At 45.5% G+C, this 144,179-nt stretch overlaps 2 protein-coding genes across 4 annotated transcripts in view; both read right to left on the bottom strand.

The window, feature by feature from the left end:
- Positions 1-21,757: 21,757 nt before the first annotated feature.
- On the bottom strand, positions 21,758-121,642 carry LOC143930375 (membrane-spanning 4-domains subfamily A member 8-like). Of its 2 annotated transcripts, none has more exons than XM_077454654.1 (7): positions 121,507-121,642; positions 81,827-82,114; positions 49,439-49,549; positions 47,481-47,537; positions 45,719-45,850; positions 29,159-29,281; positions 21,758-22,576 (listed from the first exon to the last, which is right to left on the bottom strand). In XM_077454654.1, the coding sequence occupies exons 2-7, from the start codon at positions 82,100-82,102 to the stop codon at positions 22,436-22,438; spliced, it is 840 nt and encodes a 279-aa protein (XP_077310780.1). In that variant the 5' UTR covers positions 82,103-82,114; positions 121,507-121,642; the 3' UTR covers positions 21,758-22,435. The 2 variants fall into 2 exon arrangements, with proteins under 2 accessions (XP_077310780.1, XP_077310781.1); XM_077454655.1 differs by lacking the exon at positions 121,507-121,642 and adding an exon at positions 117,892-117,968.
- A 16,486-nt stretch (positions 121,643-138,128) lies between these two features.
- Positions 138,129-144,179, bottom strand: part of LOC143930376 (membrane-spanning 4-domains subfamily A member 4A-like) — a 12,718-nt gene continuing 6,667 nt past the window's right edge. Inside the window, exons 5-7 of one of the 2 annotated variants that reach the window (XM_077454656.1) lie at positions 143,746-143,874; positions 141,363-141,482; positions 138,129-139,309 (exon numbers count right to left, since the gene is read on the bottom strand). In XM_077454656.1, the coding sequence (XP_077310782.1) occupies positions 139,178-139,309; positions 141,363-141,482; positions 143,746-143,874 (381 nt within the window). In that variant the 3' untranslated portion in view covers positions 138,129-139,177. The remainder of the gene's footprint in view (positions 139,310-141,362; positions 141,483-143,745; positions 143,875-144,179) is intronic. The other variant, XM_077454657.1, reaches the window with a different exon arrangement.

The raw sequence follows: 144,179 nt of genomic DNA on the forward strand, positions 1-144,179 counted from the left end.
AATTCACGTCTGTCAAGACTTCTGTATATCTGAAATTCTCCGGTCTTTCACAATCAATTGATCGATTTTCCTTCTAGGTTCTTTTTCAATCTTTGCGAAGTTTAATCTCTGTTCGTCACTTCCTTCCCCTCTGATCAAAGGATGGAAGTTGAAAAAAAAACTTCCGACTTATGATTGACTGGCTGCAGTTCGCCAATGAAATAAATGAAATAATGTACGATATTTCAAAGTCTTAAGTATATGTTGAGATCGATCAATCTTGTGCGACGAATTTCCTTAATTAGATCTGAGTCAGCGTAATTCAAAAAATGTGTATTTATTTGTACACATTTCAAATAGAAAATAATATTTACAAAAATAGTACAATGATAATCATTTGTATCTTTAAAATGGCGGAATAACCCTTTGTATGCTGGAAGGCTGTGTGCAAGACATGTGTCTTTCTTCTAGCTTGTTAGGTCTTTCAAAAGCACATCTGCCTCGTTGTGTGAGCAGGATTCAACAGCCGACCCCCTCCCAGCACTTCCCATTATATTAACCAGGCTTCTAATTTCGTGCCAAAAAGACAGACCCTCCTTTCCAAAGGTGTGGGCTGAGTGATTGTTATAATCAATGTAACATATGTTAACACTTAAAACACAGCATTACAGACTAACATGACCGGATGTAAGGGGGAAGGGTGACTCTATGCAAAACTTTCACTTACATTTAAGAAAAGCTTATATAAAATATACAATATTCCTCAAAATCCTGACAGGTTTTAAATATTTACTTTTCCAATTATCGCAAGTCATAACATAGAAATTATTGTCTCAAAGTTCTTTCACACAATATGGAGAATTATATTCTGAATAAAGTATAATAAAGCCAATTAAAATTTAGATATTAAGAATATAACAACAGTGTGCTCTTTTCTCAAGCATCTGCAGGAGTTAAAGTGGGTGTTGTGTGCCTCCAGCACAGTATACACCTGTAGCTACCATTTATTGCTGGTGTTCTCTAATACAGGCATCTGCAGGAGTTAGTGGGTGTTGTGTGCCTCCAGCACAGCTGTTACATACCTGCCGGATGAGCCTGACGTGCAGTGGGAAGGCTGTCTCGTACAACCCCGGCTCAAGGGCCACTGATGTTCAACAGTGGTCACAAGAGCCTGGCGGTGTATGGGTGCCTGATTCGTCTTTGGTCTTGTCAGTTCAGCTGGTGCAGCAGGCTGGTAAGCTGGGGAGACACTGAATACGTAGTCAGACAAGCCGGGTTTGGTAACAGGTGATCAGATGTGGATATAGACGACAGGCAGAGAACGGTCAGGATACAGGCAAAGTTCGGCAACAGGATATCAAGCAGTGTAGAGCAGAGCGTGGTTACAAGGCAGGCCAAGGTCAGGATAGCAGAGATCAAATCGTAGTCAAACAAGCCGGGTCAAACATGGGAAACAGATCGAATCACAGGAACAGGCAGTCACTGGAATAGGTATGAGCTACAGACCAGACAGCAAAGACACAGTGCTGCTGAGGTGTTTAAATAAGGCAGCCTGTTACCAATCACTGAAATTAGTCTGCACTATTTTAACCCTTTAGGTGGCAGATCCATGACAACAGCACAGTATACACCTGTGTCTACCCTTTATTGCTGGTGTTCTCTAATACAGGCATCTGCAGGAGTTAGTGGGTGTTGTGTACCTCCAGCACCGTATACACCTGTAGCTACCACTTTTTTGCTGGTGTTCTCTAATACAGCATCTGCAGGAGTTAGTGGGTGTTGTGTGCCTCCAGTACAGTATACACCTGTAGCTACCACTTTTTTGCTGGTGTTCCCTAATACAGCATCTGCAGGAGTTAGTGGGTGTTGTGTGCCTCCAGCACAGTATACACCTGTATCTACCCTTTAAATCCTGCAGATGCCTGTATTAGAGAACACCAGCAATAAAGTGGGTGTTGTGTGCCTCCAGTACAGTATATACCTGTAGCTACCCTTTAACTCCTGCATATGCCTGTATTAAAGAACACCAGCAATAAAAGGTAGATACAGGTGTATACTGTGCTGGAGGCACACAACACCCGCTAACTCCTGCAGATGCCTGTATTAGAGAACACCAGTAAAAAAGGGTAGCTACAGGTGTATACTGTGCTGGAGGCACACAACACCCACTTTAATTCCTGCAGATGCCTGTATTAGAGAACACCATCAATAAAGTGGGTGTTGTGTGCCTCCAGCACAGTATACACCTGTAGCTGCCCTTTATTGATGGTGTTCTCTAATGCAGGCATCTGCAGGAGTTAGTGGATGTTGTGTGCCTCCAGCACAGTATGCACCTGTAGCTACCCTTTATTGCTGGTGTTCTCCAATACAGGCATCTGCAGGGTGTTGTGTGCCTCCAGCACAATATACACTACCCAATTGCCTTTTTTCCCATCTCCCTGCAGGCCATTACTATGTCTGGAAGGCCAACAAGGAGAAGCAGACAGTCACAAGCCAATAAAAGAGGGCAAGCAGGCTCTGTGTCTAGAGACAACAGTGCTGGTCATGGACGCAGTGCATTGTCATCAGCACATGGCCATGGGACACGCTTGTCCTTATTTTCGGCAGCTGGACGTGTCGAGCTGCATCATGCCGAAAACTTGGTAGAGTGGATGACCAAGCCCTCCTCATCCTCCTTATCCTCTCTCACCCTGGCTCAGGGTACTAGCAAAGCAGCTGCCAATGTATCCTCTTCCCTCGTCTCAATGTCATCAGTCACTCCTTCCCTAGACCATGTCCTTCTGAGGAATCCCCCAAACTGTTTTGAGCACAGTGTTGGGTACATGCTCCAGGAGGATGCCCAGCGGTTTGAAGGCTCTGATGATACTCAGCTAGAGGAAGACAGTAGCATGAGCGCAGAGAGAAGGGATGCTCAAGAAGGACAGCAATCTGGCAGTCATGTTCCACCAGCTGCAACATACTGCCAGGTTTACTCCAGTGATGAAGAGGAAAGGGATGATGAGGTCACTGACTCTACGGGGGTGCCTGATAGGAGAGAGGAGGAGGAGGCACATCTCAAATGAGGCAGGATGCCTTCCGGGGGCCAGCTTAGGGGCAGCACACCGACTGAATCACACCGCAGAGCGTTGCTTTTTTTTGCCATTATTCCAAAAGTTCTTTGGTGTTGGCCTTTTTTGAGACGAGTGCATCAGATCGCACCGCTGCTATTTGCAACATATGTCTCAAGTGTATCTCGCGTGGCCAAAACACAAGCCGCTTGGGCACCACATGCTTGACCAGACATATGTTGACCTGCCATGCAGCTTGTTGGCAGCGCACCTTAAATACCCACACCAAAATACAAAGCGGACCTCTCCTTGCTCATCATCAGCTGGGATCTCCAACCCCACTAGACTTTCAGTCCTCTCTGAAACCTGCACTGAGAGGTTGAGAATTAGGTGTGTAACAGCCAACTACTTGCAGGCACTCTGCTAGCAGTACACCGATGTCCGATTTTAGCCGGCAAATTTCCACGCCCCAGCTGCTGGACCGTCGAAAGAAGTTCACTCCCAGTCATCCACATGCTCAGCGGTTGAATGCTAGCTTGGCTAAATTGCTAGCACTTCAACTGCTGCCTTTTCAGTTTGTAGACTCGGCCCCCTTCCTTGAGTTTGTGTAATGTGTGGTTCCTCAGTGGCAGGTCCCCAAACGCTACTTTTTCACACAGAAGGCAATTCAGGCTCTCTACCGGCATGTGGAAGGCAATGTCCATGTCTTGCTGGACAGGGCGGTCAGCGATAAGATGCATATTACTGATGATGCATGGTCCAGCAGGCATGGACAGGGACATTACCTATCTGGCAGCTGGGAAGGATGCAGGACAAGGTGCAGTAGTGTTCAAGGTTGTTCCGCCACCACGCCTCCAAAATGCTACTACTGGTTTTGACACACCTCTCTCCTCCACCCCCTCCTCTTCTTCTTCCTCCATGGCCTCTTCCAGTGCTCTATACTCGGAACCAGCGGTGCTCCATAGGCATTCAAGGGGCTACCCAAGTACGCAGGCAAAAAGATGCCATGCTGTGCTTGCGCGGGTTTGTTTGGGGGACAGGAGCCACACTGGGGCAGATATTTTGTCAGCTCTGTAGGGGCAGGCTGAGAGGTGGTTGACACCATGCCAGCTTAAGCCAGGAATGGAGGTTTGCAACAATGGCACCAACCTCCTCTCCGCCCTCCGACAGAGACAACTGACCCATGTGCCCTGTGTGGCTCACGTCCTTAACCTAGTGGTGCAGTGGTTCTTGGGAAGGTACCCAGGCTTACAGGATGTCCTGAGGCAGGCCAGGAAAGTCTGTGTTCATTTCCGCCGATCATTTAATGCCAGTGCTCGGCTGGCTGAGCTCCAAAAGGATTTGAACCTGCCCAAGAACCGCCTTATATGTGACATGCCCACCAGGTGGAACTCAACATTGGCCATGCTTCAGGGGCTGCACACGCAGCAGAGGGCCATCAATGAGTACCTGTGCGGCTACGGCATTAGGACAGGGTCAGGAGAGCTTGTTTTTTTCTCACCACGCCAGTGGGGCATGATCAGTGATGCATGCACTGCCCTGTCACCATTTGAGGAGGCCATGAGGATGGTGAGCAGTGACAGCGCATGCATCAGTGACACTGTACCTCTTGTCCACCTGTTGGAGCATATGCTGCATGGAATAATGGACAGGCAACTTGAGGCAGAACAGAGGCAGGAAGAGGAGGACTTCCTTGCCTTTTAAGGCCCCCTTTATCCAGACAGTGATCCTGCTGTCCCACCCATCACACAGGAAGAGGAGGAGGAGGAGGATGATTGTGTCAGCATGGGGGTGGAGGCTGGCACTCAGCATCAGCAGCAGCAGTCTTGTAGGGATGATTTACAGTCCCAAGAAACCTGTGGACTTGTACATGGCTGGGAGGAGGTAGCTGCGGATCATGTTGTCCTTAGTGACCCAGAGGACTCCGGACCGAATGCCTCAGCTAACCTACGCTGCATGGCCTCCCTGATCCTGCAAAGCCTGCGGAAGGATCCTCGTATTCTTCGGATCAAGGAGAGGGACCATTACTGGCTGGCCACTCTCCTTGATTCACGGTACAAGGGTAAGGTTGCCGACCTTATCTTGCCTTCGCAGAGGGAGCAGAGGATGAGACATCTCCGGGGGGCCTTGCAGAAAGGTCTGTGCAACGTGTTCCCAGAGACTGGGAGGTTATAAACTCCTGGTCCTGGACAACATGTTGCTGAGGCATCAATCAGAAGGAGCGGTGGAGAAGGTGGCCGTCTGACTGATGCGTTCAGACAATTTTTTAGTCCGCAGCCCCAAGGTATGATCGGTTCCAGCAACCATCGCCAGCGTCTGATTTACATGGTGCAGGAATACCTAGGGGCAAGGTCAGACTTGGACACTTTTCCCATCGAAAATCCTCTGGCTTACTGGGTCTTGAGGATGGATCACTGGCCAGAGCTTGCACAGTATGCAATTGAGCTACTGGCCTGTTCTGCATCCAGCGTTCTTTTGGGAACGCACCTTCAGTGCTGCTGGAGGCTTTGTAATCAATCTCAGGGTGCGCCTGTCCACCGACTCGGTTGATCGACTGACCTTCATAAAGATGAATCAGTCTTGGATCACCACCACCTACCAAGCACCTGAAGCTGATGTCACCAAATATTTTTTTTTGAAATGTCACATCCCTTCAAGACTGCCTATGTGTCAGGGCTGGCTTAGCCCTTCCTTCTCTGGGCTGGCTGCTCAGCTGTCGGCTAATTGCCAGCTCTCATCTCTCTCCACAGTTACCAGCTGTTCCTTATCCAGCTCGTCTGACCTGCCTTCTTAAAGCTGTCCAGCTCACTTCGTATCTGCCTTCGCCTTGGTCACATCACAAGAAACCATCTCCTGCGGTTCTGTTTAAAGACTGGATTGCTGACATCCCTGCTGGCTGTTTCTCCACTTGGATCCCTCACTTCTGTCCTGGCTGCTTACCCCATCTGGTTATTGAACTCTGGACTGGCTGACTACTCGATCCAGTTACTGGACTCTGGCTATGCTTTGGATACGCTTACTCTATTTACCTTTTTTATTTTTATTAATAAACAAGTGTGATTTAATTGTACTTCTGTCTTGATCTGATTCATGGTTTCTGACACTATGCTGATGACAGTCCTGTTATGTTGACTGACTATCCTCTTCCTCCTCAATGATCCTGATGATAGTTTGGAAGAACAATTTTGGTTCTGGGTGACTCCACCAGTGGCCCAGTTTTTCAGCCCCTGTTTAACAGGGTCGTGTAATTACACTTTTTGATGCAATGCTTTGTAGCAGGGCTCATTCCTGCACTCCAACTAGAGTATCTGGGAGAGGTTGCAGTGTCGTGGCACCAGCACCAGCGCCTAAGGCCCAATTATTCAGCCCATGTTTAACCACTTTCAGACCGGACCATTTTGCTGGTAAATGACCAGAGGTCTTTTTACACTTTGGCACTGCGCTGCTTTAACTGGTAATTGCGCGGTCATGCAATGTTGTACCCAAACGAAATTTGCGTCCTTTTCTTCCCACAAATAGAGCTTTCTTTTAAAGGTATTTGACTGACTCTGCGATTTTTATTTTTTGTGATATAAACGTAAAAAGACCGCAAATTTTGAAAAAAAATGATATTTTCTACTTTTTGGTATTAGAAAAATCCAATAAACTCAATTTTAGTCATACATTTAGGCCAAAATGTATTCAGCCACATGTCTTTGGTAAAAAAAAGTCAATAACTGTATATTTATTGGTTTGCGCAAAAGTTGTCACATCTACAAACTAAGGTACGTTTTCTGGAATTTACGCAGCTTTTAGTTTACGACTGCCTATCTCATTTCTTGAGGTGCTAAAATGGCAGGGCAGTACAAAACCCCCCCAAATGACCCCATTTTGGAAAGTAGACCCCCTAAGGAAATTGATAAGTGGCATGTTGAGCCCATTGAAAATTTTTATTTTTTTTTACACAAAGTTGTCATTAAATGATATATTGCTCACACATGCTATGGGCATATGTGAAATGACACCCCAAAATAAATTCTGCTACTTCTCCTGAGTACGGGGATACCACATATGTGGGACTTTTTGGGAGCCTAGCCGCGTACGGGGCCCCGAAAACCAAGCACCGCCATCAGGCTTTCTAAGGGCGTAATTTTTTGATTTCACTTCTCACTACCTATTACAGTTTTGAAGGCCATAAAATGCCAAGATGGCACAAAACCCCCACAAATGACCCCATTTTAGAAAGTAGACACCCCAAGCTATTTGCTGAGAGGCATGTTGAGTCCATGGAATATTTTATATTTTGCCACAAGTTGCGGGAAAATTACAAACTTTTTTTTTTTTTTTTTTTTTACACAAAGTTGTCACTAAATGATATATTGCTCACGCATGCCATGGGCATATGTGAAATGACACCCCAAAATAAATTCTGCTGCTTCTCCTGAGTATGGGGATACCACATATGTGGGACTTTTTGGGAGCCTAGCCGCATACGGGGCCCCGAGAACCAAGCACCGCCTTCAGGCTTTCTAAGGGACAGTTTTGAAGGCCATAAAATGCCAAGATGGCACAAACCCCCCCCCCCCCAAATGACCCCATTTTGGAAAGTAGACACCCCTAAATTTAGGGGTACACTAGTGAGACTAGGTAATAAATGGCGGGTGCCCTGAAACTATAAAAAAATAACTAACCAACCAGCGTCACCTGTAACAGTTATATGGTGATCACTGGTGAAAGGGTTAACTAGGGGGCAATCAGGGGGCTTTATGCGGTAGTATATGGGGGTCCCTGGCGCTATAAAAAGCTGCGGCAAACCTAAATACCTACCTGCCTAACTAGCGTCACCTGTGACACTAATACAGCGATCAGAAAAACGATCGCTTATTAGGCTGGGTTCACACTGGAGCGATGCGGGAACGCCACGAATCCGCGGCGGGTTCCCGCATCGCATGCCTCCCGGCGGCAGTTCACACTGCCCTATGCGAACTGCTGGGAGTGTCAGTGAAATGTTAATGACACCCCCAGATCAGTTCGCATATCGCAGTGCGATCTGCAAACTCGGATCGCATGGTGTGAACACCCATGTGATCCGATTCTGCTGCGGACCAAAAAAAGGGTCCCGTGCGAGTTTGCGGCGGGTGCGGCGGGTGCAACGCGAATTCAGCCATACTATCTGTATGGCTGAACTCGAATCGCACAGAGATCGGATGTGATTTGCACTGCAGTGCGGTGCGAATCACATCCGTTCTCATAAACCGCTGCAATGTGAACCCAGCCTTAGTGACACTGGCGACGGGGGGTGATCACGGGGTTAAACCTTTATTGGGGGGGTTAGGGGGGTACCTTAGAACTAAAGGGGGCTAACCCTAACTGCCCTAACAGTTATTACAGTCACAAATGACACCCGCCGTGTGATCAGGGGGTCAAACCTTTATTAGGTAATAAATGGCGGGTGCCCTGAAACTATAAAAAAATAACTAACCAACCAGCGTCACCTGTAACAGTTATATGGTGATCACTGGTGAAAGGGTTAACTAGGGGGCAATCAGGGGGCTTTATGCGGTAGTATATGGGGGTCCCTGGCGCTATAAAAAGCTGCGGCGAACCTAAATACCTACCTGCCTAACTAGCGTCACCTGTGACACTAATACAGCGATCAGAAAAATGATCGCTTATTAGGCTGGGTTCACACTGGAGTGATGCGGGAACGCCACGAATCCGCGGCGGGTTCCTGCATCGCATGCCTCCCGGCGGCAGTTCACACTGCCCTATGCGAACTGCTGGGAGTGTCAGTGAAATGTTAATGACACCCCCAGATCAGTTCGCATATCGCAGTGCGATCTGCAAACTCGGATCGCATGGTGTGAACACCCATGCGATCCGATTCTGCTGCGGACCAAAAAAAGGGTCCCGTGCGAATTTGCGGCGGGTGCGGCGAATGGCTGAACTCGAATCGCAGAGATCGGATGTGATTTGCACTGCAGTGCGGTGCGAATCACATCCGTTCTCATAAACTGCTGCAATGTGAACCCAGCCTTAGTGACACTGGCGACGGGGGGTGATCACGGGGTTAAACCTTTATTGGGGGGGTTAGGGGGGTACATTAGAACTAAAGGGGGCTAACCCTAACTGCCCTAACAGTTATTACAGTCACAAATGACACCAATGCAAAAAAAAAAAAAAAATAATGCATTGGTGTCACTGTGACTGGGGGGGCAGGGGTAATTGGGGGGGTGATCGGGGGGTAAAGGGGGGGTGTGAGTGTGCCTGGCATGTTCTACTGTGTAGTGTAGTGCTTGTGCAACTCACCGATGCTCTCTCCTCGGTGCAGGAACGAAAAATACCGACACGGAGGAGAGATTACATCACTTCCTCTCCTGTGTTTACATTACAGGAGAGGAAGTGATGCAATGCTTCACTCCTATTCGTCAGGAGCGATCGCGAGGGGGTGGCCATGAATGAATGGCCGCCTCCTCATCACCGATCGCTCCTGCACGGATACCGATCGGGCCCCCGACCCGCGGGAAGGCAGGGACGTACATGTACGCCCATATGCCTGCCCGTGCCATGCTGTCGACGTACATCGTCGTGCGGCGGTCGGGAAGTGGTTCACAGGGGCTTGCAATTGCAATTTTTGATGCAATGCTTTGCAACAGGGCTCATTCTTGCACTCCAACTAGAGTATCTGGGAGAGGTTGCAGTGTTGTGGCACCAGCAAACAGGGTCATGTAATTACAATTCTTGATATAATATTTCACAGCAGGGCCTGTTCCTGCGCCCACCGAGAGTAACTGTGAGGACTTATAGTGTTTTGGCACCAGCACCACCACCACCAAAGGCCCAATTTTTCTACCACTGTTCAACAATGACATGTAATTATAATTCTTGATATAATCGTTCACAGCAGGGCGCTCCAGCACCCTCCAAGAGTCACTTTGAGGGCTTACAGTGTTGTGGCAACACCAACACCTTAGGCCCATATTTCTGCAGAGCATATAGGGCAGGCCCCTACTTTCAAACATCCAACTTACAAATGTCTCCTACTTGCAAACGGAAGGAGACAACAGGAAGTGAGATGAAAAAAGACGGACGGACCAAAAAATTATACAGGGGTGATAACCCTTCCCTATGTTTTCCAAAAAGCTGAAAAATTTATTTTTGGACTGGAGCTACACTTTAAAAATGTACCAGTTCAAAATTACAGACAGATGTATACTGCTGTTCTGAGTAGATAGGGCCTGGGGGGCCCGCGCCTTTCCTTTTTTTAATTTGGGCATGGGGCTCCCCTTAATATGCGTACAAGACCCAAAAGGGGCTGGTAATGGGCAGGGGGGGCTACCCATGCCATTTTTTTCTCAATGATTTTCATCCGTATTGCCGGAACCAGACATTACATTAAAACCGCAAGCAGTTTTAAATGACTTTTTTTCAGTTAAATGTAATTTTGTGCAGGGACTTTTCTAAAGACGGGAAACACGTACCACTTCACAGGCATACTATAGAAATCCCCCAGGCACGATATTTAAAGGAATATTTCCCTTTTTTTCACTTTAATCGTCATTAAAATCAGTACTTCGGAAAAAATGGATGTTTAAAAAAAAGAAAAATTGGCATTGATCTATGTCCCCTGGGGCAGGAGCCGGGTCCCCAAACCCTTTTTAGGACAACATCTTGCATATTAGCCATTAAAATTAGCACTTTTTATTTTGAACGTTCGAGTCCCATAGACTTCAATGGGGTTCTAAAGTTCGTACCAATTTTCGGTCCATTCGAAAGTTCTGGTGCAAACCGAACCAGGGGGTGTTCGGCTCATCCCTACTAGTCACACAATGCTCCAATTTGTGTAAAATCATGATCACATGCCGTTATGAAACATGATAAAAAAAAATCCAATTCTTAGAATTAACCTAAGGCTTAAAACATTTTGGGTGGCTCAGGAGCACAACTGAGAATTTCAGGGTAGCGAATACGAATACCCTTTAAATACAAATCTTAAAAGTTAAATGTAGTTTCAAGAAAATTACAAATCCCTTAACTGATTTAGAACACCTTGTCCTTCTATACATATACAGTAATATAGTATCGTACCTGCGCAATGTTCACTTGATGAATGAGTCACTTGGTACAGTGCTTTAAAGAAATACTCAACTCAAAATTTTACAACCTTCCTACACGGTAGTCGTTTTACTGTACACAGTAATGATGTGTGGCAGAAAACAAAGGTTGTAAAAAAAGAACAAAGACAGCTATGTATCCAAAAGATAAGAAGAAGGAAATTTTGATTATAGAGAATGAACGAAACATAATAATAGTAATAATAATAATCATAAACAAAGCAGAGAAGAAGGCACTTCTAAGTGCAGTAATAAAACACTTGACAAGATGGGAGTGAAAAAAAGGCATATAAATGAATCCCTAACGTCCAGCATGACCTCCTGGTGGTAAAAACAGCTGCAGATGGAAGTAACAGCTGACCAGGAGTTTGAAACACTGTCTCTCACACTGTCTCTTTGATCCAAGATGGAGGACCATGCTGTCAGTACCACCATGGAATCCAGGCAACCGGAAGTGACGTCAGAGTGGGTGGGTACATGTTTCGGAGCAACAGATTTCAAACAGTTTGAAGAAGGAGCCACTGGGCATGCTCCAAAACATGTAATCGCCCCCTCTAATGTCCCTTCTGGTTGCCTGGATTCCATGCTGGCCCTGACAGCACGGCCTTCCATCTTGTATCAGAGACTCAGTGTTTCCCACTGCTGGTCACCTGGAACTTCAACCTGCAGCTGTCCTTACTCCCAGGAGGCATCCCGCTGGATGTTTTGGATTGATTTATATGCCTTTTTTTTCACTCCCAACTTGTAAGTGTTTTTAACCATTCTTTTTCATTAAAGTGTTTTATTACTGCACTTGGAAGCGCCTTATTTCTGCTTTGATTTTCCTATAGAGTGAGCTTCCCTCTTCTGAAGTGCTGCTGTGGTGCATTAATCACATTTCAAGAGCCAGTCATGTACTGTTGTTAATGTCTCCTTGCTATCCAGAGCGCCCTATTCTCCACACTCCATAATAAGAATGATATTAATATTTTTTATCATCACAACTATCACCGTTGTATAAAAAGTTTCCACACTTTTTTAAAACTATAATAAATATAAAAAAAATGCAGAAAGTTTTTAAAGACCCCTCAGAGTAGAGGTGGTAGAATTAGGAGTTGGGATTGTATATTGAACAATATTTTCATATTATAATGATTATTATTATAATTTATTAGGAGTAATAGAAGCAGAATTGATTAAGAGTTTGAGTTGTACTGTTTATATACCAATTATCAATTTTACTACAACTATTAAGTCAGGTCCTTCCAACTTGGGGCTACCAAGTTTGTAAATCTTCAGGTACCTATAACTGAAATTATGGGGTTTATTTACTAAAGGCAAATCCACTTTGCACTACAAGTGCACTTGGAAGTGCAGTCGCTGTAGATTTGAGGTGGACATACAAGGAAAATAAAAAATTGCATTTTTGCTTGTACATAATTGGATGACAAAATCAGCACAGCTTCCCTTCATTTCAGATCTTCCCCTCAGATATAAAGCGAGTGCACTTGTAGGAGTGGAAAGTTAGTGGATTTGCCTTTAGTAAATCAACCCCTATGTTATTCTCATTGCTTAGGGCAAAATAGAAACCCTTTGGTAATAACAAATTCTTGAGCACAGATGCCATTTCCAAGGTGTAATGAGAGACATAATTCCAAAAATATAACTACATTGCCTTTATTCATAAACAGGAAAAAAATCCAGGTGAAACACTGACTGACTGGAGTGAAATTTGTAAAGGTGCTTCCAAAAGTCAATAAATGTACTGGATGTAGAATGTTTCTATAGCACACTGTCAAGGCTGGGATCTTAGCCCTTCCTTCTCTGCGCTCAGCTGTTGGTTAATTGCCAGTACTCATCGATCCACAGTGGCTCACCTGTTGATCATCTCCTGCTCGTCCGTCAAGCTCACAGCAAGCCCCTTCTAACTATTTATATATACTGGTTTATTTCTTCAATGCCTTCGCCTTGGTCAACATATATAGAGACTCTCTGCTTTGTTCCTGTTGAAGACTTGCCTGGCTGGTTCTTGATCTCTGGCTTCATGATTTCCTGGCTTATTCTGACTACCCAATTTGGCTACCGAACCCTGGCTATGTTTTGACTACGTTTACCAGTGTTACCATTTTTACTATTTTATTAAAAGATGTGATTTTTACTGCATTTTCTGTCTCCATCTGTTTCATGGTTCCTGACACAGACAAATGAGATGTTAACCTTAAAAAAAAGCAGAGCCTTGGAGGAAACCAATCTTTTTTCTTTCAATGGGTGAAACAAAGAACAAAGAGGACAAAAGTCAATAAAAAAAAAAAAAGAATTTGGATTCTAAATGACATCATAATAAATTCAATAACTATAACTGATTCCAAGGGAACCAAAATGTGGTCTCCTTGAATGACCTACTCTGGACTAGATGAAATAAAAGGCACTGTAGTCCTGCACATTACATGGGGTTGCCTAGGGCTCACCCAGATCCCAGGAGCATCGAAAGACCTCAAGAGATGGCTGACTGTTGGGTAAACTAGGAATAAGGTAAACATTTAACCCTGTTAATCATCCTCTAGACAAAATAAGCATTTAATTCTTACAGCAAGGAAGGGATTGCACTGCAAAGTTAACTTTTTTTCTAATGGAATTCAGCTTTGATGTTACTGTACAATCTAGGTTTCCTTACCTTACAGAAAATCTGATTAACCTGTATTCAACCTTCAGGGGGCACTTTCATTAGGTGTCTAATTTTCTGATTACCTTTCACAGTTGTGAATTAGACATGTGTAATTCATTTCAGTCCTAATGTAAATTCGGACAAATTTTTGATTATTCAGAGATTCAGATGTCATTTTGTTTTGTTTATTCCAAATTTCCTGAATGAATCGAAGTTTGGATCAGTCAAAAAATGATTCACCGATTTAAATTCTGTGTGAAGAAAAACTGGTTGTTAAGGAACGGGCTGGGAAGCCAGCTTCTGTGTTCTTAACAATCGATGACTTGTCAGCTGTCAGCGGGCTTCCCTGTTGAGAGCTGAAATTTAAACAAAATGCCCCAATCCATACCAGGCCCTTTGGGTCTGGTATGCATTTTAAGGGGGACCCCAGGCCAAAATGTAAAAAAAAAAAGAAGTTGTGGGGTCCCCCATGAAATCCATACCAGACCCTTACCCGAGCATGCTGACTGGCAGGCCAGGAAAGGGGAGGGGGGAGATGAGCAAGTGCTAATACTCCTGAACCATACCAGGCTACATGACCTCAACATGGGGGGTGCTTGTCCAAAGTACCTTGTCCTCATGTTGATGGGCATGGGCCTCTTCCCCACAACCCTGGGCAGGGATTGTGGGAGTCTGTGGGCAGGGGGCTTATCGGAATCTAGAAGTCCCCTTTAACAAGGGGACCCCAGATCTTGCCCCCCATGTAAATGAGTATGGGGGACATAGTACCTGTACGCATTCACCAAAAAAGTGAATAAAGACACGACACAAGTTTTTGATAATTCCTTTATTTAAAAAAAAAATGTTCCCCTGTGTAGATTCATTGTGAATCACAACACCCACCACACCGCCTGACCCAAAAAATAAAAAAGACCTCCAGCCTCATCAAACGCTTCCGCCAACTGCCTGTCCTTGTGATGTCACATACTGGGGGCATGCTGGGTTGATGTCACAAGGGGTGGGGTCACCCGCTGACTTTTCTTTTTTCAGGTCCGGCGGTGCATCGAGCATCGTGAATAATGATGTATCTACAATTGGGGATTTTTTTTAAATAAAGGAATTTTCAAAAACTTGTGTTGTGCCTGCAGACCCCCACAACCACCACCCAGGGTTTTGGGAGAAGAGGCCCCACACGCAGGTTTTTTTCTGAATTTTCTATTGCTGGCATCCTTTACTGTACATTTCAGCTCTCAGCGGGGAAGCTGATGCGTCATCGGTTGTTAAGGACACAGCATCTGGCTTCCCAGCCTGCTCCTTAACAACCACCTATTCTTTACACAGAGTTCTAATCGGTAAATCATTTTTTGACCGGTCCGAATTAGAATTGTTCTGAAAATTAATAAATTAAACTAAATTAAATGAAATGAATTCCAAAACAAATCAATGGAACAAAATTAGTAACATAATGAATTTATCCGAAACAAAATAATTTTTTCTGTTCCGCACATGTATAATTTGTGAAGGCCCTAGACCACCTGGACATTAGAGAAACCTACAAAATGACAATAGTTTAACCACTTCATGCAAAACGATGTTTCTGTATGTGGGTACTTTGACACTAAATACCCGGTATTTTCGAGAATGCATTTCTCTTTAAGATAAAAGTGGTCTCCACGGTGTATTCACCATGCGATCAGTTTTATCAGGCGTCATAGCTCTTAAAGGAAATTCTTTTTTTTTTTTCTCAAGCGACATTTTTTTCATTTATTCATTTATTGCATTTTATTGTAAATATGAGATCTGAGATCTTTTTGACCCCAGATCTCATATTTAAGAGGTCCTGTCATTCTTTTTTTTCTATTACAAGGGATGTTTATATTCATTGTAATAGGAATAGAAGTGACCCCAAAATTCGTTTTTTAAAAATAGTGTCAAAATAAAAAATAAAGTAAAATAAATAAGAAAAAATAACATTTTAAAGCGCCCCGTCCCAACGTTCATGCGCAGAAGCGAACGCATACGTGAGTAGCGCCCACATATGCAAAACAGTGTTCAAACCACACATGTGAGGTATCGCCATGATCGTTAGAGGTTTTTAAACATCGCCTATGGATATTTTTAAAGGTAAAAGTTTGTCACCATTCCACGAGCAGGCGCAATTTTGAAGCGTAACATGTTGGGTATCAATATACTCGGCGTAACATTATCTTTCATAATATAAAAAAATGGGCTAACTTTAGTGTTGTCTTATTTTTTTATTCAAAAAAGTGTATTTAAAAAAAAAAAAAGCGCTTGTAAGACTGCTGCTCAAATAGGGTGTGACAGAAATGACAGTCATTGTATTCTCTAGGCTGAGAGGTTAAAGAGTAAACACCCCAAGGTATTTTTAAGAGGCATAGTAAGTATTTTAAATACTTAAAGGCAAACATTTCTACACAAAGTTGTCAATTTAACCACTTCCCGACCGGATGTCGTCGGCAGAATGGCACGGGCAGGCAAATGGGCGTACCTGTATGGCGGCACGCTCGCGTGCCGGTCGGGACCTCCATGAGTCCGGTCGCGGGTCCCGCAGACTCGATCGCTGCGGGCATACCCGCAATCATCTCACGGGGTGGCTGAACTGGGAGATGCCATTGTAAACAGCACCCCCCCGTTCTGCCTAGCAACAAGTGACGCTGATCTCTGCTCCATGTGATTGGAGCAGAGATCAGTGTTCACTAAAAGAAAGCCCAGCCCCCAATAGTTAGTAACACACCCCTAGAAACACTTAACCCCTACACTGCCATCCACTGGTTAACCCCTTCACTGCCAGTGTCATTTACACAGGAATCACTGCATTTGTATAGCAGTGATTGCTGTATAAATGACAATGGTCCCAAAAATGTGTCAAAAATGTCCGATGTGTCCGCCATAATGTCGCAGTCACAATAAAAATCACTGATCGCCGCCATTACTAGTAAAAAAAAAAGATTAATAAAAATGCCATACAACTATCCCCTATTTTGTAAACGGGAAAAAAATGTTTTTTTATATATTTTTGGGGGATATTTATATAACAAAAAGTAAAAAATAATGCTTTTTTTCAAAATTGTCGCTCTATTTTTGTTTATAGCGCAAAAAATAAAAACCACAGGGGTGATCAAATACCACCAAAAGAAAGCTCTATTTGTGTGAAAAAAAGGACATCAATTTTGTTTCGGAGCCACGTTGCATGACCACGCAATTTACCAGTTAAATCTACGCAGTGCTGAATCGCAAAAAGGGGCTTGGTCCTTTAGCTGTAAAATGGTCCGGGGCTTAAGTGGTTAATAAGATATTTTTCAACTATAGCATGGGCATACTTGGAGTTTAACCTGAAAACACATTTTTCTACTACTCCTGAGTATGGAGTACCACATATGTGAGATGTTTGTCTTGTTTAGATTGATTATGTACCTGAAATTGTATCATGTGTATCACAAATTCAACCAATTGTAATTGTCTGGACTGTAATGGTTGCCTCTGCATGAGTGGTCAAGGAATATAGCTTAGTGTACCATCACCTATAGTAGTCTACATTCCTAAAAGGCAAGCAAGCCTAGCCTACCGGTACGTGGCTGCCACCAGGAATGCCATGCATAGTGGCCAGGAAGTAGAGGAGGCTGAAGAAAGCAAGAACAAAAAAATTCCTATGATTCCAGGAGTGCAGTTGTCTGCAGGAAATGGCCTGGACTGGTGTTTTACAGAAACGTGGCCAGTGGAAGGTGCAGATGGGTCAGACCAGGTGGCAGGCAGAGACAAGGTTAGCTGGCAGTCAAAGGATTGCACTGGTTTGGTGGCAATTAGGGACACTGCTGATGGAAGCACTGACACTGATGTGGTTGGTGATCAGGAACATTTGGCAGCAGAGATTTTTCAACATTTTCTTCATCTGTTATAAGAAAACGGTTATTATCACCTCAAATTCTGTTTTCAATACTTGAATTATCCAGGTTTCCACACTATTTTCTTGTGTGTTCTGTAAGTAATTTCCTTTCTCTCCCTTCCGTAGTACTGCATACAGTGTTCCCTATGATCTCCAAATCTGTGCAAGTTTGAAAGGTATTGAAGTCATCCTCTTTGGGACACCATGGGGTTGAAAAAGCGTGTGTAAAGGGCGCTAGCTGTACAATCAAAGCATAATGTGAATGATTCATTTATGGTTTTATTAGTTTAATTTAATCAATAAACAATCAATACTGTGAATCAATTCATAAATAGATCAATCAATATATAATAATCAAATTGTGCATAATTAATCAATAATCATAAAAAACTTCATATATTGCTGTGATTAATTAATCTTCAGTATAATCTGCAAACACCGTGCTCCTGAATTAATATTTGCTCCAATATTCCAAAATAATGGTTCCATTCACACTATGGGGTTGATTTGCTAAAATTGCATTGTGCAAAATCTGTTGCAGCTCTGCACAGAAACCAATCAACTTCCAGGTTTTTTGTCGAAGCTTAACCACTTCCACCCAGCCTATAGCAGAATGATGGCAGGGCAGTGGTTCAGTTATCCTGACTGGGTGTCATATGATGTCCAGCAGGATAACAGCCCCTGTGCGCACGTGGGGGTACACATTGCGGCAATCGGTGATGTGGTGTGTCAGTCTGACACACCGCTACACCATTCTCTGTAAAGAGCCTCTGATGGAGGCACTTCACCACATGATCAGCCGTGTCCAATCACAATGTAAACAGGAAAAGCCGTTGATCGGCCTTTCCTCACTCGCGTCTGACAGACTCGAGTAGAGGAGAGGCTTTCAGCGGCTTTCCCGACGGTTGGTCTATGCTTGTTTATCAGTGCAGCCCCCTCTCCCGGATGCCCACACTGGACCACCAGGAACACCACCAGGGATGCCAGTAAGTGCCCAAGTAATGCCAATCAGTGCCCACACATCTTACCAGTCAGTGCTTGCCAGATGTCTCCTCATCAGTGATGCCCAGCAGTGCCATCACTGTCCATCAGTGCCACCCATAAGTACCCATCAGTGCCACCTATCAATGCCCAACAGTGCCACCTATCAGTGCCAACTAATTGGTGCCACCTTATCAGTGACCATTAGTGCAGCCTCATCAGTGCCCGTCAGTGAAGGAGAAAACATATTTATTCACAACATTTTATAACAGAAACAAAGAAAACTTTTTTTTTTTAATTTTCGGTCTTTTTTTATTTGTTGCGCAAAAAATAAAAATGCCAGCAGTGATCAAATACCATCAAAAGTAGTTAACAAAATGATAAAAAAAAATTTTGGGTACAGTGTAGTATGACCACACAATTGTCATTCAAATTGCGACAGCACCGAAAGCTAAAAATTGGCTTGGGCAGGAAGGGACAAAAAAGTGGCTGGTATTGAAGTGGTTAATTGAACAAGCTAAAGTTAGAAATGAATTGGCTACCATGCACAGCTTCCTCAGATTTTGCACTCTCCAGTTTAAGTAAATAAACCCCTATATACACTATATTGCCAAATGTTTTGTGACACCTGTCTTTACACGCACATGAACTTTAATGGCACCCCAGTCTTAGTCTGTAGGGTTCAATATTGAGTTGGCCGACCCTTGGCAGCTATAACAGCTTCAACTCTTCTAGGAAGTCTGTCCACAAGGTTTAGGAATTTGGCAATGGGAATGTTTTACCATTCTTACAGAAGAGCGTTTGTGAAGTCAGGCATTGATGTTGGACGAGAAGACCTAGCTCGTAGTCCTTGCTCTAATTCACCCCAAATGTGTTCTATCGGGTTGAGGTCTGGTGCAGACCATTCAACTTCCTCCACCCCAAACTCGGTCATGCACACTATATTGCCAAAAGTATTGGCCCACCCCTCCAAATCATTTGGTGGAGGGAGGTTTATGGTGCGGGGTTGTTTTTCAGGGGGTGGGCATGGCCCCTTAGTTCCAGTGAACTCTTAAGGCGTCAGCATACCAAGACATTTTGGATAATTTCATGCTCCCAACTTTGTGGGAGCAGTTTGGGGATGGCCACTTCCTGTTACAACATGACTGCACACCAATGCACAAAGCAAGGTCCATAAAGACATGTGTAGCGCTGGCTCCTGACGAGCATGTGCTATATGTTTTTCAAAGTTAAATCTCCTGAAATCACATTTGGGTTTTGGGGTTAATTTTACCAAATTATGGTTTCAGTACCAGTCCAGCTGGGTTGCACTGGGTTCTTCTTGACCGCAGGTGTTGCTGTCTCAAGTGTGAGAACGCAGTCTAGCTGGGTGTATTGGATGCCACGTTTCTTTTGGAACCAGCCCAGTGGTTATGTTCTCCTGCTGTGCATTCTGGGAGGTGGTATTTAATGTACAGAGATCACGTGCTTCGGGGTTCCGATCCAGAAGATATTTTCTGTCTGTTTGGTTCTGGTCCTCCTGACCAGCCCCCCATGGCTCTCCTGGCCTGGGGTGCGGATCCATGCTTTTCCAAGTCTCGGGGCTGGCTAACCCGAGGCAACGCAACTGAAGGGACAGGCCTGAATGGATATCGGGGCCTATTGATTCAGAGATGGTCTGGTGCCGTCTCATGTAAGGGAGAGGCCCAGCAATTGGAGAAGTATCCAGGGGAGGACACTTCAGGAGAAGGCCGTGCGCAAGGCTGGCTTCTCTGAAGGAGCCTGGGGGCTCAGTTGAAGGACACTTGATGGATACACACTCATGCGGTATCGCCGGACCGGCTGAGAGATACTGGTACCGTATGATAGCTCTTTAACCACTTAAGGACCAGGTCTCTTTTTCAGACTTGGTGTTTTCATGTTTAAAACTGTTTTTTTTGCTAGAAAACTACTTAGAACCCCCAAACATTTTATATTGTTTTTTTTCTAACACCCTAGAGAATAAAATGGCGGTCATTGAAATACTTTTTTTTACACCGTACTTGCGCAGCGGTCTTACAAGTGCACTTTTTTTGAAAAAATGCCCTTTTTTGAATAAAAAAATAAGACAAAAGTAAAATTAGCCCAATTTTTTTTTATATTGTGAAAGATAATGGTACGCCAAGTAAATTGATACCCAACATGTCACGCTTCAAAATTGCGCCCGCTCGTGGAATGGCGTCAAACTTTTAGCCTCAAAAATCTCCATAAGTGACAGGTTGCATTTTTTGCGTTACAGAGGAGGTCTAGGGCTAGAATTATTGCTCTCGCTCTACCGATCGCCGGGATACCTCACATGTGTGGTTTGACCACTGTTTTCGTATGTGCCCGCTTCTGTGCGCAAGCTCATCGTGACGGGGGGGTTTTAAAAAAAAAAAAAAAAAATCGTATTTATTTTAATTGATTTTATTTATTTTTACACTGTTTTAAAAAAAAAAAAATGGATCACTTTTATTCCTATTACAAGGAATGTAAACATCCCTTGTAATAGAAAAAAGCATGACAGGTCCTCTTAAATATGAGATCTGGGGTCAAAAAGTCCTCAGATCTCATATTTGGGCTAAAATGCAAAAAAAAAAAAAAAAAAAAAAAGAAAATCTGACATTTAAAAAAAATATAACTTTAAGAGGTATGGGCGGAAGTGACGTTTTGACGTCGCTTCCGCCCTCCTATGGTATAGAGACGAGTGGGGGCCATCTTAGCCTCACTTGTCTCTATGCCCAGCTAGGAAGAGGACCCGATCGCCTCCGCCGCTACCGAATCCGCCGCAGAGACCACCGTTATCGTACAGCCGGTCCGCCGCCTGAAGAGATGGATATCTCGGTTGTGGCAGCAGCTGCTGCCGTTACCGAGATATCCCTCTTCAAAAATAGGACGTACATCATCGTGCGGCGGTCGGCAAGTGGTTAAATTTGTCTATGTCCCTTAGTTACATTCAAGTCTGTGGCAGAGACTTTTCTCAAATATTCTACATCCAAGTCTGTGGCAGAGACTTTACTTTACGTAACACCCTACCGGCTGCTAGGTCTAGTGAGAGGAGGTCTGTCCGAGGGTTGTGAAATCCAGCTGTGAAACAATTATTCTCTGGATTTCTTCTATAAGACACTTTCCATTTTTGCAGTCCAAAGTACCTGAACTTTCTCCTAACCCTCTACCCGAAACTGAGAGACTCAGTTTCTACTTCAAATAAATAACCCAAAAAGAAGATTCAGTGTCAGTTTCTATATTTCTTTGGGCCATCTACCACGGGAAACCCTCAACGGAGAAGCAGTCAAGAAAGTAACGGTAAGCCCAATAAAACCAGCAGCTGCTTCGGTGGTCAGTGCTACACATGGATGAGTGAGTTTGGGGTGGAAGATCTTGACTGGCCTAACCTCAACCCGACAGAACACCTCTGTGATGAATTAGAGCAGAGACTGCAAACCAGGCCTTCTCATCCAACATCAGTGCTTGACCTCACAAATGCGCTTCTGGAAGAATGGTCAAACATTCCCATGGACACACACTCAAACCTTGTGGACAGCCTTACCTGAAGAGTTGAAGCTGTTATAACTGCAAAGGGAGGGCCAACTCAATATTGAACCCTACAGACTGGGATGCTATTAAAGTAGCAGGTGTCCCAATACTTTTGACAATATAGCGTATGTTGATATAGTCATGATAGCATCACTTTGTGAAACACAGTGTGGGAAAGACAGAAGAAAACTTTACAAATGGCCAACATCTAAAAAAAAAAATTTAAAGCTTATGAGGGTGAAGGGGCATGTCTCTTTAGGAGATAGGGATTCTCTTATGCTGTTGGTATACCACCCATCCCATTTTGTGCCGTGTAAGGAGGTGGTTGTTGTGGAGGGTAGGTAGGACAGGTCGTATAGGATCCAGGAACTGCGATTGGTTGCAGAACTGCGGCACTGTTCTGTAACACAAATACCTGAGAAGAAAAATATATTAGATTGTTAATATACAACAAGCAGAAATATTTGTATTGCAGAGTAGGTGCAAAATATAAAACAAAAATTCTCCCCCCTAGTCGTCAGAATCAGCGCTGCACTCATTTAGAATACATCTCTAATGAATCACAGTACTTTAAAAAAAAAAAAAAACTGAGAAAAAAAATAGAAACCAAAATGTTATGAAGGTACTTATCATGATAACCAATTTTTTTTTAGTGAATAAAAAATGAAATCTAAATGGTCAATAAAGTATCAATATCACTTTTGTTTTGTTTTTCTTTGTGCCAGCTTAAGGGCCGGTTCACACAGCGAGGCGCGGCGAGGCGTCTCCGACTTGCCTCGCCGCGACCTGCGGGGACCTCAGCGGCGACTTGCAGAGGACTTCTGTATAGAAGTCAATGCAAGTCGCCCCCAAAGTCGCCCAGAAGTAGTATAGGAACCTTTTTTCTGAGTCGGAGCGACTCGAGTCGCTCCTCTCAGAACGGTTCCATTGTACAGAACGGGGGCGACTTGCGGGAGCGAGGCGAGGCGAGCCGTGTCGCCTCGCATCGCCTCGCTGTGTGAACCGGCCCTTAGGAGTTTATATATTTGTTTTCCCCATACCTTTGTACATTGTTGCACAATGTCTTTATTTAAGGTCATTTGTACCTCGTTAATCAATGAATACCGGTTATGTCTCTCTGGCATAATGAATGGTATCAGAACTCACAGGCAGCAGCACTTATTGGTCAGAAGTTAACAAAATCAGCACCGAGCAGCCATGTTATGTGACACACTGTGACAGAGCCAGCCAGAGCCATGATAGAGTGCCCCCTGCCTGTGAGTTATCATAATGCTGATGATCTTAACCAGTTTCGGATCGCCTGATAGCAGATTTACTGCTACAGGGCAGTCGCGCTGCGCAGGATCACTTATATACGTGATCCTGCATTTATGGGTATCAGAGCAAAGCAGGTACAGGGATCCATGTATTCCCTTAGTAAAAGCACCTCCCCCACAGTCAGAAAACACTTATTAGGCACACATTTAACCCATTGATTGCCCTAGATGTTATCCCCATCGGATATTCTGATTGTGTGTGGGACTTTTTTTTCTCAAATTCTGATGGACCTAGAAATAGAACATGTTTTAAATATTTCCGACGGAACCAATTGCTATCAGGAAAACTGCTTGTCTGTATTTTGTTCAGATGGACCAAAAATTTTGCATGCTTTGAAGAAAGTACGAGATAGCAGCTATTGGCTACTGGCTATTGAACTTCCTTTTTCTAATCCAGTCATACCTGTTGTACGTCACCACGTTCTAGACGGTCGGACTTTGGTGTGATCATGTGTAGGCAAGACAGTTTCAGCAGATCTCCGTCGGAAAAACCTTTCCGAGTTTATTCCGACGGGAAAACCGGTCACGTGTACAAAAAATATTAGTATAAAAAATATGCCCCCGGATTTCATTTAAAAAATCTGGTCATCTTACATAAGAATCATCTGGCTTTCACACCACTCCATGCCTGAAACTCTGCTACAGCCTCCTGTGTCCCTCCTCTCCTCCTCCTATGTGCCCAAATGGGAGAAGAACGATCCTTCCCAGGTTTGGATGCTGTTAAAGTGTGCCTGGCTGGATTGAGGCTTGCACGGTCTGAGCAGCAGTAGGGATGGGCAGAGCTGGCAGAGAATGTTCATCACTCTGCACACAGCAGAACCAATCCCTGTCTAGCCCAGCAGTATCCAGAACTCTCCCCAGATCAGCTCACATGCTCTGGCACTGCAGAAGGTGAAGTGCTAAAATATGCTTGTAGAACAAGCTAGATTAGTGCCAGCGATACCAGATTTGTAAAACTTCCTGTCTGTGTCAGTCTGTAATTAATGTAGTATCCAGCAACTCTGATAAAATCACAGACCGTGACGACTTCTCTACTTCCCAAGATCATTAGAAATCTTTACTGGACATTTACTCATTTACTGAGGGCTAGGTGTTTGATCACAGGTTTTGAAATTAAAGGATAAGTGTAACTGCTTGCATTAATGTCTCTTGGAAATGTCCAAAAATCTCTGCAGTGACTCAGTATAAACTATTTTGGGCTATCTGTATGCAGCTCTTAATATGTTACAAGAAATCTGTATTTTAAGATGGCTATAAAACAGACTTTAGCCCCAGAGCAGCCCTCTTCCTCTGATAGTCACTATTCCACCTTTAGAGCCCCTTATTATTTTTATAGTGCTGTCAATTTACACAGCACTTTACATATACAGTCCCTGTCCTCAAGGAGATTATTATCGAATGTCCCTAACTCTCATACTAGGGCCAAGTTAGACAGAAGCCAATTAACCTCTCAGCATGTCTTTGGAGTGTGTTAGGAAACTGGAGTACCTGGAGGAAACCCACACGGGTACAGGGAGAACATGAAAACTCCAAGCAGGTAGTGCCATAGTTGGGATTTGAACCAATTACCCCAGCAGTGCTGGGCAGAAATGCTGACCTCTTATGGGGAAATCCATTCTATTTTTTTCTTCTGTCCACCAGCTCAAAAAAAAAAAAAAGTTTACTCACCTTTAGATTTCCACTGCTACAAAAAATGTGTACCCAGCTCCACCCTCCTAGTTGTCAGCCCTCCTTCATACCACCACTACATCTGTCCTCCTAAAAGGTGGGTACAGATAGATTGAAATTCAACTAGTTCAGCAGGGATTGGCAAAATTTCAATCTGTGTGTGGCTCTCCCCCTTCCTGTTTGACAGAATGTGATCAGTAGATTGACTTCTGTCGAACAGTCATGCTAGAAAACTTTAATTCGATCAGTGGCCATAGCCAATTGGCTGCAGCCACTGATCAGTGTAATCTGACAGTGGGGAGTCCCTACTGTCAGAATACAATGGCACAGTGGGGAGGATGCCTCCATTTTTTTTCTTCTGCCCACCAGCTGAACAATAAGGGAGCTAACTGTATATACTCACTTTTTAGACTTATACCACAGAAGCCAGGACATCTTTTCCTTCCAGTGACAACACCAACATGCAAGCATTTTTCCTCACACTGACTTTCCTCACTGTTACCCTAATATTTTACTGGGGGATAGAATGTCTAATGCTATTAAATGTATATGTTATATATGTTTTGATGAGACGTGTTGCATGTGTCACTACAAACTGAATCCCACCCCTACTCCACCTGGTGGGGAGCCGCAGTTTGACATCTTCGCCCTGGGCACTAGATGACCTTGTCTCGGCACTGCATGAAAATGTGATGACGTCCTTGCCAGAGAATGGCAGTCTGTGCAAGGTGGAGGACTGTAACAAAGTCCTGCCTCCTAGATAGATGGAACACTGATCAAATGATACATTGAATCAGTGTGATGTGTATCATAGGAGGCGGGACTTTGTTACAGTGGCTGCTGGGATATTCAAATCTGTAATAGAGCTCTGTGTGAGCAGGCTCCATTTAATTGGGGGGGGGGGGGGGGTTCGGTGCCGGCACAAAGCGTCACCTCCTTGAAATTAGTTTTTGCAGGTTGGGATGTCAGCAAAAAAGACTTGCAGCTAAATTGCAGCGAAAGGTGGTTCTTCAAAGTATTGGGCTGAATACAGATACACGGCACTCTTTTCACATATTTCTAAAAAAATTGGAAAACCATTTATCGTTTTCCTTCCACTTCACAATTATGTGTCACTTTGTGTTGGCCTATCTAAAAAAATCCCAATAAAATACATGTATGTTGGTGTAACATCACTAACTGGAACATTTTAAGAGGTATGAATACTTTTTCAAGTCACTGTAGTTATACAGCATTTTGACAACACTGACTTTTGAATCTCCACTGAGCTTGTTTTATCCCTTGTACACAAGGTCAGAGATTCTGACGGAATGTGTCCGATCGGACCGTATTTTCGGAAATTCCGACTGTGTGTGGTCTCCATTGGACTGTTTCCGTCGGAATAACCGACGGACCAAGTTTTCCAACTTGTCTATAAAATTTCCGACAACATGTTCCGATCGGACATACTCTGATCATGTGTAGCCTACTCCGACGGACAAAGTGCCACGCATGCTCAGATCAAATTCCTAGACCAAAGCTATTGGCTACTAGCCTGAACGTAGTCCCGTCGTAATGAAATAATGTCATCACGTTATGTACAATCAGATTTTCCGACAACTTTGTCCGACCGTGTGTATGCAACAGTTTCGGACAAAATCCAACGGATTTGGTTGCCAGAATGTCCTTTCCATAAACAGTAATAAGAAGTTTCAGCATTTTACCTTACTATAAATTAAAAAGCCATTTAGAAACTAAAGTTAAAAAAAAGAGTAATGCACGATCGGACTTTCCAACGAGAAATGTTGGATGTGAGCTTGTTGGCGGAAAGTCCAACCGTGTGTATGCTCAATTGTTGTCGGACTTTACGCCAACAAATGTTGGCTAGCATATTCTCAAACTTTCCGCCAACAAATGTGTGTTGTTGGATTTCCGATCATTTGTACAAAAGTCAGTTGGACAAAAGTACAAACACGTATACTCGGAAGCAGAAGCGGTTGGTCTTGTAAACTAGCATTTGCAATAGAGAATTAACATACGTGATATGGCAAATTATTAAATAAATCTCCAAATGCAGCACACATTCTCTTCTTCTTTAATGGATAATAATGAAGCTGCTTTGCTGGTGATACTGATGGAATTATTGCAACTAATTTTCAAAGGATTTTTTTTCTAGTGATATCAAGAATAATATTATTATTTTTATTTTATTTTTTATTTGTGCATTAAAAAAAAAAAATAGACATGCTATCTGCCAATAGAACTTAACCAAAAAGTGTGTTCAATGCATCCAAAAATATAGAAAATATACCAAATCTAATCATTATTCAACCAAAAAAATTATGTCAAAGCAATAACTCCAAGGCCAATAATAAATAACATGTTATCTACTCTGATTCCGCAACATGTCTGGTTGACGAACGGCCTGAAAAGCACAAAATGAAAAACGCGAAAAGAAAACCATGAATAAACACTCACCAAACTTCTACTAACAAGAAATGGAAACCCACAGGGTGGTGTTAAATAGATGAAAAACCACGTAGTACATCACTAGGTTCGTAATTGTGTGCAAGACCGGTTTGAGCCAACACCCTTTAAACAAAATTCCAAGGTTTTGTTGTCGGAAAGTCCAATCATGTGTACGGGGATGTAGAGTTGTTTCTTAGTTTTTTGGTAGAGGAGACTTTGATTGGTTTTCCGCCAAAATAATGCAGTACAAGCTCAATGTGCACTCTTGGTGTTAGAAATGTCACAAATGGATGCTGGTGCCAAGAAAATGTAACTGTGCATATGTAAGTGTTACATCATCAGCGGTATCCAGTGGCTAAGGAGATAAGAAATTGGATGCAGATGAAGCTGCAGAGAAAATGGCAGCAATGGTGGATGAATCAGCGAGGGGGATCGTGATGTTGCCAGCACTACAGGAGAATTACTGAGAGGTAAGTATGTCACAATGTGCAGGTGAGTCATATGTATGACAAATGCTCTCCCTAGTTGTCACCATGTTGGAACTAATAAAATGAATATACAGTATATGGAGGTTTAATATGGCTACAGGCTATGGGGGTCACATGCCCCCTTCTTTCCCTCTCCCCATTCCCCTTTCCCCCTTTTTCTTTTAATCCCAGATTATTATCATGCCCAACCTGTCCTCTGTACCCCTGTGTTTGTTGTCTTTGATTTCTAGACCTCTAGGTTGTTAGTGCCCATGTAGCCTTTCATGACCTACTTGGTATTCAAGGAAACCTGTTCATATATACTGATTATCATGTCTCTTTGAAAGTCACCATTTCTGAAGTTCTTTCTTATGCCCTGTACACATGGTCGGACATTCCGACGACAAAATCCGTCAGTTTTTTTCAGACAGATTTTGGCCCAAACTTGTCTTGCATACACACGGTCGCACAAAATCAAAATCAAAATCAAAATCAGAACAAGGTGACATTCAACACGTACAATGGGACTATAAAGAGACCAGTAGCCAATAGCTTTTGTCTCATAATTTATTCTAAGCATGCATGGCACTTTGTCCGTCGGAATTGTCTACACACGATCGGAATTTAAATGATTGGATTTTGTTGTCAGAATATTTGAGATCCAGCTCTCAAACTTTGTGCATCGGAAAAAGTCCGATGGAGCCCACACACGAGCAGATTTTCCGCTGGCCGGTGGTATATTTATGTTTCTCATTTGCTCTTTCTCATTGGTTTTCTCTAAATAAAGAGTATAATTAGAAAAAAAATTCTACTTACGGCTCATGGCACATAAGTGTTAATAAGCTGAATAAAGTTTTATGTAAAAAAAAAAAAAAAAAAGTAATGTGGCATACCTAACTCATTTGGCACCAAGGACTGCATATGTTTGCAGTGCACTGCATCACATTTGTGTGTACTGTATTAAGATGCCATTTCAAATGAGTGGAATCGCAACACACAAGTTCATGCACAGTGCACTACTGATTTTGCACCAGACCCCTTTGACTTTGTGTTGAAGCTCTGACAACCTAAAAATTATATGACTTGTCTGGCACTTACCTGAGCGGGTATTGGATTTGAGTGCTTCTGAGCCCGACAGCCAAACACAGAGAGGCTAATAGAAATGGAGAACTGCAGCAGGTATGTAAGAATGAAGAATCCACGAAGAACATCACCTCCATACTGTACATGTAAATAAACACATTAAAGGGTGAGTACACCCAAAACTGGTTGGTAGATTCTTTGAAATTGCATCAACTAAAGCCCCATACACACTATCAGTTTTTCTGCTGAGTTTTTCCTTCAGATTTATCAAAACCATATAATATGAGGTCAAACCTTAGGAGTTTCAATTTGTATGCAATCAGGCAGGCCCTTCTACTACATGGTTTTGGTAAATCTGAAGGAAAAACTCAGCAGAAAAACTGATAGTGTGTATGGGGCTTAAGAGTCTCTTCACTCTCATGAGGACTTATATTATCTCACAGAGATTTCAGCATGTATAGCTGGGATGACCAAGACTCCTCAGTGGTCAGGAATGGGGCTGTTTTGAGGTGACACATTGGAATGCACTCTGTGAGCCACAAGGAAGGGACACTTGATGGGCTTACCAAGTGCATAACATATTATATAAATGTGTAGATTTTGTTGTTCCAACAAGAATTGTTCATTGTTATACAAATAATAAATCATGGTTAATGAGGGATAAAGGGGATATTCATAATTCCCAGCAAATGAGAAGAGTTAAAAACAATTCAGAGGGACCTGAAGATGAAGATTAGAGAGTATAAAGAGAAACATAGGAGAAAACTCCAGCAAAACAATGTGGTTACAGGTTTCAAGCCAGTTGGTGGAGTGACTGGGGAGGTGTGTGAGGGCAAATGAACTGAACCTGTTTTTTTTTTTTTTTTTTTTTTTTTTAACAGGGTTGATTCAGTGGCCCTTGCCTTGAACATGGAGCTGTAGACAAGCAGTGTTGAGACAAGTAACCTGCACTCCTCATACTAGATGTGCTTCCTCATTTATTGTGGGTTCTACTTCCCCCCTATTGCATACCCTCACTGGGAGCTCTACTCCTCCTTCATGGGAAAGTACAATGACAAGGTAAGCAGACAGTTAAAGGGTAACCACTTTTGAGGGGAAAAAAATAGCAAAAAAGAAAAGATAATATAGCGCATATAATTGCGACACTAATCATTTTGTAATTGAATATTATTAAAAATCACCTTTCCTTTTCAATCTGCAGCCAATTAAATTTTCTGAGAATGCATTACAATATGGCTACCTGGAGTTTCCTGTACACAGAATGTGTACTGACCACTCCCCATAAACATCATTTCCTGCTTGTGTGATTGGCTCACCAATTTTCCCAGAAGTCTGCCTAAGATACAAGTCAGATTTCATTTTTACATACATAAATTTCTTCAGAATACAAAAGGTAGGAATCTGCAACAAATTTTGTTATAATTTTTTTTCTCAATAAAGTGGAGTTACTCTCTAAAGGAAACTTAAGACAGGAAAATTAGCTGGCCCTGATAGCGTTGGCAGATCATCTGGGGGTGTCCTTCAATGGGTCTTTAACCTGAGCCTGAGTATTCAAACGGTCCCTGTGTTGTGAAAGACGTTTTGCCTTGCTCCTGTTCCAAAGATACCATGTCCTCAAGGCTCCAAGGATTACAGATCAGTGGCTTTGACCTCCCACATCACGAAGACCTTGGAAACACCCATTTTAGATCAGTTGCAGCCGTTGGTTAATACATTTTTAGACACATTACAGTTCCCCTACCAACCTAGATTAGGAATTGAGGAAACTATAATTTTCCTGCTAACACCCTAGCGAACACAGTGAGGATCATGTTTTTCGATTTCATCAGTGCATTTGATACCATACCGGCAGGGCCGGACTTACCATTGGGGTTAACTAGGCTCAAGCTCATGGGCCCCGCCCAATAGGGGGCCCCTCCAAGATACATAGCCGAGTGTACTCAGCTCGGCTCCGCTTACAGTCACACCCAGTACTGCCCTATGATGGACATAACACAGGGACTGTGCGTGGCTGTGAGCTGTCTAATCACAGCTAGTTGCCAGTGGTACTCATATGTACCCCAGACCCAGAAGTGTTGGATCACGTACTAGGTATGTGATCCAGTGCAGAGCTGCCACAGTATATGTATGGTGAACGGTCCACAAGTGTTTAAGAAAGCAGCGGGTGCTTCTGCCTGCAGCATCCCTGGGAACTGCCAACACCACTGGGAATACTCACTAAGTAAGCAAAAAGGCAGGCATTGCAGTGATATCACTGGTCATATTTGTGCAATTATGCAACCTCTATCCCCACACCTTTCTTTATATAGCTGATGACAGCCCCCTGAGCTAGTTTTACCATGTGGTGTGTGTACACCTGGTCATCTGTTTGTTTATTTTGGCTGGCGGTGGGCATTGCAATTTATTTCTAGGTGATAAAGTATCTTCTTTTTTGTTCTGTTGTGCTTAAAGTCTCACAATAAAAATATATGCTTAAACTGCACAACCTGATGCTGAGTAGGTGTCTTAGGTTTGCCTGGATCCAATCCCTTTGGATGCTCACTGCCCACAGCTCCTGTGTTTCCACTTACAGCCCCCTGACGCTCTGGGCTTTTTAAAACTGCCGCCTGGCGCCTGCGCAGTACAGCCCCGTGCACGGCTCGCAACCACACTCCCTCCTCCTCCATTAGCACGGGAGCGCGTTCAGCGCGCGTGCACAAGGACCGCCGGTATCCAGGGGGGAAGGGAATCGCCATCGGAGCTGCGTGGGACCCCCAAGACTATGTGGGACCCCTGTATTACCTTCATTGTGGCAGAGATTGCAGTGGAGACATGAGTCATCTGGGAGAACCAGGCTTCACTGAGCGTGTGTATCTGAAAGGCATGTAACTATGCATCAGGCTGCTCTTACTCCCTCTAGTGGTGGAAACCAGGTAAGACATACAACTACTCAATGAAGAAATCCATAATATAATTTATATAGGATTAACTTCCCTTACCTGTCCTCGCCGCAGGAATTGCTGAAAACAGACAGATTCCAGCCTTCACCCATCACGGCGAGCAGAGTTGTGCCAAGCCTCAGGTTTTTTTTGGAGTTCCTTCTCAGAAGAACCTCCTACCTGGACCTTGTAAAAGACTCTGCCAGAAACTTTCGTGCCACTATGTAAATAGTACACCAAGTCTGGTTTTCCCAGAGCCCAGTCTTCCAATAGGAGAGGACTTACAGGCAAAACCTTGTTTCTTCAGATGACCATATCATCCTGGGAGTCAAACTATCGGCCCGAGATATGGATCCAGTTTGTTGTAGCCCTTAGGCCCCCACAGGGACCTGCACAGAGCTTTCTTCATAGCACATGTTTTACGTGACCAACCACCATAGACACTGGCGAAAAAACTGAGGTGCCTCCCATATGGGAGGGGTTATATAGGGGAGGAATTCTCCTTAATTGGGGGTTAACCAGTGTCCAATCACCAGAGGTGCCTATATAACCCACTATGTAATGAAGCTCCTGTGTCCCATGATTGTATGATCAAGAAAATAGAGGAAAAGGAACTAAAAGAGTGGGCTGCGCTACAGACTGACCAGTATTCAATAATTGAATATTAAAGTGACACTGTGCAATTCAAAAAGTAAGAAGAACACTGATTATTTCCCCAATCAATGAAAATATGTGCAATAAACAGTTCATATATATAAATATATCTAAACAATATATGAAAATGGATTATATAAAAATTAATTTACCAAAAATCTGACCACAAAAATATTAACACCTCATGTGTATCATAAATGAAAAAAAAAAATATATTTAAATCAGACCATAATCAATAATAAAAGTAGAAATATTAACTCTACTGAAAGTTCATAGAAAAAAAGTCCCAGAGAAAAGTAAAATCTTCCACGGTGAAGAAAAAGTGAAATAAATCCCAAAACACGTGTCAATTGTGGAAAACATCACCTCCACCACAGTAAATGCTGCCGCTTACCAGATGGTAGTGGTTCCTTATTACAGGGAACCACAAAACACAGACGGCTTATTCCCCCAGCCAGGGTTCTTGGATAGATATGTTAATACGAACGGGCTCCCCCAATCACCACCGATATTTCAGTCTGACCCAGCAAATATCCACAGTGTCAGCATATATATAAAGGATAAAACTCTCAATAGTGTAAAACCATAGCGTTTATTATAAAAAGTAAAACAGATTGTGCAGTTACATTTAAACGTTTTACACAAAGCATGTAACAATCGAGCCGCCGGGCTCGATAAACGCCAGATACTTCCGGGACTCATTGTGTAGCGGTGACGTCAGTGCGTCGCTCCTCTTCCCTATGCGTTTCGTCACTATCAGGACGTCATCACGGGGTACGGGCGGCGTCCTGACGCACCACTTATATACCCAAACAATGCCAAGCCTCAATGGAGCAACAAAGAATTTCTTTTGTGTATACGCACATCCTCATTTGGATAGCGAAAATATCAAATATATCCTAACGGTTAAATGGTACAAACTCTGTCTGGCGGGTTTAAATGAAAACTTTAAAGGGGATCAATATATGACCCACCCCCACACTGCACACACGGTAGCACAAAACTCGGCTACTCCAAAAAAAATGTTTAATACATAACGCATCCAAAATTTAAAAAAAAATAAAAATAAAAATCTCTTTAAAACATCAACACCCATTTAATATTATTGAAAATAAAGGGACCTATAAAGAACTTATATTTGATAACAGGACCATACATATAGGAATCCACATTACAAGCTGTGAATAGCAAAACCTATAGAATTGGTGATTCATAACCAGCCAGAAATCGAACTGACAAGGATACATGTATGAAGAAAGAAAAAAAATAATATCAGAAGCAATTCATAAAAAATAGTTTCAAAACCAATGTCACTAAGAATTCTCAATAAAACAATTGACATTTACATCGATATTTAAAGCAAAGGGAACATATCTTTTTAATTTATACACCCAGGCCAATTTGTCAATCCCCAAAATCCCCTGCGGATAAGGGCGGGGGGATAGTTGTCCTAAAGAAGGATGACTATATGCAAGAGATGTACCGTATTTTGGGGGATGATATCACGTACACTCCTTTACGGTTTAATCCTAATGAAAAAAATAAGAAGGAATTAGAACTAATTGTCACTAGGGGTTTTGATAGGAACATCTTAAATAAAAAAGAAAAATGGTTCCTGGTGCCGAGGGCACCTAGGATTCAGATAATATACTATTTACCAAAAATACATAAAAGACTTGCTTGCCCCCGGGACGTCCCATAGTCAGTGGGATAGATTCTATTATGTCCCAGGTGGGCAAGTACACAGATTTTTTTCTTGCAACCGTTGGTTCGCTCCATGCCATCATATGTGAAAGATACTCGGGATATCATTAATCTCCTATCTAATTATAAACCTAGGGTGGGGATGTGGCTCGTAACGGACGACGTTACCTCAATTTATACAGTGATCCCCACCATTTGGGTTTAGAAGCTGTTTTACATTTTTTGGATAAATGGTCGAATTTTTTTTTTTATCTTAATAATTTTTTTATTCATTTATTTAATAATTTAACACCAAGAACATAGCAATAACAGAAATTACAGTATAAAAAAATAGCAATTATGAAAAATACTTTCTTCACAACATAAATGTTACAATATTCTAAATTATATCAGATAACAATACTATTTCCTCAGCCCCCCATCCCTGCACCATATAAGTGTACTTATATCCACTAATTATACGAAAAAATAAAAATTTACAAAAGAAGGAAGAGAAACAAAAAAAGGAAAGAAGAAAAGAAAAAAGAAAAAACGGGGAAAAATATAAATATGTCCCAATCCCCCCTTAAGGGGGATACCCCCCTCATCTAGCCAGGATTTCCACATTGTAATAAATTTCCCATAATTACCCTGTCGAGTATACATCACTCTCTCATTCCCCACTACTAAATTGACTGTATCAACCCAACTCTGCAGCAGCGGGGGTATGTGCCTGCCATTTCTGTGTAATCATTTTTCTTCCTGGAAAAGGCATTTCAAAACTGGCTCCAGAGTTTCTTTCGGAGCTCTGCCCCTCTCCACACTTCCCAGTAAGCAGATCTTAGCCGTTGGTTCCAGGATAGCGTTAAAGATTTTATTTATACTGTCTACTACTTCAATCCAATACTTAAATAGCTTTGGGCATCTCCAAAGCATGTGGATGAAATTCCCTGATGCTCCACATCTAGGACAATGATCATCTTGTTTCCATCCAAAACTAAACATTTTTGCTGGAGTGTAGTATACCCTATAGGAGCAGAAATAGGTGTGACACCTTCTGTGAGGGAGAGATTGAGACCAACCTTCCTCTTTGCAAGATTTCTCCCCAATCCTCTGTTGTTATTGCCCTATGTCTCTTTCCCATTTAGCTCTACTCTTAGAAAGTCCTATTCTGCTTATTGTTCTAGCTTCCAAACTAGTATATATTTTAGAGATTAGGCCTTTGGATACATCTGAATTAATTATACTGGTTACCTCAGATTTTATACTTCTTCCACAACTCCCCAGTTTGGATAGACCATAAATGGTTTAAACAAATAGAATTCTAGGACATATTTTCTTGCATCCCAGCTCCAACACTTGGGGGGTTGTGGAGATTATGAGGGTGGGAATCCCAATAGGAGTTTAATGTTGATGAGGTCAAGCATAACTCTCTACTTGAGGTTCTGGAGTCATTCTTCCATAAGTGCCCGACGTTTAAATTGATTAAAAAAGTCTGTCAGACAGCGAAGCTTTTGCTGGGGTATAAGGGGATATAAGAATATGTTCCTTTATGGAACAATAATAAACTGCCAGAACTAAGTAATATAGAGAAATCAGTAGAATGGGAACGGCAGGGCATTAGACGCTTACGACAGCTATACGACGGCAGTACCTTGAAAGCTTTTTCAGATTTAAAACAAGAATTCAACATATCAAATAGTACCTTTTATAAGTACTTACAACTTAGGCACGCGATCCAAACCCAGTTCAGGTCACAAATAATCGAATGGACTCAGCTTTCGATTTTGAAATGGTCGAATTTACCTCAGGAGCAGATTGATTTAATTATGGTTTTGCTAGAATATGCAACGACCCATAACTTTTTTTGGTTCAATGGCCAATATTACCGCCAAGACAGAGGTGTTGCCATGGGGACCAAGTATGCCCCCCAGTTTGGCAAACCTGTTCATGGCCAAATGGGAGGAGGACGTCGTCTTTGCTGAACCAAGGTCAGAGGTCATCCTCTGGGTTCGATATATAGATGACGTCCTCCTCCTTTGGGATGGCAGCGAGTCTGATTTGTCGGACTATGTGTTTTCTGAATACTAATGATAGGGGTATCCATGTAAATCATGAGGCCAGTTTCGAACAGATTCATTTTCTGGACCTTACGATTTCTGTCAGTGAAGAGAGTTTTGTTACTTCTACTTATTTCGAGCCCACAGACAGAAATTCCTATATACCTTATGACAGCTGTCATCATAGATCTTGGCTCAGGTAGGTACCTAAGAGTCAATACTTAAGATTAAAGCGCAACTACACAGATAATGGTACCTTTTTGGCCCAAGCACAGGATCTCACTAAGCATTTTGAGGCTAAAGGTTATACCTCCGAGTCCTTCACTAATATATTGGGTCAGGTTATTAATACTAACCGTGATGACCTATTGAGGGAAAAAGTGGCTAATAACTGTGGTGAGAGTACCTTTCGTTGTCCTACTAGTTTCTCATGCCAACATTTTAGTGTTAGGCATATCATGAACAAACATTGGCATATCCTTAAAGGGATTGTAAAGTTTTTTGTTTTTTTTAAATAACAAACATGTTATACTTACCTACACTGTGCAGCTCATTTTGCACAGAGTGGCCCCGAACCTGCTCTTCTGGGGTCCCTCTGCGGCTGTCTCTGCTTCTTCCCGCAGGTACTTCTCACGTTCATGCAAGCTCCCTCGCATGGTGAGAAGCACCCGCGGGCGCGCTCCCGTGATACAGCTGGCGGCTATAGCTGCTCGCTGTATCACATGGCCCCGCCCCCGGCGCTCCATGTCTGTGGATGTGATTGACAGCAGCGTGAGCCAATGGCTGCGCTGCTTTCCATCCGTCCACTCCAGCCAATCAGCGGCCAGGCTGAGTGGCGAGGAAGGACGGCGGGGGCGAGTGCGGGATTTTTGAGGGGTGAGGTAAGTAAAACGGGGGGGCTGGGGGCGCAGGCACTGTCAGATGTTTTTTCACCTTAATGCATAGAATGCATTAAGGTGAAAAAACATTTACCTTTACAACCCCTTTAAAAATGGTAAGGTTCTGAAGACCATTTTGGTTTTTGGACCTCAGGTGGTTTTTAGGGGCGCACCAACTCTTAAGGATAGATTGGTGCTAAACATTTGAACCCCCCTATGGATAGACCGAATTTTTTCTCTTACAGGTTATTATCAATGTAGGAAGTGCCAGGTCTGTCAGTTAAATCGGTGTACAACGAGAAGGACAACTAGTTTCTCCTCTACTTGGACCTCTAAAGTTTTTTTTTCGATTGAACCCCTCATTATCTGTTCGACTGTTGGGGTTGTTTATATGCCCCAATGTCCATGTGGCCTGCAGTATGTGGGCCAGACTAAGAGACCCTTGCAGGTCCGTCTCAATGAGCATATAAACAATATACAGAGAGGTTTCAAAGCACTCTGTGTCCAAGCACTACCTTGCCGTACATAACAGGGACCCCTCCAACACAATATTTATGGGGATTGACAAATTCAAGCCACATTGGAGGGGTAGCTGTTTGGTTAGGAGCATCTCTAGGTTGGAGATGGCCTGGGTATATAAATTAAAAAGTTATATTCCCTTTGGTTTAAATATCGATGTAGATGTCAATTGTTTTATTGAGAATTCCTAGTGACATTGGTTTTGAAACTATTTTAAATGGGTGTTGATGTTTTAAAGAAAGTTTTTTTTAAATAAATATTTTTTTTAATTTTGGGTGTTTAATGCGTTATGTTATTTTTTTATTTTAAAATATATGTAAAAAATTATTTTTTTTGGGAGTAGCCGAGTTTTGTGATACCGTGTATGCGGTGTGGGGGTGGGTCATATATTGATCCCCTTTAAAGTATTAATTTAAACCCGCCAGACAGAGTTTGTACCATTTAACCGTTAGGATATATTTGATATTTTTGCTATGCAAATGAGGATGTGCGTATACACACAAGAAATTCTTTGTTGCTCCATTTAGTTTGGTAGCCATATGTTTTGATTGTATTTACCCTTAACCAAGATGGTGGTTTTTCGTCTCACTTCCGGAAATCGAACTGAGGCTTGGTATTGTTTGGGTATATGTCATGGTCGTTCCGGTAATCCAGTGGCATATGGGAGACCTGCCCGCAGAATCCCCATGTTAAGAACTAGTCGGTATCCATGGGCGCACGTTAGCGTGAACGGACGCACGCGGGTGCGCGTTGGTACGAACGGGCGCACGCAGGTGCGCGATGTTACAAACGGGCGCACGCGGGTGCGTGGGGTCACGAACGGACGCAGACACGCCGTGCGACCGTTTTTGGTGCCCAAAGGGCTACTTAAGGAATCTGCCACTGTGCCTCCTTGCTGTCCAGTCTACAGCGTGTCCGGTGTTCCTTTTTTTTGCTACTCTGTTTACCTTGATCCCTGTTTACCCAGCCTGTTCCTGACGACGTCTGTTTGCTGCCAGCCTTTGACCTTTGGCCTGTCTGACTACGCTTTTGCCTCTCCCTTGGAACCGTTTGCTGCCCGCCTGTTACCGACCCGGCTTGTACCTTGACTATTCCTGGCTATCTGCTGTTCCTGCTTGACTGCCGTGTTTCTTCTGCTACCAGCCTGCCTACTGGTTGTTCCAGCATCCGGCTTCTTCTGCGCTTCAGGACATCTTCTATCTGCCAGCTGTTCCAGTGCCTCTGCCAAGCTCCTGTGTACCACCTGCTGCCTGCTGATTCTGTGGTTCTGTGTTACCCACACTTCCTCGGGAGGTCCGGACCAGTCCTACACCTTGCCTGGAACTCTAGAATCCCTGTCCCCATTTTCAGGGGTTCTAGAGCCGGAGGCTTACGAGAGGCCGCTCCCTGCATTCTGGGCTCCTTCACCAGGTACGTGACAATATACAAGCGATGTGTCAGGACGCCGACCTTCCCCGTGACGACATCCTGATAGTGACGAAACGCGTATGGAGTAGGAGCGATGCACTGGCGTCACTGCTACGCGCTGAGTCCCGGAAGTATCGGGCGTTTATCCAGACCGACCGGCTCGATTGTTACATGCTTTGTGTACAACATTTAAATGTAATTGCGTAATCTGTTTTACTTTTTATAATAAACGCTATGGTTTTACACTATTGCAAGTTTTATCCTTTATATATATGCTGATGCTGGGGATATTTGCTGGGTCGGACTGAAATATCAATGGTGATTGGGGGAGTCCGTTCGTATTAACATATCTATCCAAGAACCCTGGCTGGGGGAATAAGGCTGCGTACACACGCGGGGACTGTTCGCCCAACTTTGTCCGCTGAACAGTGTTTCGGCGGACAGTCCGCTCGTGTGTGGGCTTCAGCGGACAGTTTCAGCGGACAGTCTGACGAACAAAGTTTTTCGGAAATTCCGTAAAACTGTCCACTGAAACTTGGTTTGAGCGGACAGTCCGCCCGTGTGTAGGCTTGTTCGTCAAACTAAGTTCCGCGCATGCTCAGAAAGGATTTACACGGCGAAGGTTGCATTGCAGTGTATAGGACGTCGTATTTCTAGTCCCGTCGTACATGCCGTTCACGTCATCGCGCAAGTTTCAGCGGACTGTTCGTTCGTCGTGTGTGGCCAAGTCCGTCCATGCTAATTTTGAGCGGACTGTCCGCTCAAACTGTTTGACGAACAAAGTTGGGCGAACAGTCCCCGCGTGTGTACGCGGCCTAAGTCTGTTTTGTGGTTCCCTGTAATGAGGAACCACTACCATCTGGTAAGCGGCAGCATTTACTATGGTGGAGGTGCTGTTTTCCACATTCGACACGTTTTTGGATTTAATTCACTTTTTCTTCACCGTGGAAAAATTTATTTTTCTCTGGGACTTTTTTTCTATGAACTTTCAGTAGAGTTAATATTTCTACTTTTATTATTGATTAATTATGGTCTGATTTAAATATAATTTTTTTTTTTTCATTTATGATACACATGAGGTGTTAATATTTTTGTGGTCAGATTTTTTGTAAATGAATTTTTATATAATCCATTTTCATATATTGTTTAGATATATTTATATATATGAACTGTTTATTGCACATATTTTCATTGATTATTGGGGAAATAATCAGTGTTCTTCTTACTTTTTGAATTGCACAGTGTCACTTTAATATTCATTTATTGAATAGGTGACTAAAAATGGAGGATATTTTTTTTTTTTTCAGAGAAGCTAGGAGCTGGTTCAACCCACCAGGCATCTAGGACTAAAAGATCACTTTTTTGGGGATGACTCAATATTTAAAAGCATTGTTTAACCGGCAAATGTAAAATACAGGTCCACTTTGATGTGCCTAGTCTAAAAAAAGACCATTATATTCCTGGTGATAGTAATCCAACACTGAAATGCATATACAGTATGAGGGGTATATTGATTGGCTTTGGGATGTGTATCTAAAGATTTTAGGTATTAAGGACTGGACATAAAAAGGTTATACTCATAGAAAACTACTGGCTGGACTACAGTCATTATATAGTCTTATGCCGCATACACACGACCGGACTTTGACGGACTAGGTCAGCCGGAATGAATCCGGATATTACGATCATGTATGGGCTCCAGCGGATTTTTTTTCCCCCAAAAGTCAGATGGACCTAGAAATAAAACATGTTTCAAATCTTTCCAAAGAACTCGAGTCCGGTCGAAAAATCAGTTTGCCTGTATGCTAGTCTGACGGGCGAAAACCGACGCTAGGGCAGCTATTGGCTACTGGCAATAAACTTCCTTCGTATGGAAAAACCGTGCTGACCCAAGTAAAAATAAGTAGATAGGCTGCAGTGATGGGAGATAAACACAAAAAACAAAAGTAACAAAGAAAACTGTGCCACTAATATAAGAAATTCACACTAAGCTAAAAATCAATAATTACAAGTGTCCAAAAAGTGAATATTAAAGACAAAAGATATATATTAAATTAAAAGTCTCTTAGCCCTTGTACACACGGTCAGAGATTCCGACAACCAAATCCGTTGGATTTTTTCCGAATCTGTTGCATACACACGGTCGGACAAAATTGTCAGAAAATCCGACGTGATGACGTTATTTTGTTACGATGGGACTACGTTCACGCTAGTAGCCAATAGCTTTGGTGTAGGAATTTGATCTGAGCATGCATGGCACTTTGTCCGATCGGAATTCTCTACACATGATCGGAGTATGTCCGATCGGAGCATTTTGTCGGAAAATTTTACCAACAAGTTGGAAAACTTGGTCCGTCGAAGTATCCAATGTAGACCACACACAGTCGGAATATCCGACAAAACGGTCTGATCGGACACATTCCGTCGGAATCTCCGACCGTGTGTACAAGGGCTTAAAGTGTCAGTGTCCTGGTTATAATGAAATGAACCACCACTGTGTTACATATAAAAATCGAAAGCAATAAAAATACATTTGATGAGAAGTCTCTTGTTGTGTTAGTGTCCTTAACCACTTCCCACCCGGCCAATGCACATATACGGCCGGGTGGGAGCCGTCTACTCCTGATAGGACGTTCAGGAACGTCCATCAGGAGGAGCGGGATCGCGCGCCCGCGTGCCCGCGCAGCGGTGCGATCCCGATGCGCCCGTGTCACCGGGACACGGCGCATCTCAGATCGGCAGGAGGGCTCTGTGATTGGCCCTCCTGATCACATGACGGCCGTGTCCAATCACGGCCATCATGTGATGTAAACAAACAGCCGGTTGCTAGGCAATCGGCTCCTCCTCTCCTCACACAGAAGTCATCGCTGAGGAGAGGAGAGCAGATTGCTGCAGCCGGCTGATGATCAGTGAGTATGAGCTGTTTTTTACAGCTTTTTACTCACTGATCTTCAGTCTAGTGTAAACACACAACACACCACACAGTGTAAACACAGTCCCCACATATGTCCCCATAACACACATGTCCCCAAAACATACATGTCCCCAAATAATAAAAACACATGTCCCTAATAATAAAAACATGTCCCCCACATATGTCCCACTAAAATCACTTATCCCAATGATTATCTGCACACATATGTACAGTGGTGTGAAAAAGTGTTTGCCCCCTTCCTCATTTCCTGTTCCTTTGCATGTTTGTCACACTTAAGTGTTTCGGAACATCAAACCAATTTAAACAATAGTCAAGGACAACACAAGTAAACACAAAATGCAATTTGTAAATGAAGGTGTTTATTATTAAAGGTGAAAAAAAATCCAAACCATCATGGCCCTGTGTGAAAAAGTGATTGCCCCCTAAACCTAATAACTGGTTGGGCCACCCTTAGCAGCAACAACTGCAACCACGCGTTTGCGATAACGTGCAATGAGGCTTTTACAGCGTCCTGGAGGAATTTTGGCCCACTCATCTTCGCAGAATTGTCCTAATTCAGTTACATTAGAGGGTTTTCGAGCATGAACGGCCTTTTTAAGGTCATACCACAACATCTCAATAGGATTCAGGTCAGGACTTTGGCTAGGCCACTCCAAAGTCTTCATTTTGTTTTTCTTCAGCCATTCGGTGGTGGACTTGCTGGTGTGTTTAGGATCATTGTCCTGCTGCAGAACCCAAGTTCGTTTCAGCTTGAGTACACGAACAGATGGTCGGACATTCTCCTTCAGGATCTCTTGGTAGACAGCAGAATTCATAGTTCCTTTTATCACGGCAAGTCTTCCAGGTCCTGAAGCAGCAAAACAGCCCCAGACCATCACACTACCACCACCATATTTTACTGTTGGTATAATGTTCTTTTTATGAAATGCAGTGTTCCTTCTACGCCAGATATACTTGGACACACACCTTCCAAAGAGTTCCACTTTTGTCTCATCGGTCCACAGAATGTTGTCCCAAAAGTCTTGGGGATTATCAAGATGTGTTGTGGAGAAATTGAGACGAGCTTTGATGTTCTTTTTGCTCAGCAGTGGTTTTCTCCTTGGAACTCTGCCATGCAGGCCATTTTTGCCCAGTCTTTTCCTGATAGTGGAGGCATGAACGCTGACCTTAACTGAGGCAAGTGAGGCCTGCAGTTCCTTGGACGTTGTTGTGGGGTCTTTTGTGACCTCTTGGATGAGTCGTCGCTGCGCTCTTGGGGTAATTTTGGGCGGCCGGCCACTCCTGGGAAGGTTCACCACTGTTCCATGTCTTCGCCATTTGTGGATAATGGCTCTCACTGTGGTTCGCTGGATTCCCAAAGCTTTGGAAATGGCTTTATAACCCTTTCCAGACTGATAGATCTCAATTACTTTCTTTCTCAATTGTTCCTGAATTTCTTTGGGTCTTGGCATGATGTGTAGCTTTTAAGGATCTTCTGGTGGACCTTACTGTGTCAAGCAGCTCCTATTTAAGTGATGCCTTGATTGTGAACAGGTGTGGCAATAATCAGGCCTGGGTGTGGCTAGAGAAATTGAACTCAGGTGTGGACAACCACAGTTATAGTATGTTTTAACAAGGGGGGCAATCACTTTTTCACACAGGGCCATGATGGTTTTGATTTTTTTTCACCTTTAATAATAAACACCTTCATTTACAAATTGCATTTTGTGTTTACTTGTGTTGTCCTTGACTATTGTTTAAATTGGTTTGATGTTCCGAAACACTTAAGTGTGACAAACATGCAAAGGAACAGGAAATGAGGAAGGGGGCAAACACTTTTTCACACCACTGTACGTGATCACCTGCACACATATGTACATGATCATTTGCGTACATATGTCCGTGATCACACAAACCAATTATTATACACTTAACGGAATTTTTTTTACCAAAAACATGTAGTAGAATACATTTTGGCTTAAATTTATGACAAAATTTGATTTTATTGGATTTCTTTTAAAATAGAAAAAAGAAAATATTGTTTTTTTTCCAAATTTCCGCTTTTTTGCGCTTATATCGCAAAAAATAAAAAACGGAGTCGTGAATAAATACCACCAAAATAAATCTCTATTTGTGCGAACAAAATGATAACAATTTCATTTGGGTACAGTGTAGCATGACCGCGCAATTGTCACTGAAAGCGCTAGAGCGATGAAAGCTGAAAATTGGGCTGGGAAGGAAGGGGGCGAAAGTGCCCTGTATTGTAGTGGTTAATAAACCACCACTGTGCTCCACAACTTGGGTAAATACCACCACCAATAAGAAAGCTGCTTGCCAGAGGGTAAGCAAAGACAGCGTTTGCCTATACCCAGCCGTGGCCTTAAGTGTATGAAATGGGTCCCTCCAGGCAACCTCCTCCAGGTAATCAAAACACTTGGACTTAGCAATACATGTGATTCGTAGCAACATAGACCATATAAACCAAACAGAGGACCATAGCGTGATACCATAATGACAATATATTTATTAAAAACGTAGATAAACTTACAAAGTTACAGTAATAAAAAGCACTAAAAACAAACACCGGCTGGCATTCTAGGAGCCCTTCCTCCTTTGTAAACAACACGATGACATCACTGCACATCCTCCCAGATGCGTTTCGTCATACACAGACAGACATTCTCAATGTGTCCTCATCCCCATTGAGAACGTCTGTATGATGAAATGTGCCTGGGAGGGCGTGCAGTGACGTCACTGCATCGTTTACGAAGGAGGAAGGGCTCCTAGAATGTAAAAAATTAATAAATGGTGTTGCGCTACCAAACATAGATAATAATTACCACTAAAATTAAAGTGCCTAGTGCATAAATATAAAGTGAACCAGCCGGCCAGCGTTTGTTTTTAGTGCTTTTTATTTATTTTTGTGGTGGTATTCACCCAAGTTGTGGAGCACAGTGGTGGTTTATTAAGGACACTGACACAACAAGAGACTTTTCATCAAATGTATTTATATTGCTTTCAATTTTTATATGTAGCACAGTGGTGGTTCATTTCATTATAACCAGGACACTGACACTTTAAGAGACTTTTAATTTACTATATATTTTTTGTCTTTAATATTCACTTTTTGGACACTTTTTGTTACTTGTGAACTTCCTTATTCTAGTCCGGTCGTACATCATCCATCGGACTTTGGTGTGCTTGTGTGGCCAAGTCCGTTCATTCGGAAAGTCTGCCGGAATCCTGCCGAAAGTCCGTCGGGAAGACTGTCGGACCTAGTCCGTCAAAGTCCGGGCATGTGTACCTGGCATTAGACAGAAGTAGGCAGGAGGTACAATAAGTATCTGTAGGGTGGATGGTTTAGCTTAGGGTAGTTTAATGGGCTAGGTGCCTGGCCTGGGGAGTCTTTATGAAAACGTGTCCTTTTAAATATTAATATGGAACTTCCACCAAAACATTTTATGGTTGGTAAAATTGGAAGAATATGACTTTTGCCATGTTTTTACCCAGTTGGATAGATAGATAGATAGATAGATACTTACATCATAACATATATAATAATAATAGGAATAAGGATCATAGCAGTAAGTTACAAAGAAATCCACAATGTTCAATATCAGTCCAACAACAGAAAAAATGGATATTATAATGCACAAGCCCAGGGAGCCTTTTATCTGTAAGAAAATAAAGACACTTTGCTTAAAAGCTCATCTTAATCGTATTATATTTTATTTTGGGCAGAATAAACATTGTTAAAATAGTTGTTACAGAAAAAAAATTTTGTAAAATAATAAATATGTTACACGTACCTGCTCTGTGTAGTGGTATTGCACAGAGCAGCCCCTCACCTTCTCTTCTGGGCTCTTGATTTCTCTTTTGTGTTTGCTATAGCCAACAAAACACACACGTGTGTTCTGATGGTAGGGAGGGTTCACCACGGTGAGTAAATAGATACCAAACATGTCACGCTTTAAAATTGAGCATGCCTATGAAGCCGCGACAAATTATATAAATTTTACTATCCATATGTGACACTTTATAAGGCTTTGCAGGTTACCACTTTAGATTAGCACAGGAGGTCTGGTGCTATAATTACTGCCCATGAGCTGGCGTTTGCGGTGATACCTCACATGTGTGAAATAATCTCTGTTTGCGTGCACACGTGACTGACACGTGCGTTCGTGTTTGTGTGCAAGCACGAGGGGATGTGGGCACGTTATTTTTTTTAAATTATTTTTTACACTGTCGCTTTAATTTTTGTCATCACTTGTGACAGCAGTAGGCAGGTGACAGGTACTTTAAAAGACCTCAGATCCCTCATTTTTCCTTAAAAGCATTTAATCACACCAAGATCAGTGAGATCTAATGCTTTTGATTTTTAAAAATGGTGCCGTTTACATCTGGGTAACCCATAAGTGATGTGACTTCATGGCTTCCTGGTTACTATAGCATAGAGCCCAACAAAGCTGATCGGGTCTTTGCTAGGCTCTAGGAATACCTGGTGGAAGAGCAAGCTGGACAATCTCGGTGCGTTGAGAGATCCCGGTACAGCTGCGGAAGATGGCTGGAGGGGGCTGGAGGGGGGATATCCCCTTCCCGCTGTTTGTAAAAGCAATCCAACGGCTAGTTAGCTGCTAGAATTGCTCTTACAAGAGAGCTGGCCGCCAGCTCTAAAAAACGGTACTGGGATGATGCCTGCAGCTGCTGGTATAACTTTTCAAACTCCAGTGACGTACAGGTACATCGCTGGAGCTGATGCGATTAATGTACGGCCAACTTTACTCTCTTTTTTTCCCCTTTAATTCCTTAGTCCAGCTATAGGTGGATCAAAATTCAGCCATTAGAGCAGGGACTCCCCAAAATTCAATCCATCTATAACCATTTCCACTCAACAGAAGTCAATCCAGTGATCTGCTTTGGTCAAAGGGGTTGGAAATTTTTCATTTGATCAGTTGCTGCAGCAATTTGGGTCAGTGCTCTGAGATAATCACCACTGGCAGTCAAACACAAAGAACATGCTTACAGGAGGTTATAGTCTGGCCAGAATTATGCTTGACATGTGAGTATCCTTCTGCTAATAGAGATGAGTGAGATTCCACAGCAAGGAGGAGCAGATACAGGTAATATACTGGGGTGACCTCAGATTTGGGGTTTCATGGAAATATACTATATGGGGCCAGAGTCTGATTCAACAGACCCATTCCAGAGCCACCATCAATGTCAGTTTTAAATGGGTTGATTTTTAGCATGCTTTATGACCATAAAAGCAATCAGAACTCCATTGTGTATATAGCGTCCACTTACCAGACACATGGAAGGCTTGGACACAGCTGCCACTGACAAAGAGCCTGCAATGATGTTCTGCAAAATATAAGCAAAATGGACTTTAACTGTAAAACATGGTGGATGTGTGGTTTTAGGCTTTGCTATGTGAGTGGAATTGTGGCTCAACATGTATTGTGTTCATAATGAAGGTATTGAACAAGTATACTGCTCAAACGTCATGATTTCACCAGCTGTGTGCTAGTAGATGGATAGACAGCTAATATTTTTAGAAGGTCAGCAACTGCAGCTTACTTTTTCACCCAGCAAGGGCTTTAGAAACAAAAATAATGCTGGAGTCTGGCTATTAAAGCAGTACAGTCAAAGCTTCTTTGGCTGTACTTCTCCTATGGATCACAGGGGTGCAGTTAGTTTTGTACTCCTGTGACCCGGTTTTAGCAGAGAGCGGGCTGAAGTTGGTTCACTTACTGCTACTTACCATAGCGAACCACTGAAAGCCTGAGCCGGATGCTCCCACCCCCTCCATAGCCTCCAGTGAGCACGGGGGGGGAGGGGGGGCAGAGCAAAGAGCAGTGACAGCCGTTCTCTGCTCGGGAATAGACACAGAGATTACCACTCCAACCTCCCAGATCCACAATAAAGTGCTCGCCCTAATGGAATTTTTGGTATACGTAATATGCCTAGTGGTGTGAGCACTGGCTTTTCCTTTGGATGCTTGTATTTATATGGACATTATGATATTTACATATTTTTAATTAAATTTATTATGGATTTCATTAGCACATTTTTGGGATCTGTTCAAATTTACAGGTGACATGACAATATGCATGGATGCTATATATGTTATTATTTGTTCATTTTTATACACTTCCAATAACGATAGTGAGGTATGCATAGTTGTGGCAATTTTTTCAACAGATTATGTCAGATAATATACTTTTGATATTGAAGCTGTTATTTTGTACTAGATCCAGGGTTTAAGTATTTATCATGTTTTTCTTCCCGTGGGATTATAGATTCACACACTGAGCATGGCTGACAAGTACAAGTATTAGCCACCCTTTTGTTGCTCAGGTGTGTTCCATTCTGCTAAGGGAAGTATTTTGAAGCATGCTCATGGGATTGAGACTGCTGTTTTTGATTGGTCGTTTAGCCTATAGGTTTGTCTAAATGCTTCAATACTGTATTATACCCATGAAAACGCTTCTTTTCTTTAGCTATGAATAAGCGCCATGATGGGGCACGAAACACGTTAACCATTTGTTTTTTGATTTTAATCGTTTGCCAATAAAGATGCCTTTTTTGATGTGCGGCCATCCAGGAATTATTTTTCTTCTCTGCTCGGGAAGCTGTGAGAACAGAGTGATTGAGGCGGTGTTCGATCACTCGGTTCTCAGTGTAGAGGCACCTGGGGGACTGATGCTATATCCACCTAGGTAAGTATGAATCCCCAAAAAAAAACAAAAAAAAACACATACATATTTTTTAATCTCTTCAACCTTGTTGTTTAAAAAACAGCAGCATACACTAATAACAGCAGCACGAGCTATCATTTTAAACAATAAAGTCAAAGAGGATCACAGTCAGACTCCAGTGTTTTTTACTTTCTTAAACTGGATTGTGGGTGGGCAGGGATCCCAGCTGTTGAGTCTGCATTCTATAGGCTGCATAGGTGGAAATGTAGAGTTCTGTTTCTCTGTTCTGAAAGAGTTTACGTTAAATAGCTTTCCACCCAAAAATCATCTTTAGTCTATGTGGGTGTACATTTATATACTTGGAGATCAGATGCTCCTCAGGGGAGGAGCTTGGGGTGTATGGCAGCTCCTATGGCATGATGTCTGATGTGTGTGGTAGCTTCTCAGAGACAGCACCTGATATGTATTGTTTTGAAGTTCATGTAAATTATTGGCACCTTACAAGTTAAGAGAATAGCATGTTGATTTCTTACAAATAGTATAAATATTTTTTTGTTCACTTACAAAAATAGCTCCCCAGAATGAAATTCCACTGTAAATTGCAGTTGCGGATAATGTGTAAAATAGGCCAAAACCCATGCCAATGTGTGCGATGCCCACAAGGATCAGGATAGTCTAAAATCAAAACAATGAAATGGTTATTTTCCATGCTGACTACAACTAGTTCTCTCAAAAATGATGCTAATGGATAATGAATGCATATTCATCCAGTAGCATGTGACACTGAACAGACAATGCAGTTGTAAACCACTTGTTCTCTTGGGGAGCCCATAAAGCCTTTTTAGTCATGTCCAACTGTGACTGATCAGGTGATCTTAGTGTATGCAGATCTTCCTACTTAGCTGTGAATTTAAAAAAATGATGGCAAATAATGTGTGGGCGGGGTCACCCATGCATGTGGGTTAATGCTTCACCTGAAGGTGTGTCACCAATACCCCAGGACCAGGCGGAGGACAAGGTCATGTGAGGGATCAAACCTTAAAGTGGATGTAAACCCACTCTCATCAATTCTAACCTAGTGCCATAGTGGTGATCTATAAGGATATACAGGCCTCCTGCATGTATCCTCACCTGTCAAATGTCCCCCCTTTAGCTGTTTGAAACCCCAAAAAAGTCCAGATTCAGTGGGCGGGTCTGTTGTTTGGCGCTCGGTGGGCGGAGTCATGATGTCAGCAGACTCCCCGCCCACCTCTACACTCCCCTTGACCAGAGCGTGCAGGATATGCAGAGTAGGGATGGCCGAATGGTTCGCCCGGCGGTCGTTTTGCGGTGAATTTCGGCTGTTCACCATCCGCCCGATCGGCGGACCATTGCCGCCGTTCGCCTGGCGGACTTCCGTGTTTACTGTGTAAAAGAACTTTGACCTATGATGACACATCCATCATGGGGTACAGGACAACCAATTGAGACATTACAGCACATGGACACTTGGACATTCCCCCTAACTTATAAATAGACCCGATCCGGCAGCCATTTTACATTCTTTCTTCTGTCACTATAGGGAGAGGTTGCTGTGTGGAGCAGGGAGAGTGTGCAGTGACCCAAATCGCCAGCTATTTGGTCCACAAAAGTTCTTTTCAGGACTGGTATAGGTGTTAGGTGTAGTTCAGGATATAGGTTTGAGGCACTGCTGTGCTACTGATTGTTGCAGCAGCCTGTCTTTTGTCAGTGTAGAGAGAGGGACCGGACGCTGTGTGCTGCAGGGACAGTCAGTTTAATCATTAGCTGTTACTATTAGGTCCAAAAAAGTGCTATTCAAGTTATTGTTCCAGCAGCCTGTGTTTTGTCAGTTTAAATAGGGACAGGCAGGAAGTTGTGTGTGAGGCAGTGAGGGACAGTCAGTTTAATCAGTAGCTGTTACTATTAGGTCCACAAAGGTTCTTTTCAGGACTGGTATGGTAATAGGCTTGTACACGTATAATATTCTTTCTTCCAAATATAGAAAGAATATTATACTTGACTGCTGCCCTTCTGCTGCAGTAGTCCTTTATCAGTATAGGGACAGAGGTACAGTCTGCTAATCATTCACAATCTACTAGTTGCACAAAGGTCCTTATAAGGACTGGTAAGGTATAGGGTACTACAGTACATAGGGTTGAGTGAGATACAGTCTGCTATTCCTTAACCACTTCAGCCCCGGACCAATTTTCAGCCTAAGGACCAGAGGTCTTTTTACAATTTCGCACTGCACTGCTTTAACTGGTAATTGCGGTCATGCAATGTTGTACCCAAACAAAATTTGCGTCCTTTTCTTCCCACAAATAGAGCTTTCTTTTGATGGTATTTGATTGTCTCTTTTTGAGAAAAAAATATATTTTCTACATTTTGTTATAAGAAAAATCAAATAAACTCAATTTTAGTCATACATTTAGGGCAAAATTTATTCAGCCACATGTCTTTAGTAAAAAAAAATGTCAATAAGCGTATATTTATTGGTTTGCGCAAAAGTTATAGCGTCTACAAACTAGAGTACATTTTCTGGAATTTACACAGCTTTTAATTTACGACTGCCTATCTCATTACTTGAGGTGCTAAAATGGCAGGGCAGTACAAACCCCCCCCCCCAAATGACCCCATTTTGGAAAGTAGACACCCCAAGGAAATTGCTGAGGGGCATGTTGAGCCCATTGAATATTTTTTTTTTTTGTCCCAAGTGATTGAATAATGACACACAAAAAAAAAAGTTTACAAAAAGTTGTCAATAAATGATATATTGCTCACACATGCCATAGTTATATGTGGAATTGCACCCCAAAATATATTCTGCTGCTTCTCCTGAGTACGGGGATACCACATATGTGGGACTTTTTGGGAGTCTAGCCGCATACGGCACCCCGAAATCCAATCACTGCCTTCAGGATTTCTAATGGTGCAAATTTTTGATTTCACTCCTCACTACCTATCACAGTTTTGAAGGCCATAAAATGCCAAAATAACACAAACCCCCCCCCCCCCCAAATGACCCCATTTTGGAAAGTAGACACCCCAAGCTATTTACTGAGAGGCATGTTGAGTCCATGAAATATTTTATATTTTGCCACAAGTTGCAGGAATATTACAATTTTTTATTTTTTGCACAAAGTTGTCACTAAATGATATATTGCTCACACATGCTATGGGCATAAGTCAAATTACACCCCAAAATAAATTCTGCTGCTTCTCCCGAGTATGGGGATACCACATGTGGGGGACTTTTTTGGAGCCTAGCCGCGTACGGGGCCCTGAAAACCAAGCACTGCCTTCCGGATTTAAATATAAAACGCTACCAAAAAAAACTGTTAGCAATCGCAGGGATCAGGCCTAACTCTGCGATCGCTGCAGTTATGTGTTTAGTGTTTTTTAAGTGACAGTGATCGATCGATACTGCACTTGGGTGGGCTGGGCGGAGGGGCAAAACGCAGGTGCTAGCAGGTATCTGGGCTGATCCTGCTAACAATGCGTTTTTTTGGAACCCTAAACTGCTGGGGATGCTAGTATAAATCTGATCAGATCAGATATTGATCTGTTCAGATTCTATACCACTACGGGAGGTTTATGCTTTGCGCGTGGGTGTTAGCGGTACTGGCACTAACCTAGCGCTGCCTGGGGCGACGCAGACCCTGACCCTAAAACCTAATTGATATCACCCACCGGGTGATCAGGGGGTTAAACCTTTATTGGGTAATAAATGGCGGGTGCCCTGATGCTATAAAAAGCAAACTAACCAGAGTCACCCGTAACACTTATACGGTGATCACTGGTGAAAGGGTTAACTAGGGGCAATCAGGGGGTTCAAATTTTTATTAGGTAGTATAAGGGGGACCCTGGCGCTATATAAAAACCTGACGGGGAACCTAAATAACTAACTGGCTAACCAGCGTCACCAGTGACACTTATACGGTGATCGTTGGTGAAAGGGTTAACTAGGGGCAATCAGGGGGTTAAAACCATTATTGGGTAGTATATGGGGGTACCTAGCGCTATAAAAACCTGGTGGTGAACCTAAAAAAATAACTAGCTACCTAGCGACACTAGTGACACTAATGCAGCGATCAGAAAAATGATTGCTTAGTGATACTGGCAAAAGGGGGTGAAAGGGTTAACTAGGGGCAATCAGGGTGTTAAAACAGTTATTGGGTAGTATATGGGGGTACCTAGCGCTATAAAAACCTGGCGGTGAACCTAAAAAAGTAACTAGCTACTTAGCGGGACCAGTGACACTAATGCAGCGATTAGAAAAATGATCGCTTAGTGACACTGACAAAAGGGGTGAAAGGGTTAACTAGGGGCAATCAGGGGGTTAAAACCATTATTGGGTATTATATCGGGGTACCTAGTGCTATAAAAACCTGTCAGTGAACCTAAAAAAATAACTAGCTACCTAGCGACACTAGCGACACTAATGCAGTGATCAGAAAAATGATCGCTTAGTGACACTGGCAAAAGGGGGTGAAAGGGTTAACTCTAGGGGCAATCAGGGGGTTAAACCTTTATTGGGGGGTGGTAGGGGGCTACCCTGGACCTAACACTAACTGCCCTGACAGTTTTTACTGTCACAACTGACACTGAATGCAGTGATCAGTAAATAAATGATCACTGCATTCAGTGACACTGTGACTGGGGGGAGGGGGGCCAGGGGGATCGGGGGGCGATCGGGGGGGGGGGGGGGGTTGTGTGCCTATGTGTGCCTATGTGTTAGTATAGTGTTGGTGCACACTTACTGTGTCAATAAGACCGCCCCGAGGAGAATGACATCACTTCCTCCCTGCCTGTGTTTACTATACACAGTGGGAGGAAGCTTTTCATTCGCCAGGAGCGATCGAGAGGGGGTGGCCAGAAACCAACGGCCATCCCCTCATCCCGGATCGCTCCTGCAGGACTGGTATAGGTCCACAATATATAGGGTTGAGGTGCACTACTGCTGACTGCTGCCCTATACCGCAGCAGTCCTTTATCAGTATAGGGACTGAGAGTTTTGTCACAGGGTCATTTAAAAAATGACAGGCAGAGGAAGAGGCAGGCCCTTTCACAGGGGTGGTAGGGGTAGGGCAGGAGCAACAGGCTTGAGCCAAAGTGGGAAGTTGCAGAAGGTGCGTTCAATTACTTTAAAGGACGCACCAGACTTGGTTGAGTGGCTCACTCAGCCTTACTCTTCTGCACCCTTCTCATCCTCTCGATCTGCACCCTCTTCTTCACTCTCTGCTATGTGCACCCCCAAAGACACTACCACCAACAACACCACCACCACCACCACCACCACATACCTTCCGCTTGAGTCACAGGAATTATTTTCCGATCCATATCAAGACATTTCTGATGCGCAGCCACTCTTGGTATTGGATCAGGAAGAGGAGGTAGCAACAACCGCCACTCAGCAGTCTGACGACAGTACCCAGATCAGCCCAAGGAGGAGGTTGGTCCCCGGTGTTGCTGCCTACTCCGAGATCTCTACTTATAGCGGTGGGGAAGGTGACGTCGATGATGACGTGTCTAGTGATGTCACGTGGGTGCCCACAAGAGAGGAAGAGGAGGGGAGTTCAGAGGGAGATATGGATCAGCAGATGGGGAGGAGAAGCAGGAATAACTTACATTGCACAGGAGGTACAAAGCAGACTGCTAATGTATCAGGAGCGAGTCATCAACCATGTACGGTCACATCTGGCGCTCCCAGGATGCAGGCACATGGCTCCGCAGTGTGGGCTTTTTTTAACGTGCCGCTGCTGACAATAGCGTTGCCATCTGCAATCTTTGCAGTCAACGCATTAGTCGCGGTAAGCCCAACACTCACCTAGGGACAACCGCCTTAAGAAGGCACATGAGCAGCCATCACCGAGCTCAGTGGGAGCAACGGAACACACAAAGCCACACTCCAGGCTCTCACCGTCCAGCCTCGTCTTCTACTTCTCCTTCTCCTATCTCCTCATAATTGTCCACCATTCCACCTTCCATCACGCCAAGCTCACGTTTTTCTGCAAAAAGGCAGGCTTCCGTGGGCCTAATGTTTGAGCGTAAAAAAATGATGACGCCGGATAACCCTCTTGCCCAATGGTTGATGGCTGGCTTGTAGTGATGGACGAACTTCCGACGGGACGTTTCGCGAACGCGAAACGCGAACGGGCACAAACGTTCGCGAAAACGACCGTTCGCCGCGGGCTCCATTGACTTCAATGGGAGGCGAATTTCGCAAACCTTTAGGTCGAATTTGCGGCCACGGGGTAATTATTAGGGGGTAGCACGTAGTCCCACCACCTGGACAATAGCATAATACATGTATGAGGTGAATTTGGGATCGATAACTACAAGCATTTTTTTTTTATTTGGGAAATTGTTCTGACAATTCAGGACTATGGAGCTAATGAAGGCAATGGAGGAGAGGGAAGGTCAGGGACCAGGGTAGGCAAACAAGAGGGTGCAGGAGATACAGAGCACTGACAGCAGCACCGTAATACAGAGCACTGACATCAGCACCGTGACATACAGCGCTGACAGCAGCTCCGTGACATACAGCGCTGACAGCAGCTCCGTGACATACAGCGCTGACAGCAGCTCCGTGACATACAGCGCTGACAGCAGCTCCGTGACATACAGCGCTGACAGCAGCTCCGTGACATACAGCGCTGACAGCAGCACCGTGACATACAGCGCTGACAGCAGCTCCGTGACATACAGCGCTGACAGCAGCTCCGTGACATACAGCGCTGACAGCAGCTCCGTGACATACAGCACTGACAGCAGCTCCGTGACATACAGCGCTGACAGCAGCTCCGTGACATACAGCGCTGACAGCAGCACCGTGACATACAGCGCTGACAGCAGCTCCGTGACATACAGCGCTGACAGCAGCTCCGTGACATACAGCGCTGACAGCAGCTCCGTGACATACAGCACTGACAGCAGCTCCGTGACATACAGCGCTGACAGCAGCTCCGTGACATACAGCGCTGACAGCAGCACCGTGACATACAGCGCTGACAGCAGCTCCGTGACATACAGCGCTGACAGCAGCACCGTGACATACAGCGCTGACAGCAGCTCCGTGACATACAGCGCTGACAGCAGCTCCGTGACATACAGCGCTGACAGCAGCACCGTGACATACAGCGCTGACAGCAGCTCCGTGACATACAGCGCTGACAGCAGCTCCGTGACATACAGCGCTGACAGCAGCTCCGTGACATACAGCGCTGACAGCAGCTCCGTGACATACAGCGCTGACAGCAGCTCCGTGACATACAGCGCTGACAGCAGCACCGTGACATACAGCGCTGACAGCAGCTCCGTGACATACAGCGCTGACAGCAGCTCCGTGACATACAGCGCTGACAGCAGCTCCGTGACATACAGCGCTGACAGCAGCTCCGTGACATACAGCGCTGACAGCAGCTCCGTGACATACAGCGCTGACAGCAGCTCCGTGACATACAGCGCTGACAGCAGCACCGTAAGCAGCCCCAGGAGGAAGTCAGCACAGCACAGGGATGGTGTGATCCCCTCATAATAAGAACCCCCAGGAGGAAGTCAGCACAGCACAGGGATGGTGTGATCCCCTCATAATAAGAACCCCCAGGAGGAAGTCAGCACAGCACAGGGATGGTGTGATCCCCTCATAATAAGAACCCCCAGGAGGAAGTCAGCACAGCACAGGGATGGTGGGAGCCCCTCATAATAAGAACACCCAGGAGGAAGTCAGCACAGCACAGGGATGGTGGGAACCCCTCATAATAAGCAGCCCCAGTAGAAATATGACACCGCTCAACCTCTTCAAAGAGGAGGGTAGGGGCATATAGTACGGTGTGCTTTTTTGGGTCAGGGAAGTGAGCCAAATGAATTAAGAAGGTCTGTGTGCTTGATTCCAAAAATTGTTTATAGACATATACATGGTCTACTGATCACATGTGTTGAATTCCTCCGAGATCCATGCCTCATTCATTTTTAGAAATGTGAGGTAGTTAACACTGTGGTGAGCTAGGCGAGTACGCTTATCGGTCACAATCCCCCCTGCTGCGCTGAACGTCCTTTCGGACAGGACACTGGATGAGGGGCAAGCCAACAGTTCGATTGCAAATTGGGCAAGCTCTGGCCAGAGGTCAAGCCTGCCCACCCAGTAGTCTAGGGGTTCATCACTCCTCAGAGCGTCCACATCGGCCGTTAACCCAATGTAGTCGGACACCTGACGGTCTAGGCGTTCCCTGATGCTGGATCCGGATGACACCTGTCGATGGGTCGGCTGAAAGAATGACCTCATATCCGAAGTCACCAACACATCTTCAAACCGGCCTCTTCTTGCAGGCGCTGTTGGATTGGTACCCGCAAATCCTTCTCTGGGAGTGGAAATTGCTCCTCTGCCAGCGCACGCAAAAGCAGAATGCAGCATTTCTCGAAGCAAGGCCTGGAAGTGCTGCATTCTGACAGCCCTCTGCGACGGCGGTAACATTTCCGCCATTTTGTGTTTGTACCGGGGGTCTAAGTACGTTGCCACCCAGTACTGGTCCTTGACCCTCATGCTTTTTATACGGGGGTCCCTATTAAAACACTGGAGCATGAAGGCCCCCATTTGCACTAAAGTGGAAGCGGTGTGGTGGCCTGGCTCCTGCTCATCATCCAGGATAATGTCGTCCTCTTCATTCTCCTCTCCCCATCCTCGCACAACAGGGATCCCAGAAAGGTTTAAAGCATGCTCTTCTTGCTCCTGCTCATCCGCCCCGGCACCATCCTCCTCTGACTCCTCATCAGACTCCTGTTGTTGACTTGTCTCAGATAGAGTAGCCCCCCCTGGGAATTCATCCAGCATTGCGACTTCCTCATCTTCCCGCTCCTGCTCCTCCACAGCCTGATCAATGACACGACGCAATGCACGCTCCAGAAAGAAGGCATAAGGTACCATGTCACTGATGGCGCCATGGCTGCGACTGACCAGTTTGGTGATCTCCTCAAATGGCCGCAGAAGTCTGCATGTGTCGCGCATGAGCAGCCACTGGCGCGGTGAAAAAAAACCCAGCTCCCCAGAACCGTTTCTTTCGCAGAGTTCATACAGGTAGACGTTAACTGCACGTTTCTGCTGGAGCAGCCTATCAAGCATATAGAAGGTTGAGTTCCATCGCGTCGGGCAATCGCAAATAAGACGTCTGACCGGCAGATGGTGTCGCCGCTGAATGTCAGCAAGGCGAGCCATGGCCGTGTAAGATCTTCTGAAATGGGCCGAGATTTTCCTTGCCTGCCGCAAGATGTCCTGGACCCCAGGGTATTTGACAAGGAATCGCTGCACGACCAAGTTTAAGACGTGTGCCATGCACGGCACGTGCGTGATTTTGCCCTGTTTCAATGCGCTAAGCAGATTGGCACCGTTGTCACACACCACTTTACCAACTGTCAAATTGAGCGGTGTTAGCCACTCATCTGCCTGTGAACGCAAAGCTGAAAGGAGTGCCGGGCCAGTGTGGCTCTTTGCTTCCAGGCACAACAGACGCAGCACGGCATGGCAACGTCTCACCTGGCATGTGGAATAGGTTCTGGGGAGCTTGGGCGGTGCAGTGGAAGAGACGCTAGCAGCGGAAAAGGAGGAGGCAGCTGAGGAGGAGAGGGAGGAGGATGGAGTAGGAGGAGGAGAAGAAGAGTCAGGCCTGCATGCAATCCGTGGCGGTAAAACCAAATCTACACGGGTGCCACGGGTTACATGCTTGACGGCCGTCAGAAGGTTCACCCAGTGGGCAGTAAAACTGATATACCTTCCCTGCCCGTGTTTGCTAGACCACGTGTCTGTGGTCAGATGTATCTTGGCACCGACACTGTGTGCCAGAGATACATTCACTTGCCGCTGAACATGGCCATATAGCTCTGGGATGCCCTTCTCTGAGAAATACTTCCTTCCTGGGACCTTCCATTGTGGTGTTCCAATGGCCACAAATTTGCGAAAGGCCTCCGAGTCCACCAGTTTATATGGCAGTAGTTGGCGGGCTATGAGTTCTGACAAGCCAGCCGCCAACCGTTGGGCAAGAGGGTTATCCGGCGTCATCATTTTTTTACGCTCAAACATTAGGCCCACGGAAGCCTGCCTTTTTGCAGAAAAATGTGAGCTTGGCGTGATGGAAGGTGGAGTGGAGGACAATTGTGAGGAGAGAGGAGAAGGAGAAGTAGAAGACGAGGCTGGACGGTGAGAGCCTGCAGTGTGGCTTTGTGTGTTCCGTTGCTCCCACTGGGCTCGGTGATGGCTGCTCATGTGCCTTCTTAAGGCGGTCGTCCCTAGGTGAGTATTGGGCTTACCGCGACTAACGCGTTGACTGCAAAGATTGCAGATGGCAACGCTATTGTCAGCAGCGGACACGTTAAAAAAAGCCCACACTGCGGAGCCATGTGCCGGTGTCCTGGGAGCGCCAGATGTGACCGTACATGGTCGATGACTCGCTCCTGATACATTTGCAGTCTGCTTTGTCCCTGCTGTGCAATGTAAGTCATTGCTGCTTCTCCTCCCTATCTGCTGGTCCATATCTCCCTCTGAACTCCCCTCCTCTTCCTCTCTTGTGGGCACCCACGTGACATCACTAGACACGTCATCATCAACGTCACCTTCCCCACCGCTATAAGTAGAGTAGGCAGCAACACCGGGGACCAACCTCCTCCTTGGGCTGATCTGGGTACTGGCGTCAGACTGCTGAGTAGCGCTTGTTGCTACCTCCTCTTCCTGATCCAATACCAAGAGTGGCTGCGCATCAGAAATGTCCTCTTGATATGGATCGGAAAATAATTCCAGTGACTCAAGCGGAAGGTATGTGGTGGTGGTGGTGGTGGTCGTGTTGTTGGTGGTAGTGTCTTTGGGGGTGCACATAGCAGAGAGTGAAGAAGAGGGTGCAGATCGAGAGGATGAGGAGGGTGCAGAAGAATAAGGCTGAGTGAGCCACTCAACCAAGTCTGGTGCGTCCTTTAAAGTAATTGAACGCACCTTCTGCAACTTCCCACTTTGGCTCAAGGCTGTTGCTCCTGCCCTACCCCTACCACCCCTGCGGAAGGGCCTGCCTCTTCCTCTGCCTGTCATTTTTTAAATCACCCTGTGACAAAACTCTTAGTCCCTATACCGCTGAAGGACTGCTGCAGTATAGGGCAGCGGTCAGCAGTAGTGCACGTCAACCCTATGTATTGTGGACCGATAGCGGTCCTTACAGAACAGCAGACTGTAACGCACTCAGGCCTATGTACCGTAGCACCCTATACCAAGTTACCAGTCCTTATAAGAACTTTTGTGGACCAAGCAGGTTGTGTGTTAGTGATTAGCAGACTGTACGTCAGTCCCTATACCAATGAAGGACTGCTGCAGTATAGGGCAGCGGTCAGCAGTAGTGCACGGCAACCCTATGTATTGTGGACCGATAGCGGTCCTTACAGAACAGCAGACTGTAACGCACTCAGGCCTATGTACCGTAGCACCCTATACCAAGTTACCAGTCCTTATAAGAACTTTTGTGGACCAAGCAGGTTGTGTGTTAGTGTTTAGCAGACTGTGCGTCAGTCCCTATACCGCTGAAGGACTGCTGCAGTATAGGGCAGCGGTCAGCAGTAGTGCACGGCAACCCTATGTATTGTGGACCGATAGCGGTCCTTACAGAACAGCAGACTGTACTGCACTCAGGCCTATGTACCGTAGCACCCTATACCAAGTTACCAGTCCTTATAAGAACTTTTGTGGACCAAGCAGGTTGTGTGTTAGTGTTTAGCAGACTGTGCGTCAGTCCCTATACCGCTGAAGGACTGCTGCAGTATAGGGCAGCGGTCAGCAGTAGTGCACGGCAACCCTATGTATTGTGGACCGATAGCGGTCCTTACAGAACAGCAGACTGTACTGCACTCAGGCCTATGTACCGTAGCACCCTATACCAAGTTACCAGTCCTTATAAGAACTTTTGTGGACCAAGCAGGTTGTGTGTTAGTGTTTAGCAGACTGTGCGTCAGTCCCTATACCGCTGAAGGACTGCTGCAGTATAGGGCAGCGGTCAGCAGTAGTGCACGGCAACCCTATGTATTGTGGACCGATAGCGGTCCTTACAGAACAGCAGACTGTACTGCACTCAGGCCTATGTACCGTAGCACCCTATACCAAGTTACCAGTCCTTATAAGAACTTTTGTGGACCAAGCAGGTTGTGTGTTAGTGTTTAGCAGACTGTGCGTCAGTCCCTATACCGCTGAAGGACTGCTGCAGTATAGGGCAGCGGTCAGCAGTAGTGCACGGCAACCCTATGTATTGTGGACCGATAGCGGTCCTTACAGAACAGCAGACTGTACTGCACTCAGGCCTATGTACCGTAGCACCCTATACCAAGTTACCAGTCCTTATAAGAACTTTTGTGGACCAAGCAGGTTGTGTGTTAGTGTTTAGCAGACTGTGCGTCAGTCCCTATACCGCTGAAGGACTGCTGCAGTATAGGGCAGCGGTCAGCAGTAGTGCACGGCAACCCTATGTATTGTGGACCGATAGCGGTCCTTACAGAACAGCAGACTGTACTGCACTCAGGCCTATGTACCGTAGCACCCTATACCAAGTTACCAGTCCTTATAAGAACTTTTGTGGACCAAGCAGGTTGTGTGTTAGTGATTAGCAGACTGTACGTCAGTCCCTATACCAATGAAGGACTGCTGCAGTATAGGGCAGCGGTCAGCAGTAGTGCACGGCAACCCTATGTATTGTGGACCGATAGCGGTCCTTACAGAACAGCAGACTGTACTGCACTCAGGCCTATGTACCGTAGCACCCTATACCAAGTTACCAGTCCTTATAAGAACTTTTGTGGACCAAGCAGGTTGTGTGTTAGTGATTAGCAGACTGTACGTCAGTCCCTATACCAATGAAGGACTGCTGCAGTATAGGGCAGCGGTCAGCAGTAGTGCACGGCAACCCTATGTATTGTGGACCGATAGCGGTCCTTACAGAACAGCAGACTGTAACGCACTCAGGCCTATGTACCGTAGCACCCTATACCAAGTTACCAGTCCTTATAAGAACTTTTGTGGACCAAGCAGGTTGTGTGTTAGTGATTAGCAGACTGTACGTCAGTCCCTATACCGCTGAAGGACTGCTGCAGTATAGGGCAGCGGTCAGCAGTAGTGCACGGCAACCCTATGTATTGTGGACCGATAGCGGTCCTTACAGAACAGCAGACTGTACTGCACTCAGGCCTATGTACCGTAGCACCCTATACCAAGTTACCAGTCCTTATAAGAACTTTTGTGGACCAAGCAGGTTGTGTGTTAGTGATTAGCAGACTGTACGTCAGTCCCTATACCAATGAAGGACTGCTGCAGTATAGGGCAGCGGTCAGCAGTAGTGCACGGCAACCCTATGTATTGTGGACCGATAGCGGTCCTTACAGAACAGCAGACTGTACCGCACCCAAGCCTATGTACCGTAGCACCCTATACCAAGTTACCAGTCCTTATAAGAACTTTTGTGGACCAAGCAGGTTGTGTGTTAGTGTTTAGCAGACTGTGCGTCAGTCCCTATACCGCTGAAGGACTGCTGCAGTATAGGGCAGCGGTCAGCAGTAGTGCACGGCAACCCTATGTATTGTGGACCGATAGCGGTCCTTACAGAACAGCAGACTGTACTGCACTCAGGCCTATGTACCGTAGCACCCTATACCAAGTTACCAGTCCTTATAAGAACTTTTGTGGACCAAGCAGGTTGTGTGTTAGTGATTAGCAGACTGTACGTCAGTCCCTATACCAATGAAGGACTGCTGCAGTATAGGGCAGCGGTCAGCAGTAGTGCACGGCAACCCTATGTATTGTGGACCGATAGCGGTCCTTACAGAACAGCAGACTGTACTGCACTCAGGCCTATGTACCGTAGCACCCTATACCAAGTTACCAGTCCTTATAAGAACTTTTGTGGACCAAGCAGGTTGTGTGTTAGTGATTAGCAGACTGTACGTCAGTCCCTATACCAATGAAGGACTGCTGCAGTATAGGGCAGCGGTCAGCAGTAGTGCACGGCAACCCTATGTATTGTGGACCGATAGCGGTCCTTACAGAACAGCAGACTGTAACGCACTCAGGCCTATGTACCGTAGCACCCTATACCAAGTTACCAGTCCTTATAAGAACTTTTGTGGACCAAGCAGGTTGTGTGTTAGTGATTAGCAGACTGTACGTCAGTCCCTATACCGCTGAAGGACTGCTGCAGTATAGGGCAGCGGTCAGCAGTAGTGCACGGCAACCCTATGTATTGTGGACCGATAGCGGTCCTTACAGAACAGCAGACTGTACTGCACTCAGGCCTATGTACCGTAGCACCCTATACCAAGTTACCAGTCCTTATAAGAACTTTTGTGGACCAAGCAGGTTGTGTGTTAGTGATTAGCAGACTGTACGTCAGTCCCTATACCAATGAAGGACTGCTGCAGTATAGGGCAGCGGTCAGCAGTAGTGCACGGCAACCCTATGTATTGTGGACCGATAGCGGTCCTTACAGAACAGCAGACTGTACCGCACCCAAGCCTATGTACCGTAGCACCCTAGACAGACCAAGTTACCAGTCCTGATAAAGAGCTTTGTGGAACAAGTGAGTTGTGAATGATTAGCAGACTGCAGCAGAAGGGCAGCAGTCAAGTATAATATTCTTTCTATATTTGGAAGAAAGAATATTATACGTGTACAAGCCTATTACCGTACCACTGATACCAGTCCTGAAAAGAACCTTTGTGGAACTAATAGTAACAGCAAGTCTTTAAAATTATCCTCACTGCCTGACAACACTGCTTCCTGCCTGTCCCTATACAAATTGGCAAAAAAGAGTAGGCTGGAACGATTAGCTGGAACAGCTCTTTTGTGGACCTGATAGTAACAGCTAATGATGATGATGATGATGATGATGAAGAAAGACTAATCTGGCTGAGCTGTCCCTAAAATAGCAGCATACAGCGCTCTGTCCCTTTATCTAAACTGACAAAAGAAACTCAGGCTGCTGACCTAACACCTATACCAGTCCTGAAAAGAACTTTTGTGTACCAAATAGCTAGCGTTTTCTCTGTCCCTACTCCACACAGGATCCTTTCCCTACAGTGACAGAAGAAAGAATGTAAAATGGCCACCGGATCGGGTGTATTTATAGGTTAGGGGGAATGTCCAAGTGTCCATGAGCTGTCATGTCTCAATTGGTTGTCCTGTAACACATGATAAACGTGTCACGAAAGGTTAAAGTTCTTGTATACATTAAACACGTAAGTCCGCCGGGGCGAACGACGGAAAAAGGCGTTCGAACCCGCGGACGGCGAAAGTCGGAAATTCGCCGCGAAACGACCGCCGGGCGAACCGTTCGGCCATCACTACTGGCTTGTCAAAACTGATAGCCCGCCAACTACTACCATATAAACTGGTGGACTCGGAGGCCTTTCGAAAATTTGTGGCCATTGGAACACCACAATGGAAGGTCCCAGGAAGGAAGTATTTCTCAGAGTATGGCATCCCAGAGCTATATGGCCATGTTCAGCGGCAAGTGAATGTATCTCTGGCACACAGTGTCGGTGCCAAGATACATCTGACCACAGACATGTGGTCTAGCAAACACGGGCAGGGAAGGTATATCACTTTTACTGCCCACTGGGTGAACTTTCTGACGGCCGTCAAGCATGTAACCCGTGGCACCCGTGTAGATTTGGTTTTACCGCCACGGATTGCATGCAGGCCTGACTCTTCTTCTTCTCCTCCTCCTCCTACTCCATCCTCCTCCCTCTCCTCCTCGGCTGACTCCTCCTTTTCCGCTGCTAGCGTCTCTTCCGCTGCGCCGCCAAAGCTCTCCAGAACCTATTCGACATGCCAGGTGAGATGTTGCCATGCCGTGCTGCGTCTGTTGTGCCTGGAAGCCAAGAGCCGCACTGGCCCGGCACTCCTTTCAGCTTTGTGTTCACAGGCAGATCAGTGGCTAACACCGCTCAATTTGACAGTTGGTAAAGTGGTGTGTGACAACGGTGCCAATCTGCTTAGCGCATTGAAACAGGGCAAAATGACGCACATGCCATGCATGGCACATGTCTTAAACTTGGTCGTGCAGCGATTCGTTGTCAAATACCCTGGGGTCCAGGACATCTTGCGGCAGGCAAGGAAAATCTCGACCCATTTCAGAAGATCTTACACGGCCATGGCACGCCTTGCTGATATTCAGGGGTGACACAATCTGCCGGTCAGACGTCTTATTTGCGATTGCCCGACACGATGGAACTCAACCTTCTATATGCTTGATAGGCTGCTCCAGCAGAAACGTGCAGTTAACGTCTACCTGTATGAACTCTGCGGCAGAACAGGTTCTGGGGAGCTGGGTTTTTTTTCACCGTGCCAGTGGCTGCTCATGCGCGATGCATGCAGACTTCTGCGGCCATTTGAGGAGATCACCAAACTGGTCAGTCGCAGCCATGGTGCCATCAGTGACATGGTACCTTATGCCTTCTTTATGGAGCGTGCATTGCGTCGTGTCATTGATCAAGCTGTGGAGGAGCAGGAGCGGGAAGATGAGGAAGTCGCAATGCTGGATGAATTCCCAGGGGGGGCTACTCTATCTGAGACAAGTCAACAACAGGAGTCTGAAGAGGAGTCAGAGGAGGATGGTGCTGGGGCGGATGAGGAGGAGCAAGAAGAGAATTCTTTAAACCTTTCTGGGATCCCTGTTGTTGTGCGTGGATGGGGAGAGGAGAATGAAGAGGACGACATTATCCTGGATGATGAGCAGGAGCCAGGCCACCACACTGCTTCCAGTTTAGTGCAAATGGGGGCCTTCATGCTCCAGTGTTTTAATAGGGACCCCCGTATAAAAAGCATAAGGGTCAAGGACCAGTACTGGGTGGCAAAGTACTTAGACCCCCGGTACAAACACAAAATGGCAGAAATGTTACCGCCGTCACAGAGGGCTGTCAGAATGCAGCACTTCCAGGCCTTGCTTCGAGAAATGCTGCATTCTGCTTTTGCGTGCGCTGGCAGAGGAGCAATTCCCACTCCCAGAGAAGGAGTTGCGGGTACCAATCCAACAGCGCCTACAAGAAGAGGCCGGTTTGAAGATGTGTTGGTGACTTCGGATATGAGGTCATTCTTTCAGCCGATCCATCGACAGGTGTCATCCGGATCCAGCATCAGGGAACGCCTAGACCGTCAGGTGTCCGACTACATCGGGTTAACAGCCGATGTGGACGCTCTGAGGAGCGATGAACCCCTGGACTACTGGGTGGGCAGGCTTGACCTCTGGCCAGAGCTTGCCCAATTTGCAATCCAACTGTTGGCTTGCCCCTCGTCCAGTGTCCTGTCCGAAAGGACGTTCAGCGCAGCAGGGGGGATCGTGACCGATAAGCGTACTCGCCTAGCTCACGACAGTGTTAACTACCTCACATTTCTAAAAATGAATGAGGCATGGATCTCATTCAACACATGTGACCAGTAGACCATGTATATGTCTAGAAACGATTTTTTTAATCGAGCACACAGACCTTCTTTCTTCATTTGGCTCACTTCCTTGTCCAAAAAAAGCACACCGTACTATGTGCCCGTACCCTCCTGTTTGAAGAGGTTGAGTGGTGTCATATTTCTACTGGGGCTGCTTATTATGAGGGGCTCCCACCATCCCTGTGCTGTGCTGACTTCCTCCTGGGGCTGTACCTCTGCTGTGCATATTATGAGGGGCTCCCACCATCCCTGTGCTATGCTCATTATGAGGGGCTCCCACCATCCCTGTGCTATGCTGACATCCTCCTGGGGCTGCTTATTATGAGGGGCTCCCACCATCCCTGTGCTATGCTGACATCCTCCTGGGGCTGCTTATTATGAGGGGCTCCCACCATCCCTGTGCTATGCTCATTATGAGGGGCTCCCACCATCCCTGTGCTATGCTGACTTCCTCCTGGGGCTGCTTATGGTGCTGGTGTCAGTGCTGTATATCACGGTGCTGGTGTCAGTGCTGTATATCACGGTGCTGGTGTGAGTGCTTTATGTCACGCTGCTGATGTCAGTGCTCTCTATCACGGTGCTGATGTCAGTGCTCTCTATCACGGTGCAGGTGTCATTGCTGTATGTCACGCTGCTGATGTCAGTGCTCTCTATCACGGTGCAGGTGTCATTGCTGTATGTCACGCTGCTGATGTCAGTGCTGTATATCATGGTGCTGGTGTCAGTGCTGTATATCACGGTGCTGGTGTCAGTGCTGTATATCACGGTGCTGGTGTCAGTGCTGTATATCACGGTGCTGGTGTCAGTGCTTTATGTCACGCTGCTGATGTCAGTGCTCTCTATCACGGTGCTGGTGTCAGATCACTCTATCACGGTGCAGGTGTCATTACTGTATGTCACGCTGCTGATGTCAGTGCTGTATATCACGGTGCTGGTGTGAGTGCTGTATGTCACGCTGCTGGTGATCATCTCCTGCACCCTCTTCTTTGCCTACCCTGACCTTCCCTCTCCTCCATTGCCTTCATGCGCTCCATAGTCCTGAATTGTCACAACAATTTCACATATAAAAAAAGAATGCTTGTAGTTGTCGATCCCAGATTCACCTCATACATGTGTTATGTCATTGGCCATGTGGTGGGACTATGTTTGCACAGCTATTAATTATTTTGTGGCTGCAAATTTGACCTGTAGGTTTGCAAAGTTTGCCTCCTATTGAAGTCAATGGGGCCCGCCGCGAACGTTACGGTTCGCGAAACGTCCAGTCGGAAGTTCGTCCATCACTAATGCAGAGCGCGCTCGTGGCCCCCTGTGTTTTCAGTAAACACACATGACAGTGGTGGATGATCGGTGTGATGGGACAGCTGTGAGCACCGACCCCCTGCATGCTTTTCATCATCTGCTTCTCCTCCTCCCTCCCACGGCTTTCACCTGAAAAGCCATGCAGGGGTGATCGGTGCTCACAGCTGTCCCCGTCGCACCAATCATCCCCCACTGTCACACTGGAGTGAATGAGATGAAAGCCCTGCATACGGGCTTGCTGCGATATCCACTCGCCCTCCTCCCGGTCGCTCAGGGATCTGTTGTGAGAGTACGGGTAGGCAGTAGTGCTGCTTTCATGGAGTAAAGCCCCGCTGGCTCAGGTATAGCAGAAGCGCATTCAGCACGCTCAGTGCTGCAGCCTGCAGTCACATGTAATAAAAAATTTACTCTGCTGTCAGGTTTATAGTGCACTGCACTGTGTACAGAGGGGGAACAGATATATGTGTGTGTAGGGGGGGACAGATGTACAGAGGGGGAACAGATATATGTGTGTGTGGGGGGGGATGTACAGAGGGGGAACAGATATATGTGTGTGTGGGGGGGCAGATATATGCATGTGGGGGGGGACAGACGTATAGTGGGGTACAGAGGGGGAACAGATATATGTGTGGGGGGAACAGACGTGCAGGGGTACAGAGGGGAAATAGACGTGCAGGGGGAACAGATATATGTGTGCGGGGTGGGACAGACGTGTAGGGGAGCACAGAGGGGGAACAGATATGTGTGTGTAGGGGGGACAGATGTGCAGGGGATACAGAGGGGGGACAGATGTGCAGGGGTGTACAGAGGGGGAACAGACATGCAGAGGAGTACAGATGGGGAACAGAAGTTGCGGGGCAGTACAGAGGGGGAACAGATATGTGTGTGTGTAGGGGGGGATAAATGTGCGGGGGGGTACAGAGGGGGAACAGATATGTGTGTGTGTGTGTGTGTGTGTAGGGGAGGACACACACACACACACACTCCTCCTGGTCGCTCAGGGATCTGTTGTGAGAGGACAGGTAGGCAGAAGCGCCGCTCTCACGGAGTAAAGCCCCGCTGACTCAGGTATAGTAGAAGCACGAGCAGCACGCTCAGTGCTGCAGCCTACAGTCACATATAATAAAAAAATGACTCTGCTGTCAGGTTTATAGTGCATTGCACTGTGTACAGAGGGGGGACAGATATATGTGTGTGTGTAGGGGGGGCAGATGTACAGAGGGGGGACAGATACTGTATATGTGTGTGTGTAGGGGGGGACAGATATATGTGTGTGGGGAGGGACAGAGGGGGAACAGATATATGTGTGTGTAGGGGGGAACAGATGTACAGAGGGGGAACAGATGTACAGAAGGAGAACAGATATATGTGTGGGGGGGAACAGACGTGCAGGGGTTACAGAGGGGAAATAGACGTGCAGGGGGAACAGATATATGTATGGGGGTGGGACAGACGTGTAGGGGGGTACAGAGGGGGAACAGATATGCAGGGGGTACAGAGGGGGAACAGATGTGCAGGGGGTACAGAGGGGGAACAGATATTTGCATGTGTAGGGGGGGACAGATGTGCAGGGGGTTACAGAGGGGGAACAGATATTTGTATGTGTAGGGGGGGACAGATGTGCAGGGGGTTACAGAGGGGGAACAGATGTGCAGGGGGTACAGAGGGGGAATATAAGTTGTGGGGGAGTACAGAGGGGGAACAGACATACAGAGGAGTACAGATGGGGAACTGAAGTTCCGGGGCAGTACAGCGGGGGAACAGATATGTGTGTGTGTAGGGGAGACAGAGGTGCAGGGGTGTACAGAGGGGGAACAGATAGTTGCGGGGCAGTACAGAGGGGGAACAGATATGTGTGTGTGTAGGGGGGGATAAATGTGCGGGGGGGTACAGAGGGGGAACAGATATGTGTGTGTGTGTGTGTGTGTGTGTAGGGGAGGACACACACACACTCCTCCTGGTCGCTCAGGGATCTGTTGTGAGAGGACAGGTAGGCAGAAGCGCCGCTCTCACGGAGTAAAGCCCCGCTGACTCAGGTATAGTAGAAGCACGAGCAGCACGCTCAGTGCTGCAGTCTACAGTCACATGTAATAAAAAAATGACTCTGCTGTCAGGTTTATAGTGCATTGCACTGTGTACAGAGGGGGGACAGATATATGTGTGTGTGTAGGGGGGGCAGATGTACAGAGGGGGGACAGATACTGTATATGTGTGTGTGTAGGGGGGGACAGATATATGTGTGTGGGGAGGGACAGAGGGGGAACAGATATATGTGTGTGTAGGGGGGAACAGATGTACAGAGGGGGAACAGATGTACAGAAGGAGAACAGATATATGTGTGGGGGGGAACAGACGTGCAGGGGTTACAGAGGGGAAATAGACGTGCAGGGGGAACAGATATATGTATGGGGGTGGGACAGACGTGTAGGGGGGTACAGAGGGGGAACAGATATGCAGGGGGTACAGAGGGGGAACAGATGTGCAGGGGGTACAGAGGGGGAACAGATATTTGCATGTGTAGGGGGGGACAGATGTGCAGGGGGTTACAGAGGGGGAACAGATATTTGTATGTGTAGGGGGGGACAGATGTGCAGGGGGTTACAGAGGGGGAACAGATGTGCAGGGGGTACAGAGGGGGAATAGAAGTTGTGGGGGAGTACAGAGGGGGAACAGACATACAGAGGAGTACAGATGGGGAACTGAAGTTCCGGGGCAGTACAGCGGGGGAACAGATATGTGTGTGTGTAGGGGAGACAGAGGTGCAGGGGTGTACAGAGGGGGAACAGATATGTGTGTGTAAGAGGGGGGGGGCAGATGTGCAGGGCGGAACAGATGGGCAGGGGGGTACAGAGGGGGAACAGAGGTGCGGAGGGGGAGTGCAGAGGGGAACAGCCATTTAGGGCAATACAGTGATTGAGTGATCTGAGACCTGAAAATACAGGAATTGGGGTCATCTGAGGTGTGAAGGTTCAAGTTCACCTTTGTAAAAATATAAATAAATGCAGATCTTTTTGCAGGTACAAAAATGTGGATTTTTTATCATTTTTAGTAAGAGCCTGTAAAGCATTGCCATTGTATCTGTATGCTTGTACAGACAGGCAGTTACACAGTTAGTCTGTCTGTATACTGCCCTAGCCTGTGGGCCACGACTGGAGCGAGGAAGCGAGCTGGTGCCATCCACTATTTGTCTTTGGGCCGGTGCAGGCCTGTGGACCACGGCTGAAGAAATAGATGAAGAGGCGCCACAAAAATCTCAGTGAGGGTGGAGCCAATTGGGGGGGGGGGGGCGTCAAAATGAGATTTCGCCTAGTGTGTCAAAAATCCTTGCACCAGCCCTGCATGCGCAGTATGAAGGACTTCGGAGCTTCCGAAAATTGCCAAACCTAAACAGCACTGACTGAACTCTACACCGCGCAGGCACAGTTAACATGTAATTGTACGAGGCAATGCCGCACGCTCCCGATCCTTGTGCTACTCTGCGAGGAGCGTCTATCGTGTAACTAAGGGGCGGGTCTAGTATTACTGTAACCAAGGGGCGCATTTATTATTATTGTTATATATCGAGCTCTGCCCATTAATTTAACATTCGCCCTCTTCTGTAGCCATCCGCCCCTTACACAATATAATAATAATACCCACCCCTTGCTTACACGCTATAACAGATCTGCCCCTTGGTTAGAGTAATAATAGAGCAGCCCCTTGGTTACACGATATATAACAATAATAATAAATGCACCCCTTGGTTACAGTAATACTAGACCCACCCCTTGAAATAAAAAAAAATAAAAAAACTCAGTTACTTTGCCGCGTAACTAATTACTTTTCCAATGTAGTAACTGAGTTACCACTACCCCACTGACACCGTCCACTGCCCCACTAACACCGTCCACTGCCACTGACCACTGTCCCACTGAAACCGTCCACTGCCCCACTGACCACTGCCCCACTGACACCAACCACTACCCCACTGACACTGACTCCATCCACTGCCCCACTGACATCGTCCACTGCCCCATTGACACAGACCACTGACACCGACCACTGCCCCACTGACACCGTCCACTGCCACTGACCACTGCCCCACTGACACCGACCACTACCCCACTGACACCGACTCCGTCCACTGCCCCACTGACACCGACCACCCCCTTTCCCAAAAGCACTGTGAAAAAATATATTTAAAAAATGAAACCCCACCCTCCCATCATTGTTAGAATAGTACAAAAAAAATTGTAAAAAAAAAATTGAAAAAATTAAATTGTAAAAATGTATAAAAATAAAAAAAAACACTGGTTACTTGCAAAAGGTGAAGAATCTTTGGGAGAAGTCCATAATTTGGAAGACTTGAAAGCTGTTTTTCCTGACAGACTCCATGGCAGCCTACGTGTGGGTTTAGTCCCGCCTCCATTACCCTATAGGACGACACTCCCATAAATCTTTGCTCCCTGCCACAGGCCGTGTTCTTTTTTTGTCCTCCTCCATAGGACTTAACATGTGTCTTTTTACCCTGAAGACTTACTTTTTTTTTTCTGCGATACGGACCGGCCGTGCGACTTGGAAGTCGCAAATTTCCAATAAGTTCTAGCTACTAGCGGAGTATGGAAAAGGGGCATATGGAAGAGGCGCTGAAGAGGTGTATGCCTGGTCACTGACAGGTGAAACCGCGTTTTAGGTCGTGAGCCTTGCTACTAGCAGGTGACTGTTCGCCCCCAACTTCCCCCCTCCTCCTCTCAGAAGTCCGGCATGTGTGGGGCCTACCTCGGCTGGTGTCCGTCTACTGGAGTGGTGAGCCGTTTTCTTTCCATGGCAGCCTTTATTTGTCTTGTTGTCTGCTTTCTATTTTTGTGAAGTGTCCCCCTGTTTTCGTCTCCCCATACAGCGCCGTGTGTTGTATCTGGCTTGATTGGGCAGCTGGTTTCCGTGCGTTCCAGCCGCCCAGTTACTTCCTCGTTCGCCACTCGGTCGTTCTGCGCATGCGTGAGACCGGAGCGAGGACGAGGCTTGGTCTGCGCATGCGCGATGCGGGCTTCGCTCATGCGCACTAGCGTTTTAGTGACGAAAATCGTGACGTCATTATGGCGGCGAATTTAAAAACGGAAAACAGCTTGTAGTATCCCTGGGATGTTTGTGAAGCCTGCAGCACCATTCCTGAACGCTGATTCTTCAGTTTTAGGTATGTGTCTTTATGGGATCAGAATTTTTCTCTGCCTCCTTAGCTGTTTTCTGTATTTAAATTAGGCTGTTTTTTCTCCAGCCCTGATGGATCCTTTGGATGCCTCACCGCCTGCTAGTGGCCAGCCCTCTCGGAGAAGGTACTTCTTTTGGGGTTACCTACCGGGGGGGGGAGCAGTGAAACATTAGGGAATGTTCCACTAACACTGCTGGTTTTGTTCTACAGCCCTTCTAGGTCTACTCAACGACGAAGTTCTCACCGAGGAAGTGACTCGTCTAAGTCCCACCGCCGGCATTCCTCTTCCAGGTCCAGACGACGTGATTCTCCTGCGAGAACCAGTCTCCGTAGCCGGGAATCTTCCCGCCCTTCAACAGCTGACCCAAGTCACGTAGCTGAAGGTGTATGCTGGGGTTGCAAGACGCAGGTTCCTGCTGACAAGTCCCTTTGTGATGCCTGTTATATTAAAGCGACGGGTGAAAGGAGTGACTCTGACCAACAGCTAAGGTCTATGGTGGAAAGATTGGTTAAAGACAGTCTTAAGAAGTTTGAAGCCCCCCAGTTGTCTCCCATAGAGTCTCCAAGGTCTCCGGGGAGGGATGCTCAGGCCCAGGACACTTGGGATTCCTCGTTGCCTAGCCATCCATCTGCTGTCCTCTCTGAGAGTGAATCTGAGGAGGAAGAGTTTGGTTCAGGTTTTGACTTTGCCCTGCTCCCTCCCTTGGTCAAAGCCATTAAGGAAACACTGAACTGGGAAGAGCCGGTAGTGGCCCCGGCAAAACAAAGAAAATTTTTCAAACAATTGAGGAAAGAGCGTATTAGCTTCCCCTTCCTCTCAGAACTGGGAGAGGTAATCTCAGATGAGTGGAGTAAGGTAGAGAAAAATAATTCTCTTCTATCTAAGATTCAGAGACTTTATCCTTTCAAGGAAGAAGAGGTTAAGAACTTGGAATCTCCCCCTCTAGTGGACGCAGCAGTAATGCGACTGGGCAGACATGTGACCCTTCCCCTTGAAGACACAGTCTCTTTTAAGGACGCTTTGGATAGGAGAATTGATTCTGACCTAAAGCGGATCTATCTTACGGCTGGCATGGCCTGTAAGCCGGCTCTGGCCTTAGCGGCTCTGTCTAGAGCAATGGAGGTTTGGTACAATAACGTTGATGATTCACTCAGGAATGTTTCTGAAGATCTGGCCAGGAGTTCTCCCATTCAGGAAATGAGATTGGCTTCAGCTTTCCTGGGAGAGGCCTCGATCGACATTATCCGTCTGGTGGCTCGAATTATGCTCTCATCTGTAACTGCCAAGCGTGCCCTTTGGCTCCGTCCTTGGTTGGCCGATCCTGCTTCTAAGCAGGTTTGGTGCCGTATTCCTTTTGATGGTTCTTCACTTTTCGGCAATGAACTGGATAGTGCCATAACTCAAGCCACTGGGGGAAAGTCGGGGTTTCTTCCCCAGGATAGACGCCTGCAGAATCAAAGAAGATCGTTCCCTAGGAAGCAGGTTCAAGATCGTGCTAGGGAGGCACGCACTTACAGGCCTGGACGGGAATTTTCCAGATCTTGGAGGTCCAGACAGACATCTCTCAAGAAGTCTGCGAAAAGCAGTTCAATGGGGGAGAAGGAGCCGACTAAGTCCTTTTGAGATCAAGCCCGTCCAGGCGGTCCGGGTAGGAGCACGTTTGTTCCACTTTCGACACGTTTGGGCGGCCTTGATCCAGGATTTTTGGACCGTCAAGACGGTTTCCTCCGGACACACGTGGACGTTCAGCAGTGTACCCAAACTCAAGTGTGTTCCCACATCCATTCCAAAGTCGGAAGAAAAAAGACAAATTCTTCTAACTTACATAAAATCTTTGTTGGATCTTTCCCATTATCCTTTTTTGATAATGATGCTCAACCTACACAATATATGTATGCTCACTGTTGTCACAGTAATCTGAGCAGAGTTCTGCCCTACTACATCTTCTAGTGTTAACTGGACTCTGTCCCTGAGATACTATTGGTAATGTGAGTTGTAGGCCCAAGTTCTAATCCGCGCTTTAGCATGGAGTACATTTAGTATATTTGAATGTAGCCTGACTCTGTATCTATGCTTGATATTTTGATGTGATGTGTTAATTTTTTTTTCTTTGGAACACATGTTTGTAACAGTGACTGTTTGTTCCTAATGCTTGTTATCAATAAACTATTTGAAAGTAAAATCTTTGTTGGATCAAGGCGCCGCTATTCCTGTTCCAGATGTCCAGCGCGGCAGGGGAATGTATTCACCTCTTTTCCTGGTCCAGAAGAAGAACGGTACATGGAGACCCGTAATAGACCTGACGCATCTAAATCACTACATAAAAAGGAAAAGTTCAAAATGGAAACGCTGTCCACAATTCAACAATCAGTGCAGCCAGGGGACTGGCTTGTCTCAATAGACCTCAAAGACGCCTATTTTCACGTCCCAGTGGCCACAGAGTTCCAACAGTTTCTTCGTTTTTCCCTTGGCCAGCTTCATTTACAGTTTACTTGCCTTCCTTTCGGTCTGTCAACCTCCCCTCGCACTTTCTCGAAGGTCCTTCTGGCAGTTGTAGCCTTGTTGAGAGTCAGAAAGATCCGGATTCATCATTATCTAGACGATCTGCTTCTTCTCGCTCAGGACAAGGATTGTCTCTTGAGCCACAGGGATCAAGTCATTGCAACCCTCAAAGAATTCGGTTGGATCCTGAATTTAGAGAAGAGCCAGTTGGTTCCTACACAGTCTCTCGTGTTCCTCGGCGCCCTGTTCAACACAGCAAAAGGTACCATCTCTCTGCCCGAGGAGAAGATTGCAGTAGTATGGGACAGGATCCACCTAGCTCTCTCCTCATCTCGTCTCAGTGCTCTTCATTGCCTAAAGATCATAGGCACCATGGTGTCTACTATACCGATGGTGAAGTGGGCACAATGGAGGATGCGCCCCTTTCAGGTGGGGTTTCTCCGTCAATGGTCGGGAGAGAAGGCCCAGTCCATCGAAGTTACTCAGACCATGAGAGGTTCCCTCCTTTGGTGGCTTCGTCGGGAGAATCTTCTAAATTGTCATTCTCTTCTGCCAATCAAATGGATCTCAGTAACGTCAGATGCCAGCAACAAGGGCTGGGGGGCACATTGTCTTTCGGAAGTGGCTCAGGGCATTTGGGACTTTCCCTCTCGGGGAATAGTGTCGAATGTGTTGGAACTACGAGCAGCCTTCCTAGCGCTGTTGGCGTTTCCACATCTGATAGTGGGTGCATCCGTAGTCCTCAGGCTGGACAATACGACTGCGGTCGCATACGTGAGGAAGCAAGGGGGCACCAGAAGTCGGTCTTTGCTGAAGGAAGTGGATCCAATAATGCGTTGGGCCCAGAGGAACCTGTCCAACCTAACAGCAGCCTATGTACCCGGAGTCCTCAATGTCCAGGCGGACTTTCTATCACGAGTCCACTTGGACAACAACGAATGGACCCTTCACGAAGAGGTGTTTCAGTGGGTTCTATCCCTGGGGATGTCTCCAGAAGTGGACCTATTCGCCTCTCGTTTCAACAAGAAACTAACAAGGTTCTATTCAAGGTTCAAGGATCCGCAGGCCTACGGGATAGATGCCCTAACAGAGCAGTGGCGATTCCACAAGGCATATGCCTTTCCTCCAACGCCAATTATCTTCCAATTCCTGAAGAGACTCAGGTGGGAAGGAGTAGAAGTATTGGCAATAATCCCGTACTGGCCCAACAGGCCATGGTTTCCTCTCCTATCCCTCCTCAGCTTTCGGGACCCGGTTCCTCTTCCATCCAGACGGGACATTCTCTCCCAAGGGTCGGTTTTCCATCCATGTCCGGCTCACCTTCGGTTGAAGGTCTGGTTCTTGAGAGGGGAAGGCTGGAAGCTCTAGGGTGTCCTAAGGAAGCCATTCCCACTCTCCTAAGTGCAAGGAGAAGAAGCACTAATAAGGTGTATGAACGAATCTGGGCCAAGTTCGTTTCTTATGTTTCCTCCAGAACCAGTTCCTATGTTTCACCCACAGTTCAAGATGTGTTGAGGTTCCTGCAATCAGGCTTGGACTTACCTTTATCAGTTAGCTCCCTTCGGGTTCAAGTTTCGGCTATTTCTGCTTTTACAGGGGTTCAGTGGGCCAGGCATGACCTTATCCAGCAGTTTTTCAAGGGGACAGTAAAATTGAGACCCCAAAGAAAACCCAGATTCCCTAAATGGGATCTGCCTCTAGTCCTGGACTTCTTTTCTCTGCTCAGTAAGGATCTCTCCATCCGAGAACTCACTTTGAAAACCGCGTTCCTGGTGGCTGTCACCTCAGCGAAACGAGTGTCAGAAATTCAAGCTCTGGGAGTCAAGGAGCCTTTTCTAACCTTTTTTCCGGACAGAGTGGTCCTAGTTCCAATGTTGGGGTCAAACCCTAAGGTCACTTCGGTTTTTCATGATAATCAGGAAATCTCTCTACCCTTATTCAGATCCTCGGATTCCTCGGAAATTCATCCTCTTGACGTTGGACGCTCATTAAAGCTCTACTTGGAAGCTACAGCTCCGTTCCGGCAGTCGGACTTCCTGTTCGTTCTGTTCTGCGGAAAGAACAAGGGCACTAGAGCATCAGTCAGGGCAATTGCAGCATGGATAGTTCAAGCAATCCAGTGGGCATACAGAGAAAAGGGCTTGGCTCCTCCTCAGGCGATGACGGCACATTCGACCAGAAGTCTTTCTACCTCATGGGCAGCTTCTCGCCATGTGGCTCCTGACGTGATATGCAGGGCGGCCTCGTGGTCTTCCATTCACACCTTTATGTCTCATTATTGTGTTGAGCCAGCGGCTTTATCCTCAGTTGATTTTGGAGTTAAAGTTTTGTCAGTTGACGGTGTCAAATAAATCTTTGTTAAGCAGCATTTTTTGCCCACCCGGGTGTGTCTTGGCAAGTTATTTCCCACACGTAGGCCACACGTAGGCTGCCATGGAGTCTGTCAGGAAAACGTCAAATACTTACCGTAATTTTCCTTTCCTGATGGACTCCATGGCAGCAGGAGTTCCCTCCCAAATGGCTGGAGTAGGATAGTTACCGAACACGGCCTGTGGCAGGGAGCAAAGATTTATGGGAGTGTCGTCCTATAGGGTAATGGAGGCGGGACTAAACCCACACGTAGGCTGCCATGGAGTCCATCAGGAAAGGAAAATTACGGTAAGTATTTAAAATCAATTTTCCGTTTTTTTTAGTAAATCGGAGCTACAAAGTGGACTACATGTCCACTTTGAAGCCTGTCCCGTGCTTAAGCTCTTAACCCCCTGAGACAATGATGGTGAACCTTGGCACCCCAGATGTTTTGGAACTACATTTCCCAAGATGCTCATGCACTCTGCAGTGTAGTTGATGGGAAATGTAGTTCCAAAACATCTGGGGTGCCAAGGTTTGCCATCACTGCCCTATGATCTGGACTTCTACCCTTTTATATTGCACGGGAGGGTGGCTGGACTCCAGTGAAGGCCACAAAACATTAACCCGTTCCCCAACCTGGGCAGCTGAACATATAGTAGGCCACCTGCCTACAGATGTACATCAAAATTTTCAGATTAGAAGATGCTAAGATCTGCTACAAAAAGATTTGCCCAGACATTGCATTGTAAATAGTTGCTTTTTAGCAGATTGATTTACTACTCAGTAAAACCTTGGAAGTCTCACTGAGGATCGTGTGGGATCTAGCATAGTCTAGATTTTATTTAGTTACTAACGGTGCAAGGAACTGAGACATAGGATTCCCTCCCTGTGTCAAGTATGATAATTCTCAACATTTTATAACAAAATGTAGTATATTCTTAATATGTATAGGTATAGATCACCCCTGTACCCTCTACTACTAAATAATGTAGATCCCCATTGGAACCTATCTGCTGATGGGCCAGAGATCTGTAAGTTGGGTCCAAATGACCCCCTTTACCAGTTTAAGCAGGATAAAGTGGCAGAGTAGACTTGCATAACTATGTCATAGTAAGTGAGACTGATCAAGTAACATAATAATAAATGTCAATTAAGCCTCATACACACTATCAGTTTTACTGCTGAGTTTTTCCTTCAGATTTACCAAAGCCATGTAGTAGAAGGACCTGCCTGATTGCATACACATTGGAACTCCTAAGGCATGACCTCATATTATATGGTTTTGGTAAATCTGAGGGAAAAACTCAGCAGAAAAACTGATAGTGTGTATGGGGCTTAAGGCAGAGGATCATTGTTGTTTCCTTTGCTGCCATTCATTAAAAAGGGATACTCTTGTTGTTTTCCCTTAAGACAGCAATACCTGTCAGCCTTCACTCTTACATGTGGAAGTACATAGTACTTAACCTCCTCCCGCCCGCTCTATAGCCGAATGACGGCCTTAGAGCAGGTGGGTTCCTTCCTTTCTGGTGTTTACTTCTGCAATGCGTGCTGCCGGGGGCGCGCATCGCGGAAGTATTGTATTCGCCGTGTCTCCCGGAGACAGGCAAATACAGATCGCCGTGAACGGCCAATCAAAGCGGCCGTTCACAGCGCGATCGCAGCTGCCAATGTAAACATATGAGATCATCTCCCATTGCCGTGTCTCTCCCTCCTCACACAGAGACAGCGTGTGAGGAGGGAGAGCGATCTGTGTCAGCCCCAGTGCCTTGTGTTAGCCCCAGTGCCTTGTGTCAGCCCCAGTGCCAGTGCCATCTGTCAGCCCAGTGCCATCTGTCAGCCCAGTGCCATCTGCCAGTAGTGCCAGTGCCGCCAGTGCCACCTGCCAGCGCCAGTGCCTGCCGTCAGCCCCAGTGCCGTCAGCCCCAGTGCCGTCAGCCCCAGTACCGCCAGCGCCAGTGCCACCTGCCAGCGTCAGTGCCACCTGCCAGCCCCAGTGCCATCCGTCAGCCCCAGTGCCATCTGTCAGCCCCAGTGCCGCCAGTGCCGTCAGCCCCAGTGCCGCCAGTGCCGTCAGCCCCAGTGCCACCTGCCAGCACCAATGCCACCTGCCAGTGCCAGCGCCATCCGTCAGCCCCAGTGCCGTCAGTGCCGCCAGTGCCACCTGCCAGCGCCAGTGCCACCTGCCAGCGCCAGTGCCATCCGTCAGCCCCAGTGCCACCTGCCACCACCAGTGCCACCTGCCAGTGCCACCTGCCAGCGCCAGTGCCACCTGCTAGCGCCAGTGCCATCCGTCAGCGCCAGTGACACGTGCCACCTGCCAGTGCCACCTGCCAGTGCCACCTGCCAGCGCCATCCGTCAGCCCCAGTGCCGTCAGCCCCAGTGCCGTCAGCCCCAGTGCCACCAGTGCCACCTGCCAGCGCCAGTGCCATCTGCCAGCCGCAGTGCCATCTGCCAGCCCCATTTGCCAGAGCAATTAGCCAGAGCAAATAGCCAGCACCATCTGCCAGTGCCAGCCCCAGTGCCAGCCCCAGTGCCATCTGCCAGCCCCATCTGTCAGCCCCATCTGTCAGCCCCATCTGTCAGCCCCATCTGCCTCCAGTGCCATCTGCCTCCAGTGCCATCTGCCTTCAGTGCCATCTGTCAGTGCCACGTGTTGTCAGTGCCACGTGGGGTCACTTTGTGGGCATTTCCATTGTCCTGGTGCTCCAGGGCCTTCAAAACTGTAATAGGTGGTTGAGAAATAAGATGTGTAATTTATGCTCCTAGAACGCCTGATGGTGCTATTTCAATATTGGGCTTCTGTATGTGGCCAGGCTGTGTAAAAGTCTCACACATTTGGTATCGTTATACTTAGGAGGAGTAGTAGAACGTATTTTGGGGTGTCATTTTTGCTATGTACATGCTATGTGTTGGAAATATCTTATAAATGAACAACTTTGCGTAAAAAAAATGCGTTTTCATTTTTTTTCCACATTTTCCCAAAACTTCTGGAAAAAAAATGAACCATTCAAACGACTCATTATGCCTCATAGATTATACGTTGGGGTGTTAGCTTTCCAAAATGGGGTCACTTTGTGGGCATTTCCATTGTTCTGGTGTTCCAGGGCCTTCAAAAATGTAATAGGTGGTTGAGAAATGAAATGTGTAATTTATGCTCCTAGAACACCTGATGGTGCCATTTCAATATTGGGCCTCTGTATGTGGCCAGGCTCTGTAAAAGTCTCACACATTTGGTATTGTAATACTCAGAAGGAGTAGCAGAACGTATTTTGGGGTGTCATTTGTGGTATACACATGCCATGTGAGAGAAATAACCTATTACATTGAAAATTTTGTGAGAAAAAATAAATAAAAAATCTTCATTTTGCAAAGAATTGTGGGAAAAAGATGACAACATCAAAAACCTCACCATGCATCTTAGTAAATACCTTGGAATGTCTACTTTCAAAAAAGGGGTCATTTGGGGGGTATTTGTACTTTCCTGACTTGTTTGGGTCGCAAGAAATGAGATAGGCCACCAGTACATCAGGTGTGATCAATTTTGTGCGATTCGCACCACAGCTTGTAGACTCTCTAACTTTCACAAAGACCAAATAATATCCACTAATTTGGGTTATTTTTACCAAAGATATGTAACAGTATAAATTGTGGCCAAAATTTATGAAAAAAAAATTATAATTTGCAAAATTTTATCACAGAAACAAAGAAATATGCTTTTTTTTTCAAAATTTTCGGTCTTTTTTCATTTATAGCGCAAAAAATAAAAACCCCAGAGGTGATCAAATACCACCAAAAGAAAGCTCTATTTGTGGGAAAAAAAGGACACAAAATTAATTTGGGTACAGTGTTGCATGACTGAGTAATTGTCATTCAAAGTGTGAGAGCACCAAAAGCTGAAAATTTGGTCTGGTCAGGAAGGGTGTTTAAGTGCCCAGTAAGCAAGTGGTTAATAAAGTCAATTGGAAAGAAGATGTTTTCAAGGAAGGTGCAAATCAAAATGCCTTGCAGATCATTCACAGATAGAGTATACATATGCCTACCTATTAATCTAACTGAACACTTGGTTAAGGCAAACACATTCACCAAATTTAAGTATATTAAAAATCTTTTAGGAGCATGCACTTGCAAAACACAAACAAAACTTTTTCCCCCACACTTACCCCCAAGATTTTTGGTTTACCCTTTAGAAATTCTTGATGGAATGCAGTTGACTGGGTCATCTGAGGTATAACTGTAATCATTGGATTGTTCCATTGCTGAGGAGCAGGGGAATTCCACAGCAGTGCGTTAGGGGCATGCATCATCTGAGGGTTAGGAGATAGATTATATCCAGGGACACCTGGAGGAACATTCCACTGGGCGGGAGGAGGGGCAGCAGGATTGGATTGTTCAAAGTTATTATTCTGTGGTTTGTTGCCGAACTGAGTAGAAGACATTTTTCAGCCTCACTAGTAAAAAGAAAAAATAACAGAAATTAACATCCAGATTGAATAAAGTGCTTGTACACACTCTGTGCAAATATAAAAAATGCAAACATGGTTATGATAAAATATGGCCCTATGATTTGTTGTGGTAAGTCATTGGAAGTGGACATGTTGGCGGGTCGGCGGGTTTTGTTTTTTGCCACGTGAGCAGCCATAGGTCATTATAATTGACATGGATCTACATTGCTTTGTTTGTGAGTACCCCTGATTACTCATGGTAAAATGAACCCCTTATGAATTCACATGGGGACAAAGTGCCTTGTAAAGGGAACCTCCCTGGTAAAGGTTCTCTCCCCCATGTTTGGAGTACGTGGCCCCATATGGTTCAGAAGGAGGGACATGCCCCCCCCCCCATTTCCCAGCCACCCAGGTTAATAGTTTGGTGTGGATTTGGGGGGATCTCCACACTTCTTTTTTTTTTTTGTGGGATTTCCCCTTTAAATTCATACAGTATCCTAGTGGTCTGGTATTTATTTTTGGGGGAACCTCAGGCTGTTTTCTTTTTTTCACATATGGAATCCCCTAGGATAAGGGTCTGGTATGGATTTTAGGGGGAAACACGTTCCCCTTTTTTTTTTTATTTGCATTAGTACATGTTCTCCATTGCAGTGCCAAGCTTCCTGAGCTTTTTTTTTCCACAGTAATTAGTCTGCTAGCCCTACAAATTGATAGAAATTAATAACTAGATTTGCCTTTAATGGGACTTGCCACTACGTTTGGGTTTACAAACTTGGAAGAAGATTCACCAAACTCTTTGGCATTAAACAGGGGAAGATTTATATGACACTATTAAAGATGGGAGAATTTCAGTATTCCTATATAGTCTAAAGAGAAGGAATCCTATCTTTATTCCTTGTATATGGGGCACCCAAGATGTTATATCCTGTTGGTCATTTTAATTTGGGTCGGTCTGTGATGCCCCGTCATTATACTGGGCAAAATTCTAAGGGTTCATTTACTTGCTAACCAAATATCAGCAGCAATTGAATGTAAAATGTTGAGGGGTTTAAAAAAAAAAACACTTTTGCAGTTTGCTGCAGGGTCGGCTGTTCCTTTAATAATCAACCTAAGGCCTCTTTCACACAAGTAGAAAGGGGGCAGTAAAAATAGACAGTTGAGCAGTTCTACCTCCCAGATCACCCACCTGAAGCATAACCTGCATCCAGAGGGGACTGTAAATATGCTGCGGCTGCAATACTTTGCTTCATTTCTGTGACAAATAGAATTAGACATGCCAAGTTTGACTGTAAAATTGCCTGTTGAAATTAGAGTGGCTACTCTGCAACTGCAAGCCAAACACTTGGCTAGCTAATGCAGTGCATGTTTCTATACAAAATACTCTTTCAGCTGAAAAAAAAATAGCCAAAAAACCCCAGAATTTAGGTGAAAGTGATCCACAGCAGATTGATTTTTAATGGGTGGTAGAAACTGTCTCATGTGTGAAAGAGGGTCTTATTTGGTGGATCTGTCAAGATTTACTTCCCGCTGCTGGGTATCCATCAGGAATTACCAGATAAATTAAGATTTGTATGAATCTACAGTGGCTGAAAATTAGTAAATAATTGTTGTTTGAAATTTGATAAAAAATGGATGAACATGTAAAGTGTGTTTTCTGTGAGCATGTAGTTTACCTTTTTATTGCAGTATTTAGTATCAGTGTTCTGATGTGCATGTAAAGAGCAAACATGGCTGTCCTATGAACACAGTTATAGTTGTACATTGTATGTAGAAAATAGGTTTGCTTTATTTTTTTTTATTTTTTTTAAAGAAACTTTTTTATTAAAATTAATTACAATTATTGCATAGTTAAAGAGAACAAGTGCCTAGCCCTCACTAAGCCATTCAAAAATCACATTAAATGTCAGGTTATCGTACAAGTCTATAACCTAACTACAATAAAAGTGACCTTTCATTTCAACCCATACACCAGTGTTTCTCAACTCCAGTCCTCAAGGCACCCGAACAGGTCATGTTTTCAAGATTTCCCTCAGATAAAATGGCTGTGGCAATGACTAAGGCAGGGAAACTGATCCAATCACCTGTGCAAAATAATGGAAAGCCTGAAAACGGTACCTGTTGGGGCACCTTGAGGACTGGAGTTGAGAAACACTGCCATATACAGTATGTTGATACCTTAGGAAAATATCAAACAGGTAGCATTGTAGATTGCAATCCCAGCCGGAGGACCACATTTTTCATAATTTGTTTCAAACAACTTTGATTTGTTCCCCAAATTCGCTCCTCAAAACACATAAAAACCTTTCACATCCTCTAGGATGCCCAATTGTCTCGGGAGTAGGTTCTAAGACCGAGAGAGCTAGCAAATTTGTTGATGAATATCTTCATCCTCATGTAATCACATTGCCCTCATACATTAAGGACACTTCAGACCTCCTTTGTAATCTAAATGGTCTGATGGTACCCGTTGAATGTTCTCTTGTAGCTATCGATATTGAGGCCCTTTATTCATCCATACCACATAATCTTGGCATTGAGGTCATCTCTAGATTTCTGGAGGAAAGAGGACCTAAGTCACAGGGTTTCAATCATTTTGTATTACAACTGTTATCTCACATCCGGACCGAGAATGTGTTTTCATTCGACTAGTCATACTTCCTCCAGGTACAACGTGTCGCTATGGGCACTTGCTGTGTGCCCTCCTATGTGGACCTGTGCCCGGGGGGGTGGGAACATGATCTGTTTTCAAGTGAGGAGTCTGTGAACCTTTTGGCCAGCTTTCTGTGCTAGTTCCGCTACATAGATGATGTTCTCATGCTGTGGGCATGGCCAGTGGAGGCACTGGATCAATTTATGAAAATGCTTAGTACCAATGGGCACAACTTGAAGTTTGCAATGCAATTGAGTACAACTACAATTGCCTACCTTGATATTACCATCAACATTGGAACGGATAGTACTATTAACACATTACTTTATCGCAAGCCCACCACTGGGAACACGATATTACATGCATCAAGTGCACACCCACATTCTCTGGTCCAAAGTATCTCCTATAGCCAGTACTTACGCCTGAGGCGAAATTGTTCTAATGAGGCATACTTTAAGCTGGAAGCTGACCTTCTGTATGAAAGTTTACTGACTAAAGGATACCGCAGGATATCTCTAAAAAAGGTCTTTAATAAAGCCCTAAGCCGCCTTAGGAATGTGGCTCTGTTCTCCAACCCTAAGAAGACTGATTCTAATGTAGTAAGGCTAATCATAACATACTCTGAGCAACATCAATTAATACGATCTATTATTCAAAAACACTGGCACATACTATCCAAAGACTCCACACTTGCTACTTGGGACCTAGACCTGAGATCCCCTTTCACTGTGCGGGGTCAATTAGAGACTGCCTAGTATACAGTCAGTACCACACATCATAAACCAAACGGGACCAAGTGGGGTTGTTCCGATGTGGAACTTGAAACTTTTGTCATCTGTTGATGGAGGTGGCCTACATCCCCCTTCCTAATGGTCGTACTCACACACAACGACATCATATTACCTGCCAAACTAGGGGTGTGATTTATACTTTTTTTTTGCCAATGTGGAGCTTTCTACATTGGCAAAACGATTAGATCATTTTGGAAAACATATCAAGGACCATGTGTATTATGCCACCAATGGCCTTTTGAATACCACCTTGGGCCACCATGTGGCTTGCAAACACAAATATGATCCCAGGGTCTTCAAATTTGCTGCCTTCGATTGTGTCTATGAGGACCCTCGAGGGGGCAACTTTGAGAAGAGGGTGCTCCAAAGGGAGACCCAATGGGTATATGATTTACAGGCAACTCTGTACCCAGGCCTGAACGACATGCTAAGTTTTAAATCTTTCCTATAGATATTACGCTATGCCAATAATATCTTAAAAATATTCTTCTAACATTGGTCACTCAATTTTGCATGCTTTGAGTACTTAGAGCAATGTATTCCTACCTGGTTGACCCTTTCCGCATGGTCCCTTTATATATTATCCCTTTCTCATTACTTATATAAACCAGGTATATCACGTTATTTTGTTTTATTTTGTTGTTTGTTTTTTATTTTTATTTATCTTGATACGAATCCTATGGAGGTTTAATAAGACATTGTCAGATTATTATAATCATCTATATTGATATAATATAAATATATAATGAATGAACCTTATCTATGGAAACAACATTGTATTTTTATATATGTTGGATTACTCATGGGATTAATTGAATGTATCGTGGATATTATGGATTAAAATTATTATTTTATTTTTTGCCGTCGCCCTTTTATTATGTCATCATTATTGCACCATTTTTACCCATGATTTTGGTGCGCATTTGGGCTATAAATGGCCGCCACACACAGGGACATGTTGTGATTAGCACAAGGCTGTCTCCCGGGGTCACACATCATTGGTGAAGTACTAAAATAAGTACTTTTGCTTTGCAGCGATAGATGGATACTTATAATGTATCACTTGGTTACTTAATCTCTTGCTTACTGTTTTCTTGGTTCTGTTTTTGTTTTATAGGCTTTGCTACATATTGTGGACAATCTCTCAGTCTCATATTTGGATTATTTATGATTATGTACTGAATCCACTCTCTGTGCATTACTTTGCCCCTGTCCAGGGCCGGACTGCCTGCCCTGGAGCCGCTCTGAGCTATGCTGTGGCTGCAGCATAGCTCAAAGCGGAGTCATGCTATATCTCAGAGCTCAGTGTGACTGTGAAATGTTATGCCGCGCTGTGACAAAAGTTCTGCCCTCCTCCTAGACCAGCTCCTGTGATAGACAAAGTGTTCTGTCTAGGAGGAGGGCGGGACTTTTTTCACAGCACGGCATAACATTTCCGACTGAGCTCCGTGGCACAGCGGGAGATGGACGCTGTGCGTAATCCACTGGCACAGGCACTGACTGGTGAGGCGGCAATGTTTGGCATGGTAAGGCGGCAGTGATGGGCATGGTGAGATGTTTGGCATGGTAAGATGGCATTGATGGACACAGTATAGCTGCAATGATGGGGACGGTGAGGAGGCAATTCTGGGAACGGTGAGGTGGCACTGATGGGCACGGTGAGGAGGCAATGATGGAAACGGTGACGAGGCAATGATGGGCATGGTGAGGCGGCAATGATGGGCACAGTTTAGCTGCAATGATGGGCACAGTAAGGCTGCAATGATAGGCATGGTGTGGCAGCAATGATGGGCACGGTGAGGCAGCAATGATGGGCACGGTGAGGCAGCAATGATGGGCACGGTGAGGCAGCAATGATGGGCACGGTGAGGCAGCAATGATGGGCACGGTGAGGCGGCAATGATGGACATGGTAAGGCAGCAATGATGGGCATGGTAAGGCTGCAATGATGGGCACAGTAAAGTGGCAGCGATGGGCACAGTAGAGCTGCAATGATGGGCATAGTGAGGCAGCAATGCTGGACATGCTGTATCTCGAAGCTCAGTGTGACTGTGAAATGTTATGCAGCGCTGTGACAAAAGTCCCACCCTCCTCCCAGACCAGCTCGTGTGACAGACGCAGTGCTCTGTCTATCACACAAGCTGGTCTAGGAGGAGGGCAGGACTTTTGTCACAGAGCGGCATAACATTTCCGACTGAGCTCTGTGACACAGCGAGAGATACGGCATGGTGAGGCAGCAATGTTTGGCATGGTAAGGCGGCAGTGATGGGCACAGTATAGCTGCAATGATGGGCATGGTGAGGAGGCAATGCTGGGCACGGTAAGGCGGCAATGATGGGCACGGTAAGGCTGCAATGATGGGCACGGTAAGGCTGCAATGATGGGCACGGTAAGGCTGCAATGACGGGCATGGTGAGGCAGCAGTGATGGGCATGGCGAGGTGGCAGTGATGGGCACGGTAAGATTGTAATGATGGGCATGGTAAGGCGGCAATGATGGGCATGGTGAGGCGGCAATGATGGGCACGGTGAGGCGGCAATTATGGGCACGGTGAGGCAGAAATGATGGGCACGGTGAGGCAGAAATGATGGGCACGGTGAGGCAGAAATGATGGGCACAGTAAGGCTGCAATGATGGGTGCGATGAGGCAGCAATGATGGGCAAGATGAGGTGGCAATGATGGGCATGGTGAGGCTAAAGTGATAAGCACTGTGAGGTGGCATTGATGAGCACGGTGGGGCAGCAATGATGAGCATGGTGAGGCGGCAATGATGGACACGGTGAGGTTGCAATGATGGGCTCAGTCAGGCTGCAATGATGGGCATAGTGAGGCTGCATGGATGGGCACTGGTTTGGCTGCATTTATCTCTTGTATCATGTCTGCAGTCTCTTAACATCTTTATTATCATGTCCTCAGTCTCTAACCATCTCTTGTATCTTGCCCGCAACCTCTGACCATCTCTTGTCTTATATCAGGTCTGTAGTCTGAGGGAGTCTGGAGAGGAGTCATTAGTGGTAAAGCTGCTGAGATGGGGGTCATGGGAGAAGTCAGACATGTGTGGACTATGGAGAGGAGACTATAGAAAAACCAGAGCCACTAAGCTGAAGCTGACTGACTGAGCCCTGCAAGGTGCACCTGAGAGGAGGTCAGTGACAGCGCTGCTAGGCCAGCCTGAGGGTTGTCACTAATGTAAGGGGGGAGTGAATACAATACTGTAAGGGGCACTGATATAAAGGTTTCCCCCTTATATCAGTAACCCCCCCCCCCTTACCTTAGTGTATTCTTTCTGTGAAAGGTGGTCTCCCCCCCCCCCCCACATTTCCAGTTGTACCTCTTGATGATTGCACCACTTTTACTACTTTTAACTGAAATTTGCTAATATATATATGTGTGTGTGTGTGTGTGTGTGTGTGTGTGTGTGTGTGTGCGTGTGCGTGTATATATATATATATATATTTATGGTCCAGAGCCCTCAGACCGATACGGATAAGGATGACAAACAAGGTTAACATAAACTCGCTTACTTGAAATGGACCTGAAAGTGTGCCCTGGTCTAACGTACGGTATGCCAAAATAAGGGGGCATACCTTAAAATGAAATGAATATGAAATGGGTGAAATGAGTACTCACTTGAGGAGTATGCTTAGAGAAATGCCCTGATAAAGGGGATGGGTGGGCGGGTATCGCGCACCGGAACCGACGAGGAAGACGGGCGGACGGCTGGTTATATACTCCACCGGGCTCCTCCCATAATTTCAGGCCACCATACTGGCCTTTCTATTTATGGTCCAGAGCCCTCAGACCGATACGGATAAGGATGACAAACAAGGTTAACATAAACTCGCTTACTTGAAATGGACCTGAAAGTGTGCCCTGGTCTAACGTACGGTATGCCAAAATAAGGGGGCAAAACATCCAGGTAGGGGTTGCACTTTGTTGAATCAAGACTGTCACTGGGTGAGTTTGACAAAGGCCTGGGCCATCTCTATTTGCAGATTGGGTATGTGACGGGCAAAACAGGAGGACTTCCATCTACCCAATTTCTTGATAACATGGACCGGGACCCCTTGGCGGGAGGCCGTAGAAGCTGCTTCGATACGGAATGAATGTCCGGAGTAGTGAGCAGGATTGAGGTGAAAGATGCCCAGGAGTATCCTGACATGCTCCATGCACTGGGCTGCGTTGAGAGTTTTCGTGTGAAAAGGCAGAAGCGGGCCAGTTCCTGATTGGTTGGCCAAAAAGGGGCAACAAGCGGATGAGAACAGTGGCCGGGCACCAGCGGTTGTTGGTTTTATAGAAGTGTATGTCCATACCCGAGCCAAGCTGCCGCGTCTTGGAGACTGCTAAGTGTAAGATGAAATGGTCCTCGTATCGGACCAGGTGGTGCTTGTACAGCATGCGTGCTGTGAGGCTACTACAAGTAAACTGGCTTGGCCGTAAGGAGCCGTAGAAGGCCAGGTGTATGGCTGCTTGTAAATGCCACTCATGTGGAGACCGTAAGGTGAAGTGGCCAGGATATCTGACATAGTTCTAGAACATCTCCTGTGAGAGGCGGTGGTTTGGTGCCGGCCATCGGCTGGCGCTTCTGGACACTGCGCATACCAGCCCGAACGGTGTGGTAAGAAAATAAGGAGGGTACGGTAGGGCCCTGGAGGGACGTGAAATGTTGTACACCGGTCAGGTATAGCCGGATCGTATTAACGGATAACACCAACTGCGAGTGGCAGTAGGAAATGAAGGCTACGACTTGCTTGACACGGGACGTCACTGTGCTGTGATACGTGATGAAGCGGTTAAAGGCCTCCAGGCTGACTGATAGGCCTCGAGGGTATTGCGGGAAAGGGAGTGATCGACAAGTTGGGTAGCCGCTAGGAGGTGAGGGGCTAATCCAGGGTTAGTTGAGACCAAGTCCGGGATAGCTGCTGATGTTGGTCCGGCTCCGGGTACCTGATCGGAAAAGAGACAAGGTTAAAGCGGGAGAGGGCGTCCGCTGCCTGATTGAACTTACCGTGGATACAGGAACAATGGATGTTGAACTGAAACAACAACAAGAGTTGGACCAGTTGACGTAGGAAGGACATAATCAACAGAGAGGACGCCTTGGCGCAGCCAGGAATTGCCAGTAACTGGGGAGGCCGGGGGGCTGCGAGCCGGAAGTGGCCAAAAAACAGCCGCAAGCCCGTGGAGGCCGCTGCGTCGGTCATCACCTGGGGCGAAAGGGAAGACACGGAGGGAATGAACAGGGGGACGCCATTCCCAGACGACAGGAATTCCTCCCGCATAGCAAGGACTGTTATTGCCGTGGGATCCAGGATGAGGACTTGCTCTGGATCCTGTGAGAGGGACAGTAAGACCAATAGGCGTGACACAAGGCGCGACCCTGAGGCATGATGCGCATAGCGAACTCAAGATGCCGTGTAGGGACTGTAGGTGTCTTTTGGACGACTAGACTGGAGAATATGCGAGGATATAATATGCCCCTAAAGATGGCAGTTGTGATGGCGAGCGTTTGCCGTTGGCTATGGGCTGATGCCTCTGGACGCCTCGTGGTGGGGATCTTGCTGTATGGGCCGTAACGACAGATGGCTCTCCGTGTACTGTAAGGATAAGAAATGCTGAACGCTGGCTAGAAATAGCCTGGGCGTGCTACGGGAAGAAGCCAGTTGCGTGTGACAACATGATCCTGGTGCGGGACGGAAGCTGAACTCAACTGTCCTAAGGAAGAGACGGATAGACAGACAACAGTGAGTAGTTTGTAAGAAAAGCCACAGGAGACGAGTGGCCAATTAAGTGCTGCTGAAAATGACGTGTAGCCAGTTTGTGTGCCACTGAGAACGTGCTTGCCAACGAATGATTGCAAGAAGTTATGCCAAGTCGCGAGCCTTGGCATGACTAAAAGTCGCGTTTAAACATGTGCTTGCGACAATTGCCCGGGAGTTTGTCACTGGAGATGTATACGTAGTGACTGTGAGCAATTCGTGTTACCGCATGTGCACTGCGAAGACTACAGGAGTTGTGCTTGAATGCATGTTTGGATGCGTGCTTGCGATGATTGCAAGATGTTACCCAGGATGCGTGCTTGCCACGACTGCAAGATGTTATGCTAGGATGCGTGCCTGCAACGACTGCAAGGAATTATGGTAGGCTTCCTGAGTAGCCAGACCGGAAAAGACAGAAGTCCCTCCGGTCCAACCAAATCAAAATAAATAAGGTATCACACGCCCCGACACACCCAATTCTACGCCCGTAGCTGATCCAGAGGAAGGCAAAAAACCCCCAACAGAGCATAGGCCAATTTGCTACAGCCGGGGAAAAAATTCCTTCCTGACCCCTCGAGAGGCAATCGGATTTTTCCCTGGATCAACTATACCTATAAATATAAGTACCCCGTAATACAACGTACATTTAGGAAGGTATCCAGGTTTTCCCCAAAGCAATCTATTGAGCAAGCCAGAAGTGCCTGCCAGCAATGATTGCAACAAGTTGTGCCTGGACACCTGTTTGCAACGATTGCAAGAGGTCTATGCTCGAATGCATGCTTGCCATGATTGCAAGAGGACTATGCTCGAACGCGTGCTTGTAATGAGTGCAAGAGGTCTATGCTCGAATGCGTGCTTGCAATGATCGCCAGAGGTCTATGCTCGAATGCGTGCATGCAACGATTGCAAGAGGTCTATGCTTGAATGCATGCTTGTAATGAGTGTAAGAGGTCTATGCTCGAATGCGTGCTTGTAATGATCGCGAGAGGTCTATGCTCGAATGCGTGCTTGCAGCGATTGCAAGAGGTCTATGCCCGAATGCGTGCTTGTAATGAGTGCAAGAGGTCTATGCTCGAATGCGTGCTTGCAACGATTGCAAGAGGTCTATGCTCGAATGCGCACTTGCAACGATTGCAAGAGGTCTATGCTCGAATGCGTGCTAGTAACAAGTGCGAGAGGTCTATGCTCGAATGCGTGCTTGTAATGATTGCGAGAAGTCTATGTCTGGATGCGTGCTTGCAACGATTGCGAGAAGTCTACGCTTGGATGTGTGTTTTGCAACGATTGCAAGAAGTCTACGCTTGTATGTGGAGAAAACAGCGAGACACGCCTAAACAAAGCTGTGTTTTCTCTTTTGAGGCAATCTATAATGAAATGAGGCCGAGGAGCAAGGCCCCCGGCAGGCATCCAAACATTGAAGAATCAACTGGACCCAAGCCGGGAAGCGGTATGTGACAGTGAAATGAGAGAACCTGCCATGACAGAGATCCGGATCGCCATGCCACAACTTGCGACCGAGCACGAAACGGATTCTGGAGCATGTACTGAAATGAGGCCATTCCTGGGGCACGCCGAGACGAATTTGGTACACAGATGTGACTATTCGTACCGGAACGTGATAGGTGAAATGAAATGAAAACCCATGACAAAGACAAGAATCGGAGGACGAGCCCTTGAACCAAACAGATGAATCCTGTCTTTGGAGCATGTACTGAAATGAGGCGTAGCAGTTGGGCACACCAGAACGAATCGGTGCATAAGGAATGCGACAGGATTCGAATTGGAGCGTAATAAGTGACAGAAATGATATGCCATGACAGAGACAAGATTCAACGACTGGACTGATGGTTACGACAAAGAATCCGTCTCTGGAGCATGTACTGAAATGAGGCGTAGCAGCTGGGCACACCAGAACGAATCGGTGCATAAAAGAATGCGACAGGATTCGAATTGGAGCGTAATAAGTGACAGAAATGGTATGCCATGACAAAGACAAGAATCAGGGACCGTGCGTGAACCTGCGAGTGACTCAGTCTCTGGAGCATGTACAGAAATGAGGCCGAACCCTGGGGCACTTCAAAGCGAATCGGTGCACCAGAGGTGCGACAGGATTCGCGCCGGAGCGCGGCTAGTGACAGAAATGATTTGAAACGGTAGAAATGAGTGGGACTGAAATGACTTGACATGAGATGAAACGAGATACATAACACAACTGCATGAATGACGAGATATATTCGAACTGGAGCAGACCAACCGATACGTGCGGACTGCTTGCTTTGTCGTAACAAGCAGTCGGCTGTGAGTCGAACGATTCGACCGATGCTAATGGAAATGCTCGGGGAGTCGAACGGTTTCGAATGTCGTACCTGCGAACGAATCGCCTGACGTGGCGTGATCGACCGAAGGTGATAACGACTACATCGAAAGTAGAAATAGTGACATGAGTACGAGAGTCACAGTAAAACATCCGAGCGGTTCGTGTGTTCAGGGAATGTTGATGGGACATCGTAATACATGAACCGAAAAGGGGGTGCCGAAGCCCTACCTGCGACAGCCGGCCCGACGTGTAACGACAAATTCGATGGGTAAGACGACACTCCGACGGCGAAACCCACGGACGCTGATGAACGGGAAGACGGTCAAGACGGAGACGAACAACGCGGGAACTCAGGGACGGGCTCACTGCGTCTGGTCTAGGATAGTCGGCCCTTGATATCTGACGTATCAGATATCGCGCACCGGAACCGACGAGGAAGACGGGCGGACGGCTGGTTATATACTCCACCGGGCTCCTCCCATAATTTCAGGCCACCATACTGGCCTTTCTATATATATATATATATATATATATATATATATATATATATATATACACACATATATTTATGGTTCAGAGCCCTCTGACTGATACGGATAAGGATGACAAACAAGGTTAACATAAACTCGCTTATATGAAATGGACCTGAAAGTGTGCCCTGGTCTAACGTACGGTATACCAAAATAAGGGGGCATACCCTAGATTGAGAAATGGGTATTAAATGAAATGAACATGAAATGAAGTGAAATGAGTACTCTCATGAGGAGTATAATGCTTGAGAAATGCCCTAAAAAGGGGATGGGTGGGTGGGTATCACGCACCGGAACCGACAAGGAAGACAGGCGAACGGGCTGGTTATATACCCCGCCGGGCTCCTCCCATAATTCCAGGCCACCATACTGGCCTTTTTATTTATGGTTCAGAGCCCTCTGACCGATACGGATAAGGATGACAAACAAGGTTAACATAAACTCGCTTATATGAAATGGACCTGAAAGTGTGCCCTGGTCTAACGTACGGTATACCGAAATAAGGGGGCAAAACATTCAGGTAGGGGTAGTTGCTTTATTGTTTCTAGTTTTGTTACTGGGTGAGCTTGACAAAGGCCTGGGCCATCTCCACTTGTGGATTGGGTATGTAACGGGCAAAACAGGTGGACTTCCATCTGCCCAACTTCTTGATGACATGGTCCGGGACCCCTTGGCGGGAGGCTGTTGAGACTGCTCCGATACGGAATGAATGTCCGGAGTAGTGAGTAGGATTGAGCTGAAGGATACTCAGGAGTATCCTGACATGTTCCATAAACCGGGCAGCGTTTAGAGGTTTAGTATGAAATGGCAGAAGCGGGCTAGTTTCTGGTTGATCGGCCAGTAGGGTCAACAAGCGAGTGAGCAACAGTGATTCAGCAGGGGGAATGCGGAAGTGAGAGAGGTGAGGGGAGGGGCCTGACTACGGACCTCTCGTGGGAGATGGCGGAGGCCTCGAGGAACAAGCCGGAGGAGAGCACAGTGAGAGGGTGCTCTGCTCTGGCGTAAAGAACGCACAGCTGCGCCGACCCCCTGCCCCGTCCTCCCCCGCTCGAGCTCCGTCCGAGGTGTGCAATAGACCGGCGGCGGTCCTGCCGGTATAACCTCCCGCTTGGGTGAGAGCAGAGCGGGAACGCTGGAAAAGAAAAGCGTCACGGAGCCCAGGATCAAGGCAGACGGGAGGTAGGATTCCCTTCTGGAGTTAACGGTGCTTCTTTCGGATACCCCCACGAACCCACAACGATCTCCGGTCTCCTCCGACAAGGATATAAGGTCAGATCTTTCCTTTCTTGGATTCTGTATTAGATGTGATTGAACATGCCAGTAGAGAAACGGAGAATAAAACAGACAGTGCCATGAGGTAAGAGAAGCAGTTCTGTTTAAAATCTGAATGGGACAAGGTAGTAACTCTGGCAATATAGACCCTATCCCTAAGAGACAGTAGTGTGAATACAAGAGGGTCTGGATTATCTCATCCGCCTGATGCCTTGATTTGCTCCTTCCCTATTTGTATCGGGCGATTATTGTATGTTTTTGTCAATCTCGCTCCCATGGTATATTGAAGAGATTTAAAAGGGACAGTACTACATACACCATTTTTAGAGGAGAATTATAATAAATACGGTAAACAAAGCCTGCAAACCTGAAGGATGGCAGGGATGGTGTAGGAGATATCTCCAGTTCAGGAACTACCTAAGACAAGAGGGGAAGGAGAAGGAAAAGGAACGAAGCGGAGAGTCGGAGGAGAGAAGGAGATATATGTTGGCAGATTGAAGTCGGGAACTAGGAATTTGTGCTCAAAGGACACTGGGCTGGTGATATGGTAACCTTGCCCCTTGATAAGGTGGTATAATTACTCCGCATTGGTGGAACAAAAGCAATTAAAAGGGACTGTACCTGTACTTATTTAAATTACCGTAATCAAGATCTCTGAAGTGTAAAAACCTAGAGGGAGTGCGGTAATAGTATGAGAGAAACCCCCAGTAAGAGAATCCCTTGAAAGGAAGATCCTGGAAAACCCTGGGGAAAAGAAAGGTAAAGGAGAACATGAAGGGGAAAAACCCTAGAACGAACGAGCCTAAAAATTCAAGGGAGAGTTTGAACTCCAGCTCTATACAAAAATATTTAAAAGAAACAAGTCAAAAAAGCCCGGGACTCGAGGGAAATCAAAGAGGGGCGAGGGAGCGGAGGAAGGAGGTTGGAAAATTAGAAGGTGCAAGGGGTGACTCCTTTGGAGAAGAAGAAGATCAGGAGAGTGGAATAAGGCAGGAAGGGAGTCCCTCTCAGATACCCACAAAGGGGGAAATACAGGAAATGTTCCAGAAATTAGAAAACATAATTAAAGCGGAGATTTTAACTGTAAGGAAGGATATGGGGCATTTACTGAAGAGAGTGGAGGAAATGGAGGAACAAACAGGAAAACAGGCCAGGGAAATACTGGAATTAAAAACACAAGTAAAGAAAACGCAAGAAGCACATAGAGAGATCCGATACAAGTTGGAGGAACAGGAAAATCAAAATCGAAGACAAAATCTGAGAATTAGATCACTGCCAGAACAACAGGGAGAAGAGCTGGGTGTAAAAATCGGAAAGATATTTAATCCCTTACTGGGAAAAGAAGAAGGGACAGAGTTAAAGCTAGAACGTGTGCTGAGAATAAGGAAACCTCAAGGGTTGAGGGAAGAGGTCCCGAGGGATGTAATAATAAAGTTCCAGATATATGAAGAAAAGGCTAAGATCTGGAGTAAGCTCAGAGGCCTATCCCCAATTCAATACGAAGGATCAACACTACAGGTCTTTCAGGACCTGGCACCGGGAACGCTGGCACGCAGAAGAAGGCTAAAGCCTTTATTGGACCAACTGAGAAGTGCAAACATAAAATATAGTTGGGGCTTCCCAGCAGCGCTTGTAGTGCAAAAGGAGGGGAGGACGTCCAAACTTAAAACCTTGGACGAAATAGAGGACTTTTGTACCAAAATAGGAATTCCAATCCCCCTGATCCCATTAGATCCCTGGGAAGTGTAGGGACTGAGAAGTAAGGGACGGGGGAATAGTATGCTCTGAGCAGACGGTTAACTGTTTTTTCTTTTCCTTTTTCTCTTTTTTGATCCTCCCGATGTTAATTTGATATTGGGGCGAGGGGGGGGGGAGGGGCGGCTGGGGGGATAGGAGGGGGATCGGGGCCTATGGGGAGGCGGGAGGAGAGGAAACGCAGTCAAGGTCATACCCTAGGAGATCGGGCTAGCAGAAGGAGTAAAACTCTTCATGCAAAGCAGAGGCCTGGATTGGGCCGAGAGGGGGGGAGGGGGAGAGGTTCCTGGCAGGAGAGGGGAAGGGGGTATGTAATGGATAATAAGGAAGAAAAAAGAGGGGGTTATATGGTGAGGTATAAGGTGCAGAACAAACTTGCCCAGAGAAGGATAGGATGGCCGAGATAAAGTTTGTGTCATACAATGTCAAGGGTTTGAATTCGCCAGAAAAGAGATTTAAACTTTTAAAAGAACTCCAACAATATAAAGCTGAAATAATCTTCCTACAAGAGACTCACTTAACACAAGACACAAATGTGAAAATCTACTCCGAAAAATATCCAAATTGGATCTATGGAGATTCACCAATCAGGAGGGCCAAGGGGGTGGCAATTGGGTTCGAGAAGGATATAAAATACGAGGTGTCTGATAGGCTGACCGACCCAGAGGGGCGATACCTATTCTTAAACGGGAAAATAGGGGATAGAAAGATCACCCTAGCCAATATATACTGCCCAAATAAAAACCCAGAGAGATATATGACACAAATATTGGGGAGACTCGCGGAGTTTAAGAAAGGTGATTTAATAGTGGCAGGGGATCTTAATTTTCGCTTGGATCCAGCCTTAGATAGTACGTCCGGTGCAAGGGGGAAGAGCGTGAGAAGTAAAAAAAAAGTGAGGCTTCAGCTGAAGCGAAGCCAATTGACCGATGTATGGAGGATACAGCATGAAAAAATAAAAGATTACACGTTTTTTTCCCCAGTGCATGGGACGTACACTAGGCTGGACTACATCCTGGTCGAACATAGGCTATTGGAGTCAGTTATGGAAACAAAAATAGAAATAACAACTTTCTCGGATCATTCCCCTGTGGCTATGAAGCTGAGGATACCCGGGATACAGAGACGCCCCTTTTCATGGAAGTTAAATGAGGAGCTCCTTTGGGATAAGAAAACGGCAGGAAAGATACAGGAAGAGATAGAGTTCTATTTCAGGACAAATGATACAGGGGAGGTGCCGGGTGCTGACCTCTGGGAGGGCCATAAGGCTTATATTAGGGGTGCCCTCATCTCCATAGGGACCAGGAAAAAAAAGGAAAGAAAAGAAGAGAAGGAGAAGTTAATGAGAGAGGTCCTTAGTCTGGAACAGGAGCATAAAAAGCAAGGGGGACAACAACAAGAGATCTTCCATCGATTGATTAACAAGAAAGAGAAACTTAAGGATATATATGAGGAGGAAATGAGAAGGACATCTTTGGGCAGAGTCAGAGAAAGGTATTATGGGGAAAACAAAATAGGAAAAAATCTAGCGAGACAGGTGAAAGGTAAAAGAGGGGTTAACTTTATTGATAAAATAAAGGATAAAAACGGCAAAATGGTACACACCTCCAAGGAAATAGCAGAAGTATTCAAAAACTACTATGAAGCCTTGTATAACGTGGAAAAAAAAGGGGTACAGGGAAAAGGGCAAAAAGAGATAATGAAAGAATTCATGCGAAAAGCCAAAGTACCCCGCCTGAATGACGGGGAGAGGGAGGACATGGAGAGCCCCATTACGGAGGATGAAATTTATAAAGCTTTAAAAGAGACAGCCTCGGGGAAAAGCCCGGGCCCAGATGGGTTCGCAATCACGTACTATAAAAAATTCAAGGAAGTCTTAGTCCCCTACTTATGTAAATACATAAATGGAATAGGCACCGAATATGACATGGGGATGGAAACTCTGCGGGCTGTGATCTCTTTGATCCCGAAAGAGGAGAAAGATCAAACACTATGTGGTAATTATAGGCCAATCGCTCTGCTAAATACAGATGTAAAGCTATATGCTAAAGTAATAGCAGCAAGATTAAAAAGAAACATGACAAAATTGATACATCCGGGTAGACTGGGGACTCATGCTAGAAACATTAGAAGAGATGGAGGTGGGCCCGAGGATGTTATTTTGGATTGGGGCTCTGTATAAGAATCCACAAGCAACGGTTAAGGTCAATGGAGAATCCTCCACCCTGCTACAAATGGGTAACGGCACCAGACAGGGGTGCCCACTGTCTCCCCTGCTGTTCGCGATTTCCCTTGAACCTTTGCTGGCAGTAATTCGTAATAACCCAGACATTACGGGAATTAGAATAGGGGAAGAGGAATACAAATTAGCCGCATACGCGGACGATGTGCTCTTCTTTATTACAAACCCCAGGATTACGATCCCGAACCTGTTAAAAACACTGGAAGATTTTGGTCAGATCTCTAATCTAAAAATTAACCTAGGAAAATCCGAAGTCCTAAACATAAATATCGGTAAAATAGAAGAGGAGAGGTTACGAACACAATTTTTCTTTCCCTGGCGCAAAGAAATAAAATATCTGGGGGTCCTCCTGTCGAACACCTTAAGAAAGATATACCTGAAAAACTATATCCCTTTATTAGAGGAAATTAAGAGCGAAATAAATAAAATTTCATCTAGCCCCCTCTCATGGTTAGGTCGGATAAACGTGGTAAAAATGATCTTAGTCCCGAAGATAATTTATAAATTTCAAATGATGCCCCTCGCACTCCCGGCGATCTACTTTACAGTCTTAAGGAAGATAATTTCGAAATTTATATGGCAAAATAAAAAACCGAGAATCTCGTACGCGGTTTTAAGAAGAGGGAAAGAACAGGGGGGTGTGGCAGCCCCGGATATAGAAAGATACTACAACGCAGTAGTTTTGTCACGGGTGGTAGAGTGGGCGAAAGAGGTAAATGATAAAAGATGGGTAAGAATAGAAAACACGCTTTCTCAAACACAGTTAGGGAGAATTATTTGGAACCCGCCACAATATAGGACACTGGGATTAAATACACACAAGATTACACGACAAGTTTTTAAATTATGGGATCAAATACACACGCAGAAAAAATGGGGTCATAATTCACCTTTAATTTTTTTGAAAGATAACGCTTATTTTCCACCAGGACAAAGAGAAATAGGGGGAAACTGGATATTAAAAGATAATGCACAATTAAAAGATATTTTAGTAGAAGATAAGTTAAACACCTTTCAAGCACTAAGAGAAGACACAGAGTTAATGAAAATTGATGAATGGCGGTACCTCCAGTTACGGACATTTGTCGCAAAGCTGCCCCATCCCCTACGGAGTAAAGAAGAACTAAGACCTTTAGAACAACTATGTCAGAAGGATAAATTAACAAAAAAAATAAAAAGTATCGGTCTAATTTATAAAATAATTTCGGGGGGGGACGAACAGGAGGAGCCGTCATTTATTAAAAAATGGGAAAAGGAACTGGGGGTACAATGCAATACTCAAATTAGAAAGAAAACACTAATATTAACTCACTATGCGGGGGAGGGAGTAAACTGATAGAAACAAATTATAAATGCATAGCAAGATGGTATGCCACCCCTGACAAATTAACTAGGTTCAGAAATGACCAATCGCCGGAGTGTTGGCGAGGATGTAAGTCTATCGGGAGTATGGGCCATATCTGGTGGGACTGTCCCATAATCAAAGAATACTGGAAGAGGATAATTGACTTAGTAAAAGTGGTGACGGGAAAAGTAATTAGATTGGACCCATGGACGGTGCTATTCCATGGGACAGAGGAGACAATAAACCAATATAAAGCATCATTAGTCCCAATTTTACTAGATATTGCAAAAAATCTTATCCCGAGAAAATGGCGAGAGAAAGAAGGGCCCAAAAACCAGGAATGGATTCGTAGGGTATCTGAAGTACAACATATGGAAAGTGGGGAGGGAGGTGATGAGGACTTAGCCACAAAGGAGGAGAGAGATAGGAAGTGGGACCCTTGGGAAGAATTCAAAAAATCATGGCGATATGTGGAGGAAATAACACAGGAATAACATCAGGAAAGGAAATGCTGAAGTGAGGTTTAAAGTTGTACCCCGAGGGAAAGTAACCAGGAACAGAAGGGGGGGAGGGTAGGGACAGAGGAGAGCTTAGAGGGATAAGGAGAAGAGGAAGACCAAACGAGAGCTGAAACTGGACGTATCGTTGTAGGAACTGAGGGGGTTTTCCTCTTTTTCTTATACCCACAATAGGACTGAAAGATAGAGGGATAGGGGGGTGGGGGGAAAATAATGTGAAGAAGTAGGGTGAGGGATGGTAAGGGTTAAACCTAATGGGATAGTACTGGCTAACCTGATGGTATTTTCTTTTTTATATATGTAAACGAATAAAGTATCTGAATGATAAGACTTACCAAAAAGACAAGCTACAATGATGTGAAGTGAAGACGAGGATTACTAAAATGAACGTTAAGTTGATTGGTTCCTCGCAGATAAATTCGCTGAAGTAGCTTAGAAAAAAAAAAAAAAAAACAAGCGAGTGAGAGTGGCGACCGGGCACCAGCGGTTGTTGGTCTTATAGAAATGTATGTCCGTACCAGAGCCAAGCTGCTGCGTTTTGGAGACTGCTAAGTGTAACATGAAATGGTCTTCGTAACGGACCAGGTGGCGTTTGCACAGCATGCGTGCTGTGGGGCTGTTACAAGTAAACTCGCTTGGCCGTAAGAAGCCGTAGAAGGCCAGATGTATGGCTGCTTGTAAGATGACACTAGGGCGGAGACCGAAAGGTGATGTGGCCAGGATATCCGATATGTTTCTAAAAATATCTCCTGTGATAGGCAGCCGTCTGGTGCTGGCTACTGGCTGGCACTTCTGGACGCCGCGCATGATAGCCCGAACGGCGTGGTAAGAAAATAAGGGAGGTTCGGTAGGGTCCTGGAGGGATGTGAAATGTTGTACACCGGCCAGGTATAGCCGGATCGTATTGTAGGATAATGCCATCTCCGAGTGGCAGTAGGAAATGAAGGCCAGGACTTGCTTAACACAGAACGTCTCTGTGCTGTGACGTGTCATAAAGTAGTTAAAGGCCCTCCAGGCCGTTTGGTAGGCCTTGAGGGTATTACGTGAGAGGGAGAGATCGATGAGCTGGGTTGCCACTAGGAGGTGTGGGGCTAGTCCAGGGTCAGCTGAGAACAGTCCGGGATAGCTGCTGATGTTGGTCCGCCTCCGGGCACCTGATCGAAAAATGAGACAAAGTTAAAGCGGGAGAGGGCGTCCGCTGCCTGATTGAATTTACCGGGGATAAAGGAACAGTGGATGTTGAACTGAAATAATAACGAGAGCTGAACCAGCCGACGTAGGAAGGACATCATCGCTAGAGACCTGGACCTGCCTTTATTAATGACCTCTGCAGTGGCTAAATTATCTGTTGAAAAGGTCACAGTTTGACCCGACCAACTGCGGCCCCAAGTGTGTGCTGCAGCTATGATGGGGTATAATTCAAACAGGGAGGATGTTTCGGAGAAGCCAGGTATCGCCAGTATCTGGGGAAGCCAGGGAGCTGCGAGCCAGAGGTGGCCAAAAATTGCCGCAAAGCCTGTGGAGGCCGCCGTGTCGGTCACCACCTGGGGTGAAAGGGAAGATACGGAGGGAATGAACAGGGACACGCCATTCCAAGACGATAGGAATTCCTCCCACATAGCGAGGTCCGCTATCGCCGCGGGATCAAGGCTGTGGACTTGCTCCAGGTCCTGTGTGAGGGACAGTAAGACCAATAGGCGTGACACAAAGGCGCGACCCTGAGGGATGATGCGCATGGCGAAATTCAACATGCCGAGTAGGGACTGTAGCTGTTTCTTGGTGCAAGTTCTGGCGCGGGTGAAGTCCCTCAGGGCCGTCCTGATGCGGGCCAGTTTATCCGGGGGGAGGCTGGCCTGCATGGTGTTGGTGTCTAGGTTAACCCCGAGAAAGGTGATGGACTGCGTTGGGCCATCCACCTTGTGCTCGGCAATGGGGACGTTGAGGTTTCTGAAAACCACCCTTAACTTATCCAGATCTCCTGGCGGTGAGCCGGGTGGCTCGATCAGCAGGAAGTCATCCAGATAGTGTATGACTCCCCGACACCGGGCTACATGCAGCAAGATCCACATGAGTGACTGCGCGAAAGTGTCAAAGAGCCAAGGGCTGCTTTTGGACCCGAATGTCAGTTTGGTGGCAAAATAGTACAACTCCCTCCACTTGATGCCATGCCAGCACCAGAGAGATGGATGGATGGGAAGGAGGTTGAAAGCATCTGAGATGTCGGCCTTGGAGAGCCAGGTGCCCGTGCCTGTTTCGAGAATGGCCTGGATGGCGGTGTCTACGGATGCATACTTAAGAGAGAACTCCTCGGAGGGGATAAGGGAATTAAGACTGGGGACAGAAGAGCAATGAGGCGCTGACAAATCGTACACCAATCTGAGTTTATTTGAGAACTTGCCCTTGACAAGCCCAATAGGGCTGACTCTCCAGGTGTTGAATGGGGGCTGTGTGAAAGGGCCTATGATAAAGTTCTGGTCTAACTCTGTCTGTAGGAGTTGATCAATGGCTCGTTCATCAATGGCTGCTGACCGAAGGTTCCGGCATTCTTGCGTGAGGTGAGGGAGAGAGATAAGTCCAGTGTGAAAGCCTTGAGTGAAGCTCTGAACAAGGTAGATGGATAGTGAGGGAGTGGGATGAGCTGTAAGGTAGATGCTGAGCCATGAGACGTCGACCCGGCTCAGTCAAGATTTTTTAAGCTGTTTGCCTTCGCACATAAGCCTGGGATGAGCCCTATGACACTGCGTACATATGTGGAGCAGCCTGCATTGACTAAAATTGCATGACCCGCTATTGTAGTTGTTGCAGATTGCTGCACCTCCCATGGTCTTGACCGGGCGCCCAAATTTATCTATCTGCGGCAGGTGTGCCGGCGCCTGTGGGCCCTGAGCAGCACCTGAAGCAGAAGGATTGTCTGAGGGTCGGCTGTCACTGAATTAGCGCACCAGGTAGCGGTATGGGTAGCCGACTGGCAAATTGCACAGAGGGGAGACCGTAGACCCGCGAAGTGGCGGCAAAATAGCTCAGTATCCATGACGCTTCAGTCAGTAGGCGTCTGGAATTTTAAGAGTCTGGCGGCCGCTTTAGCGGAAAAGGAGCAGTGGTAGTCATAAAACGAAAAACCGCCGTATTTGTAACCTAGATCTACTATTGCATGGAGGTAGCGATCCAGCTCCTCCCTCCTGTTGGGGGAGGCTGAGCAGACGATATCCCTCAACATGCCGAAGGCCAACGTAAATTCGGTGACCGAAAGCTTTCTGTCCAGCCTGGGGTCTTTGGCCTTGAGGACCACTGACACGTCCCCCCACGTATAAGCCTTGTTCTCCGCAAGCTCGTGGATGGAGATGAGTAGAGAAGCCAGATTGACGTCCTTGCCCTCTAGGATGTCCTTCCTGATGCTAGCCGATACCAGATGAGAAGGGTACACAACTGACGTACACCCGGTGATACCTGCGAGTGGGCTAGTCACTGCCTGGGCTGCTGGTACTGGAGGAGAAACGGGCGGGCGGGTCTCGAAGAGGGCCACCCGATTCTGGACCTCTGACATTGAGGTCGCCAGGGAAGATACCAGGGTATGTAGCTGCGAAATTGAGGAGGCGATAGAACCCAGGGAGGCCTGCTGGGTACTAGCTTCTGCCACAGCTGGGGGTGGAAAGAGGAGCCTGAAAAGCTCTGCCTTTCTGGCTGTTGCCAGAAAGGGTACACCTCTGCGCCTCAGCTCAGCTGTCAGTCTGGGAATGGTCCATGCTCTGGGGGACCGCTGGCTGCCACTCTCTGAGACTAGAGATGGAGATAATGGGGCTATGAGATCCTCACTGCTGGCCCGGGACATGGTGGCGTAATCCAGGCCTAGGCGAGCCTACTTGTCCTCGGGTTTGGGTTTTCTTCTAAGCGAAACCTACATAAGGGTGACATGGATTACAAGACTCGTTGGTGACTCCTGAAGAAATACATACTTGATGAGAAGGAGGCTTCCGCTCATGTGCGTTTCCTTCATAGATGTTTTTTTTTTTCTTACCTAAGGAGGCACCGTCCGACCAGGTGCAGGGTGGACCTACTGAAACTCGACTGACCTGAGAACATGAAGGTGAAGTTTGTTTGAGAGTTCAATACCTAAACAGAGATGGCTAGCTAAATAGTGACTTCATGGAGGTGAGATTTTGAAATGGAAATGAAATAAATGAAATGAGACAAACAAATGAAATGTTGCCTTTTGAATGAAACGCCTACCATGACAGAGATGTGATTTGGTCACGTCGCAGATGCAACTGACAGCGAACCGAACTCTGGAGCATGTATTGAAATTTGAGGCAACCTTAGTGAAATGAGGCCGATAAGCAAGGCCCCCCGGCCGGAATCAAAAACATTGAAGAAACAACTGGATTCAAACCGGGAAGCGGTACGTGACAGTAAAATGAGTGAATCTGCCAGGACAGAGGTCCAGATCGCCATGCCGCAATCTTGCGACCGAGCACGAAACGGGTTCTGGAGCATGTACTGAAATGAGGCCTGTCCTAGGGCACGCCGGGACGAATTTGGTGCACAGGTGTGACTATTCGTACCGGAGCGTGATAGGTGAGATGAAATGATACCCATGACAAAGACAAAAATCAGAGGGTGAGCCCATGAAACGAAAAAATTAATCCTGTCTTTGGAGCATGTACTGAAATGAGGCGTAAACAGCTGGGCACACCGGAACAAATCGGTGCATTTAAATAAATGCAACAGGATTCGAATCGGAGTGTGATAAGTGACAGAAATGACATGCCATGACAGAGACAAGAATCAACGACTGGACTGATGGTTGTAACAAAGAATCCGTCTCTGGAGCATGTACTGAAATGAGGAGTAAACAGCTGGGCACACCGGAACGAATCGGTGCATCAATGAATGCGACAGGATTCGAATCGGAGCGTAATAAGTGACAGAAATGATATGCCATGACAAAGACTGGAATCAGGGACTGTGCCTGAACCTGCGAGTGACTCCGTCTCTGGAGCATGTACCGAAATGAGGCTGAAACCTGGGGCACTTCGAAGCGAATCGGTGCATCGGGGATGCGACAGGATTCGAACCGGAGCGCAGTAAGTGACAGAAATGAGCGAATGATTCTAAATGATATGAAATGATTTGAAATGATTCGGAAATGACATGAAATCATCTGAAATGATTCGAAATGACATAAAAAATGATTGAAATGATTTGAAATGATATGAAATGATCGAAATGATTCAAACGAAAAGACTGAAATGATTCAAATTATATGAAACGATACGAAATGATTTGAAATGACCCGACAAGGTTTGAAACGACTCGTAATGATGTGAGACGATTCAAAATGAATTTGATCCGGACTGCTTGACTTTGACATGACAAACAGTCGGTTGTGTTTTTGAAATGATTCAAACGATTTAAATACTTTGAAATGTTTGGGGAGTCGTTTCGACTAGAAATGTAAAGCCTACGATATGAAGTGCCTGATGTGGCATGACCGACATGTCACGAATAGGTGATAACGACTTCTCTTCGAAAGGAGAAGGAGTAGTGACATGAGGTAACAAGTAAGGGTGACATGATTTAAAACATTCGTGAAATGTAAAGTGAGAGGTTCGTGAGTTCAGGATATCGTGTTTAAGTGACATAGAAAAACATGAAATGAAAAAAGGGTGCCGAAGCCCTACCTGCGACAGCCTGCCCAGATGTGTTGTATGACAACGGCAATTTCTTTGAGTATGCGACACTCAGACGGGGAAAACACACGAACGCTTAAGAAGACGAGACAATTGACAACACAGACACGATCGGGATTAACAAACACGGGAACTCACGAACACAACTCACTGCGTATGGTCTCGAACAGCCGGCCCTTGATCTCTGACGTATCAGATATCGCGCACCGGAACCGACAAGAAAGACAGGCGAACGGGCTGGTTATATACCCCACCGGGCTCCTCCCATAATTCCAGGCCACCATACTGGCCTTTTTATATATACACACACACACACACATACATATATATATATATATATATATACATATATACACACATATATATATATCCCTATCTCTATGTGCTTTCATATCTGTCTTATCTATATATAATACGCTCTTCAAATGTGCTTTAAAATGCACGATTTTTCCTTTCACGAACAAGAAAAAAAAGATGTTATACCGTTGGGCTCGTATAATAATGTATGGGGCTGGTATGAAATTATTTCCAGGGCTGGTTTTTAGTCCCAGTCCAGCCCTGCCCCTGTCCCTGCAACCGTCTGGCTTTTCCTTTTCTTTTCTTACTAGCAGGTACTCCTCTCTTATGATTATTGCCATTAGGTGCTGTATATTAACATACTTTAAAGGAGCCTACTCTGTGGGTTGGTGGTTATATAATTATATCATCTCACCCCACTTACTAGATTGGACTGGCCTGACCTATCTGTGCATAGATCCTGAGGGTGGTTTAGTAGAACCTGTTTCCAGTGGGATGGTACCCTCTGAACCAGTATCTGGATACTTATAATTGAGATGTATCTCTTTGCAAGGTATGGCCATTTGTTTAAATGTACCCGTGTCATAAGAACGATTTAAAATAAAAAAAATGTTGTATCTATCCACCTGCATCATGGTTATTTCCTTTTGACTAAAATCTATTTTTAAATTTGATATGTTCTATTTTCAGACAGTGAGGTCCGTTCTAGTTATTTGCTATCAGTAGAGCCTTGACTGTATCCTGAAGAAGCCTAACTGTGAAACGCATAGTTACACAAGGGTTCACTGCACATTATGTATTAGTATACATGATTTAAAAAAAAAAAATTGTATTTTATTACCTCTTAGTTGTTTCCTATGCCTTCAAAGTCCGACCTAGGTTTACTGTTATAGTACACCTTCCCTTTTTGTTTATTCCCTCAATTTACGGATGTGGCTATGTGAGTGCGCTTCTTTTCTGTTCAAACAACTTTGAGCCTCATATGTCAACTTATATGTTTGGTTAACAAGTCGAAGCCATGGGGTCTGGGTGTGGAAGACCTGTGATTTCCATTGAATTACTAGTAGCTTTTTAGCATAAAAAATAATAATATTTATGATTTGATAAGTGTGAGACCTTTAAATATTCCAACAGGCATCTAGGAGGGTTTTCGTCTACTAAATTAATACTATTTTAGTCGACTAAAATACGACTAAAACTAAAACAATTCAGATGACTAAAATACAACTAAAACTAAAATGACATTTTAGTCAAAAGACTATAACTAAAACTAAATTGAATTTACATAGTGGCCAATAGTCCTGAATTTCCTGGGACATTCCTGAGATTTAGACCCTTTTCCAGATTTTAGTGTTTCCCGGTTTCCCGATTTGTCGCAGCCGTCACTGATAGAGGTCCGCGGCCGGCGAAGATAATGCCTCCACCGGCTGCCATTTTCCAGAAGACCAGACAACATAGAAACAAGAAGAGGAGCCTGCTGAATGGCTACAATAAAAATAGAGCTATGGCGACGCCCACCCGGATCTGTCTGTTATCTGTGACCTGTTGTGAAAAGGGGTGGGGGATGAGCGGTGCCGCAGCTCAATTTCTATTGTAGCCGGCCAGCTCCGCCTCTATTTTGTTCCCCCTCGACCTCTTACTTCAGTAATGGCAGTGGAGACACCGCTGCTGGGATATAGAAGGGCTCCAATGGGGGGGGGGGCATCTGAGGAAGCACTCTGCTGGCTGGGGACAGTGACACCTGAGATGTAAGGAAGCACTCTGCTGGAGACACCTGAGATGTAAGGAGGCACGCCACTGAGGACACCTGAGATATAAGGAGGGAATCTACTGGGGACACCTGATGGCATCTGGTGGCAGGCGACATGACAAGTGACATAATCAGTGCTCCCACTGATTCTGCATTATGGTGTGTTGTACTGTTTCATTTTATATTACAATGTAATAATAGAAATAATGCACTTCGGGGGGCGTGTCCAAGATGGCGACCGGAGTGGAGGCATAGTCCGGGAGCTCCGTGACCTGCACTGCTAACTATCCTGTTTCCCTGCGGATATAGCCGACCTTGAGGTCCCTGGAACCCAGCTACTGACTTCCTGGTGTGGTATGTCCAGCAAGAAGAAATCCGGGACTCCATTGAAAGCTGCCACACCGCGTTCCCTGCCTCGCGGTGGGGGACCTCGGCCTTGCACGCTCTCAGTTATGGCGTCGCAGGCCGCTGACACGGACCCTGCTGACCCAGCACTCCAGGACCGGGACAACTTCTCTGCCCTGATGCAGGCCATCGGTATGTGCCAAACCACGCTGACGGCAAAGATTGATACCGTTCAGCTCGAGATGGGACTGATCAGGAAGGACATGGATAAATTTAGATCCAGGCTGTCGGAAGTTGAGAACCGCGTGGGGACTGCAGAGGACACTCTGGCTGAACACACTGCCTCCCTTCATGCTCTCACTACTAAGGTGCGGGCGCTGGAGTATCGCGCGGAGGACGCCGAGAACCGCAATCGGAGGAACAATCTCCGGATCATTGGCCTACCAGAGGGATCTGAGGGTTCTAACCCTGCTGCCTATGTGGAGCGTCTGTTTCGCCAGCTCTTCCCCCAGGTGGCCTTCTCGCCGTTTTTTGCGGTTGAGAGAGCACACAGAATGCCGGCGGCTAGGGGGCCTCCTGGAGCCCCCCCTCGCACACTTATTCTGCGTCTCCTCAATTACAGAGACCGAGACCTGGTGCTACGTGAGAGCAGGAATGTGGAGGAACTCCGCTTTGAGGGGACTCGCCTCATGCTATTCCCGGATTTCTCGGTGGAAACACAAAAACAACGGAAGCAGTTTGATCATGTGAAGATGGCCCTGCGGCAGAGGGGCCTGAAGTATGGCATGCTCTTCCCGGCGCGCCTTCGAGTCCAGGATGGGGAGACCTCCAGATTCTTTACCTCGCCCGAAGATGCCTCCAACTGGCTGGAATCCTTGCCGTGACGTTAATAGGTGAAGCTGCCCTCGTCCTTTTTTACCTGGTTCTTACTTTCTTTGCGGGCTCCCTCCTGCAGTTGATGCTGACTGGATTTATGCTGCGCTTTTTAATCTGACCGGAGGGTAGTCTCGCTACTGACACTGGGTTCCCTTATTCCTATCCGTGGCCCCTCTTCTCCCCTTCCCTTTCCCCGTCCCTCCTTGGCGGGGCTGTGGGACTGGGAGTGCTGACTGTGACTGTTATGTGCCTACCATCTATCCTCGGTGCTGGAGTGAGGGGTTTGTACTGTTCTATTTTTTGTGGGATTATTCCAGCCGTTATGCCCAGCGCTGCTGTTCTGTTTATATTTACCCCACGATCCACCAATTTTAAGAACTGTGCCCCCGGACCTCTCTGTCCGGGTGACTCCCTTTCCGCAGGGAGATCGATACTGCAAGACTCTTTATCCGCCTGACTATGTGGTGGCAGGATCATCATGGTTGACTTCTACTGTGCCTTCTAGGCGCCCTCTTGGGGCACTGCTTCCAAGGGTCTGAGAGACATGTACTTTTTTGGGATACAAATGCGCCCAAGTTGGGGGGGTAGCGTGGGGTGGGGGGCGGGGGGTCGGGTGGGTTGTTTTGGGTTTGTTATCTGGGCCCGTGTTTTGGGTAGTTTGTATGCACTTTTCTCAGTACATTATAACGTGCAGGAGATCTCCTGTTCTGGGTTTAGGGTTCTGCTCCTTTTTTTTAAATATGGGTTATGGAGGGTGGGAGGGGGTGATGGGATCCGGACTGCTGTATTTTTGCTCTCACTATCATGGCTCCCCTAAGGTTGGTGTCCTGGAACGTGCGGGGATTGAACTCCAAAATTAAGCGTTCCCTGGTTTTTTCTTATCTGAAGAAGTTCCTCCCGCACATCTGTATCTTGCAGGAGACTCACCTTACGGGTTCTCGTATTCTAGCACTTAAAAAGCCCTGGGTGGGCTCTTACTACCACTCCACTTTCTCCTCTCATTCTAGGGGGGTCAGTGTTTTGGTACATAAGGCGCTTCCCTTTCAACTGCTTAATTTACATCTAGATCCTGATGGGCAATATGTTATTATGCATGCAATGTGTGATGGGGTGGAAATGGTGGTGGTGGGACTTTATGTCCCGCCGCCGGCAGGCCTCTCGACGCTTAGGAAAATTCTTGCTGTAGTGGCCAGCTACCCGGTGACTAATGTCATTCTTGCTGGGGACTTCAACATGCCTCCAGATCCGAGTGTCGACAGGCTTGCGACAGGGCGGGTGGCGGATCCGGGTTTAGCCAGTTGGGCTGCAACATTCGGGCTACATGATCTGTGGAGGTGGAAACACCCGGTAGCCAAACAATTTACGTGTCATTCAGCTACTCATGCCACTCTGTCCCGGATTGACCTGATATATGCGAGCACTCCTCTGTTGCAGAGGGTCTCCGAGGTCTCCATACTGTCTCGTGGTATCTCAGATCATGCCCCGGTGATGCTGACTCTCCAGACTGACTCGGTGGCGGGGATGGGGCTTTGGAGACTTTCCCGGTACTGGATTACGGATGAACAGGTGGTCCCGCTGGTGCTGCCGGAGCTGGCGGATTATTGGGTACATAATGTTGACTCTGCATCGCTGGCTTCGGTCTGGGATGCGATTAAGGCATATGCCAGGGGCAGATACCAGTTTACTATTGCTCAGGTCCGTAAGGCCTCAAGATTGATGCTATCGGAAGCTGAGCGTAAAGCACTACTCCTGGAAGACCGCTATGCCAGCTCCCCGAGTCCGAGTTCCCATGCGGATATGCTCACCGCATATAGGGAGCTGGCGCTTATCCGCACCGCTTCCTGCCGCCGCTTCCTTCTTTCCCAGACGCAGAGAATTTTTGAACAGGGTGAACGCCCGGGAAGGTTGCTGGCCTGGCTGGCGGCGGAGCGGACGGGGAGCTCCTGCATTGCGAACATTAGGGGGGCTGATGATACTATTCTCTCTGATCCCATTCAAATCAATACTAGGTTTGAGCAATATTATACTCACCTGTACGAATCTAAGGCCACGTATTCCCAAGGGGAATTTACCTCCTTTCTGGACAGGGTGGCTTTCCCTGTCCTGACTCGGGAGGCTGCAGCTGCCCTGGAGAGCCCTATCACTGTGCTTGAGGCCCTTGGTAGAACGGGTGTCGCTATATGCGGACGATGCGTTACTATACCTTGGGGATGCTTCGGAGTCCCTTGCGTCGGCCCTATCCATAATTGATGAGTGTGGTCGATTCTCGGGGGTCCGGATCAATTGGAGTAAGTCGAGTTTGTTTCTGCTCTCTGATTCTACACCCCCCCCCGCCCGCCTCGTCCCCACTGCAGAGGGTATCCCGTTTTAGATATTTGGGGGTTGAGATCTCTAGGGACTTCTCTCAATTTCTAGCTAACAACTTATATCCTGTCCTGAATGCTTTAATAGCGAAATGTCAGATCTGGAAAACGCTGCCCCTGACGCCGGTAGGACGGGTTAACTTACTTGAGATGACGTTTCTTCCGAAATTTTTATATGTATTCCGTAACACACCCGTTCCGATCCCTGCCATTTTCTTCCGCAAGTTAGATGGGGTAGTTTCCTCCTTTGTGTGGGGTGGTAAGGTTCCGCGAATTTCTAGGGCCAAACTACAGATGCCACTGTCCGCGGGCGGACTGTCGTTGCCCTGCTTCCAGCGGTATTATTGGGCCACAGTGTTGGTCACAGTCCGTTGGTGGTTCACCCAGCCTAAATCTAATCCGGCGGTTACGCTGGAGGCGGCGATCCTGGGTTCCTACACAGCCTTGGCGGGGATAGTCTATCGGGGAATCAAATCCAGCCCGCACGTAACGATCCCAATGCGGACTACCATCCAAGTTTGGGACAGAGTCACGGCCACTGTTAAGGCTGCGGACTCCGTCTCCCCTCATAGCCCGCTGTGGGGCAACCCCAGGCTTCGGCATTTTGGTTCTATCCCAGACCCGGGACTCTGGACTAGGTTTGGTATCACTACCCTTGCTCATATTATGCCTAGGGGGTCTATCACCCCCTTTCCGGACCTCAAGGAGGCCCATGGCCTTCCCTCCTGGATGCTGTTTCGGTTCCTTCAGCTGAAACATGCCTCGCAGGCCCAATTTCCCGGGAGGGTACTAGTCGAGCCTCATGGGATAGAGAGGTTTCTCATGTCTCGTGGGGTAGACAGGATTCTCTCTTCCATATATCTACGCCTCACCTGTGAAAAACCGGAGGGGGACTCACCCCTGTTCCTCATGTGGAGGGGAGACATCCCTTCCCTCTCGGAGGAGGAGTGGGAATCGGCCCTTCAGAGTTACCTCCCTGGGGTAATCTCTGCGAGGGATAGGTTTATTCAATTAAAATTTTTGCATAGGGCCTACTACACCCCTCAACGCCTGGCCAGGATCTATCCCGCCCAGTCCGAACTTTGCCCTAAGTGCCAACGGGCAGTAGGTACATTCTATCATGTTACTTGGGAATGCTCAATCATCCAGGATTATTGGCAAGAAATACTGGTGGGAATTAACGCAGTCACTGGCCTCGCAGTGTCCATGGATCCGAAGGTGCTTCTCCTTGGAGTCACGGATACTGTGGTGCAGGCTACATATAAGAGGCTCCTACTCTTTTATTTATGTTTCTATGCTAGGAAAGTGCTTTTGAAGATGTGGAAGGATTCTTCTCCCCCTACGGTGTCCCAGTGGCACTCGATGGTGGACTCGGTGCTGCCACTTTATAAGCTCACATATATGGGGCGGAAATGCCCCAAGAAGTTTGGCGGCATCTGGGATCCATGGTTGAGTGCTCGCTCTCTTACGGTTTAATTTGTGTTACTTTTCCTGTCCCCTGCTTGTGATCACTAGGATTGGAGGTCTGAATTCTGTAACCGACTGTGCTTGTATTGAGATCTGTGCATAAGTTGTATTGATAACTTGTTTTGATCAATAAAAACGTTTCTGTTAAAAAAAAAAAAGAAAGAAATAATGCACTTCAATCACCCTGACACCATGACAACCATGGTGTCGGGATGATTGAAGCGCTAACACCAGGTGTTTGGAGTATCTTTATCTGCTGATTGTTAAACTTTTGGGAATACACATATTTCTATTGTGGTGTAGGATGTGGGCCTGCTGTTCCTCCATTCCCTTTTCCTTCCTTCTCTCTCTCCTTCTTTGTTTCTCCCTCCATCCCTCATTATCTCAGACTCTAACCACACCCCTTTGAGTCATGCCCAATATTATGCTTAAACCATGCCCATACTTCGTGTGGCACATTTTACTTTCCCCACTAGGCCACACCTACAAACGAATGTTCGCCCCTAATTATAATAAGACTCTGCCCACGGACAAAGAAAAGCATCACTATAATTTTTTTTACAATGTTGGCAACTATGAATTTATATCACAACGGCTAAATTTGTGTCTGTAGTGCATGTTCAAACCTTAATACCATAAATAAAAAACATCTTATTAGATTTTTAATCCAGGAGTATATAATGTTTGGCAGTTCTAAAGAAATAATGCGTTCAAATTTAACTAAACCCATTCGATTTGAACAATGATTTTACTTTGTATACTTTAGGGGGTTTTAAGGCTAAACAAAAGGGGTGTGTTTTTGTTTGCAGTGAATTCATGGACAGTAAACACAGGGTTGTAAGTTTGTAGTTTTAAGGGGGTATTTTTGATTAGGTAGAACCAGAGAGATGTCCAACATTGTGACCCACACAGTTAAAACTATATTATTTTTTTCCCTTTCCTTTTTGGAGCAAAAGAAAGTTAGGAATAATTATATATTAAATGTTTTAAATAATTTTTCAGAATGCATACTCTAGGAATGTTATATGTGACTGTGGATGTTTTGTATTGATATTTCTTTTTTTCAATTGAAACATTTTAGAAAAAGATTTTAAATACAAAACTAAAATTACATTTTAGTCAAAAAACTATAACTAAAAGTAAATTGAATTTATATCACAAATGTAATAAATAAATATTAAACATCATATTTGATTTTTACTCAGGGAGTATATAATATTTGGCAGTTTTAAAGAAATAATGCATTAAAATGTAATTTAACCCATTAGATTTTAGTCAACTTAAATACAACTAAAACTAAAACACCACCAATGACTAAAATATGACTGAAATTAAAATGGCATTTTAGTCAAAAGACTATAACTAAAACTAAATTGAAATTTGATGTCAAAATTAACACTGCTGTGGGACCAGAAGGTGCATACTGTATGATTGGGCATTCCATTCCATGGTAAAATGTACCATGGTTGGAGGGACATTTCGTATAAAAGTGAGAAGGCAAGTTATCCATTTAAAATAAAATACATTGTACATATTCGTGTACACCCATGCAAGAACTTCACTTGGATTACTTTATACTTAGAGGAAATAACTGTGGAAACCTGGGAAGGTACAATGTCCTGCCAGTTGTCGATAAATCCGATATATCTTGACTCCAATGAGTAATAGTTTGAGTAAAGCTTGCTACACATTATACAATTTTCTTGTACAATTTTCCTTTAGATTTACCAAAATCATATAATGTGATGTCAAACCTAAACACTTTTAAAATGTATGTAGTCAGGCAGGCTCTGGCACTACATAGTTGAAGGTGCATCTAAAGAAAATTGAACAAAAAAAAATGCTAGCTATAATTAATACTATACTATATTGATATTCATTTACCTGACTGAAAAAGCAGAAATTTTATTTTACTAGTCTGTAACTTTATATTGGTGAGGTCAAATTGAGCTGCTGCACTGTAATGTATTTGTAAGTTCCTAAAATATGCCGCATTTGGAATACCATATTCTATATGGAACATAGAAAAGGATTTGAAGATACCTTTGTTAGAAAGATGGGACACACGTTTTTATGTTGTACTCCATATCTTGCACAAAAAGTGTCTGTCTGTTCTCCTGCAACTGCAGGTTATATCAGATGGGCATTCAGTGAATAACTTAGCTCTCCAGCAGAGGTGGTCAGCTGAGAGAGACGGAATATACGCAGATAACATTTATGTATTATTCCTTGAAACAGTTGTTTGTCTATGTACTACGTTTTTCAGAGTTTCACATAAGCTAGAAGCTTCTAGCTCCGTGGCTGTACTATTAACCTCTGGATAACACCACCAGTGGCCTTTAGTGAGTTGTGGGGCAAAGTAGTAGATTTGAAGGTTGGGTACAGCAAGACCACCTTCTGACAATGGTAGTTGTAGTGTGTTTTTAGCTATCCTAGCACGCTTACTCTACACAACATAACCAGATTTGATTTGCTGAAAACGGCATTTAGATTGGTGAATTGCCTACGATAAAAAGAAAACATGGCAGGAAGATCATTTTAAAGATATGTATTCTGGTTAGCAAATTTAGGGCCAGTTTAGTCCAAACTCTCTGGCTGTTTTTAAGTCTAACAACCAAGAGCTCCAAATTATTCATTATACATTGAATGGGATGCTGTATGATAATACCTAAATATCAGAAAGTGTCAACTGCCTTCAATGGACAAGAGAATGGGATCTGCAGAGCCAAAAAAAAAAAAAATATTGAATTCTCCCAGTAAACACCAAAGCTTGAGAAATGATCAAAAATCCTGAGTTCATAATTTCCAGAGAGATGATTACGGATGATTACGGATCTGCTGAATAAATTATCATATATTCCATTTATGATCAAACTCCAGGTATGTTTTTTACAATACAACTACTACACATTGATATGATAAATTAATTGATAAATATATCAAAATATACAAATCTTAAACATTTTCATTATATAACATTTATATCCATATTCTTTGAAGGGGATGTTTAAGATTTGTATATTTTGTGTTTTACTTATTTATTATGTTCAGTACTAAAGAACATAAATCATGTCACGTATATTTAAAATGAATATTTAATTTTTTAAAGACCAACTGAATTTTAGTTTAAATCAGCTAAATACATTTCAAGTTTATCAAAAACCCCCCCAAAAAAGTGTGAGGTCTTACAATTTGGTTTTCTTTCGGAAGCAGCCACAACATGAGTAGAAAAGAATGTTCATTGACCGTATGCCGTAGAAAACAATGGTTTCTCTGTAGAGGTCCAACATTCTCCATGATGAAGATACAGCTCTCCAATCAGCACTGAGCATGAATTTTACTGATTGCATATAAAAAAATACATTCCTAATCATGATAGTTGTTTTGTAAAATATTTGTGAAGTCCATAAACAGTCTGAAAAAAGAAACTGTTACTGTACACCAATGACTGAAACAAGAAATGTTCCTTATGATGAAATATACACAAATAAATATCACGTCATCGCACAATGCTCCATTTGTATGAAATCATGGTCATGTGCTATAGTGTAGCTAACAGAAAAAAATAAAAAACAAAAAATATTCCAGTTTTTATAACCTATAATAATCTATGCCTTAAAAGAATTGGGTGGTAGTAGTGTGACTGAGAATCTCAGGGTGGCTAAAACCCATTACACACAAATTTTAAAAATTAATTATTGTTCAATGCAAAAATCTGATTTTAAAAAAAAAACTTTAAAATTTTTGGTAAAATTGCTTATAACATCAATAGATTACATCTTGTTCTTCTATCCATATTCAGTAATATAGTACCGTACCTGTACAATGGTCATTGAGGAATAAGTCACTTGGTACAGTGCCCTAACATAAGTATTCAACTTTGCACAATTTTACAACCCTATCTAGTTACACAGTTAGGCTTTACAGTACACAGTAGTGATGTTTTGTGCAAAAAAAAAAAAAAAAAAGATTGCAAAAATAAATTACCAAAGCTACACACCCAAAAGATAAGGGAAACATGAATCGTAGAGAAAGAAAAATAAACTAATGTTAATATTAAATAAAATAATATTTATATTAACACCAGGTTGCAGTAGTAGTAGAGGTGGTAGAAATATGAGCTGGGATTATATATTAAACAATAGTTTTATACTATGGTGTTCATTATTATTTATGAGTAATAGTAGCAAAGTTGACTAGAAGTTAGAGTTGTATTATTTAACAATTATTGCTATTATTATTAAATCAGGTCCTTCCAATCCTTCAGGCTGGGTTTACACTGTTGTGTGGAGCGGCTCACAGCAGGGGGTCCAGTGCGTCTCTGTTCTCATGAGCGAATCAGGTCTGAATTCAAACAAAAAGGCACAGGACCCTTCTGCAGTGCGCTCCATGGCTGCCCCAGAGATGTGTGAACTGGCTCCATTGAGAGACGGTCACACTCTCCTGTCATGCAAATTGGATGCAGGGAAATGTGTTAACCCAGCCTCAAACATAATTGGGGGGCACCAAGCTTGGAAATCTTCAGATATCTCCAATTAAAACACACGGGGGGGGGGGGGGGGGGGTTACTAAAACTGGAGAGTGCAAAATTAAATGCAGCTCTGCATAGAAACCAATCAGCTTCCAGGTTTTATTACCAAAACTTAATTGAACAAACAAAAGTTAGAAGCTGGTTGGCTACCATGCAAATCTGTACCAGATTTTGAGTGCTCCGGTTTAAGTAAATTTCCACCATTGCCCCCCCCCCCCCCCCCCATTATATAAGGCTGAAATATAAACTTGCTTGGTAGGAAAAAATTATTAACACAGATACTTTATACTATGCATACTGATCCAAATAATTTCAAAAAATAAACTACCATATATACTCGAGTATAAGCCGAGTTTTTCAGCCCATTTTTTAGGCTGAAAAACGCTCCCTTGGCTACAAATTAGAGGGTGCAGTGCCAGCTCAATATTCAAAAATCTCTATTAAAATCATAAGAGTTCACATATAAAATGAAGGTGAGAAAGTCCCCATGCCAACTTCTGTGAAAAGGATGTGCATGCTCACTCATCACCACTGTGAGGTCTGCTTACCGGATCCTATTGACACTCAAATTATAGAGAGGTTGCCGACAGCATACAAGGAATCAAGGGCTGGATGGAACAGGAAACGCTCCGCTATGATATCCGTGTCATCTGTCACTGCAGATCACTGAAGTACCCAGTTCTTTTAGTCCTCTAGCAGAAAGTTCCCACTTCCAGCAGTATGCACAGTACCAACGATATTGCCTCAGAAGGATGTAAATAACACAACCATAGTGCAATACATCAAAACGTGTAAGGCAGGATGGAACCACATGACGTAAGCACTCCACATGCCGCAGCCATCTTCAAAATTAGTTTGCTATGCTTTTCTGTTTTTTACTGCATGGGAGTGTAAATCCCTTGAATAAATGCGTGATTTTAGCTTCACAGATGTATTGCACTATGGTTTTGTTATTTACATCCTTATGAGGTACTATTGCTGGTACTTTGCATGAAAGTGGGAATTGCCTACTAGGGAGTAAGGACTACAACCACCACATTCTTTAGTGATCTGCAGTGATGGATGATGCAGATATCATAGTGCCAATCGGGAAGAAGTATTAGAGCTGTGCTTTGATGTCTTGAGCTGTGCTGGGTCAAGCTGAACTGTACTAGACTTGGCCATGCCAGAGCCAAAGAGCCGACTGCGGTGCTGGACAATGAGTCTGAGAGATGAATGGTCATCTACCAATGAAGATCGCTGTTCAAGTTGACGCCACATCTGCTGCCATTACTGCTGCTCAAGGACTGCCGCAGAGGGATTCAGTGGAGAGTGTCTCAGACCCACATCATAGCTAAAGCTGTAAACACTTTCCTTCAGCCTAAACCTGATAACGAGTAATCCTTTTCCACTGTCACTTTGCTACAGGAGACCTATACCATTCTTCAATAGGTAGCAGCCATCCAAGCCAAATACAGGTCTCTAAGCCATCAATATTTCAGAATACTGACGTTGCATAGCTCTCCATCTGCCCCTACCCCTTGCTATCTAATACCACTTTAAACTTTAGACTCCCAATTACAACTTCGAACTGCCTTCAGTCTGTGTCTTGCTGCATTAAGGAGCCTTCTTAACTACCAAATCTGACATTACACTAGGCCTATGTTGATCGCCACCCCTTTTGAGTTATCTATACCTCCCTGAATGCCAATGCTTAAAGGGCCCATACATTGCTGGCAGAAACTTACCATGAAACTGTCCAAGTCAGTATATTTCCTTGAGAGCAGAACTGGATTGCTGATTTTGAGCTTGAGCTTTCAAGGCCCAAGCCTAGCCCCTTTGTCTGAGAGCCCTTGAGTGACTTAGCATGTCTTATATTTTTTGCATTCTTCTTGGTCCCTTGAGGCAAAACCTCTCATACCTCTCATTTGTAGAAAAGCTCTTAATACTGCAATATATGCTGAGCTGGCCCTCAGAGATAACTAGGTTTATTGCATTGTATTTGTTTTGTATTGCTTATATGCCTTGACACTGATGTACCAATCTGCTTTGTTACATTATAATGTGTGCAATCATTGTATATCCTCTGGGAGTTCCCAACCAAGGTATTCTGGTGATGTCAGCTGGGTTGGGGACTCAGCTAGGGCTAAAGAGAGCAGTGGACCCAAAATTACCAGTGGCTCCTGCAGGGGTAGTGCTATAGACCTGTTATTCATTTGACGTTTCCCAAATTTCAGATTCATAGGGAACCATGGCTTAAAACCATAGAAGTACATTCTTAACATCAGTAAATATTCCCCTCTGTAAGCTTGGTCCCTACCTACTGCCATCTATTAAGAAAAATAAACTTAGCCCCTCTATCCCTGGTAGGACTGTTTTTAGATACTTACTAAACAGTCTCCACTCCACACCATTTCTATCTCTGTCCCATGGTCATTGATTGTACATGTGTTTACGCTATAATTTCTCTTTTTAGTTATAACTGCTTTAAATTGCTCATCCAATGCCACCATACAGCATAAATACAAAACAAGAAAAAGAACCCCCTAGGGACTTAATAGGCAGAGTCAAACATCTATGTATAAAAAGCAAATGCCAATCTTTATTATGAAAATCATAAAAAGACCAAGGGGTCAATAAAATAGTATCATGATTTCAAAAGAAATAACGTAAAAGTACAACATAGCATCATATAGGAATGCATATACCCTGCTGATCATAAATACACCAAGGAAAGTGGCATCAAGTAGCTTGGTCAGCCTGGGCATAATCAAGCAGGCATTTTGGAAAATAATTTCCTTCTATAGATGAAAGATGAGGTACATCCATTCTTATAATATAATGTATAACAGTGAGCAATATGCAAACATCAAATGCATAACATTAACAATAATAAGACAGGCTGATACTCAAGTGAACTCACATTGTATAGAAGGCAATCCATAAAATGAATAACAGATCACACGCACCCACAGAGGCCACCCGTCTTGTTCTGTATCTATAATTTTGGGATGCTGGCAGGAAATTATGTTTTGAACATATCACTTGGCTCTATTCTCTGATCGTACAGCATGAAGGGCGAAGTAACGCCTAACCCCTGAACCAACCTGTAGATTAATATTTGATGATGTCTGTTGATTCTGATATCTAAAGGTTGGTTCTTGTGAACTTCTGCCATGTTATAAAACACTAAAGTTTGTACTTTTCATATTCTATCTGTAATCTGCATTAGAAATGTTGTACTGGTGTACTGTAAGTTTTCTTTCTTCTTTTATATATTAACAAAATAAAGAATCGTGGGAGTTATTTACTGAAGCATGCAAAATCTGGTGCAGTTCTGCATAGAAACCAATCAGCTTCCAGGTTGTCTTGTCAAAGATTAATTGAACAAGCCAAAGTTATATGCTGTATGGCTACAATACACAGCTGCACCAGATTCTGAGTGCACCAGTTTTAGTAAATCCCCCCCACAGTTGGGAAAAAAAAAAAACTTACATTTTTTTACACAAATTTGTCAATTTAAGAAAATATGTTTACACATAGCACTGGCATACTAATGCCTCATACACACGATTGGAGATTCTAACAACAAAATCCATGTTTTTTTCTGACTGGCTCAAACTTGACTTGTATACACACGTCACAAAAAGTTGATCGGAAATTCCAAACGTCAAGAACGCAGTGACATACAACACGTACGACAAGACGAGAAAAATGAAGTTCAATAGCCAGTGCTGCTCTTCTGCTTGATTCCGAGCATGTGTGCAACTTTGTGCATTGAACACATGTTCGGAATTTCCGACAACGGATTTTGTTGTTGGAAAATTTGAGAGCCAGATCTCAAAATTTGTGCAACGAAAATTCCGATGGAGCCTACACACAGTCTCAATTTCCGACAAAAGGCTCCCATCGAACATTTTCCGTTGGAAAATCCGACTGTGTGTACGAGGCATTAGAATTTCATGGAAAAACACTTCTTATGCCGCGTACAAACGATCGGAATTCCGTCCAGAAAAAGACCGATGAGAGCTTTTCATCGGAAAATGCGATCGTGTGTATGCTCCATCGGAATTTAGCTGTCCGAATTTCCGCCAGCCAAAAATTGATAGCATGTTCTCAATTTTCTCGGTGGAAATTTCGATCGTGTGTATGTAATTCCGACACATCAAAAATCACGCATGCTCAGATTCAACTACAAGACAGAAGCTATTGGCTGCTGGCTATTGAACTTCCTTTGTCTAGTCCCGTCATACGTGTTGCATGTCACTGCGCTATAAACTATCGGAATTTGGAGGCAAGACAGCTTGAGCCGAATTTCGTCGAAATTCCGTCGGGAAAACCATCAGAGCTTTTTCCGATGAGAATTCCGATTGTGCGTACGTGGCATTATACTGCTCCAGAGTATGGTGTTGGAGATATCACATGTGTGAGACTTTTTCAATGTTTGTATTGATTATCTAAAAAACATTGAACCTTGTGTATCACAAAAATCAATCAATTGTATCAAAAACTATTTTCTGTAATGGATGCCTCTGTACAAGTGATCAGGAAATATAGCTTATTGTAGCATCACATACAGCAGTCCCTGTTAATAGAAGCCAAGTCTATCGGTACATGGATGTCCCCAGAAATGCCATGTTTACTGGCCAGGCGATACAGGAGGCTGAAAAAAGGAAGAACAAAAGAGTTCTGTGGTTCTAGGAGTGCAGAGGATGGCTGTGGATTGGTGTTTTACAGGGCATAGTCAGTGGCTTGTGCGCATTGGTCAGTTCAGGTGACAGACAGAGACATGACAGACTGGTATGGCTAGCAATCAGGAACATTGTTGCTGGCTGCACTTGTTTAGTGACATTGTCATTGATGTGTCAGCAATTAGGAACACAGTTGATGTTTTATACTGGTCTAGTGGTGTCAGCAATTAGGAACACTGTTCCTGGTTTATATTGAAAAAAAGAAATTAGGGTACAGCACTGACACAATACATCAATTGTAATAATAAATAGTATGGCAAACGCTAATATGCATAAACAAAAATAATTTATGTTCAACAAAAACAATGTGATTAAAGTCCAACTCATATGATGGTACTCTGTGCCACTCCAATTCACATCAACACTCATGCCTCTTGTGTGATTAAATCATATAGTGTCTTCCACTTGTTCAGCCTTTGAGAACCGTGGTACCCTGACTTCACATTGCACTCACATTCACCAGATGCACATGACCCCTTGTATTACCAACTGAGTCAAATGTGCTTTATGAGACCAAGATTCAGATGTAACCAGCATTTCAATTACTTTTCCATACTGTTTCTTTGTATATCTCCAGTGACTCTTAATATGGACAAAATATACATACAGTACATGGCAAATACACAAAGGAAAGGGAGGAAGGCCTCAGTAAGGTGAAACACTGTTTAATTGTTCAAAAGCCTAAAAAGAGATGTACTTACACATAAAATATCAAAGAACATTTTTAAAACCAGAAAGAACTGCAACCAATATGTCCGTCATGTGCTCCAAGTAGCAGATATGACATCACACAGAAGTCCCGCCTTGTGCATTTTGACATCAACTTAGAACATCTTCATTTGTATTTCACAGTTGTTGGCTTACGCTGGTGTGGTGATACGGGGACTGGTATGATATGGAACAATGTTGATGGCATACTCTGGTCTGGTAACCATACGACTGGTGTTTAGGTGATCAGGAATTCTGTTGCTGGGTTCAGATGGTCTGAAACACTAGGAACTGTTATGGTAGTAATCAGGAACACTGTTGCGATTAAAGTCCAACTTATATGATGGTACACTGTGCCACTCCAATTCACATCAACTGTCATGCTTCTGAGGTGGTTGGGTGCCGTCTCCGGTTTGGGAGAGACCCAGTGACTTCAAGCATTCCAGGGGAGGACTCTTGAGAAGAAGACCACATATGGGTTGGTTTCTTAGTAAGAGCCTGGAAGGGCTGAGGTACCCGACATAATCCGGTCTTGTGGATATCGCCAAGCTGGCTGAAAGATCCAGGTATCCTACAAGTGTTTTCAAGCTTCAGTTTCCCTATGTGTTCTACAACGTCTGTGGCAAAGAGACAGAGACTTGTTCCTGAGTAAGCACCTTGTTGGCTGCTAGGCCTAGTGAGAGAGGGACTGTCCAACTTGAGTGATCATCCAGTTGCGAATGGCTATTCTCTGGATGCAGTCAAAGTAAGCAAGTTCTTCAACATTTTGACTTTGACACTAATGACACGCGATCAAACTATCCGGCGGACTTGGTCCAGCGGACCGGAGTCCGCCGGACAATCCACCCGTGTGTGGACTCCGGTGGACTTTTTTCCCCAAAAGTTCGGCGGACTTAGAAAGTAGTTTTGACTCAAAAATTGTCCGCCGGACAATCCGGCTGTCTGGTATGGCTCAGGAGGGGGGGGGGGGGGCACTTGCTCGTCCCCACCCCCTTTCCTGACCGGCCGGATAGCGTGCTCAGATAAGGGTCTGATATTGACATGGGGGGACCCCCACGCCGTTTTTTCAGCATAGAGCTTCCCCTTTAAGCCCATATCAGGTGACGGGGCCAGCAGCGTGTCAATCTCGCCTCCGAAGGTCGGCGACATTGACTTCCTTCGCTAGTCCCGGCTACCTGGAGCCGCGTTCAAAATGAACGGACTTTCCTCCGTGTGTGGGCAAGTCTGTTCATTTCAAAAGTACATAGTCCGCCGGAAAAGTCCGGTCGTGTGTGGGCAGGTCCGCTCATTCGGAAAGTCCGGCGGACTTTCCGGCAGTTTGTCCGCGACATTTGCTACACAAATGTCCTAAAATGTCAATAATAATCAATGGCAATGAAATGTATCCTGCTCTTTCAGAGAGTTCTAGGTAAATCCAAGCTCTATAAGCACAGTAAAGGAAATCTCTGCAGTGAGTAGGGAGGTTTGAAGTAGTCCTGTAATATAAAGAAGCAATCCTTTGGTCTTCAGCTAGCCTTGTGAAAATTGCAAGTGAATAATTCCTGAGTAGCCGAGCAAAGCAACTTGACTGAACTGGCTGTAGTAATTAAGAAACAGACTCTTCCTGTATTAGCAAGATGCCAGGAAAATCACAGTGACTGCTGGTTCAACGGTGCTATATTCTGAGGACTACAAGTAACAGGAGGGTAAATGAAGACAGTGATGTCTGTATACAGTGAATACATTAAAAATGTGACCTAGCGCACCCACCATGACAAGCCTCCATCCCTATTGTATATATACAGAAAAAACAATGGTGGGACTTTAAATGAAGCTTGTCACTTAATAATATTGATACAAAAAATACATGAAATAGAAATGTATTTAACAATCAGAATAAAAAATCTCAGAATACCTGATGCAATGTTGGTAATAAGATAAAAAAAGGGCATTAAAAAAAACTGACAGATTACACCCAATAATGGTAATAAATTCATAATATACAGATACATATTGGTATTGTATGAAGAAAATGCATGATGAATATGAGTTGTGGGAATCAGACTTATGGGCATTCTAAAACTTGACAAGTTTCATGGATCAGTCCACATTTATCAACATGTGCAGGTTGTTCCTCTGGCTTGGAGGGGTTGTTACCTGCCTCAGCCCTGGGTCAGACTTAACATATGACACACCCCCCATTTTCTTCTGTCAAAATAAAAAATAAAATAAATAAGAAAAAAAATGTTTAAAGCGTCCCGTCCCAACAAGCTTGCTCGCAGAAGCACCAGCATAGGAAAAGGGTGTTCAGACCACACGTGTGAGGTTTTTCCGTGATCGTTAGAGCGAGAGCAATAATTCTAGATGTGGGCCTCCTCCATAACTCAAAACTGGTAACCTGTAGAAATTTTTGTACTATCAGCCTATGGAGATTTTTAAGAGTAAAAGTTTGTCGACATTCCACAAGCGGGTGCAATTTTGAAGCGTGACATGTTGGGTATCAATTTACTCGGCGTAACATCTTTCATAATATAAAAAAAATTGTGCTAACTTTACGGTTGTCTTATTTTTTTTAAGTAAAAAAAAATATTTTTTCCAAACAAAGTGCGCTTGTAAGACTGCTGCATAAATATGGTGTCACAGAAAGTATTGCAACGACCACCATTTTATTCTCTAGGGCGTTAGAAAAAATATATATATAATGTTTGGGGTTCTACGTAATTTTCTAGCAAGATAAAAAAACAGATTTTAACTTGTAAACAACAAGTGTCAAAAAGAGGCTCGGTCCTTAAGTGGTTAAGTGGGCCAAATCCTGCTGTCCGTGTCAATGTATTTAAAAAACAAAACAAAAAAACAAAGCTTTACAATTCACTTTAACCACTTACAGACGAAATTGCGCAGTCATGCGACATTGTACCCACACAAAATTTACTTTTTTTCCCACAAATAGAGCTTTCTTTTGGTAGTATTTGATCACCTCTGTGTTTTTTATTTTTTGCTATAATAAATACCCCCAAAAATGTTATTAAAAAACAAATTTCTTCATCAGTTTAGGCCAATATGTATTATTCTACATATTTTTGGTAAAAGAAAATAAAAAACAAAAACGCAATAAGATTATATTGACTGGTTTGCACAAAAGTTATAGTGTCTACAAACTATGAGAAAGATTTATGGTATTTTTATTATTTTTTGTACTAGTAATGGTGGTGATTTGCAATTTTTAGCGGTACTGCGACATTGCAGCAGACAGATTGCACACTTTTGACACATTTTTGGGACCATTGACATTTATACAGCGATATGTGCTATAAAAATGCACTGCTTACTCTGTAAATGTCACTGGCAGGGAAGGAGTTAACACTAGGGGGCAATCAAGGAGTTAAATGTATTCCCTCGTGAGTGTTTCTTACTGTGGGGGGATGGGACTGACTGGGGGAGGAGACATATCGCTGTTTGTAGTAAATACGAACAGCAGATGTGTCTCTTCTCCACTGTCAGAACACTCGTGCCCGCAATCGCGCCCACCACGCCTGCTATGGCTCTTAAAGGGGCAGACGTACAGGTATATTGATCTTCAGGAACAAACCACTTTGCCAACGTAAATGTGGGTGAGTTGTTTGACAAGTGCTTAAAACACTTACCCTATAAAAAATAGACACAAAAAAGAAAGAAAGAAAAAAAGATAGGATATAATTCTTTCCCTTCCATAGTTTTTCAAAAGAGACCCTTCTTTAAAAGGTTTGTATAAAAGTTCCTAAGCTGGAAGTACACCAGCCAGACGAACAAGAGTTAAGTGAACATTTATGAGGTCTGCCTCTATGTGTTCATCGAGAAGTGTTACTGGAAGTGAGGCAGCAGAGGTATGCTGACTGGTGAAATGGACAGAGGCTCTATGGGTCCCTCCTAATACAACACAAGCACCTGTACAAGCCCTGTGTAGAACAGGGCTGGTGCAAGGATTTTTGACACCTTAGGCGAAACCTAATTTTGCCGCCCCCCCCCCCCCCCCTCGGCTACATCCCCTTTGCCCTGCCCATGTATACCCTACCTTTTAAATGAAGCACCCAACACATGCAGCCTCACCAGCGTCACTCAATTCAGCCTCACCAGCACCCATCAAATGCAGCCTCACCAGCGCCCATCAATGCAGCCTACCGGTGCCGATCAAAGTAGCCTCACCAGCACCCATCAATGCAGCCTACCAGCACCCATCAATGCAGCCTACCAGCGCCCATCAATGCAGCCTCACCAGTGCCCATCAATGCAGCCTCACCAGCGCCCATCAATGCAGCCTACCAGCACCCATCAAGGCAGTCTCACCAGCGCCCATCAAATACAGCCTACCAGCGCCCATCAATGCAGCCTCACCAGCGCCCATCAAATACAGCCTACCAGTTCCCATCAATGCAGCCTACCGGTGCCCATCAAAGTAGCCTCACCAGCACCCATCAATGCAGCCTACCAGCGTCCATCAATGCAGCCTCACCAGTGCCCATCAAGTACAGCCTACCAGTGCCCATCAATGCAACCTACCAGCACCCATCAATGCAGCCTCACCAGCACCCACCAATGCAGCATCACCAGCGCCCATCAAAACAGCCTCACCAGCGCCCATCAATGCAGCCTCACCAGCGCCCATCAATGCAGTCTCACCAGCGCCCATCAAATACAGCCTACCAGCGTCCATCAATGCAGCCTCACTAGTGCCCATCAATGCAGCCTACCTGCACCCATCAAGGCAGCCTCACCAGCCCCTATCAATGCAGCCTCACCAGCGCCCATCAATTCAGCCTCACCAGCGCCCATCAATTCAGCCTCACCAGCGCCCATCAATTCAGCCTCACCAGCGCTCATCAAATACAGCCTACCAGTGCCCATCAATGCAGCCTACCTGCACCCATCAAGGCAGCCTCACCAGCCCCTATCAATGCAGCCTCACCAGCGCCCATCAATGCAGCCTACCGGTGCCAATCAAAGTAGCCTCACCAGCACCCATCAATGCAGCCTACCAGCGCCCATCAATGCAGCCTACCAGCGCCCATCAATGCAGCCTCACCAGCGCCCATCAATGCAGCCTCACCAGCGCCCATCAATGCAGCCTACAAGCACCCATCAAGGCAGTCTCACCAGCGCCCATCAAATACAGCCTACCAGCGCCCATCAATGCAGCCTCACCAGCGCCCATCAATGCAGCCTCACCAGCGCCCATCAATGCAGCCTCACCAGCGCCCATCAAATACAGCCTACCAGTTCCCATCAATGCAGCCTACCAGTGTCCATCAATGCAGCCTACCAGTGCCCATCAATGCAGCCTCATCAGCGCCCATCAAATACAGCCCACCAGCTCCCATCAATGCAGCCTACCAGTGCCCATCAATGAATGTTTGCTTGCTTCCATTCATTTGGGAGTCATGACACAGACACAGTCCTCCACTGCCGCTGCACCTCTGACACTATGGGGTTGATTTACTAAAGGCAGAGCTGTTCCAGAGCTTAGTAAATGAGCAAAAGCTCTGCTGACTTCCATCATCCAATCGTGTGCAAGCAAAAATGCATTTTTTTTATTTTCCTTGCAAGTGAATGGGTACTTTTTAAAAAGTAAAGCTTTACCTCATTTACTAAGCTCTGAAGAAACTGCATTTGGAGAGTGCAACTGCTTGGGGCAGCAGGGGGCAAGGGGGGTCAAGTGCCCCCCCTGGAATCCCCAAGGTGGTGCCGCCGCCGCCATGCTGCATTTTTTTTCTGAGTCCGCTTGCGGCTGCATCCTCCGCTCTCTCCTCTGGATCATAGCGCTGGATGACTCTGTGTTCGGCGGCCGCTCTGTAACACAGTCCCGCCCCCCCAGACCAGCTCGTGTGATAGTAGAGAGAATCAACGTTCCGCCTATCACATGAGCAGGTCTGGGGGGACGGACGGGACTGTGTTACAGAGCGGCCGCCGAACACAGCCATCCAGCGCTGTGATCCAGAGGAGTAGATGTCCATCCGTGCTACAGTGCCTGGATAGGAGGATCGGGGGGGGGGGCTGCAGTGCTCTCCTCCACCACCGCACCTCTCCTGCCCCCCCCCCCAGTGCTCTCCTCCACCACGCACTCTCCTGCCCCCGTGCTCTCCTCCACCACCACACTCTCCTGCCCCCCCAGTGCTCTCTTCCACCACCACACTCTCCTGCCCCCCCAGTGCTCTCTTCCACCACCGCACTCTCCTGCCCCCCCAGTGCTCTCCTCCACCATGCACTCTCCTGCCCCCGTGCTCTCCTCTACCACCACACTCTCCTGCCCCCCCCAGTGCTTTCTTCCACCACCGCACTCTCCTGCCCCCCAATGCTCTCTTCCACCACTGCACTCTCCTGCCCCCCCCCCCAGTGCTCTCCTCCACCGCCACACTCTCCTGCCCCCCAGGTGGGCTCCATCACTGCCACACTTTCCTGCCCCCCCAGTGGTCTCCATCACCACCACACTCTCCTGCCACCCCCTCCAGTGCTATCCTCCACCACCACACTCTCCTGCCCCCACCCCCACAGTTTTCTCCTCCCCTGTTCTTGCTGCTCTCCAGCTCTCCCCATCCTTCTCTAGCCACCATCCCAGTGCTTTCCCCCCAGTGCTCTCCACCCTGCCCCCCCCCAGTGCTTTCCCCCCGTTCCTCCCAAGTGCTCTCCCCCGTTCCCCCAGTGCTCTCCACTCCGCCCAGTGCTCCCCCCTGCCCCCCCCCCACAGTGCTCTCCACACCCCCCAGTCTTTTCCCCTACGTGCTCTCCCCCCGTTTTCCTCCCCAGAGCTCTTCCCCCTGTTCTCCCCCCAGTGCTCTCCCCCCAGTTCTTTCCCCCAGTGCTCCCCACTCCCTCCAGTGCTCCCCCCAGTGCCCTCCACTCCCCCCAGTGCTCTCCCCCAGTGCTTTCTCCCCCCAGTGCTCTCCTCTCTCCCCCTGTTCTTTCCCCCCAGTGCTCTCCCCTCAGTGCTCTCCACTCCCCCAGTGCTCTCCCCCCTGTTCTTTCCTCCCCCCCCAGTGCTCTTCAGCTCTCCCCATCACTCTCCAGCCCCCACTCCAGTGCTCTCCAGCCCCCCATTCTCCCCACCCCTGTTCTTTCTGCCCCCTGGTGCTCTCCAGCCCCCCCCAGTGCTCTCTACCCTCCGTGCTCGCCACCCCTGTTCTTTTTGGCTCCCCCTGTACTCTCCACTCCCCCCCTGCATTTTGCCCCCACCCATGTGCTCTCCACCCCCCATAGTGCTCTCCAGTCCCCCGTGCTTTCCACCCCTGTTTTTTCTGGCCCCTACTGGTGCTCTCAATCTCCCCCCCATTCCACCCCCCCCTGCTCTTTGTACCCCCCAGTACTCTCCAGCCCCCGTGCTCTCTACCCCTGTTCTTGTTGGCCCCCCCAGTGCTCTCAAGTTCCCCCCAGTGCTCTCCGCTCCCCACCCCTGTGATCTCCACTCCCCCTCGCTCTTTGCCCCCACCCATGTGTTCTCCAACCCCGCCAGTACTCTTTGCTCGCCCTTCTCTCCAACTCCCACTCAGTGCTCTCCACTTCCCCAGGACCAGAGGACAGGCTGACTGGGGCCGGAAAATGAGGACGGCTGAAGGTGCAGGTGGCCAGGGACCACTCCATCTCACAGCAGACAGATGGAAGGAGCACAGACCCTGCCTGCTGCTGGCCGTCATGGTTATCCTGCTGGCATGCAAGGTACTGTACTGAGCATCAACAACACACCTTCCCACAGACAGGGACTGCAGACTGGGACATGGGGCACAGGAGGGGCTGCAATGATGGGCACAGTGAGGCTGCATTTGGTGGGCACAGTGAGGCTGCATTTGGTGGGCACAGTGAGGCTGCATTTGGTGGGCACATTGAGGCTGAATTTGATGGGCACTGGTGAGGCTGCATTGAGCTCTTGCATCAAGTCTGCAGTCTCTGTCCATCTCCTGTAGCATGTCTGCAGTCTCTGAGGGAGTCAAGAGTGGGAGCACCGGTGGGATGGGGGTGATGGGAGGAGTCAGACTTGTGTGGACTGTGGACAGGAGACTATAGGATAAAACCTCCAAGCTGGAGCCGACTGACTGAGCCCTGCACAGTGCACCTGAGAGGAGGTCAGTTAAAGCACCGCCAGGCCAGTCGGGGGGTCACTGATGTAAGGGGGGAGTGAATACGATAATGTAAGGGGCACTGATATAAAGGGTTTCCTCCTTATATTAGTAACCCATCCCCTTTACTTTAGCATATTCTTTCTGCAGAAGGTGCCCCCCCCCCACGTTCTAAGTTTCTGGGGTCCCCCTTGATGATTGATCACTTACCACTATTAATTGGAATTTGAATATATATATAAAAGCCCTATGTGATTTCATATCTATAGCTAATACTCTCTTCATCAAATGTGCTTTAAAATGTATGGTTTTTCCCTTTCATGAACAAGAAAATAATGACGTTATGCTGTTGGGCTGGTATAATAATGCTGTGAGGCTGGTATGAAATTTTTTCCAGAGCTGGTTTTTGAAAGCATGGGCGTCCGCAAGGTTACTCAGGTGGCTGCGTACCATGCCCATATAGCCTAGAGAATGTACATCTTTTTACATTGCAATACATCTGTTGTTGCCATATTTTTTATCTTGATGAAAACAGCCTATACAGTGACAGTATGAGATCAAAATATGGCCACAACAGATGTATTGCAATGTAAAAAGATGTACATTCTCTAGGCTATATGGGCATGGAACACAGCTGCCAGAGTAACTTCCAATACAGAATTATCTGTTATATAACCCACATGTATTACCAGTGGAAAGATTTTCATGAGATTGTCGAAAAGGGGCTGAGCATGAGTGGCCTTGAAATGATGCCCCCCCTTGGAAAAAGTTCTGCGGATGCCCATGAAAGTGCAAAGTCTATTTCTACCTTTAGTAAATCAACCCCTATGTGCGAACGAGGGGCGGCTGCCTGCTGATGCTGAGACTTAGTTGCTTGCTGCAGAGAGAAGAGAGTAGGAATACCAGTGGTCGGGTGCCCTAGGCAGCATTGCGCCCAGGCAGCTGCCTAGTTTGCCTAGTGGTAGCACCAGTCCTGGTGTAGAATATGGGACACTATCTAGGAGGAATTCCACATACAATGCTACACACAAGGGACTCATCTCTGAGATGGGGGACTGCCTAAATGTTTGAATTTCACAAGACCGCAGCCCTTGTCTGGTCCCAGCTTTGATGAGCACGCCTTCGGGTAAGGTGCAATTCCCGTTATAACAACTGACCCTGCTTGCCGCCTGGTGTAGCCCAGAAGAACATACCCCGGGATAGGCCTCCTGTGTGCCTCTTACACTTGGCACCCAACAAGTTAATGGGGAACATATAGAGGTGTCATTTTCTTACTACAAACATCCACTATGCCCTGCCTACCTTTACATGCAGAGTGAGGAATGTCCTTGGTAGTGGTGTGAACACTGCAGAGAGAATGATTCTGTAAGGAGAGAAGGCAACTGATTGCCTCCTAGTGGCCAACCACATGACCTACAGGCCAATAACATAGAATTCTGATTAAGGCGGCGTACACACGCGGGGACTGTCTGCCGAAACTAAGTTCGTCAAACAGTCCGCTCAAACTTTTGAATGAACGAACACGCCCACACACGGCACTTTTTGAGCGGACAAATACGGCAAACTTTGTTCGTCGTACTAAGTCCGCGCAACTTTTGAAATGAGCGGACTCGCCCACACACGAGGCAACAGTCCGCTCATTTCGAGCGCGCGTGCAGGTAGGCGGGGCCCGCGACGGAGACGTCGCGGGCTCCGCCGCCTGGAATGGACTTAAAGGGGAACCCCAACGCCGAAAAAAATCGGCGTGGGGGTCCCCCCAAAGTCCACAACAGACCCTTGTCCGAGCACGCTACCCGGCCGGCCAGGAAAGGGGGGCGAGCGAGCGCGCCCCCCCTCCTGAGCCGTACCAGGCCGCGTGCCCTCAACATGGGGGGTGCCTTGGGGAAGGGGGGCCGCGCGGCCCCCCCACCCCAAAGCACCTTGTCCCCATGTCGGGAAGGGCCTCTTCCCGACAACCCTGGCCGTTGGTTGTCGTTGGTTGTCGGGGTCTGCAGGCGGGGGGCTTATCGGAATCCGGGAGCCCCCTTTAATAAGGGGGCCCCCGGATACCGGCCCCCCACCCTATGTGAATGAGTATGGGGTACAATGTACCCCTACCCATTCACCTGTAAAATAAAAGTACCCAAAAAAAAACACAACACACGAGATAAAATATTTTATTGCACAGCTCCGGGGGTCTTCCGTCTTCGGGGGTCTTCTCGCCGGACTCCTCCGCTATCTTCTTGTAGCTCTTTTGCTAGCGGAGGAGTCCGGCTTTCTTCCTCCCCGCCGCCGGCCTCTTCTCCCGACTTCGGGGGTCTTGTCCCCCTCTTCGGTTCTTCTGTCGGGCCACCGCACCTTCTTATAGCTCTTTTGCAGGCGGTGGCCCGGTCTTCTGTCGCCGCTGTCGCCGCTGTCGCCGCTGTCGCCGCCGCCTTCCGTTCTTGTTATTCTTCTTGTTCTTCTTGTTCTTCTCCAGGAGATGTTGACACGTCGCTCTCTCCAGCCGGAATGCCAGAGCCGCGCTGATTATTATTATTATTAAAGGGGGCTCCCGGATTCCGATAAGCCCCCCACCCGCAGACCCCAACAACCAACGGCCAGGGTTGTCGGGAAGAGGCCCTTGTCCTCATCAACATGGGGACAAGGTGCTTTGGGGTGGGGGGGCCGCGCGGCCCCCCCTTCCCCAAGGCACCCCCCATGTTGAGGGCACGCGGCCTGGTACGGCTCAGGAGGGGGGGTGCGCTCGCTCGCCCCCCCTTTCCTGGCCGGCCGGGTAGCGTGCTCGGACAAGGGTCTGTTGTGGACTTTGGGGGGACCCCCACGCCGATTTTTTTCGGCGTTGGGGTTCCCCTTTAAGTCCATTCCAGGCGGCGGAGCCCGCGACGTCTCCGTCGCGGGCCACGCCTACCTGCACACGCGCTCGAAATGAGCAGACTTTCCTCCGAGCGGGAACAGTTTGCTCATTTCGAAAGTAGCCTACACACGGGCGGACTGTTCGCTCAAACCAAGTTTCAGCGGACAGTTTTTCGGAATTTCCGAAAAACTTTGTTCGTCAAACTGTCCGCTGAAACTGTCCGCTGAAGCCCCACACACGAGCGGACTGTCCGCTGAAACACTGTTCAGCGGACAAAGTTGAGCCAACAGTCCGCCCGTGTGTACGCGGCCTAACTGTTAAGTGCAGGGAATAACACAATTCAGGTCAGAAGCCAGTTGACAAAGTAGCCCCACACACCAGAATGACCACGTCTCTTCCTCAACCAATGGCTACATCATTGGATCCTGTATTGTTTGAAGCAATGAATTCTTAGCATTTCCTAAACTCCACAAGCCCTCTCACATTTTCATTTGACATTATAATCTTAACTCACACTCTCAACTCTTCTTTCATCTTTAGTTAATTCAGTCTCTTGGGCACAGAGGGAAGCCACCATAATTCTGATTCGCATGGCCTTGCACATTGCAACCCAAGGATAGGACCCTAGGTAAACCCTATACTGCAGCAGGCTCCAAGATGAAGACCAAGCCACTAGGTGGGGAACGTGAGCTCCCATAACTCCTGTTCCCTGGCTGCTATTCCTCTTCATCTTCCTCCACAATCATAAAGGTTGATTGTGTTGTTCTCTTACATACACTTAACAACATGGATTAACACTTGTATTTGTCTCTACTCAACCCAGAGGGCTAACATGGTTACACTCCCAGTTTCTAAGTTCTTCTCCATACACCATACACACTTTTCTTTGTAACAAAAGTCCTTTAACTGGCAGACCTATACATTCAAGCTGGGTTCACACTATTGCGAATTGAATGCGGGTTTCTCTACATTCAATTTACAAAGCAGGAGATTGTGACCGGTTCTCTATGGAGCCGGTTCACACATCTCTGCAGCAGCTCCAATGTTAATTGTACAGGAACCCTGTTTGGTCCTTAAAATTAATTTATTAACAAATAGGTTAACCTAAATCACACTGTAAAAAATATATAAAAATACAGTGCCTTGAAAAAGTATTCACACCCCTTGAATATTTGCACATTTTTTTATGTTACAACCAAAAAAGTAAATGTATTTTATTGGGATTTTATATGACAGACCAACACAAAGTGGCACATAATTCTGAAGTGGAAAATGATAAATAGTTTTAATTTTTTTTTACAAATAATTATCTGAAAAGCGTGGTGTTCATTTGTACTCAGCCCCCTTTACTCTGATACCCATAACTAAAATCTAGTGGAACAACAATTGTTGTCGGATTTTTCGCAGACAAATGTTAGCTAGCAGGTTTTTAAATTTTCCATGAACAAACGTCTGTTGTCTGATTTTCCAAGCGTGTGTACACAAGTCTGTCGGACAAAAGTGAAAGTATTAACAAGCATGCTCAGAAGCAAGGACGAGCCAGAATCATTGGTCTTGTAAACTAGCGTTCGTAATGGAGAATTAACATTCGTGAGGTGGCAAATTATGAAATCTCAAAATGCAGAGCACATTCTCTTCTTCTTTAATGGGATAATAATGAAGCTGCTTTGCTGTTGATACTGATGGAGTTATTGCAAACCATTTTTCAAAGGCTTTTTTCTTCTAGTGATATCAAGAATATTATTATTATGCTTGTTATTTGTATTTTTTTAGTGCAAGTTACTACAACACCATTATCTCGTAGTTTTTAAGATCAACGATACAATTATGTTGGTGTCCCTTGTCAATTTTACATTGTATTTTTTTTTAAATGTAACTGCCTACTCCCAAACTGTCATTTGAAGTAAAACACATAGCCAAGTATTATTCTCCACAATTTTTTTTATTGTGCATTAAAAAAAGAAAACAAATAAAATTAGACATACTATCTACCAATAGAACTTAACCAAAATGTGCATTCTATGCATCCAAAAATATAGAAAATATATAAAATCAAATCATTATTCAACCAAAAAAATAACGTCAAAGCAATAACTCCAAGGCCAATAATAAATAACAAGTTTCCTCCTCCGATTCCGCAACATGGCTGGTTGACGAACGGCCATTCAGAAAGGAACTGAAAAGTGTGACATGAAAAGCACAAAATGAAAAGCATGAATCAACACTCACCAAACTTCTACTAACACAAAATTAGCAGAAGGAGCCCAAAGGGTGGCACTTAAGAGCTGAAAAACAACGTAGTACAATACTACGTTCTTATTTGTTGACTAACAATTGTGTGCCGTATGTATGCAAGACAAGTTTGGACCAACACCCTTCAGACAAAAGTCCATGGTTTTGTTGGTCAACAATCCGATCGTGTGTACAAGGCTTTAGAGTCTGCAAAAGACTTGAGACTGGGGTGGAAAGGTTCACCGACAATGACCCTAAACATGCAGCCAGAGCTACAATGGAATGGTTTAGATCAAAGCATATTCACGTGTTAGAATGGCCCAGTCAAAGTCCAGACCTAAATCCAATTGAGAATCTGTGGCAAGACTTTAAAATTTCAATTCACAGATACTCTCCATCCACTCTGACAGAGCTTGAGCTATTTTTCAAAGGGAAATGGGCAAAAATGTCACTTTCTAGATGTGCAAAGCTGGTAGAGACATACCCAAAAAGACTTGCAGTTGTAACTGCAGCGAAAGGTGGTTCTACAAAGTATTGACTATGGGAGGGCTGAATACAAATGCATGGCACACTTTCAGATAAAGTAAAAGTAAAAAAAAAATTGAAAACGATTTATCATTTTCCTTCCACTTCACGATTATGTTATACTTTGTGTTGGTCTGTTACATAAAATCCTAAAAAACAAACACATTTACATTTTTGGTTGTAACATGACAAAATGTGAAAAAGTTCAAGGGGTATGAATACTTTTTTAAGGCACTATATGTCTTCCACTCCTCTGTGCCCTTTATCCACACACTGCACTCACTAGATGATGTTGACTTCTTGCAAAAACAAAGTCAAACTATGCTTTGCAACTGATGTACCATTTGCTGGGTTCTCCTCCAGTATGATCAATACTCTATTGTCCCTTTAAGTTCCTCAATAGTGGCAGAAAATGTACAGCAGAAAAAGCCTCTCGTGGTGTAATAAGTTTATTAAATCCACATAAAAAATTGTAGTGCACTTACATGTATTTTAAAACCAAGAGCTTGAAATTTAAACTGATACCACTGCTGTGTTCTCCAGCGTTCCAATGAAGTGGAAGTGACATCACCAGAAGCCCCTCCCTATACATTTCATCATCTGAATGCAACATCATCAGGAGCATTGGCTACGATGTTTGCTGTGCTATTTGGCTGTGGTGCTTAACTGTAGTAGTACAGTGGTCGCCCCAATTACAGGTCTCATGGTTGAAGAGGGGACGTGGCCTGAAGAAAAGCTTACATAGTAAGACAGGTGCTCACTGGCTGCTTCCCACCTCAGAACCCCTATAGGGTCAGCTCCCCTGCATTTATGCCCTTCACAAGCAGAAGGGACACACTTGCAGGGAAAACTATGTCACAAATGACCCAACCCCTACAACCGTCAGCCAAAACTTCAAAGTAACTAGACATTAGTAATGTTTAACACAAATACCCATAACAGAAAGTAGGCGCCTGCTAACAAGCCGCTGACACCCAAAGAGCCATTTATAACAATGCTTAATACATTAATATAAAAAATGCAATTGCTTAAATTAAATGTACATTTTCAAAAATAAATGCAACGTAGACAAAAGCAATTCTTCTCTAGCTATAGGAGGTTTATCCCCATTTTCTACATCTGTTGTTAGAAGAAGGTCATCACTCCAAATTGTATTTGTATTATTTGAATTATCCTGGTTTCCTCAGTTTTTTCACAATATGTTCTGTATGTCCATGGTAACTCATTTCTCTTTTTCTTCTGTAGTACTGCATAAAGTGCTCTTAATTCTTACCAAGACTGCACAGGTTTGAGAGTTATTGAAGTCATTCTCTTTGGGACACTGTGTATGTTGATATAGTGACAGTATCCATGTAATAAAGATAGGAGGAATCTTTACAAATGGCCACCAAATAAATTCATTCTAAAGCTTATATGAGGGAGAAGGGGTTGTGCAATAAAGGAGTAAAAGAAAGGCATGTCTCTTTAAGCTAGACGATTCTGTTACGCTGTTGGTCCACCACCCATCCCGGTTTGCGTCATGTAAGGGATTGGTTGTTGTGAAGGGTAGACAGGATAGGATCCAGGAACTGCTGATGACTGCAGAGCTGCAGGACAGCTCTGTACCACAATTACCTGGGAAAAAATAATATATTAGATGTATAGCTATACAACAAACACAGAGATAATAAGTACCTTCACTCCTTAGCCGGTGTCTTGTGAAATAGGGTCCTCCATCAGATGCTGTCCCCTGCGTACTGCGCATGCGCAGTACACAGGAGCACAGATTCCGAAAATTGCCGAGGACGAACGGCGCCTGCGCCGTGAGTCCAGGTTCTATCCCCACTATCCAAGTGGACATAGAGTTAGAATAAAATAGAGCCGAGCGCAGCGAGGCCGAGCCCGAAGCGTGGCGAGCGCAGCGAGGCCGAGCCCGAAGCGTGGCGAGCGAAGCTCGCCCGCGAGGGGCCCTCTAAAATTCTAAACCCTATGTCCGCTTGGATAGTGGGGCTACCTCCTCCACTCACGGCGCAGGCGCCGTTCAGCTTCGGAGATTTTCCGAAGCTTCGTCTGCTCCGTACTGCGCATGCGCAGTACGGAGCGGACACATATGGATGGCCGGACTCTATTAGGCAGAACAACGGGACTTCCTAATACAGCATTTCTCAACCCTTTAAACTTGAAAACGTTTCTAGGTGTTTGAGAAACCCCTGATCAAAAGAATTACACCTACAGCTCATGGAACATTTAATCAATACACTGAATAGAGTTTTAAATAAAAGAATAAGTAATGTGGCTTACCTAGCATATTTGACACCCAGGACAGATAGTTTTGTTACCAATCCCTTAACAAATTATTTCCATAATATTCTTAAAATAAATGCCTTTTGTCTTTTTTTCAACCTCACCTACTATGAATAATTAATGCAGAAAAGAAAGGCCGATAGTAAAAATTGTAGTGTCTTCTAATGCCGCGTACACAACAAGTGGACTTTCTGGCAAAAAACTTCAGACAGAACGATTCCGTCAGACATTCCGCTCGTGTGTGGGCTTCATCTGACTATTTTTTTCAAAAATTCAGACGGACCTAGAAATAGGAAGTTTCAAATCTTTCCGCCGGAACTCCACCAGAATCAGTTCCTATCGAGAAAACCGCTCTTCTGTATGCTGTTCCAACAGACCAAAAATTATGCAAGGGCAGATATTGGCTATTGGCTATTGAACTTCCTTTTTCTAGTCCTGTCGTACGTCATCGCGTTCTAAACGATCGGACTTTGGTGTGATCATGTGTAGGCAAGTCCGTTTCGTCAGAACTCCGTCAAAAAGTCTTTCTGAGTTCAGTCCAGCGACAAGTCCACTTGTGTGTACGCGGCATAACATTAGTGATCAGTGTAAAAGGATTCAACTGGGAACTATAGGAGTCCATTTGCCCCAGAATGCAGTGGGCCACAGAAGATGCAATTTTAGTGAATTGAGGCACTATGGGGCTCCTGTATTATGTAGCCTATTCAAAATGGTCGCACCTCAATGCACAAAAAGGTTCTGCTGCATATTTTTGCAGCACATTGCTAAGAATTTTGTGTGCTGCTCTGAACTGTAACTTATGCCGCGTACACACGGGCGGACTGTATGGCGTACTTAGTTCATCATACAATCCGACGGACAGTCCGTCGTACTTTCGACTGAACGGACTTGACCACACACGGATGCACAAACAGTCCGTCGAAAGCTTGCGCGATGACGTGTACAGCACGTACGACGGGACTAGAAATAGGAAGTCCAATACACAGCAAAGCACCTTTCCGCCGTGTAAATCCTTTCTGGGCATGCGCCATTCTTAGTCCGTCGAACTAGCATACTGACGAGTGGATTGTCCGCTGAAACCAAAGTACGACGGACAGAATTTCGAAAAATCAGAAATTCTTAGTACGCCAGACTGCACGCTGAAAAAGTCCACTGAAGCCCACACACGAGCGGACTGTCCGCTGAAATGTGTTTCGACGGACTAAGTACGCCATACAGTCCGCCCGTGTGTACGCGGCAATAGATGTGTTATGGTTGTGAGTTGAGATGCCATTTAAAATCAGTGTCACTGCAACACACAAATGCATGCATGGTGCAAGAGGCCCCTTTGACGTTGTGTTAAAGCTCTGCAAATCTAAAAAGATATGAATTCTCTAGCACTTACCTGGGTGGGTGGTGTTGGATTTGAGACAGCCCGGCAGCCAAACACAGAAAGGCTAATGGAAACAGAGAACTGCAGCAGATATGTAAAAATAAAAAGTCCACGAAGAACATGACCTCCAATCTGTACAGGGGAAAAAAATGAAAGGGTGAGTATACCCAAACCTGATATTTAGATGCTGTGGAGTTATAACACCTGACAGTTTTTTCTATCTCCTTATAGACATTTTAGCAGGAATATCTGTAATACTCAAAACTCCCTGGTGATCAGGGACAGAGTTGGAAATTATGACAAGGACATCTCTTTGTTAAAAGCACATAAGACATTTACAACTGAAGTTTATCTAAAAAAAAAAAAAAAAAACAGCTTTAGTAACATCACTTACCTTTAGGCTCCATTCGCAAATGCCGTGGCTGTGGCTCACAGCTTCGGGTCTGGTGCGTCCTTGTTCATGGATTCAGGTGTGACTCAGGTCTGAATTTTTGCCTGAATTCGCACCTGAATCGGACCAGAAGACACACAGGACCCTTTCCAAATGCGGACGGCAGTCGCCCTGGAGCTCTGTGAGCCGGTTTTATTGAGAGCCCAGATAATGTGAACAAGAAATCTTGTGAGGAATCCTCCACCAGTGGGTGTGCACACACTGCCTCTTACCATAAACTGTGGACCACTGGCGCACAAATCAGGTTACTCTGATATCAAACGCCAAAAAAATCCTTCCACATAAGATTGACTACATATGACAGAGACCCTGCCAGATAAAAACGTGTGAATCAATATAAAAACAGAAATGTTTCCAACCAATTATGTTTCTTCTGTATTGTGAGTGTGTATTTTTGAAATTGTTTTAATAAACCTTTTTTTTTTGAGATGTCCATCTCCTTTGTTGACATTATATTTTTGGCAGAGTCTCTGTCATATGGAGTCTAATGTGGAAGCAATTTGTGGGCATTTGATATCAGAGTAACCTGGAATCAGTGGCGTAACTAGAACCTTCAGGGCCCTGATGCAAGAAACCATGAAGGGCCCCCCCTGAACCCCAGCCAGGGCCCTTCCCTCCGAGTCCGGTGGTGGAACTCCAGGGCGTGGTCACAGGTATGACCTTTGTGAGCCCTGTAGTTCCACCACTGGTATCAGTAGTTTTTATTCATTTATTTTTTTACATTTTTAGGTGCCCCATTGGGGGACTATCCCTAGGCAGAATTGTATCCCCGCCCCCAGAAGAGATGAGGTCCTTTTCTCCAGGGCAGATGAAGTTACTGCCCCCAGGTGAGAAGGAGTCCCTGTCCCCAGGGGAGGTGGGGGTCCCTGTCCTCACGTGGGAAGGGGTCCCTGTCCTCACGTGGGAAGGGGTCCCTGTCCCCAGGGGGATATGGAGGGGGTATGTAATAGTGTGTGCTAGCTGCCTATGCTGCTGCTGGCCATATGTAGAGAGGGTTGCATGGGCCCCCTGCATCACAGGGCCCAGTTGCGGTCGCAACTCCGGCACCCCCTATAGTTACGCCCCTGCCTGGAGTGATCAGATTTGTCCAATTTTTATGCGTATTATGCCTCTAAATTGGAGGCATAATACCTCTATCCATCCCCCTTCCTTTATATAGTTGATGACAGATCGCAGAGCTGTCGTTTGGCTAGTTTTACCTTTGTGATCAGTCGTAGCTTTTTTTTTTTTCTGCAAAGTCGGCTTTCAGAGAACATCATGATTTATTTCTAGGTGACTTTTTTGTGATTGAGTAGGGGTATCATGTGCCCCTTACTAACTCACATAGGGGAAAATCTATATCTGGGGCCCTCATTATCATTAAAGGGAGCTTCCAGGTTCCAATAAGCCCCACCCTCTACCCACAGACCACCTCAAACACTGGCCAGAGTTGTGGGAAAGAGGCCTTTGGAGTCTGGTCAGTCACAGGATTCTCTCCTATATTCATAGATTGTTTACAAGCATTGTACTTAGTGAAAAAGGTTTCTCAAGGGAGGAGGAGGAGGGAGCCTGTAAATCGGAAGCTGGTAACCATTGCAGCACCGGATGTTCAGAGCAAGGAAGAGGATAGGCATCCCTTCATTTTTTTCAGGATCCAGCTGAATGCAAGTGGTGTAACTTAAGATGTAGGGAATTTTTTTCAGCTAAACTTCAGCATTAGGAAGCCAGTTGGCTCAATTGAGACAGGTTCTTCCTATGACTAAAATATCACTTTTGGGATGAATTAATATTTAAAATTGTTTAACCTATAAATGGAAAATACAGTTAAACAAGTCTGCTTTGCTCTGAGCCTTGGACAGGTAGCAGGATAGATAGATAGATAGATAGATAGATAGATAGATAGATAGATAGATAGATAGATAGATAGATAGATAGATAGATAGATAGATAGATAGATATACTTACAACTAAATTATTACATTCATAATAAGAACCATAGCAATAATATAAAACAAAGAAATCCACAATGTTCAGTATCAGTCCAACAAGAGAGAAAATGGATATTATAATGCACAAGCCCAGGGAGCCTTTTATCTGTAAGAAAATAAAGACACTGCTTAAAAACGCATCTTTGAGTGATATTATTATTATTTTTTTAATAATAAAGATGACATGGTTTTACACAGAGCAGCACCAATCCTCATCTTCTCAGATCCCCTGCCAGTACTCCTGGGTACACCCTATTGACCAGTGCCCCCAATAGCAAGCTGTTTGCTATAAGGGCACTGGTGAGTGCTCGCTCTGGAGCCCCGCCCTATGCATCCATAAGACACATAGAGCTGCGGTCCGGACCAGCCCCCCACTTTCTCCTCATTGGCTCACTGGCTGTGATTGACAGC

Source organism: Lithobates pipiens, unplaced genomic scaffold (assembly GCF_037356315.1).
Source record: "Lithobates pipiens isolate NorthernLeopardFrog02 unplaced genomic scaffold, aLitPip1_a1.2 Scaffold_25, whole genome shotgun sequence".
In the NCBI taxonomy this organism is placed as follows: Eukaryota; Metazoa; Chordata; class Amphibia; order Anura; family Ranidae; genus Lithobates; species Lithobates pipiens.

Excerpts from the sequence above, each read along its gene's own strand:
- LOC143930375 (XM_077454654.1), bottom strand. The coding sequence starts at position 82,102 with ATGTCTTCTACTCAGTTCGGCAACAAACCACAGAATAATAACTTTGAA. Across the intron at positions 47,538-49,438 it reads CATTCTGGGGAGCTATTTTT|AACATCATTGCAGGCTCTTT; the intron begins GTAAGTGAACAA and ends TATATTTTGCAG. Across the intron at positions 22,577-29,158 it reads CAAATCCAATACCCGCTCAG|GTATTTGTGTTACAGAACAG; the intron begins GTAAGTGCCAGA and ends TTTTCTTCTCAG.